We start from the raw sequence: 120,004 nt of genomic DNA on the forward strand, positions 1-120,004 counted from the left end.
TCTCACTGCCAACAGGTGGAAGAAGGAGGAGGGAGGTTCTTCTCCTCTACACTGCCCTAGTGAGGCCCCATCCGGAGTATTGTATCCAGTGCTGGGCTCCCCAGTTCAAGAAAGATGAGGAGCTACTGGAGAGAGTCCAGAGGAGGGCTATGAGGATGAGGAGGGGACTGGAGCATCTCTCCTACGAGGAGAGGCTGAGGGAGCTGGGCTTGCTCAGCCTGGAGAAGAGAAGGCTGAGAGGGCACCTTGGAAATGCTTACAAATATCTGCAGGGTGGGGGTCAGGAGGATGGGGCCAGACTCTTTCCAGTGGTGCCCAGCAACAGGACAAGGGGCAATGGGCACAAACTGAAGCAGAGGAAGCTCCAGCTGAACCCGAGGAAGAACTTCTTCCCTCTGAGGGTGACGGAGCCCTGGCCCAGGCTGCCCAGGGAGGTTGTGGAGTCTCCTTCTCTGGAGATATTCCAGACCCACCTGGACGCGGTGCTGTGCAGCCTGTTCTGGGTGACCCTGCTTGGGCAGGGGTTGGGCTGGGTGACCCACAGAGGTCCCTGCCAACCCCGACCATCCTGTGATTCTGTGAAGAAAGGCTTCCGCCAGAGCCACGATTCCGGCAGAGAGGTGATGGAAGCCATTAGCGGGAATCCTTTTGTCAAATTTGAGTTCAAACTCTGGCATCTTCTCAGGTTTTAATACCCAGCTTCCCAGTTGTGACAGAGAACACGTTTCCATTAAAAAAAAAAAAAAAAAGAGAGGCATTTTCCTCCCCCGAGGCTTTTCAGCTACCTTTAGTAACGGCGGTTACTCACTAAAAAAAGTGGTGAGAGACATCATTAGGAAATAAAACAACAGCACATTAAAGAGCGCAGCAACATCTCGCAGGAGCTACAGCAGCCGGCACAGCTTTCACAGGACAACCCCAAGGGCACTAAGTGTTCATATTGGTGTAATAAACAGCAAAAAAAACCTACAAGGCACAGTTCAACAGTTACTACTGAGAGTAACCTTTCTTCTGAAGGGGTTGTATCTGCTCTTACCTGAAATGTTGTACTTGTGAAGAGCCTTTTAGAGCCCCTCCTGCGCTGGTTTTATCGCGCTTCAGCACATGATCACCCGAAGAGCCGTGTCCCGGCATTTCCATCCCCCAGCCATGACCGCAGGGTAGAGCTGGGCAGAGGTCGCTCCCAGCCCTGTTCACGGGCCCTTCGGTCGGTAATTAAATGATAACAACCCCCCCAGTTAGAACAAGCATCGACTGTTCTGAAATTCAACTGATTATCAGCGCTGACGTGCTTTCACCCATCCTCACCCCAGCTCCGCTTTCTGTCAGCCTCTTGTCTTCTCAGAAGTTACTCGGCGGTGCAGCACGCACACATTCCCCAAAAGCAACCTTCATGAAAGTCACCAAGTAACGGTCATTTGTCGGGAGCATGGCTTCTCCCCAATTTCACATTCTTTTCTCGAGGAGAGAGTTTGATCGCTCCCCAGGCTGTGACCAGGCTGAAGACCAGGACCATTCTCTTCTACTCTGACCAATTACAAACTGGAGGAAGCTGCTTGGGAAAAAAGACAGTTGGTCTCGATTCCCAGCCCAAGAAACCCTGCAGGGAGATCGCCCGTCTCCCCGCTCTCCCTCCGGTGAGCACAGCGGGCAGACTCCGGGAGCGGTGGAAAACTTCTCCCACCATGGGCTGCAGAGCGGTCCGACACATCGCTACTCATGGAGACGCAGACCTTACTCTAACCTCGGAACTACTCCGACCCACCAAGCAATTTCAAGTCTCTCCAGGGATGTTCAGCAAACCTGCTCAGTGTTTTTGATTATTGCTGAGCTTCCTGAGGAACCGTGCAAGACCCAGCGCGCTTCGCAGCCGGCTCCGCAGCCGCAGGCCACCCCCATGTCCTCCCCGCTTCGTCCTTCACCCTGCTTCGGCAGGGGGGTTGGACTGGGTGACCCACAGAGGTCCCTTCCAACCCTGACCATGCTGTGATTCTGTCTCGGCAGACAGAAAGCAGCCAGAGCTCCGGCACCCACCGCGCTCTGCGCTGAAGACGCTTTCTCTACCGTCTCGCGCTCACCTCAAAGCAGAACTCTGTCAAGCCACGCTCGCTGCTTATTTTCAGGAGTCTTCTTTCCCAGAGGCGATACACAATCATGCTTCAGCTCGGCTGAGAAACCCACAGCTGCTCCTGAGTTCAGGCTCGCCGATAGACCCCCTTCCCAGTCTACCCAGTATCTGGCCACGGGAACGCCGGAACACGAGCAGGGACGTTCTTTGCTCGCTCCATCCACAACACAACAAGTTTTCAGCTGCTTGGAATATAATCATTTATTTCTCTTTACAGTGATGACGGAAGAATGTACAGGTGCTTTCACCCATAGGTATAAAAATCTGTTTATATACAGAGTCACAATAATCTTTAATTGGGAAATCATTCTGTTCTCCTGATCCATCCTTACCAAAACCACAGGAAAAACAACTATTTAGTACAGGCAATATAATTCCAGTAGGTTTGCAACCTGGCATCAAAAGCTCAGCTTTAGATTAAGGGTAACGTTCGATACTTAAAAAAGGACTTTAAGTCATAGGACACAAAATAAAGTTGCTTTTCAAATAAGATATATACATCAAAAATAGGAGTCTAAAAAAGGCATTGGTTTTAATGCTATTAGAAAGCTATATAAATGTGCATGGGTCCGTTTCTTCTTATAACGAAAGACCGAAGGAGAAAGTGCCTCTGTCTTTTAGGAAGCTCCTCCTGGGACAAGTCAGTCAAAAGTACCTGTAAAAGAGACAGAAATAACCCCTTTTGGGTGAGTAAAGGCTGGTGGCTGCATCAACTAGCACGACTTGGTTGGAGCAGTCACAGCTGGGTTTCGGTTCCATATCAAGAGCGCACCATAAATAGCTCGTAAGCGGGTAACAAAAAATTAATACGATTTAAGTAGCCACTTAAGAGTCCCACAGATGTCTAGTCACTTCTTCATGAAGCACAACCCGCATCCATACGATGCTTTTAACATCCAGCCACTGGCCCAGGCTGCCCAGAGGGGCTGTGGAGTCTCCTTCTCTGGAGATATTCAAGCCCCGCCTGGACAAGGTCCTCTACAACCTACTGTAGGTGACCCTGCTTCAGCAGGGCGTTGGACTGGGTGACCCACAGAGGTCCCTTCCGACCCCGACCATTCTGTGATTCTGTGATCACCCAGGCTTCTGCGGCGCTTCATTACGGCCTTCAATCTCTTTCTGAATTCTTTTTTTACATACAGCATAACGCGCACATCAAAAGTTTCTTCACGTAAAAAGACCCTACCGGAACTTCAGTCCGTACAAAGGAAAAAAACCTTGCACCTTTCAAGCTGTTTTAAATTAACTGGTCTGCTGAATCTACCAGCTGAACCCAGGACAACCTCACAGATCTATCTGCTGAAGTGTAACTGCTCTGTTACATCTAATAGTTCAGTTACACCGAAAATAAAACAGTATTTTTATCCTGAAGTTCCTCAAGCCTAGTACAAAAAGTAAGAAAACGCCAGCATGTCCCAGTTTGGTCTGGACATCCAGCCTGAAACATTACAAATGCTGCTTTACCTGGACCATCTGGAACACAGCAAAAAGAAGACTAAACTGGACTTTGGAATGTTGAAAATTAGTTGGAGGAATAATGATTGACAAGACAAAGCCTGGATAAGCTTTGTTAAATTCTGGATAAGTTCTTAAAATGGGCTGGTACGTAGTCTGTACAAAGGAAAACAACCTTGCACCCTTCAAGCTGTTTTAAATTAACTGATCCACTTGCCCAAAAATCTTGTTCAAGTCCTCAAGCAAAGCCACTGGGGCAAAAAGCAGTTTGACAGAGCACAGCCAACACATTTACATGCACGTTGGCGACCTACACGCAAACGGGTAACGAGTTCACAAGCTGATGAAGCTCAAGGTCTACCGATCCAACTGCTGTCTGCCAAGAACCACCGTGCCAGAGCAAAAAGAAGCACTTCTCCCAACGGATTTACGACTCCATCACAAAATCATTCTTTTGTGCTAATTTAAAAAATTCAGAATGACAATTTGATTTTCAAATGGCAACAGTTGGAAATTTCACATCTTAAAATAATGTTCTTCCCTGACTTCCTTTGGCTGCCAAGAAAGCCAATGGGATCCTGGGGTGCATCAAGAAGAGTGTGGCCAGCAGGACGAGGGAGGTTCTCCTTCCCCTCTACACTGCCCTGGTGAGGCCTCATCTGGAGTACTGTGTCCAGTGCTGGGCTCCCCAGTTCAAGAAAGATGAGGAACTACTGGAGAGAGTCCAGTGGAGGGCTACGAGGATGATGAGGGGACTGGAACATCTCCCCTACGAGGAGAGGTTGAGGGAGCTGGGCTTGTTCAGCCTGAAGAAGAGAAGGCTGCGAGGGGACCTTATAAATGCCTACAAATATCTGCAGGGTGGGTGTCAGGAGGATGGGGCCAAGCTCTTTTCAGTGGTGCCCAGCGACAGGACAAGGGGCAACGGGCACAAACTGAAGCAGAGGAAGCTCCAGCTGAAGATGAGGAAGAACTTCTTCCCTCTGAGGGTGACGGAGCCCTGGCCCAGGCTGCCCAGGGAGGTTGTGGAGTCTCCTTCTCTGGAGATATTCAAGACCCGCCTGGACAAGATCCTGTGCAGCCTGCTGTAGGTGACACTGCTTCGGCAGGGGGGTTGGACTAGATGACCCACAGAGGTCCCTTCCAACCCCTACTATTCTGTGATTCCTTTAAAGTTATCCATCATTAGACTTTTATAGGAGAAGTACTCAGGGACTAAGAGTCTAATAGTAAATAGCTATAACTTAAAGTAATTAAAAGCTTCCAGTAACCTGGAAAACATCGAGATTACTGGCCTGTCAAGTGGCCAGTAGACAGCACTGGCAAATAGCTCGTCTGCAACTTTAAAATCAAATTTCTCTTTATGTTGGTTGCACTGACACTACAAGTAATAAAAGTGACCGTGCATTAGAAACATGAGTATTCAGCGGTCGGTGGGTACATTATAAATACATCTTTTTTCTAATAATTTACTGAAGCAACTTGCCCTTGTATCTGAAGCAGTAACCCAGTGCACAGTGCAGATACCGAGTGCACAAATAACACCTGGCTGTGGGCTGCACCAGGTGAGGCCTCATCTGGATTACTCTGTCCAGTTCTGGGCTCCCCAGTTCAAGAAAGATGAGGAGCTGCTGGAGAGAGTCCAGCAGAGGGCTACGAGGATGAGGAGGGGACTGGAGCATCTCTCCTACGAGGAGAGGCTGAGGGAGCTGGGCTTGTTCAGCCTGGAGAAGAGAAGGCTGAGAGGGGACCTTAGAAATGCCTCTAAATATCTGCAGGGTGGGGGTCAGGAGGATGGGGCCAGACTCTTTCCAGTGGTGCCCAGCAACAGGACAAGGGGCAACGGGCACAAACTGAAGCAGAGGAAGTTCCAGCTGAACACGAGGAAGAACTTCTTCCCTCTGAGGGTGACGGAGCCCTGGCCCAGGCTGCCCAGGGAGGCTGTGGAGTCTCCTTCTCTGGAGATATTCAAGCCCCGCCTGGACGCGGTGCTGTGCAGCCTGCTGTGGGTGACCCTGCTTGGGCAGGGGGTTGGGCTGGGTGACCCACAGAGGTCCCTTCCAACCCCTGCCATGCTGGGATTCTGTGATATAGGGGAAGAGCCAAAATGCCATGGAATTACGGCTCTGTGCTACAGGCTGAATACCAGGCTGAAGGGCTAGCAGTCACGCTAAAGCAGGTCACAGCCTGGAAACTTCCATCCTATGTCTACAAGTTACCCAAACTCTTTGTAGCTGTATAAAAGTTAACTCCTTTGTATCTGTCAAATCGGAAATTCCTTCCCCTTGTGGGCCGCAACTTCAGAACACAAAAATGAAATCAGTTCCCTTAAAACTACACAACCATCTCCAGATAGAATTCTTTGTTAGAACTTCAGTTAACTCCTCATGAAAAGGTCACATCTCAAAGCTGCGCGCTTCCATAAATGAGCACAACGAGCTCAATGGAAACAAGAGTAGAAATTACCATTCTTCTGCAGATGATTAAAAAAAAGATTTTTTAAGAAAGTGTTTGGCAAATCCACAGAGCAGTGCTGTAAACAGGTGTAAGATACAAGATACCTTGGAAAAATAATTCGTAGGCTTATTATCCATTTAAAAATAAACAGAAAAGTTTCTGGAAATTGTTATGTGATTTTACTAAATTAAATTCTGCAGAACAGAAAAAGGCCAGTTACTTTGATTGCTTTATCCCAGTTTCACGTCAAGTCCGCCGAACGACTGCCAGCAGCTGAGACAGGTAAATCCCAGCGCGTGCCTCCCGGAGACCCGACTCACCTGATTTCTTTTTATGCTTCATCTCCGTTATCCATTTCTACATCTATGTCTTTTGTTGTATCAGCCGCTCGTGACAAAATGTCTGCCATTAGTGCTTCCTCCAGTTTTTTACGCACTTGTTGCACCCGCTCTTCTTGTTTTCTGCAGGGAGAGAAGGGCAGAAGGGGCAGAAACGTCAGTCCTTCAGGCATGCTTGTAGGCTGGGAGCATCAAACTTGCATAAGCAATGACTCAGGACTGGTTTCTCAACTCTTCTTTTAACCTGGAACAGAATACGATAACATGCTTCCAGTTGGAAGGGACCTACTCCGATCATCCAGCCCAACTGCCTGCTTTACTCCCCTTCATATGGAGCCAGAAGGAACGAACGCGACCCACCATCTTCCACTCCCAGACGAGCTACTTGAAAGGACCAAACAGAAAGCTAACGGAGCAGTATCCCACCGGACTATCTTTGTCACTCCAGTCTTCAAAAAGGGCAGGAAGGAGGACCCAGGGAACCACAGGCCGGTCAGCCTCACCTCCATCCCGGGAAAGGTGATGGAGCAGCTTATCCTGGAGGTCATCAACAAGCAAGTGGAGGAAAAGAAGGTTATCAGGAGTAGTCAGCATGGATTCTCCAAGGGGAAATCATGCCTGACCAATCTGATGGCTTTCTACAATGGCACAACTGGCTGGGTAGATGAGGGGAGAGCTGTGGGTGTTGTCTACCTAGACTTCAGCAAGGCTTTCGACACGGTTTCCCATCACATCCTCCTAGGGAAGCTCAGGAAGTGTGGGCTGGATGAGTGGTCGGTGAGGTGGATTGAGAACTGGCTGAATGGCAGAGCTCAGAGGGTTGTCATCAGCGATGCTGAGTCTGGTTGGAGGCCGGTAACTAGTGGTGTCCCTCAGGGGTCAGTACTGGGCCCAGTCTTGTTTAACTTCTTCATCAATGACCTGGATGAAGAGTTAGAATGTACCCTCAGCAAGTTTGCTGATGACACCAAACTGGGAGGAGTGGTGGACACACCGGCAGGCTGTGCTGCCATTCAGCGTGACCTGGACAGGCTGGGGAGTTGGGCAGAGAGGAACCTGATGAGGTTCAACAAGGGCAAGGGCAGGGTCCTGCACCTGGGGAGGAACAACCCCAGGCACCAGTACAGGCTGGGGCTGACCTGCTGGGGAGCAGCTCTGCGGAGAGGGACCTGGGTGTCCTGGGGGAGGACAAGCTGACCATGAGCCAGCAGTGTGCCCTGGCTGCCAAGAAGACCAATGGGATCCTGGGGTGCATTAGGAAGAGTGTGGGCAGCAGGGCGAGGGAGGTTCTCCTTCCCCTCTACTCTGCCCTAGTGAGGCCCCATCCAGAATACACTTCCCCACCCTTACAAAGGATGGATCATGGATGAAATGTAAATGTTCCTTGAATGTGGTTCTGGTCACTGAGCATTTCAAGTGTATCTCCTGGAAAAGCCCTGGAAGCATCACATATTTAGTGAAGATAAGGGAAATCATCAATCCTCTTTTTGTCAAAAGTCACAGGGCATTTAGATGACCTTGCCCACTCAGTAACCTGAATTCAGCCACCAAGAGCTGAGCCGGGAGAGCAAGGAGGCCTGTTCCAGGCTGTGAATATTTCATAACGTCAGCGTGTATCAGAGAACGCACACAAGAAGTTCATCTGGAACATCTTTTCTGTCTTGGTGCTACAAGGTCTTTCCCTGCTTTGCTCTTCAGTGAGCCTGGGGTCCAGAAGTACAATGTAACATAAAGGCCAGCGAGTATCTTCTACAGCAACTTTGAGGAGCTGGGCACAAAACAATCATAAGCTTTACCACCTTGCTCAGCTCCTTTCTTTGAGATCTTCTTTTAAATGTGTTTAACTGTGCTGATGAAGTTTTGAAAAAAAGTACATTGAAGCATAAGCTCAATCTGTCCCAGATTTCAGAGCCGTTATCCTGATTTCTAACGAGCCCCTTCCTACCACCTCGGACATACGACTGCAGTATTGAAATCTCACAACACACAGAAATGACAGCCAGTTTTCTGTTATCTCGGACTAGCTGCCGTTATTTCGGGCCCTACGTACAGTGTACGTGGCCTTCTCCAGAGGTTACTCCTACGTCTCGCCTCCCAAACTCACGTGAAGACACAGCTTTCCCCAGTCACCTCGTCTCCAGATTTTCAGCCAGCTAGTTGCTCTCCCAGGCAGTACCAGCACAAAAATAATTCACAGCACTCCCAGGCCTGAAGAGTCTGGTCTTTCAGCAAATGCAGTTTTTAAATACTAAAAACTTGGCTCTTTTTACACAAGTAATAGGACTTTTAAAGCACATGAACTGCCAAGACTAAACGTTTAAGAACCAACAGGAAGAAAACTCTACTAATAAGTGCTCACCTTTATTACTAACTCAACTCTAGGATTTAAGAGTATCTCCATTCCATTTGATTAATCTGATTTCTCATGCTAGTTTATCACAGCAGCGTTCAGGGAAATACTTCAGCCCCTGAGGTCAGCAGGGGTAGCAGCACGCTGCCCACAAGTGCTCACTCTTCACCCTCAGCCCTTCAGCTCCCCGGCACCATCCCAGCGATGGAGCTTCCCCCCACCAGCAGCCTGTGCTGATCCTTCTCACCTCCATCGCTGGCTGCTAAGCAGCTCCCTGGCCGCAGGCTCTTTGCAGCCTTCCTCCCAGCAAGACGCAATCCTCATCCTTTAGTTTAAGTGCTATGGCCTTCAAAAGCAAGCTGAGATTAAAGACACCTTACTCCTAACACAGAAATCCACAAGGCCCTAATTCCAATTCTAACCTTTTTTTCGGTGGGAAGCTGCTTTATCCAAGATCGTGTGCAGCTCTGCATTCGGATGATTCCCTTAGTGCTGAGAACAATTTTATTCGTCCTCACTACTCGCACTCTTCTCAGCCCATGCAACCAAGTGATGTGTGCGTGCTTTAAAGACATGCGTGAGGCCACGCTACTGTACACAACCCAGCCATGAAATTGTGCCAGCCTCCCCTATTTTCCTATATTGTTAAAATTATTTGATTTAGTTCCTCACGTTCTGGCGCTGCAAGATCTACTCTGTCATCCAAATAAAAAATTGCGTATAGCTCTGGTAACAGCATTTAGCTGCAGCAGAAACACAAAGGTATCTTTACATATAGGACTGGTGTTGGATTAGATGGTAAAAAGCCACTGAACCGGCTTGTCCTTGTCTGCACACCAGTTCCACCTCCCTATATGTCAGGAGGGAGGTAATATCCCTTTTCTGCTGCTCTGCCAGCACATTCAAATACTGTATTTTCTGGAGACACTCTAATCGAGAGCCGTCACCGTCAGTGCTTACAGTAATATTTGTTCTGTTTCTGTGAAAAAACATACTCTAGAGCTTCTCAGCAGCAGGGATTCCAGGTGTCTTCCACTAACCAGATCTGAGATGCACTGCTGAAAGGAGAATTCATTACCAGTACGTTGCCTGTATTTGCTGTATTGTGTTAAACTCGGGTTTAGAGGCACCTGCTAATTCCCCCTCCCCACATCCACCTCTCCAACACACCACTTCCAGTAGCTCTCTCCCATCCCTTCCTCCCCTCTAAGCAGAAATTTGACACTGCTGAGACAGCATGCTCTAAATGGGGATTATGGAAATTCTCAGCTGCCTAGTTACTGCGCTTTCCTGACGTACTCTGTATTAAACTGGTCTTTAGGTCTGGGGTCAGAGAGTTTCTCTTGTAGCCATGACTGATAAGCATTACTTAGGGATTTGCCTCCCTGCAGCACGTCACTTTACCTTAGAAATCACAGAATCATAGAAAGTTTTGGGTCAGAAGGGCACCCTAGAGCTCATCTAGTCCAACCCCCCCGCAGCGAGCAGGGACACTGCTAACTGGATCAGGTTGCTCAGAGCCCTGTCCAACCTGGTCTTGAATGTTTCCAGGGATGGGGCCTCCACTACCTCTCTGGGCAACCCGTTCCAATGTTTCACCACCCTCATTGTAAAGAATTTCTTCCTTATATCCAGCCTAAACCTACCCTGTTTTAGTTTAAAACCATTACCCCTCATCCTGTCACTGCTGTCTCTGCTAAAAAGATTGTCCCCATCTTTCCTGTAGGCTCCCTTTAAGCACTGAAAGGCTGCAGTCAGGTCTCCCCGCAGCCTTCTCTTCTCCAGGCTGAACAAGCCCAACTCTCTCAGCCTGTCCTCACAGGAGAGGTGCTCCAGCCCTCGGATCATTTTTGTAGCCCTCCTTTGGACCCGCTCCAACAGCTCCATGTCCTTCTTGTGCTGAGGGCTCCAGAGCTGAACGCAGGACTCCACTTACAGGTTTCTTATTCCTGAGGAGAGCTCAGACTGCAGAAACATTCTCCATCTCTCATATTCTTCCTTTGGCACATTATAGTACTTGTGGCTTTGGTCTGTCATACTGAAAGTGAGATTTCTATAGGCTATTGAGGAATATTGTGAGGGACTAAGCTACAGCTGACCAGCTTGGATCAAGGCTCATATAGTATAAGATTAAGACCTTCTTAAACCCATGCCAAACTTAGAAAGCTTTAAACTTGAATTATTCTCCATTCCTGTCTCACAGCAAGTACAGCTCAGTTTTTGGACAGATTAACAGGTTTCGTAGCCACCACTGTGCAGAGCACGACACAGCCAGACATACTACATGAATTGTTATGCTTTGGTAAATTTAGCAGGTGATGGCTACCAAGAAGGAAAAGCAGAAGTCCCATTGCCATGGTATTTGAAAAGGGCAATTGCCAAAATACCCCAGAAAGCTCAGGAACAAAACCTACTGGGTGATGGTAAGTGCTCAGCAAAGAAACTCGACTGAGCAAGAGAAAGGGCTGTTGAAAACCGAAAGTTGGGATTTTCAGAAACTACTTACATGCTGTAGGAAAAGAAATTCCCTGAAGACTCTAAGCTTTAGAAAATCTCACTAAAGACAGAGACAATTGAAAAGAATGATAGACTGGACTATGAAGCAGAACGGAGCTGTGAGTCAAAAATGAATTTTAGATTATATTGCAAAACCTCATCCACCTAAGCACTACTAGAAAAAACAATCCACTTCCTCGTTCTTTTCAGAAGATGCCATTCCCCAGTTCATCCCAAAAGAGAGAAACTGGTTAAAGCATTTATCCAGCAGAGACTCAAAGGATGTCACCCTTAGCCTTTGATGGAAATGGAGGCAACTCAACAGTGCAGAGAACACAGGAGGCTAAGATTTGGATGTGAACGCCACCGGGAACCACACCAGCCTCCTTTTACGTTCTTACCTTTCACAGGACCAGCATTGAGAAGCCCAGAACTAGGCAGAAGGTGCAGCCCACAAACAGGAAAAAAAAAACAGTGCTTGTCCCTAGTGATGAGGGACAAGCACTAGTGATAGTCCCTAGTGATAGTGATTTGGGTTCCCCAGTTCAAGAAAGATGAGGAGCTACTGGAGAGAGTCCAGCGGAGGGCTACGAGGATGAGGAGGGGACTGGAGCATCTCTCCTACGAGGAGAGGCTGAGGGAGCTGGGCTTGTTCAGCCTGGAGAAGAGAAGGATGCAAGGGGACCTTATAAATGCTTACAAATATCTGCAGGGTGGGGGTCAGGAGGACGGGGCCAGACTCTTTGCAGTGGTGCCCAGTGACAGGACAAGGGGCAATGGGCACAAACTGAAGCAGAGGAAGCTCCAGCTGAAGATGAGGAAGAACTTCTTCCCTCTGGGGGTGACAGAGCCCTGGCCCAGGCTGCCCAGGGAGGCTGTGGAGTCTCCTTCTCTGGAGATATTCCAGCCCCGCCTGGACGCGGTGCTGTGCAGCCTGCTCTGGGTGACCCTGCTTGGGCAGGGGGTTGGGCTGGGTGACCCACAGAGGTCCCTTCCAACCCCGACCATTCTGGGATTCTGTGATAAGGAAGCACGGCTGTTTCTTAGCCATGCATTTACAGGAGGTTATTTTATGTTTTCCCACTAAACGTGCTGAACCAAAAGAGGAATTTTTGCATTTTACTCCGATTATGAAAGAGATTTACCACCGTTACATGACCAGGAACACTTCAAGTTAAACATGAGTCAAGCTGCCAGCTCTTTTATTAGATGTAAACAACTGCTATGGTCTCCCTGAAGAATTTACAGTACAAAAGAACATACGCTGGCACCGGACCAGCTATCCCAACGGTCAACCTTTCCTCACCATTCTGCAAGTTCAGAAAGCAACTGCACTGCTTCCCTTCGTGATAACAGCTGCCTTATTCCGACGCTGCTTCATGCAATGGGTTTTCTGGATGGTCTCAGAATGAAAGCCAGCTTCACATTGACAGTAGGAAAAGGTAACTTCTAAGAATATTCAACCCTTTTGTAGGGAGCTGCCTACATGGACCTGCAAAGACACTGAAAAGGGAGCAGATTCGCGGAGGCAGAGCTGCCCCAGTTCAGAACCTGTATCCTTCCTGACAGCCAGTACTGTCTGACATCAAATTCAGAATCTGCTTTGTAAAAACAACTGAATGACTGATAAGACTCCAAAGGAATTTTGTTTCCAATAAATAATAAATATTGTCAAATATGCTAAGAAAGTTTCTCATCCTGCCCTGCCACTTCCAGTGACAAAGCCAGAAGAGTTTACGTTTTAAAAGCATTTCAAGCTGATGTTTAAGAAAATAAAGCAAAGTAAATCCCTAAGCAAAGGGCTGGGAATCAGTTAATTCTATGCCTTAATAATTCTATACCTTAATATTAGCTCTGCAGAAGCTTCATCTGGCCATCTAGGGTTTAGAAAAGAATGTGACAGTACTGGACTTTGGTGTAGGGTGAATTCCACTAAGTGGCAAGATTCAAGTTTGGTCCTCAGATTCCCGGTGCAACCCAGAATTTAACCAAAAATGTGATACTGCAGGCAATGTTAATCCCACATGTTGATTCATGCTAAGTAATACTTAAAAAAAAAAAGAATAAAAGACTGGATTATGTCCCATGCCTTGCTACACTCTGGAAATTCGTCAATGCAACAAGAAATCTCTATCTTCACTCAGTCCTAGCCTTGAAACTCAGTGCTGAAGCCCCTGCTTTTAGTGCCCAAAAAAAGATGAGCCTTTCTTCGAAAACAAAATTAACAGTGCAGCTATTAAAAAGCAAAATCTTTACCCATATGTGAGTATATCTATCTATGCTCTCCATATTCTATCCCAGTCTCCCACTTCAAGACAGTGTATGTGCTATAGGGCAATATTGTTATTCTCCTTTGTACTGTGTCCAGTTCTGGGCTCCCCAGTTCAAGAAAGATGAGGAGCTACTGGAGTCCAGAGGAGGGCTACGAGGATGAGGAGGGGACCGCAGCATCTCTCCTACGAGGAGAGGCTGAGGGAGCTGGGCTTGTTCAGCCTGGAGAAGAGAAGGCTGAGAGGGGACCTTAGAAATGCCTACAAATATCTGCAGGGTGGGCGTCAGGAGGACAGGGCCAGACTCTTTCCAGTGGTGCCCAGTGACAGGACAAGGGGCAACGGGCACAAACTGAAGCAGAGGAAGCTCCAGCTGAAGATGAGGAAGAACTTCTTCCCTCTGAGGGTGACGGAGCCCTGGCCCAGGCCGCCCAGGGAGGCTGTGGAGTCTCCTTCTCTGGAGATATTCAAGCCCTGCCTGGACGTGGTGCTGTGCAGCCTGCTCTGGGTGACCCTGCTTGGGCAGGGGGTTGGGCTGGGTGACCCACAGAGGTCCCTGCCAACCCTGACCATTCTGTGATTCACTTCTTAACTAAGATCAACAAATTAACTTAACCAAACCAGAAATGGGAAGGAAGAAAGCCAGTACTGATCATGACTATAGCTTAATGTTTAGGACACTCTCTTGGGAAAGAAAATGGGGATTGTGACTCTTACCTTAGTGAATATTTTATATCACCATATTGACCACAAAGAGAGAACTCAGGTTTTCATTTTTTTCACATCACTGAACTAATCAATAGGTGCAAGAAACATGTTCACACTTCTCTTTCGTTATCTTCCCTCATCTCCAGGACTGCACTGAGCCAGGAAGGAATCTACTTTACTTGAACTTGCTTTTCATTTATCGAAGACTTTACACAACTCACCTAATGTCATCATCCGTGACGATGAAAGCTTTGCAGAGGGGTTGAGATGTATTCAGCCAGACGGCTGGGTTCTTCTCGACAGCTGCGGAGAGCTGCCCCGTGATGGGCGCGGAACTGGTGTGCAAAGCACTAGCAACAGCCGATAACAGGGTATCATCATTGTTACCTGGGCCAACTCCTACAACAAAGACAACTGAGCAGTTACCACTCCCATTGCACATGCAACTTCCAGTGGCAGAGTTTGTAATATAATGTAATATAATATACATCATTGTATAATCTAAATAGCTAAATGCAAGCTCTTAAAAATGGCTTTGAAATAGCACAGTTCTCATTTAAGCGTAAGTTCGCGTTCCAAAAGGCGTCTCGTCTCTAAAATTGGCTAGGTTTTTTTTTGCTTACACTAGCAATTCCAATATCACCAATTTTTTAATAAAGATGATCCCATCATAAATTTATCAGTCACATATCGAAAGAGTTTCTTTGCAGCTTCATGGTCTTAATCCACACCAGCACAGCCTTTGCTTTAATGCGACAAGGTATTAAATTAATTCTGGAAAATAAACACTGGAGATTTTCACAACAGTCATATTCCCAAGAAAATCTCCCAAGCAGTGGAAAAAAGTTTGTAATTCTGAACTACGACTTGAACATATTTTAGACCAACTTTCACCAATAAGAGTGCAGTTCTGAAGTGTGGTTTATATAAACTACATAACCAAACTAAAAATAAACACTGTTCTAGAGACTGAGGTATTTTGTCAGCAAGAACGTTTACAATTTGAAGTTCACTTCATCTGACCGCAAACCCAAAACTTCTTAAGAGCATCGAAAACCCTGTCCTTTTTAAGCACAAACAACTCTGTGGACCTGAAGCAACTGCAGCAAGTGAACAGAATACCTTGAAGACCTTTAGGTAGCTCCATGGATTTTATGATTTGTTCACTGACATCCGACGCGCTGAGGCCTTGTAGCCTCTTCTCCCAGAAAAGCTGAAAAAGAGAAAACAAGATTGCTCGTTAGAAAGAATAAAGAAAAGAACCCTAAATCAGCTCACGGAATAAACAGCATTCAGAATTCAAAAAAGCATCAGAACAATAAATGACAGACAGTGCCTAGCACCTTACAAAACACTCCACTAGCAGTCGTGTAAGCTACTCAAAAGGTAATATCCTATCTGCTGATGGAGTCTTCAGCATCAGGAACGTGCTCGTACGGAATGATGCCGCATTCCTTGAGACCCCGGAGACGGCTCCGCGGGTCGGAGCGGTGCAGCTGCAGCCCCGCTCATGCTAACCAGCAGCTGGACCACTTCAGACCCGGCCCTTTCCGATGCTGTAGAGATCTCTTGACTTCTCCAGCATTAAAATCAAATCTTTTCACTTTTAGGAAGACACACAAACTAAATTCACATTCATTTCACTTTCTGTTGCTATGTTTACTAGCTGGGAACGTGTTTCCAGTTCTCACAGAAACCAGTTTCTTGGCCTAAAACATTTCTGTTTAACGATACAGATTTCCCTGCTCACTCCTGTCTTACTGCTCTGAAGATTCATCCTGAAGCTCCATCCCGAAGTTCTGGGCTGCAGACTGGCCATGCCTATTCTTTAAAATAGGCCTTTTATACTTAACAAGAAAGTGGTGAAAGCTACTTAAAAAGCTGGTTTGCATTCCACGGGAAGCTACATTTAACAAATAATCTTAAGAAGGAGGGAAGCAAGAATGCAGCTATGCGATTTCCTGTGGAAAGGGCATTCTGAAGTAGTTTGATTTTTCCGCAGGACATGAGGGAGGAGAAAAAAACAAAAAAAAAAATCTATTTCTTTTCACACCTCCAAAGCCTGAGACAAACAAACGAGATGGTAATTAGTGCTGTCCCCCACGGGTCAGTACTGGGCCCAGTCTTCTTCCACTTCTTCATCAATGACCTGGATGAAGAGTTAGAATGTACTCTCAGCAAGTTTGCTGATGACACCTAACTGGGAGGAGTGGTGGATACACCAGAAGGCTGTGCTGCCATTCAGCGTGACCTGGGCAGGCTGGAGAGTTGGGCAGAGAGGAACCTGATGAGGTTCAACAAGGGCAAGGGCAGGGTCCTGCACCTGGGGAGGAACAACCCCAGGCACCAGTACAGGCTGGGGCGGACCTGCTGGAGAGCAGCTCTGCGGAGAGGGACCTGGGTGTCCTGGTGGACGACAGGGTGACCATGAGCCAGCAGTGTGCCCTGGCTGCCAAGAAGGCCAATGGGATCCTGGGGTGCATGAGGAGGAGTGTGGCCAGCAGGACAAGGGAGGTTCTCCTCCCCCTCTACTCTGCCCTAGTGAGGCCCCATGTGGAGTCCTGTGTCCAGTTCTGGGCTCACCACTTCAAGAAAGGTGAGGAGCTACTGGAGAGAGTCCGGCGGAGGGCTACGAGGATGAGGAGGGGACTGGAGCATCTCTCCTCCGAGGAGAGGCTGAGGGAGCTGGGCTTGTTCAGCCTGGAGAAGAGAAGGCTCAGAGGGGACCTTAGAAATGCCTCTAAATATCTGCAGGGTAGGTGTCAGGAGGACGGGGCCAGACTCTTTCCAGTGGTGCCCAGCGACAGGACAAGGGGCAATGGGCACAAACTGAAGCAGAGGAAGCTCCAGCTGAACCTGAGGAAGAACTTCTTCCCTCTGAGGGTGACGGAGCCCTGGCCCAGGCTGCCCAGGGAGGCTGTGGAGTCTCCTTCTCTGGAGATATTCCAGCCCCGCCTGGACGCGGTGCTGTGCAGCCTGCTGTGGGTGACCCTGCTTGGGCAGGGGGTTGGGCTGGGTGACCCACAGAGGTCCCTTCCAACCCCTGCCATTCTGTGATTCTGCGAGACAAGCAGTTGTCCTCATTCCTATGAAATCCTTCATTGCAGCTGGGTACCCAAAAGCCTCCATTTAAGACAGGGCTTTTGAATGTCCCACTGTGTTCTAAAACTGGAAGCGAAACAACTGGAGCATCCTCTTTCATCTTCTGTGGAAGCTATCTTGCTAGAGTCAAACTGCATCGTTACTGCAGCACCATACATCAGTGACTCTTAGTCCAAAAAAACCCAACATTTTTTCAGTTACAGAGGTAGTAAAGCCAAAGAAAAAAGCAACAAAAAACATCTACTTCAGCAGTAAGAGTATCCTACCAACTGAAAATAAAACGTGGTTATGATAAGAAAAATGCAATACTCTCCACAACACCTCTCCATAGCTTTATGATTTATTTAGGCTGAATGATACTTGTGTTGCCTGAGAGATTACCATGTCATTTTATAGAGATCTACATACTTAAGCACTCTTCTCTGGACAAGAGCACACATTGGTAACTCGGTTTGGATCTAAGTGCCTTAGAAAACCCACACAGGATCACTTAAGCTCTTCAACTTTTTTGCAGACTCCGACCACATTTCACACGTTCTTGACAACTCTGTGATTTGACAGCTTTTTGAAAATATCTGTTGCTACTTGTGTCTCATTTTACTAGAGCCACTTCAACGTCAAGTGCTTCCTGTAAACTGACTCCTCGCTCTTAACTAGTATTAATTGTCACCATTCCAACCCAGGTTTGAGCTACGCTCTTGGTTGAGTATCAAGGCACCTCTTATCTTGTTAAATGTTAAATATTCAGTACCTCCAGTCATTCACTCCTGCTGTTCACCGCCATTGCCAAGCCCCCACCCCAAGCAGGCACTCTAGGTGTCTTGTAGCAGTCCTTGCAGCTCCACGGGTGAAGTGGCAGTGCCTTAAAGCTGTCTGGAATGCTAGAGAAATCCTTCGGTACAAAGGCAAAACCAGCAACCCACTAGCCAAACTCTAAAAGGAATATTAGGATCCAGAAAAAAATGAAGTCAAGGTAAAATCCTGTCAATTCAGTATTTCAGTAGTGGGTTAGCTTCCTATATTGGTAAAGTCTCTACAAAGCTTATTCATGTTTTTCACCGTTTAAACAATTCACCATTCATTCCCCCTTTCCCCCTCCATTTCATCGGCGTTTATAGATAAAGGAAACCAAATCCAACACCAACCCCAAATCCAAGCTATATTTTTTATACCCTACAGTTAAACATAAGAACAGCCTCTGTTTATTCAAGATAAAATTAATTGGTCTACAGAGCAAATACATCACCAAATCCAATGAAACATTACTGGGTTTTGATTCTGCAGTTCCCTACTGGAACCAACCCAGGAGGAATCAGGAGAACGGGGTGGCTGAAGAGGGTGTATAGCAATGCAAATGCCTGTGCAGGAGAAAGAGGTGCTTGAAAAAGGACATTTAACACATCTGAAAGCTAAGAAGACTTCGAAAGCGTAGCGCAATATTGACTGTGTGGAGCTTCCAACCCCAGTATTCGCTCAGCTCTTTAAGCACTAATCTCAAACGCAGGAAAGAAGTCTACACAACTGTCAGCTCCTCGCCTGATTTTGGGGTCAATGTCAGGTAGAAAAGGCACTTGGCACTTCGACACGCCTTTGAAAACAAGACTGAAGCAAAGCATATTCCTAGCACAAAGCTTCCAGCACCATTACACATAATTATTTGCCAACTACAATGACTGTGCTCCAAATTTTCGTCTCCCCAGATCTCCACCGAGACTGCACAAGTCACCCTTACTATTTTTTTGCTGAGAAACGAATCACATTCCTAGAGTTTTACTACAAAGTTTGCTTTCCAACTCTTAACGGGTTCTTATGAGTCTCCTCTGAATCTCTGTATCTTTTCCTGGATCTTACCAAAGAGTCTGAGCTGGACCAGACCTGGACAAATATTTGCCTATCAGCTGCACCAGGATTAGCTATTAAGGGACAGAGAGAGAGGGAAGAAGCTGCTAATATAAATTCAGAAAAAGCTTTTCTGTTACTCCACTTACATGATGAAAAACCATTCCACAGCAACGGAAGTCTGCATTCAAGTAACGGAAAAAAATCATTCAAGTCTCGATGTGCACAATAGCTGCCTCTGAGGTTACAGTCCTGAAAACAGCTTACGCTGTTTAACCTGCAACTCTCTCAGCATCAGTGAGACGGGGAATAGAAAACGAGAAAATCAAGCTCAGGTTCACAGGCTTCGTGCCCCGCTAGGCAGAGAAGTAGGCACCTAAATTAGGAGCAATTCATAAAAACTCCATCTCAGGCATCAGCATTCACAGAGCAGGGCCTAGGCAGGCTGACCCCTGGGCACTCGTCTCCTGCCCAAAGCCACCTGGACTTCATAAAGCAAGCAAGAGCTCCATGCACAGGGCAGAGGTCTGCAGATACAGCCACTCAACTGCAACAAATGACTGCCAGCAACAGAGCCCACCTTCTGCATCACAACCTTACAGCAGTTCACAATTTGTGGAGAGGGACCTGGGTGTCCTGGTGGATGACAGGGTGACCATGAGCCAGCAGTGTGCCCTGGCTGCCAAGAAGACCAATGGGATCCTGGGTTGCATTCAGAGGAGTGTGGGCAGCAGGTCGAGGGAGGTTCTCCTGCCCCTCTACTCTGCCCTAGTGAGGCCCCATCTGCAGTGCTGTGTCCAGTGCTGGGCTCCCCAGTTCAAGAAAGATGAGGAGCTACTGGAGAGAGTCCAGCGCAGGGCTACGAGGATGGGGGGGGGACTGGAGCATCTCTCCTACGAGGAGAGGCTGAGGGAGCTGGGCTTGTTCAGCCTGGAGAAGAGAAGGCTGAGAGGGGACCTTAGAAATGCTTACAAATATCTGCAGGGTGGGTGTCAGGAGGATGGGGCCAGACTCTTTCCAGTGGTGCCCAGCGACAGGACAAGGGGCAACGGGCACAAACTGAAGCAGAGGAAGCTCCAGCTGAACCCGAGGAAGAACTTCTTCCCTCTGAGGGTGACGGAGCCCTGGCCCAGGCTGCCCAGGGAGGCTGTGGAGTCTCCTTCTCTGGAGATATTCCAGCCCCGCCTGGACGCGGTGCTGTGCAGCCTGCTCTGGGTGACCCTGCTTGGGCAGGGGGTTGGGCTGGGTGACCCACAGAGGTCCCTTCCAACCCTGACCATGCTGTGATTCTGTGATTCATGCCTCCGGGAAAGAAGCAATAGCAAACATGAGACCTTGTTATTCAGTAATGAGAACTCTGATCGGACCAGGATAGGAAGGAATGAGAGAAGAACCGGCTTTCAAGATTCATCATTGTTATGATGTGCTATTTCATTACTAACGCAAAATGAATAACCATCCTGAGGATTCCTCAGTCCGTCATGGGTACTCTTCCTGTTGGAGGGTGAAAAATGGCTCAATTTCAGCTGTGCCTGAAGTAGTGGTTTGGAAACACACACTGAAGAGAGCCTAAAACCCAGGGCCTTCATTTACCGATGTCCAAGTGTCCCAGGTTCAGAAAGATCCAGCAGCCAAGTACTCAATTTGCTAGGAAATTAATCAATATGCATTATGCCAAAAGTGACCTCTTACACAATACCCTCCTGCTGAGCAAGAACCGTATCCCTTATCGTTCAAGCTCACTATCCTAAGGGCAACCCTGTTTTTTTCCAGTGACAGAAGAGGCAGCAGGGGAATGCAATGCCAAGGTCCCTGGGGTGGAGCAGAATTTTCACTTCCTTGTTGTTCCGAAACTCCGTAATGGCAGAGCTGTAGTACAGCCGTGCTTCTGCAGCTCTTTGTTTGGAGCGTTATAAAATATTGCTTCCTCCATAATTGTTTCTTGTCCAAGAAAAGCTATTTGTGACTAATGGCGAACTATAATCTAGCCCATAATCTCTGCAAAAACACAATCTCCTAAGCAACTGTTATTTCTCATTCAGACAACAAAGAAATGATAGATTAGCCTCGCTATTTCAAAAACCACCAAATACAAATATATTACGAGCCGCTCCTTTTCCTTAGATAAATAACAGTTTGTTTGCAGTTGGTCAAGCAATGGAAGCCTACAGGAAATTTCTGCTGGAAAGGAATCCATTCCAATTCTATTACTTTTAAAAGAAAAGCACGTATGTTCTTAACATGCAAACGTTCTTGGAGGGTGACTGATTTATACATAAATCAATCAAAAACCTCTAATCTCATCTGCCATTTCCTACGTACAGAGCATTGAAAACACTGTAGGTATCAACAGAACAACGTACTTGACTGGACACAGAAGAAAGAACAACGGATCTGGTGTTGGTGAGTCCAGAGATTTGTTTACTGAGGCGGTTTCTTCTATTCACACAGCTACAGATACCTGCTCTTAACTTGCAGCAGTAGTGGGAAAAAGCACACATCTAATTCAGAAGTCTGATGGACGCAGCCAGTTTAACAGCCCAGTCACAACTCCAGGTAGCTGCCTCGGCATCTTCGCAGCTCTCTGGAAGCACTTTTATTTCCACGCTGCTTGCGGATGCATTACAACCCGGTGTGAGAGTTGCTCAGCTCTGCTGCCTCCGTAATTGCCAGTCAAAATTAGAGTGTTCCTTTAGTTGCTTGGGAGAGGGAGACGAAACTTCATCTCATTGGGTTCCTTCCATCCCACTTTCTGATCATTCTAATGGATATTAACCAAGAAGTTTCAGTTTTCCAACCCTAGCTAATTTTAGATTCCAATCCTTTACCTTGATCCACAGGAAATAAAAATCACATCTATTTGACAAAATACGAAGTGCTAAGAGCTAAAAACGTCTTTCTTGTTAAGAAATGTTCACAAGAAGACATATATAAAAAGAAGACAAATAAGAATCACATCTATTTGACAAAATACGAAGTGCTAAGAGCTAAATATGTCTTTCTCGTTAAGAAATGTTCACAAGAAGACATATATAAAATGACATCCTGCAATTTTTCTCACAAATTAGGCCTTTCAGACTGCAAATGTCTCTTGCCAAAAGCGACTATGGTCAGATTTAATTTGTCATATATAACCCTATTCAATAATCCATTACAATACAATCCGCTGCAAATATATATGACATTAAATATAAAAGAGACTTTCAAATCAATTTTAAAGAGTACTTTTGGCCTACAGATAGATGATGTTGTAAGTAAATACAGCAGATATATAAAAAAAAGGTGTTTTTTAAAAAGTAAATACCGTCAGATTTATCCTAGGGTTGTTTAAGGTGGCTGTCTGCCACAGAACTAGAGGAGTTGGATCACGTAATACTGACTGACTACTTTATTTTCTCAAAACGAGCTTTGAAGAGCAGGATGGCCTTCTTTTAAACATCTGAGGTATGTTCATGGAATGTTTTCAGGCAAATGTATCAGGAAGATACTGAGGTCAATGCTTTGCAAATTCAGCCTTATGATTAACGTCAGTTTTAAGAGTATGGTTTCAAACACCCTTACCACCACAATCAACAGTACACAGCAGAATTAACTAGTCATCAGTGGGTCCTCAAAGCTCTCTCAAAGCAATACCTCAGGTACCACACATTTGGGGCACAGGGGTAAACAGGTGAGTTTCGTATTAACCCTGAAAAAGGTCAATAAGCGTGGAACAGTGTGAACCAAGCAGCTCTAACACATGAAGAAGGGGTTAAGTGCTCTACACAGGACACAGACCTGGACCTTTTGGAGGCACCACATGAGCATAGGTACAAAAGGCAGCGATCCATAAGAAAGAAGTTTGATTTGCAGCACCATTCCATTTGATTCAGTTGGGTAGAGAACACTTGACAGGCAAGTAACTCAATTTGAAGTGATTACATGAAAGATTTACTGCCTATAATAGTTTCAGATAGTTACAGGACTTCCTCCGTTTCACACTGACTCTTCTCAATGAGGAATACTCAAATCGAGATGCACAAGCGGAGCATTAATGTGCCCTGAAGCACTGCTACGTCTCATGGTCTTTCTGCTAAACAGGAAGGAGGGAGAAAACAATGTGATTTTAAGACACTACTCAACACCACCTGAGAGGAAGAAGACAGATATAGTTGCCTGACTTTTTGATTGATTATTCATTCCAGTTTCAGCAATGCTAATTTGACTTTTTAAAATCCAAACCATTACCCTTAAATTCATCAAGAATGGATCATACCTTATCAAAACATACTAACAGTGGAGAGGAGGCTAAAACAAGGGGGTTTGCTGGTTTTTTTCTTTCCTTGCAGGGCCCACTAGCAATCTTTCAGGATTCTTTTTCTTACGCTGGTTTATAAGTGGACCCTGCAAGGGAAAGAAACCCCAAACCCACAGAAATAGCAAGAAAACCTATCTTAAGTAAGATTATGGAGAGTCAAAATATTTTGAGCAGGCTGATGCTTCAAAAAGAGACACTAAAGCACTGTGAAGAAAACTGCAATGGAGGCTACTAGATTTGCTATTTAGGAACCTACAGACACTCCTATCATTTAATGAGATATGAAGAAGACTGATAGTTAAGAGAAGTCTGGTGAGTACCAGAAGACCCTTCAGAGCATGCATGCATACACACACAGCTCAAGTTCTGACACCACCTACTTCCAGGATTCTACAGAACATTTTCGTTCTTCTTTGATAAAGTTCTGCACTCTGATAATCAGCAATCTATTCAACCTTTAAGAAAGGCTCTGAAAGCTTTAAGATGCTGTCTTGCAGAGCTGTTGCTTGAAAAAGGCTTAGACAGCCTCGTGACCCTTCCTGCGTGCAACCAGCTAGCACGCTGAATATACGGAACCAGCAGTGGCCACAAAGATCTGTTGGTCTAATTCACAGATTTACCTATAGGAAGACCACAGGCAAGCTGTTATTAATTTATCTTTCCAAGAATTACCACAGAGTTTACTGCTTAAAGAAGAGCTGCTGCCAAATACGTTCCCTGCCAACGCCAATAAGCATGTCTTCTCACTCACAGGTCATGAAGAAAACTACTGACTGCCAAGGAATTACACTAGTTATTTATTTTGATCTCTACATAAGGAGGCAGGCCAAAGAGAATTTTCAGGGAATTCTGGTTAGACTGTCTTTTGAAAAGGGAGATACAACAGATATAAGCAGAGAAAGCTTTCAGAGACGGATATCTAGAACTACAGAAGCAAGAATCCCTTCAGGGATTTGGGCCAAGGATTGAAGAATCGGAGAGGAATGACACTGGAAGTGGTAACTGAATAAGCTTTATATAAAAATAGGCAATATAGTCAGTGTTTCAGCATTCACTTGAATATCCAACACTGATATATTTACAGTCTATCTATGTACAGGAAAGTTTGCTCACCTGAGTAGGGGAGAAGACTGTGATACATGTAGGGATGATTTATGTAAGGAAAACATAGGATTTATATGCAGAGGAAGAGAATCTGAATACATTTGCAAGGCTGCATTTGTCCAACAATTGTATCTCAAGTCACAGGTGCTCCACATGGTGCATGCTCTACTAAGAATAAAGTTTTCTAAGCTAATAAAGCTTAGAAATAATTAATAATAATTCTAATAAAGCTTCTCTACCTTATCTCAACAGATGGCGTCAAGAAAAGAATCGGTGCCCTTTGAAAACCAAGCAAAGATGGTATCTATTAATATTTATACCCAGCTAGTGAGAAAAACCTCAGAATGAACTGCATGCTATGTTCAAACAAGATGAACATGTGCATTTATGTACGTGTGTACGAAGGGTGCACACACAATCAATGACTGGAGTTCCTCCATACTTTTGCTTACTAATACCAAAGAAATATTGATAATTGTATGATGGAAATCTGCGTGTAAAGCAAACAGATCACTGGAAATTGTTTATGAAAGCTGTCAATTTGCTTAAGATTCTCCAATCAATGACAGCATACTACCTACATTATTTTGTTTCAGATTTTTTAAAGGAAAATTTTACTGAAAACTCACTCAAATTTTACATAAAAACAGCTGTAACAATCTATTCTCTCCCTTCCCCAAGTCTCCCACCTATGCTAATCATCACTACTCAAAACAAAGAAGACAGCTCAAGGCAACACTCTAGCTTGGAGAAAAGCAAGAGTAAGACACACCAAGATTTCCTTTGCAGTTATATATCTAAGATTAACTATTTTACATTCAATGCACAGAGCTAGCATATCTTCCAAATGAAGTCTGTCAATACAGAGTAAGAGTTGTGTTTAAAGTGCCCTCTTCCAAAGATGCACTGCTGCAAGCAAGGAGAAAGGAATTTGATCGTAAAAGAATGCTGACACAACGATCAGCAGATGATGATCACTTGAAGATCTTGCTATAGCTTAATCCGTTACAACCTATCTTAAGGAGGCAAAGATTTAAGTTGGGTAGGTTTGAAAATAGCCTGTTTTGCAAATCTTTACTGGATAGTCATCCGCAAGCGACAAGAGATGCATTCCCAAAGATTTCAGTCGCTAGGTATTTGAAGAAAAGATTCTGGAAGAAAAAAAACAGGGAGGAAACAGGCAAGCACGAAAGAGTTTAGAACCCATCACGATGCGAACCACCAGACCTCCATTTCTCCTGCCACAAAGGTGCCATAACTTTCCTGTGCTTTGGTGATTACTACTCGTTTGGCAGACATGACCAAAAGGAAATTCCTGGCACACAAAGTGCAGTAGTTAAAAGGAAAACCCGAGGAACGTGAAGAGAATCAACAGACAAATGCAATTATGCATCTTTTAGATCTGAACGTCATACACTTACATGGCCCCTGTTGAACTTCACGGGACCAACAGTGAGCTGAGGCCTTCAAATCTTGCTAAAAGACATCTCAACAAGATGCTCCAATACGGCTCGATATTTCTTCTTTTTCTTTCTCACCTGAATTTAGAGGATGCAGAGTCTAAATTCCATGTTATTTCTTACAAGAACAGCATTCAAGATGTTTGAAAGTGCAATATCAGAGACAGCTTGCGTTTCAAAGGAAACGTTGTTAAAAGCTGGTGACATACGAGCGTACAAAAATTTGAACGTGCCTCTGCATTTTCTCCTCATCCCTGCACTCCTAAGATAGAATAATTTGATGGTAGTAGCGCTATGACTCCAAAAATACAAGTCAGACTTCAAAACAAACACCTCAATCCAATATACACTACATTATCCAGCCAATCATTCATTCATTAACCAGATCTCCGTTTCTTCTCAGCGCCCTCCTCCACATAAAAAACAGAACCAACAAACCACAGTGTGAACAAGCAGTCTGTCACTGATCTAAAGAAAAGCAGCTAAAGGAGAACCTGTGTAAGATGAGCTTATGTTACTGTGTTTTCTATTTACAGTAGTATCGTAGTGAAAAAGAGGGATTTAAAATACAATTTTTTATTGATTTTTCCACAAAGTTGTTCCATATAAAAGAGATATTAGATGATAATCGTGTATTTTATGGAAACTTCTACTAAGAAGCTGCACATGACTTTTTTTTCCCCCCACATTTCATGTCCAGTTGTGACAGTACAGCGCATATCTGCATTTCAAGAGCCATACGTTCACCAAATATGAATGGAATTTTGGAGTAAGAAAAATTAATCTCCATATGAACTCTAATTTGTGTATTTTTTTTTTTAACTTGTATTATATGCATTTCTAGAAGTAACTTTCAAGATAGGACCTCCCACCCGTCACAGAATGGTCAGGGTTGGCAGGGACCTCTGTGGGTCACCCAGCCCAACCCCCTGCCCAAGCAGGGTCACCCAGAGCAGGCTGCACAGCACCGCGTCCAGGTGGGTCTTGAATATCTCCAGAGAAGGAGACTCCACAGCCTCCCTGGGCAGCCTGGGCCAGGGCTCCATCACCCTCAGAGGGAAGAAGTTCTTCCTCGGGTTCAGCTGGAGCTTCCTCTGCTTCAGTTTGTGCCCGTTGCCCCTTGTCCTGTCGCTGGGCACCACTGGAAAGAGTCTGGCCCCATCCTCCTGACATCCACCCTGCAGATATTTAGAGGCATTTCTAAGGTCCCCTCTCAGCCTTCTCTTCTCCAGGCTGAACAAGCCCAGCTCCCTCAGCCTTTCCTCCTAGGACAGACGCTCCAGTCCCCTCCTCATCCTCGTAGCCCTCCGCTGGACTCTCTCCAGTAGCTCCTCATCTTTCTTGAACTGGGGAGCCCACAACTGGACACAGTACTGCAGACGGGGCCTCACTAAGGCAGAGTAGAGGGGGAGGAGAACCTCCCTCGACCTGCTGCCCACACTCCTCCTAATGCATCCCAGGATCCCATTGGCTTTCTTGGCAGCCAGGGCACACTGCTGGCTCATGGTCACCCTGTTGTCCACCAGGACACCCAATGTGCTGTCATTGAAGCACGGCTGAAAACAAGCACATTCTCAGCTCGTTTCAGCTTTCTGAACAGCAGCAATGGAACCAGACTCGTTCTTACCTGTCGTGGCTGCTCCGTCACCCGCTGTGGATCAGATCTGACTTTGTTACTCGGATGATTGGTAACTTTGGTGACCGGTTGTTTGAAAATGGATGCAGTTTGTCTGATGGGTAAAGTTGTGTTTAAGTCTGGTTTTCCCTGTTAAAAAAAGAAAAAGGCGAATTAACAAAAATTAGACAGAAAAATTACACAAATTTAAGTTGGATTCACACTCTTCTACAGATGTGAAAAAGAAGAAGGCTTTTTTCGGAGTAAAGACTTCCCTTAAATGCTGCACTGAACTAACCTTTGCAGACATCCTTTTTAAAGAAAAATATAGAAGTTAACTGGTTCCACACATTTTCACTTTCTTGGGAAGACTCAAACTGCTTGAAAGTCCATCTTTTCTTTTGTTAAAACATGTATGTTCATTGTGCACGCGACTTACATTCTGAAAAGAGACAGCTTCACCATCAGATGTCAAAATGAAACTCCAAAGCTTCATCAGAGTCTGCAGCCAACAGTTTAGAGAGTTCCAAGTCTTAAAGAACAGCAACTTCCTACGTAACTTTGGTCGCAAACTTCCTAAGCAATTCCTGCATCAAACAATTCTTCATTAAATGCAGTCATTTATTCTGGAAATATTCTTGGAGATACCAGTGCCTGCACCCCTCACCGCAGCAACCACTCCTGAAGTATTTGGGGTGGGGGAATGGAATTCTCCTCTCACCCCCAAGACTGCTGAAGAAAGAAAAAGACGTGTCATCACCTGTACACCATTCTGGCTTTTCTAAATCTGGCTCTCTATCCAAAAGCAGACTGCCAGCTTGAAGTGCCGTGCCAACAGAGCAGCATCTTTTTGTTCATAATCCCATTTCTCCCAAATCCTGCAGACATACTTTCAGTCTCTCCTGCTCTTGCATTTTGTCTGGTATTTTTCTTAACAACTGAAATCATTCTCTTTATTTTTTTACCCCCAAGGATACAAAGATGTGACTGAGAAGACACGTGATTCTATCCAGAGAAGACAGACACTGAAAATAAATATCCCATGATACATATTTTCCCAATGAACATGCATCAAAAAGCACGTTCGCTATTTTGCAGGACAGTGCTAAGCACTTTATCAACAGCCATATCTAGTTTCCGACAAAGAAAAATGGTTAAAGTTTACTTCTACTCATTCAAAAGGCAGAAAAAAAAGTAGTATTTCAGATCTCAAAGGTTTTATAATTGGCTGTGAGATCATAGCTCTAAAGATACACAACGCACATTGATATTAGACTCCATCCAAGGATCACGTTAAAGGAGTCTAAGTAAATCCTAATGAAAAACTCGTGATTTTGCAACAAAAAGCACGTCTTGGGCTTAGAAATGGGAATTCAATCTCAATCTTCAAATCCTCCATATTTACATTATGCAATTTGGACCACACACCTTCATAAAAGAGACGATGTTAAGAACCAGAGAACACACGCTTGTTTGAAAACCGCTGCAAGCTGAACGCTCTGGAATTCCAGCTGACCACAGTTAGAATACTGACTACAGACATTCTGTAATGATCTGCATAAAAATCAATTTTAAAAAATGGTGAGAGGCTTCGGCTTATTGAGCAATAAGACTTCTGCTCAATGCACCTGTCTCAGATTAAATTTTATTTTAATAGTATGTGTCCCTCTATCAGAGTTTTGCTGGAGTGTTCCTGTATTTGAGCACACCTCTGTCATCGCAAGGCCGATGGCTGATGAGAAAAGGAGCGTGAAGTCATTCTTCCTATATGCACACAGTGCATCATCCATGAATTAGCAATAAAAAGAATATAATCTCCGCACTCCACAGAAAGTAATTTTCATTATGAAGACCATTCTACAGCCAAGCTGCTCAATCCCAAAACAGACCCTTACACACTACGATGGTTATGAGACTGGCTGCTCTCCTGTCCAACTATCTGCTTCATCTGCTGGGTAGGTAGGAGCCTCTTTCCACAGCCTCTCCAGGATGACACGGCACTGCTAGATCCATCCTGGTAGAAAAAAAAATGAGGAATTCCTCCACGTGATTCTAAGGAATGGAATCGAGAGGAGGGACCAACAGAATAACACTTCATATTTATCTAGGCAACTCAACACAACCTAAATGAAGGGATAATTTTAAATTTCAGGCCTTGATTTTTCATGCACGTGGCAAAGGTGATTTATCAAGGATGCCAGGCATATTCCTAGCTATTCAACAGTACGACTCAATTCATACACTCATTTATAAGCTGGCACTGTAGCATTTTGGGAATCCTTGCTTAATACAGATTTACTCACCCTCTCAAAAGAGCCAGAACAGTTTTCCAGACCAACAGAAGAAACATGCCAGAACATACAGGTGAATTTGGAAAGAGCTCTAGAAATCTGTTCTTTTCAATAGAAGCGATTCCGATCACAGGTCTCTCTTCCTACCTTTAAATATACCTTGCTACTTTATAGGTCCCTTTTCTTCATCATTTCCAGGTAGCAGTTAACTCATTAAAATGTAATAAGGCTAAACCTACAAATTCCAGTGGAAGTTTTCCTCAGAAATTCAGGCACTTATCATTTATGGTTTATAAACTCACAGCCAGAAACTAACCAGTCTCTATGTCTTGCAATATTTACTGCTTTCAAACGGGAAAGGCAGCACATCTTCAGCTCCATCCCTAAGGCACTGTTGATTTCTTGGCTAACTAACGTCATCTATCTGGATTTTTGTAAAGCCTTTGACATGGTCCCCCACAACATCCTTCTCTCCAAATTGGAGAGCCATGGATTTGATGGGTGGACCTTTCAGTGGATAAGGAATTGGTTGGAAGCTCGCAGCCAAAGGGTAGTGGTCAACGGCTAAATGTCCGGATGGAGACCAGTGACGAGTGGAGTCCCTCTGGGGTCCGTACTGGGACCGGTGCTGTTCAATATATTCATCAATGACATGGACAGCGACATCGAGTGTACCCTCACCAACTTTGCAGATGACACCAAGCTGAGTGGTACAGTTGATACACCAGAAGGACGCGATGCCATCCAGAGGGACCTGGACAAGCTGGAGAGGTGGGCCTGTGTGAACCTCGTGAGGTTCAACAAGGCCAAGTGCAAGGTCCTACACCTGGGTCGGGGTAATCCCCGGTATCAATACAGGCTGGGGGAGGAAAGGATCGGGAGCAGCCCTGCCGAGAGGGACTTGGGGACACTGATAGACAAAAGGTTGGACATGAGCCGGCAATGTGCGCTGGCAGCCCAGAGGGCCAACCGTGTCCTGGGCTGCATCAGGAGAAGCGTGGCCAGCAGGTCGAGAGAGGTGATTCTGCCCCTCTACTCTGCTCTGGTGAGACCTCACCTGGAGTCCTGTGTTCAGCTCTGGAGCCCTCAGCACAAGAAGGACATGGAACTGTTGGAGCGGGTCCAAAGGAGGGCTACAAAAATGATCCGAGGGCTGGAGCACCTCTGCTATGAGGACAGGCTGAGAGAGTTGGGCTTGTTCAGCCTGGAGAAGAGAAGGCTGCGGGGAGACCTGATTGCAGCCTTTCAGTACTTAAAGGGAGCCTATAGGAAAGATGGGGACAATCTTTTTAGTAGAGACAGCAGTGACAGGACGAGGGGTAATGGTTTTAAACTAAAACAGGGTAGGTTTAGGCTGGATATAAGGAAGAAATTCTTTACAATGAGGGTGGTGAAACACTGGAACGGGTTGCCCAGAGAGGTGGTGGAGGCCCCATCCCTGGAAACATTCAAGACCAGCCTGGACAGGGCTCTGAGCAACCTGATCTCGTTAGCAGTGTCCCTGCTCACTGCGGGGGGGTTGGACTAGATGACCTCGAGGGGTCCCTTCCGACCCAAAACTTTCTATGATTCCATGATTCTATAACTGGGATCAGGGTTTCCATAGCCAGAGCAAACAGCAACAGAGCACGAGTACTTCTAGCTTCATCGTTCTACCCAACCAGAGAAACTACCACTCAATTAGCACGGAAGTCGCAAGACCTTTTTATACGAAGCAGAAGTGAGAATCTAAGCTTATAAATAAATCTAGAGATAACACTTCTAATGTTTCACCCAGGTAGTCCCAAGTCCACTAGAAAAATGTTGTCAGACACTTTGGTCATTGCTTTTAACACGTGTGATACTGGTTCTGGGCTGTATTTTTCTTTCCCCCCACTGATAATGACAATAGTAAGTCTAATACATATATAATGTATTAGACTTACTGTAAGTAATAGTGAGTCTAATACATTATACGTAATACATATTTTCATATACAATTAAAGCATCTCTGATGAGTACAGAACCACCAACCAGAGCTAGACAGCAATAGCATGTACTTAAATTTGCACAAAGTATTTTGACAATCAACTTTTCTCACACCATGTAACTCAAATCACACCAGAACCTTGACAGACCTTGGCTATCCCACAAGCTTCGCATTCCCAGATCTTGTGACATCAAGTTCAAAGTAGTATTTGAAGCTTTGAAGTCCGTGCCCCCGGAGCATTCTGCGCAGTAGCATCAGCATTAGTGGTAAAATAGCTATTAAAACTGACAAAAACAATAATAGCCCCCCCCCCCCCAATCTGCCATATGGGGGATAAATCTGGTTTAGCAAACATTTCTGGAACAAAGGTCTCCAAAGGCTGGAGCACATCTCCTACGAGGACAGGCTGAGGGAGTTGGGGCTGTTCAGCCTGGAGAAGAGAAGGCTCCAGGGTGACCTTAGAGCAGCTGCCAGTGCCTGGAGGGGCTACAGGAAGGATGGAGAGGGGCTTTTCACAAGGGGGTGTAGGGATAGGACCAGGGGGAACGGCTCTAAACTAAAAGAGGGCAGATTGAGATTAGATATTAGGAAGAAATTCTTCACCTTGAGGGTGGTGAGGCCCTGGCCCAGGTTGCCCAGAGAAGCTGTGGCTGCCCCCTCCCTGGCAGGGTTCAAGGCCAGGTTGGATGGAGCTCTGAGCACCCTGGGCTGGTGGAAGATGTCCCTGCTGATGGCAGGGGGGTTGGAACCAGGTGATCTTTAAGGTCCCTGCCAACCCAAACCATTCCATGATTCTATGATTTCAAGTTCAAGAAAAATATGTGCAGGTTCCATTTGGCCTGTAACGTGACTTAAAGAGAAGTTCAAAAATAAATCCATTAAACTTAGAAAAATAAAGTGGAAGATTCCTTCAGGCAGCATGAGAACTTCAGAAAAGTCAGCTACATTAATGATACAGCCCCCAGAATTAAAGCAGAACCCTGGCAAGTTATAAACTCTGCAGGAAATACAGGTTCCAGGGATAAGTGTCCCATAGACTTTTTATCAAGGCTACATACTAGAAAATGGTCATTAGGATAAACTGTTTAAACTAAGCACAGATCCATTTCTAAGTACTGTAATCATAATCTTACTACTTTCCTGCTTTATTTCCTTTCTCATCGTAGTTAGGTCTGGGCATTCTGATCTCATCCTGAATAAACAGTCTCTTCTTCGTGGCACTGAGTTTTGAACAACAGAAATAAACTCGTTAGTACAGAAACTTGTAAGCTCACCCATCGCCAGCACCTGCAAGTCTTCAGACATGGAGGGGAAAAAAAATCATCCCACGATAACAGGAAGCGACTGATGCTCAGAGAAACTCTTTTTCACAACAGATCATAAGCCAGCCACACGTTAAGATTTATTCACGGCAAAGCAAGAGCTTCCAGTACTTCCTAATAGAAATAAGTAACGAAGATGCCTACAACCAACTCCTCTCCTGAAGGACTGAAACCTCTTTTGAGCTTTCCAGATAGAAGACCCTATCCACGTCTTTCCAATGGTCAGGCACAGATTACTTCACCTCAGACGGTGGTTAAGCCCACAATACTCCGTTGTAGGCACACCTACAAACTCCAGCCTTCAGAGCCACCGACATACTGTGGGCTTTACTTCACTTGCCTACCACCACCAAACACAATCTCTTCCTGCTCTGGGAACTACAGCAACGGATCAGCTGGCAGAAACAGCAGCGTTCCCTGCTCGTCTTTACTCCATAGGAGGACTTTATGCTCCAACAGCAGTTTCCAGAAGAATTTCAGTCCACTATCTTTCCGAAGACGTGTATTTCCAGAAGCATCAACCAGGCAGCATGTTTAACCTGCAGTGGGATGCATCAAGAGGAGTGTGGCCAGCAGGTCGAGGGAGGTTCTCCTTCCCCTCTGCTCTGCCCTGCTGAGGCCCCATCTGGAGCCCTGTGTCCAGTTCTGGGCTCCCCACTTCAAGAAAGATGAGGAGCTGCTGGAGAGAGTCCAGTGGAGGGCTATGAGGATGAGGAGGGGACTGGAGCATCTCCCCTACGAGGAGAGGCTGAGGGAGCTGGGCTTGTTCAGCCTGGAGAAGAGAAGGCTGAGAGGGGACCTTAGAAATGCCTCTAAATATCTGCAGGGTGGCTGTCAGGAGGACGGGGCCAGACTCTTTCCAGTGGTGCCCAGCGACAGGACAAGGGGCAACGGGCACAAAGTGAAGCAGAGGAAGCTCCAGCTGAACAGGAGGAAGAACTTCTTCCCTCTGAGGGTGACGGAGCCCTGGCCCAGGCTGCCCAGGGAGGCTCTGGAGTCTCCTTCTCTGGAGATATTCAAGCCCCCCCTGGACAAGGTCCTGTGCAGCCTGCTGTGGGTGACGCGGGTTGGACTGGGTGACCCACAGAGGTCCCTTCCAACCCTGACCATTCGGTGATTCTGATTTTCTTTTCAACAGAAAGAATTGATAAGCGTATTTTTATAAGCACAACCGTATGCTGTACCTACTGGATTTATATTCAGTTGTATTCCTTACTTCATTGGCTCTTCAAAAGCACTTCAAATAAAGTAACTCAATTTGCAAGTGAAATGTAAAAACGCTTACACAGAAAAGAATGGCAAGATTAGTACAGGCTGAAGCAAAACTCCTCCTGCGGCTCTACCGTAAATAAACCTGTCAAATACAGGCCTTTATTGCCAATACTGAAAGGTCAGGAAGAATGCACCATGCTAAGACTGGAGGTGAGTATCTTGTGAGAGGAATATTTCCACGTCATTTACACTGTTGTACATTAACATCACAAAACGAAGAGCATTCATTAGCATATATTACCCTCAGTCCCATTCCAGGTGGCATTAATATGTCAGTCTTGACATGGAGTCCTAGTCTGCTACTGATGAGAATCTCAAGTTAGAAGCGTGGCAAGACAGCATTTCCAGCCACCACCTGCACAAATCTAACTGCCTAGACACGTCCGAGAAAGAAGGCTCAAGTATATTTTGGTATTCCTTCTTGAAACATAAGGGGAGCCAAAGAATTTAGAGACATTTGTGGTAAATTGTTTGTAGAAAACTGAACAACCCACAAAACGGCAGCAAGTTTATACACAAACTTGCCCGTGCGAGTCTGTCTTTCACGGCCCCCCCCAGCAAGGTGGACTGGAAGACGACCACAACCAACCTCTTCCAGCATCTGTGGAAAACATCAGCTACAGGAACAAGCTGAGATCTCATTTGGAACTATCACAGGAATACTGCAGAAATTCCTGAAAGCTCACGAGGTACAGATTCAGTCACTTAGCAATAATAAATCTCATCTACCTGAAAAAAGCATTTTTTTCTAATCATGTATTTAGGGCAGCATTCAAGTAATCTACGATCACAGGAATACAAAGTGAGCACAGACTCCTCCAGGTTTTATATACCAATTTTTGTAATTTCTGCTCATGCAAAAAGCCTAAAACCTTTCCTTAGACTACCCCCAAGTTTTATATTATTTGAAAGTCTCATCTCTGTGGAAAGAAAATATTTAATAATCTGAACACATGCTTTAAATAAAAAGAAATCAGCATGAAATGTGTGGTTCACGCATTACAAACAGCAGATGACAAAAAAAAAAAATCAGTGCACAGACACAGCTATAACTTGTTAGGTATTTTCATACACTACTGTAACTTATGAAATCCTAAAGAATAAAACCCTTTCAAAAGAAAACATTTCAGGTTGTTACAGAAATCCTATCAAACTGTTGTATGAGGTTTCTAAAGCTGGTCCAGGAATATATTATATGAGAGTCAGCTAAATTTACTCGTCACGTCCCTATGTGCTCTGCCAGTTATTTCACTTCTGTACGCTTCAGCCTTTTCTTTTTCATCTACTATACGCATTTTCTTCAGTATTCAAAAGGACACACTGTCGTTCAAAAAGAAATAGTGAGAGAGCAATCGGATCAACTGAGAAAGGCCCAGTCTCAGACAGAACAACACCCGGCCTTGCCAAGCTACGTAGCTGCACGCGGACATCCAGCTTTGTACAGATAAGTGCATTTGCCTCCGAAAACAAGCTTCCTGGCACATAACACGAACTATTTCATCTCAGAACAGGAAGATGAACGTAGCAATCTGAAGCCTTTCACAGGAGAATCTCTTGGCGTCAACAGTCCTAACTCCTCCCACTTAGAAGATTCTCGTTCAGGAAGATGACTAGCACTGAGGTTCTCCAAGCCAACTCCTGAATTACTCCAACTTTTGAGTCACACTTAACCTCACCTCGGTATTTTCTTGGTAGTAGCAGAGCATTCCTTCTAGTTATAAATTTACATCTCTACCACTACTCAAAATTAAGCATACACGCACATCTTAGAAGCGGACTGCTTTAAGCAGAAAAGAAATTGCTAAATGAACTACAGGAAAGGAAATTCTTAGGATATCCTTAAACACAGTATTTACTAACAAACCTTATTTTGATTGAGAGAATCATTCCTTAGTCTCTGTTTGTTCTTCTGCAATTTACTGGGCATCATCTTTCCCGTTCTGAAGTCAAAACTGCTGAGATCAACAGTGTTTCCCAGGTATCTTGCCAACTGAGGCTTGCTTCTGAACTTCTTACCACTTGGACTAAAAAGAAGAAAACACTTTAGTATGTTTTGTTGTACAAGAGGATACAACCTTGACTTCTTATAACAGCCTTTATACCTTGTTAAATAACTAAAAAGTTTCCGTTATCTTTACTCCATGTGGCACGTTCATCGAGGTGTCGGTCAGTGCTGGTACACCTGCCCAACCTCTGCACCTCCGCTCCCGTCCTTTGCCCAGGATTTAATTTACGTGTCAAGCTGTCGGATGCTAGGATGCACTACACCTTGGGAAGCTGGGTTAGCAGCACAGCTAAACCAGACTCCAGTATAAGCAGTATAAAACGGAATGTCAGGCTGTGGCCTAGTGCCGGAACCTCTCTGCGCAAACGCAAAGACCATCTGCAAGGTTTAAACTGATGGCTAAGGCCAGCCTAGACTCATCAGCAACCCTTCTCCGCTACCAAACAGCAAGGCATTAAACAGACACACAGCACTAGGGTTTGACGGGACACGACACCGCTTAGCTAGTCAGTCACTAAGACCGGTGAGCAAAGCCAGGTAAGTAACTGAGCAGCAAGCAAGCAAGCAGCAAGCAAGGTGATGCAGAATATGAAATAGGTACCTGCTGGAGAGCAGCTCTGTGGAGAGGGACCTGGGTGTCCTGGTGGACAACAGGGTGACCATGAGCCAGCAGTGTGCCCTGGCTGTCAAGAAGGCCAATGGGATCCTGGGGTGCATTAGGAGGAGTGTGGTCAGCAGGTCAAGGGAGGTTCTCCTTCCCCTCTACACTGCCCTGCTGAGGCCCCATCTGGAGCCCTGTGTCCAGTGCTGGGCTCCCCACTTCAAGAAAGATGAGGAGCTACTGGAGAGAGTCCAGAGGAGGGCTACGAGGATGAGGAGGGGACTGGAGCATCTCTCCTACGAGGAGAGGCTGAGGGAGCTGGGCTTGTTCAGCCTGGACAAGAGAAGGCTGAGAAGGGACCTTATAAATGCTTACAAATATCTGCAGGGTGGGTGTCAGGAGGATGGGGCCAGACTCTTTCCAGTGGTGCCCAGCGACAGGACAAGGGGCAACGGGCACAAACTGAAGCAGAGGAAGCTCCAGCTGAACCCGAGGAAGAACTTCTTCCCTCTGAGGGTGACGGAGCCCTGGCCCAGGCTGCCCAGGGAGGCTGTGGAGTCTCCTTCTCTATTCAAGACCGACCTGGACGCGGTGCTGTGCAGCCTGCTGTGGGTGACCCTGCTTGGGCAGGGGGTTGGACTGGGTGACCCACAGAGGTCCCTTCCAACCCCGACCAGTCTGTGATTCTGTGAAGCTGCAGCTGTATACATAGATCCCACCGTAACAAACGAAATCAGTTGTAGGGAAGTTATTGAAATCATCTTCATTTGGAATTCTGGAGTTATTATTACCCCAAATGTCCAGCTGATGTTTTTGAGTAACATCAGCAAATATCCAGCTCCCAGTTCTCCTGCGGAAGTGGAATTCCTACCCATCTTTACCTCACAGAACTCGCTATCCCCTCACCTCCACTTTGTTCTCAAGCATCCCAAACACAGTCACGCACCTTGTGCACGCACCGTCTGCACTAAACATACATTTAATCTGTGCATATATTCACTGACATCACCGGGGCTTGCTGTAGACTTACCAACCAAGGCTGGTAAGTCTACAGCAAGTCGTTGCTCATATGCAGCTTATTGACCGTAAGGGACAACGCTGCTGCCCCGGACGTGGCAGCAAATCAAGGATCAAGAACCACTATGTAAAATTCAGATTAAAACACCAGTTTGTGATAGTGTCTCAGTATAGCTAGATAGCCATGAAAATGGCTACGTGGCCGTCACGTGAAGTCAACAGCCCCTGGGTCTACCGCAAGCTTCTGCCCAATGAAACAAGCCAAGCGTCAACCCTCCCCACTGCCGAAATCCAAAAGGTGAACTGAGCTCAGAGAGTTTTTCACACATTTCCTTTCAAAAACTACTGAAAATTTTTGTCTTCTTCACTTTTCCAAAGTGTTGGGGTTTGGGTGTTTTCTTTTTTAACTTCAAAACACCTTGAGGCAAGAACTTCCCCACTGAAGAATACGTATTGAATTCTGGGAAAAATAGCTAATTAAGCCAAACATTTTTCAAAGTCATTTAAATGAATGCAGAAATATGGAAAGACTTAATTAACAAGAGGTAAAGGGTGGGAGAAAAAGACTTAAAACAGATCACAATCTGAAGCTAACCTCCTCAAGGATGGGTGTGGGAGGGGAAAAAAACCAAAAAAACCCCGCCACACATACGTATACACACACCCCACCACAAAACTCTTTTCTGCTTCTCAGAAACCAAGAACTGGAGCTATGCTATAAGCCAAACTAAACCCAACACCAGTTTTATTTTAGACAGTGGAGATTAACACCCCGGCTTGTTAGCAGTCAGAAAAATTCTGCACTGAAGGTCAGAGGCAGAACAAGTCTTATGTGGGGCGAGCACGTTTACTATTAAAATAATCTGACCCGTTGTCTTTCATTCCTACTCAGGCACCTAGAAGAAAAGTGCAGGATAAAACCTTGTCGAGCATCGCTGGCTGCCTGGCTAACCGTCCCCGTTTCCTAACGGAGCAGAAGGGCTGAATTTACTCAATACAGCCTCCTGGTAGGAACTGCTTTCCCCCAGCTTTGCTAACGAGCGTAAAACACTGAATGAAAAGGAGAAAACAGTGACTATAAGCAAACCCTGAAGTTGGTGTTACTATCCTCTTTTTTTTCTTTTTAATTAAAACCTGCATACACTGAGTCATTTTAGCTCACAGCTAACTACTAAAAGGATATAGAAATTTTGACATCGTACATCTTTTTCTATGATATCCTAATTTTGGTACCCAAGATGAAACACACGACCTTTAATCTTCCTCAACACCACCACCTTCTGTTGTCCTCTAAGAAGCTAACAGACTGTGTTAGCAACACAGCACTCTTTTTAGTGGCTTTCCTCCTCAGGTTCCTTGCAGAGAAATGCTTCACCTAACACCTCGAAGGAATCCCAAATTCCAGCAGTGAGCAGTTCTCAGCCTAACATCACTAAAAATTCTTCCTGTAGAACTCTGGAAACAGATTCGACGAATAAAAGCAAACTTTATAAATATATCCAACAGTCTTAAACTCCGTTATTTACACATCTAACATTTTGGGGGTCTTGTTTGGTTGGTTGGTTCAGTAATCCAAAAGCAAATCAAAGCATATGGTCCAATATTCCATATTACCATCCGCACGGATCGTCGGCAGGGCTGGTATTAAAGGCTATTTCAAAGCACAAAATCTACCATTTAAGTTACCAGTGAAACACTTAGCTGGGACAGACTGTAATATATTAGCAAAATATCTAGTTTCGCCTTCATTTCAGTGTTAACAAGCACTGCATTTTTGTGCCTTGATCCAAAAATAGAAATTAAAAAATAGATTAAAAAATAACCTGAGACAAAAAAGAAGCCACCAAAAACCAGGCACTTCTTTTACTACTAAGTGTTTGACATTCTGCCCCATAGCTTTTGCTCTCGTGTTTTCCCACACCGGTGGGAAGGATGAGACTCGTTCTATCTGTCCTTGACCTGACATGACAACAGCAAACAAAAAAGGTAGGCAGAGAGGAATCTGTCTGCCATAGCTTTGGTTGCCACTTCAGTCAAGTCCTTCTTCTGGACTTTTTTTCACATTTCCCTTACTCCACCATCCATTCTCATCATCCTACTCCTGTTCCAGATGTCGGCGTCTCCCGTCAGCACTCCCTGTCTCCGCAGAAGTACGTCACTCCTCTGCATCCCACTGCCTTCGTATTGCTGTCACCGCATCTGTTCCTTCCACGTGCGGAACCAGCCAGCTGCCCTCTCTGACAAAGAGCAGAAATTGGGTTTTTTAGTCCTTAAGTGCAGTCTTCTATTCCTTATTATTTTCCTCCTGAATCATCCCGTCATCCCTGAAGCCATTGAATTTCTCCTGATTATTTTCTCACCCTCACTTGTTCTGGTGATGCCTCAGGTACGCTCATGAGGAATACGTAGCACACATCACTCGTGCTTCCAAGTCAACAGATACCAATAACAGACTGGTTCCAAGAACATCGTCCATGCAGCTCCGCTAGCACCTTACGACAACCAAGCAGCCCTCGTTTTATCATAACCTACTCTTGTCTCCTCTTCACCCCATGCCTTACTCATTTTACAAAACCGGTAGTATTTTCCATTCTCCAGCTTCAACAAAGTCTACTGACACACAACTGAAAGTGAAGCTCCCTGAGGTCCAACAGATGAGGTAGAATTCCTCCTGCTTACTTCAGAACATTATTTTGGCACAAACTTTAAAATCTGGTGAATTCTGCTATGAAACTACATTTCATTTGATTCCATTTTCCACAAAAGCTCCTATCCTCAATTGTTCTTCACTGCAGAGTTTCAACAAGTCCGTATCACATCACAACACTGGAGGAAGCACGCGCTCCGTAAGCCTTCCGGCTCAGCCTCTGGAGCTGGCAAACAAAATCCCCATCGGTCTTACGTTCAGTTGCAAGGCTGCACTATTTTCTAACACCATCCAGGCTCGTCATTTCCTACGCCAGACCTTCCCCCTCTTCGAAGAGGGAGACAAAAAACGTGAACTGGAAGGATCTGAATAAACTCAAAACTTTCCACCCCACCTCTATTAGCTTTCGCATACATTCATTTTTTCACTGCCAGCCCTGTAGCTGTAGCGTAGGCTGTCAAACCACTCAAGTGACGCCTTCTTTTCTGAATCAGTCCCAGATATCTTCAGTCTCTAATCTGCTCCTGCTGTAAAGCTTTCTCTTCCTTGCCGAGAAAGGTCCACGAGGCAAAAGTCAAATAAAAGGCCTATTTGCAGAGGCTTTATTTGAACATCTACTCAATAATTAGCATGCACTAATGGAAAAGAGTGAGGTTATAGAGCCTATTTAAACCAGTACGTCTACACAAAAGCCTACTACTGGCACATCCTGGCTGAAACTAAGAAACAGCATGGTTGGGTTTTTCTCCCTGAAGGTGTTAAAACCAAGTTTCAGTTCAAACTTCGTTTCAAGTAGAAAAACAAGGCGGAAGGAGAGGTATGAAGGTTTCTTCTCTCTGAGAAGGCATTCTGGATGATATTCTGGAGAGATCTTCAAACTCAAACTGAAAGGGACGCTGAAGAACGCTCAGAATTTGAAATCTCACTTGGTGCAGAAGATTTTCAAAATTCATTGCTCTGAGTTCACATACTCTAAAATTTCAACTGCTACAAAAGTCAGAGGCATGGACTACTACGTTATTTGAAGGAAACATTACACAGCTATGGGAGAAACCAGTAAAATTTGCCCCCATCCGCATGTTCTGGACATTCATTAATTTTACACTGACTTCTTTCATGCAACAAGAAGCAAGTGAAAGCGTTCTTTCAGGGTGCTGTGACACAGCGGAGCCTCTGGTCTGACGAAATTGCAGCACGACCCAGCATCGAGACAATTAAGAATAGCAAGATACATGTGGGATTACACAGGAATATCTCCAAATATAATTTCAGCACTACATTGTTGTAAGGCTGTTATTTTTATAAGCATTAACTCAAAGAGGGTTGGACTAGATGACCCACAGAGGTCCCTTCCAACCCCTACCATTCTGTGATTCTGTGAAATATTTAGTCTTACCTAAAGACAATGAACTTTCTACAGCTTTTTAGAAAATTTGCTAACTTCAATTAGAAGTTTCTGGGGTTTTTTCCAAATAGAAAAATTATATTTAGTGCACCCGAGAGACTTGGTTCTACCAGAGCTGACATGCATATCAGCACTTAAACCTCATCCTGCCGAATTAAATGCCATACAATGTTTTTTGTCATAACCAATTAACAAAACTCAGCACACCTCCAAAGAGGTGACAAGCAACACCATCTAAAAACCACTATTCCAATGACATTATCAAGGCTCAAATCACTTTCTACAAGGTTAACTGCAGAACACATCCCTTCACCTCCAGCTACACGCTTGTGCAAATTCACATGCCATACAAATTGAAGTTCTTCACGGGCTGAAGGCGATTACGGTATATAATGAGCTTGCAAGGAACTTTATTAAAAACTTTATTAAAAAAGACACTTTTCAGCTGTTTCCTGTGCAGGAGCAGAGCAAGCTAATTAATGTACAAGGAAGTTACCTTGAATTTTACCATACAGCAAAACCTACTTGATACCAGCCTGTCTGGCCCTCTCCCCAGCTCAAAATGCACGGCAGGTTTACAGGCAAGACAGTAGCGTGGCTTATTAAAGCAATAACCTTGCTGGCAGAGAGGTCTGGGTTTGGTTGCTTTCAAAAACATGTTGGCAAACCTCCTTCTTTTTTTATTGGGAGCTTTTGCTTGCTGGCCCTCCCCATCAAACAGATTTTGGAGGAAAGTTTCAACCACAGCAAGGTAGACGCTCCAACAGCGGATGAAAATGGGGAAAACACGCTGTCTTCTCCAAGTTTAAAACGTCTTGCCTTCCACAGCGGACAGTTTTGCAGCGGTGGCTAAAATAGTAAGAAACTGCAGAAAGAGAAGGTGTGATTTCATGGCTAGTAAAACTACAATTCATTCCCTTAATTTGGTATTTACAGCGTCTGCTGCAGCACCGCTGGGTCAGCCTGGACAAAGCCGTCGTGCCACCTAGCCCGAGGTGGCCAAGAGTTGCACAGTGCCTGTTTGCTCAGGATCCCGCCTGGCTACAGCCACACAGCACCCCAGAGGAAGACAAACGCCAAACGCTTCAGAAAAGGCAATTCAGATTGAGGACATCTTAATTTGGCTACCTAAGAGGCATGGCAAGACAAAGTATTTCTATGCTGGAGAGAGTCCAGCGCAGGCTGCGAGGATGAGGAGGGGACTGGAGCATCTCTCCTACGAGGAGAGGCTGAGGGAGCTGGGCTTGTTCAGCCTGGAGAAGAGAAGGCTGAGGGGACCTTAGAAATGCCTCTAAAAATCTGCAGGGTGGGGGTCAGGAGGATGGGGCCAAGCTCTTTCCAGTGGTGCCCAGCAACAGGACAAGGGGCAACGGGCACAAACTGAAGCAGAGGAAGCTCCAGCTGAACAGGAGGAAGAACTTCTTCCCTCTGAGGGTGACGGAGCCCTGGCCCAGGCTGCCCAGGGAGGCTGTGGAGTCTCCTTCTCTGGAGATATTCCAGCCCCACCTGGACGCGGTGCTGTGCAGCCTGCTCTGGGTGACCCTGCTTGGGCAGGAGGTTGGACTGGGTGACCCACAGAGGTCCCTGCCAACCGCAACCATTCTGGGATTCTGTAATTCTATCCATCGCTCGCCTCCACAGGTTGGGAAAGAAGGCCAGGAAAGTAAGGAGATTGAAAATATATCCAAGCGTGTCACAGTGTAACGGTAAATAAGACCACAGAAATCCCACAATAAAATTGCTTATTTGATCTTACGTTCAAGAGGAGCCAGTATTGGGACAGCCATGGCCTACAGCTACGTAGCTGACTTCTTAGGGAACACGACAGCTTCGTCCACCATGATCTAAAAACTGCTCTGCAATTGTTAGAGATACCTTTCCGCAAAGATCTGTTTGCAAATACTCAAGCACACACTCCAGACGTTCAAGGATTTGGTAAAGAAGTCGCTACATGAATGGCATAACATGATACATTTTTATGCTTTCAAAGGAACTCTGGTATCTAACTTCACTTGCAAAAAAAATACACTTTTTACACAACAGCACACACAGTTTCTACCCCCACACTAAATCACCAACAGCGATTGACACCAATAAACTGTAAAAGGTGATTGTCCAGACTGTTATTTAATCTTCTATTTATGGAAGTATTTTGGATCCATTTCTTATTACATTGCTATGATTCCTAAATGACCTGATCAGCTCCTTCGCTGGGACCGAGGACTGATTCATTGTGCCCTCACAAAACGAAGTCAGAGTTACCACTATGACTTTGTAATAATCATTATTATCATTCAGTACGGGGGTGACTTCGCCCTATACAGAAAATAAATTTATTTTACATACAAAGACTGCGCTAGCCAGCATGGTTCAATGAGCATCCCTCATGCTGCCCCAAACCCAAGCAGGGGAGACCGATCTCTGAAAACGCCTGGTAACGCTGCGAGTAACTGAGCCATGGAAATACAAAATAACACCCGTCCCACTTGAACTTTGTCATCAACAAGCAAGTGGAGGAAAAGAAGGTTATCAGGAGTAGTCAGCATGGATTCTCCAAGGGGAAATCATGCTTGGCCAATCTGATAGCTTTCTACAATGGCGTGACTGGCTGGGTAGATGAGGGGAGAGCCGTGGATGTTGTCTACCTCGACTTCAGCAAGGCTTTCGACACAGTCTCCCATCACATCCTCCTAGGGAAGCTCAGGCAGTGTGGGCTGGATGAGTGGTCGCTGAGGCGGATTGAGAACTGGCTGAATGGCAGAACTCAGAGGGCTGTCATCAGCGATGCTGAGTCTGGTTGGAGACTGGTAACTAGTGGTGTCCCCCAGGGGTCAGTACTGGGCCCTGTCCTGTTCAACTTCCTCATCAATGACCTGGATGAAGAGTTAGAATGTATCCTCAGCAAGTTTGCTGATGACACCAAACTGGGAGGTGTGGTGGATGCACCGGCAGGCTGTGCTGCCATTCAGCGAGACCTGGACAGGCTGGAGAGTTGGGCAGAGAGGAACCTGATGAGGTTCAACAAGGGCAAGTGCAGGATCGTGCACCTGGGGAGGAACAACCCCAGGCACCAGTACAGGCTGGGGCGGACCTGCTGGAGAGCAGCTCTGCGGAGAGGGACCTGGGAGTGCTGGGGGACGACAGGGTGACCATGAGCCAGCAGTGTGCCCTAGGTGCCAAGAAGGCCAGTGGGATCCTGGGGTGCATTAGGAGGAGCGTGGCCAGCAGGTCGAGGGAGGTTCTCCTGCCCCTCTGCTCTGCCCTAGTGAACCGCCTGGACGCGGTGCTGTGCAGCCTGCTCTGGGTGACCCTGCTTGGGCAGTGGGTTGGGCTGGGTGACCCACAGAGGTCCCTTCCAATCCCTGCCATTCTGTGATTCTGTAACTTCTCTATTACATTCTCCTTCCAACAGGCAAAACAAAAGGCAGCCAAAACATCCAAAGAAAAGCCTAAAGCTGATCCTACTGCCCACAGTAGAACTCCGCAGGCTGAGCTAACCTGTTTGTTATTCTCATCGTCCTCGTGTTTGTTTTCATCGAAGTTTGGAAAAGCGGTACAGTTCTGAGCAGGGAAGGAGGAAAGGTGCAGACTTTCAGAATGGACGAGAAGATGATCTGAAAACTCTCCCCAACCTGAAGTGGGTGCGCTGCAGAAAAAAAGCTATAATAGGAGCAGCATTAACGAGCAGCTAACGGCAGCGATGTTTCTTCTGGCAGAGAAGGTGAAGTACATTCTCCAAATTTTGACCTCACTATTAGGACTTGTTCTATGCTCTAATCACCTTTGGAAACAAGAAAAACCCCAGTAAGCCTATGGGTAACATAAGCACAACTGAGCATCACTCAGGGAGTCGTGACTTGCTCGCTCTTAAAGATAAAGGTCTCCCTAAAAAAAAAAAACCACCAAAAAAAGCGCAGAGAATTAAACTAATCCTACTGTCACTGGAAACTCTCCGGCATTTACCTGTCAAACCACAAAACAAACTTCAAAGGGATGTCTGTTTGCCCCATGGGTACAGCTCTAGTGGAAAAGCTTTTGTAGTTCAGCTTAACAGCCTGCTGGAACCCACCGAACGCGCTGTCAACTACTCGGCTTTTTTCATCTGGACTAGAAAAAAAAGTAGAGTAGCTCTCGCTTGCTTTTTTCCCACGAAGAACAAATGCACCAAACCAGAATATTCACTCATTGCTGCTGTGAAAGACGTCATCTCACGCCAGAGTTTAAGGAATTATTTTCAACAGGTAAGCGCTCTAGGGGGTTATATACACCAAAGGGATTTTACTGATAAAAAGAAGGGGTAAAGAAAACAGGAGCTGAGATACCCACGTTCAAAACTCCCGCTGTGCTCGGACTCCTGCAGGACTCTGGCAGCACGACTGAGTCTTTTTGACAGGACAGCAGCACCCCCTACCTCAGAGCACACCAAATAAATACGTAAAAAAAAAATCATTATTCCAATTTGCTACAGTATTAGGCCTTATATAAATAGGGTACTGCTAGGAGAGTCACTAAAAATGCTCTTTGTGTAGGCAGTTTCTCAGATAGCTTTGCTTACAGTTATTACATATATATATACATATATATATTACAACAATTATGACAAATTTGAAATAGGTTCATACAAGCACAGCAGCTTGATTTAAAAGAAAAATCTGATTCATAGCCCTAAATGTAACATCCTGTCAGCAGACACGGTGAAGAAATACTCTCAGATCATCACTCTGCGGTTACGGGGAGGACGCTATAAAGGACTTTGTAGCAAAGACAGACGAGCCATTCAGAAAGAGGGTTTCTTATTCTTGAGGATCAACCAAAATTACCTTTCAGCTCGCCTTTGCTCTACGTCGAGCGTTCACTTTACGGTATGGACAAGACGGTCATCAACAGAATTCCTACCTTCTTCCAACTAGAAAAGATCACGTGCATTCCTGGAAGTCGCTACGTACCTCAGACCAATTCAGAACATCTCTGTTTTGTCTCAGCACCATCATAATCTTCTTCTTTATTTTAATCCGTACCATTCTGGGGTGCATTAAGAGGAGCGTGGCCAGCAGGTCGAGGGAGGTTCTCCTTCCCCTCTACATTGCCCTAGTGAGGCCCCATCTCGAGTACTGTGTCCAGTGCTGGGCTCCCCAGGTCATGAAATATGAGGAGCTACTGGAGAGAGTCCAGCGGAGGGCTACGAGGATGAGGAGGGGACTGGAACATCTCTCCTACGAGGAGAGGCTGAGGGAGCTGGGCTTGTTCAGCCTGGAGAAGAGAAGGCTGAGAGGGGACCTTAGAAATGCCTCTAAATATCTGCAGGGTGGGTGTCAGGAGGATGGGGCCAGACTCTTTCCAGTGGTGCCCAGTGACAGGACAAGGGGCAGCAGGCACAAACTGAAGCAGAGGAAGCTCCAGCTGAAGATGAGGAAGAACTTCTTCCCTCTGAGGGTGACGGAGCCCTGGCCCAGGCTGCCCAGGGAGGCTGTGGAGTCTCCTTCTCTGGAGATATTCAAGCCCCGCCTGGCCGCGGTGCTGTGCCCCCTGCTCTGGGTGACCCTGCTTGGGCAGGGGGTTGGGCTGGGTGACCCACAGAGGGCCCTTCCAACCCCTACTCTACCACAATCATACTGTCACTGCGAATATTCCTTGCTCTTGAGGCAGAACATCTGCATTCCCTACACCACGCGCTCGAGCTTCAGGCACCTATTGCACGTCCAACCTTCCAGGACGCTGCCCGAGGTGCAGATGAAAGCTTAAAGCAAGTATTTATCCTGAGAACGCTCTGCTGGTTTTACATTTGTCCTACATTCAGTATGATGGTTTTTAATGCATCAGTCCCTAGATCAAATAAGTTCATATTACTAAATATAGTAATCGTCTCCTCCCTCCAACGCGGCTCCAGAAGAACTAGATTTTTCTCCGTCACCATTAACAAGGATTCTGCAAGCCAAGCCGGGCCTCTGCTGTCACCTGCACAAGCCTACTGCCCTACCCTCAAATCAAGACACGCCTGGAAATCTATTTCTTCCAACTGTTTGTATAAAAGTAAGCAACTGGAAGTTTACCTGCACGATTCTGAAGATGTACAAACTTAGAATGCAATGTACACTGTCGTCATCGTCCTACGGTTGCCAAAAAAGCGTGGCATTGCTCTTTAAGTGGTCGTGCCAAATCCTGACGATAAAGGCTTTGAGGGAATATTATTCATCTGTACGAGGCACACAAACCAAAACCCACTTTGTACCCAACTACATATTTGAACAACTTTGCGTTTATTAACATTTTTCTCCCCAACAGAGCTAGACTGACATAACTCTTTTGAATGTATTTGGCCTGCTCTACTTACTGGATCAAAACAGATTTTCATTTGTTTTAAATATAGCACTGCTGAAATCTGCCTCACAGCTACAACAGAATGAAAAGAGGGGAAAACAAAAAAAAGATAAATTCCCTACGCCAGTCCTGCCTCCAGGCACAAAAACATTTTTTTTTTAATATATGTTTCCCTTTGGTTCAGTAACAGGACTACTTATGCACAACCAAAGTTAGTTATTTCTCTAGACATAAATGACTACTTCTTTTTCCAAACCTGTAATCTGCAGTGAAATCAACAAACTCGAAGCTATGAGCTGCCTGCTAAGTATTTTTTTGTTTCAATTTTGCGGTTGTTTGGCAGAAGCTCTGCATCACTGCTAACCACGCTGGAAGGCGTCCTCAAACTCGAAACATTTATTCCTACCACTTTCCCACATGAAAAAGAATTCCAGAGTCGGCGATGAGCAGATTGCAGTCTCGCATCTTCAACAAAAATTCTGTTAAGGGGTTTCTTAACAGGGTTTTAGGCAACAGCAGCGGCAAAACCTGAAGGATGAAGGCTCAGATCGTTACGCAGAAGGGGATAACCTCCAAAGCTGGGTTTTGATCTAGTATAATATACGTGAAGTATTTCCCTTCTTTCCATAGCTTTTTTCATGCTAATCACAAAGGCCAGAAGACCCACGGATATATGCGGACAGGGGCAAAAAACATCCTGCCAGAAACTACTGGAAGTGTTTTACTTTACCTGAGCAACCGGTTCGCATCTTCCTAAAGCAGGACACGTTAAAATAGCTTCAAGCAGTCCTGAAACTAGCAAGTTTCAAAATGCAAATAAGGTGGATTGCAACATGTGTTAATATTGCAAGAGTTGTTCCTAATTACTACTATTTTTTATGCCATCATGGTAAATGAAGCTTCGTCCAATCCCTTTTTGTTGTTGTTTTTTTCTAGCCTTAAGAAATCATAAAAACATAAACCTCAGGTTTTTAGTCAGCTAACTAAGGTGCCTTAATGAACTTAATGAGGTTACATACCATTCTTTGCAGAGCAAAAGGTAAAACCTGGAAACACTAGAACTGACTGCATTTTCCCCGTGTTTTCATGGTTTCATTAAGGATCTGCAATACCTAAAACACCGACACCCCTATACGCTGACGGGACAGACACATGGCTAAACCCAAACGTTTTTAAAACAGGTCATTCTGAGCAAACAGCTGAAGTTACTTGGGCTTTCGACCTTAAATCTATTCCAACACAGTCAGCAGTGACTGGCTTGAGAAAAAAGTCTGGCATTTCACTCTGGAAAGAGCAATCCTACGCAGAGAGTTCAGTTCAGCAGCCTACAGGAAACCAGGACCCATCCAGCAAGCAAGGCTTCAGCCTGCAGACTCAAGAGCAACCCCTCAGGCAGGCTTCCCGAGGCAGCACCGCGGAAAGGCGAGGCAGGCGCAGAGAGACAGACAGCGATGGCAGATGCTCCCCGCTCGCCCGCCGCAATATTAGCATACGGGTGGGAGCGCGAGGCAAAGGCGGCAAGGCAAACCCAGAACTTGTCTCAGAAAAAGTTTTCGATCAGATTCATTCAAAAAGCTGACGGAGAACCAACGCTCCCCCTCCTCCGCATCTAGTGATCCTGTCCTCAGAGGTTTCGTTTGCTTTAGTGGCAACATGTGATGGGTCAGACGATGCCATGCTCGACACCGACAGAGCCCGACTTTCCCATGGGCTGGTATCTGAGAGGGAGTGAGCATGGCTTCCTCTCTGCTCTGCCCTAGTGAGGCCCCATCTGGAGTCCTGTGTCCAGTGCTGGGCTCCCCAGGTCATGAAATATGAGGAGCTACTGGAGAGAGTCCAGCGGAGGGCTACGAGGATGAGGAGGGGACTGGAGCATCTCTCCTACGAGGAGAGGCTGAGGGAGCTGGGCTTGTTCAGCCTGGAGAAGAGAAGGCTGAGAGGGGACCTTAGAAATGCCTCTAAATATCTGCAGGGTGGGGGTCAGGAGGACGGGGCCAGACTCTTTCCAGTGGTGCCCAGTGACAGGACAAGGGGCAATGGGCACAAACTGAAGCAGAGGAAGCTCCAGCTGAAGATGAGGAAGAACTTCTTCCCTCTGAGGGTGACAGAGCCCTGGCCCAGGCTGCCCAGGGAGGCTGTGGAGTCTCCTTCTCTGGAGATATTCCAGCCCCGCCTGGACGCGGTGCTGTGCAGCCTGCTGTGGGTGACCCTGCTTGGGCAGGGGGTTGGGCTGGGTGACCCACAGAGGTCCCTTCCAACCCCAACCAGTCTGTGATTCTGTGATTCTCGCCCCTCCAGCTGGCAGCGGAAACACCGAGCCCATCCACTGCGACAGCAGCAGACGGCCAGGCCTGCTCGGCAGCAGGGAGAGGTTTCAGGTGTGGCTCATCAGATGCGCACGGAGCTATAAATAGAGGTGCTGTGGGTAAGAGGTTGGCCGCTGCCGGAGACGGCTTCCTCCGCCGCGCGGCAGGCTGGACGTACAGCAGCGTGACCTAAGAGCAGGACTGCAGAATTGATTCGATTCCTGCCTTAAGAGCTACCTTTTCGGTTTCTGCAAGCAAGCGGGGAGGGCGAAACAAAATTAGGTTGGTGTCGCTTCTCTGGGTTTTAATAAAACCTGAGCAGTAATAACGAGAGCACTCAGCAGCGGCAAGACTTCTCTGATTTTCACGTGCTTTTAAATTTGCTAAAATTTCAACTGTCATTACTAATGATAAGCTTCCTAATTAAGTCGGGGGGGGGTCCCGCCAGTGACCCAAGTGTTTTGGTAGGGTGTCTTGGGTACAGATTAGGGCAACTCTGACTTGGTTGAAATGCGGGGAGGGGTCTCCTTAGGCTGATTCTGCTCTTGGGGAGGGGGACGGGACTGGATTGTCGGGGGTCAGCGCTCACCTCCCGCAGGCAAACCGGGCTGAGGGCCCCCCACCAGCCCAGCCCGGGTGCCAGGGACCCCCGGACTTCCCCCCCCGACCTCCCCAGGGCCTCCAGCCCCCCGGCTGCCAGGCACGGGTGCCAGGGACCCCCGGGCCCCCCCCTCCCCGGGGCCTCCAGCCCCCCGGCTGCCCGGCCCGCCGGTGCCAGGGACCCCCGGGCCCCCCGCCCCGACCTCCCCGGGCCCGCCGCCGGCCCGCGCCCACCCCTCCCTGCCCCGGGGCGCGGGGAGACGCCCGCCCGCTCCCTCCTCCTCCTCCCGGTACCGGCGCGGAGCGGGGGGGGGGCCGCTCCCCTCAGCGGGCCCTGATGGGAGGGAGGGCACCGGCCTCACCCCGGAGCCATGACGGGAGGGGACCGGCCCCTGACAGGCGGGCGGCGGGAGGGGAGCGGGGGTCCCCGCCGGGGGAGCGGGCTGGCAGCGGGCCCCGCCGAGCTCGTACCTGAAGTAGTAGACATCGCTCTTGCCGGCGCTGAGGCCCGATTTGCGGATCACCTCTTCCTTCTTCCAGCCCGGGGGTAGCGCGGGGCAGTCCATCCTGCCCTGCTTCTCCATGCACCGGCGGCGGCGGAGGGACGAGCGGGGCCGGGGCTGGCCGGGCGCCGGGCCCCCGGCTCTCCCGACGGGAGCTTTGTCGTTCCCGGACGCGGCCGGGGCCCGGGACCCCCCCCTGGCGATGGCGGCCGCGGCGCGGGGCTGGGCGCCAGGAGCGCGGGGCTGCGCGCGCAGCCGCCCGAGCCCTCAGCCGGCGCCCGCTTCCGCGGCCGAGCCCCGGAACCGGCGGCGGCGGCGGCCTAGAGGGGCCGGAGCGGCCAACCCCCCGCCGACCATAGAGAGCAGCGCCGGAGGCGGGGCAGAGCGGCCGCGGCGGGGCCGCCGGGGCGGGCGGGGGCTGCCATGGCCGGCATCCCGCGGGAGGGAGGGAGAGAGGGAAGAGCCCACCCCTCCCCGCTCGCTGCCGAGCTTCCCCGAGATCAGCTCTCCCCGCCGGCCACCCCGCAGCGCAGCCCACGTCTCCCCCCGGGGGGGTTCCCCGCTCCTCGGAGCCGGCCGCCCTCCCGCGGGCTCCCCCGGGGCGCCGGGCTCGGCGGGCTCGCAGGCCGGCGCTAGGACCTGCGCGGCGGGCGGGCGCCTCCTCCTCCGCGGGGCGGGCGGGGCCGCGGCCGGTGGCGCCGGCGGCTGGGAGGGAGCGGCCGGGCGGCGCGGCTGAGTCAGCCCCGCGGCGGCATGGAGCCCGGCCCGCCGGCCCCGGGCGGGGACGAGGGGAAGGAGGAGGAGGAGGAGGAGGAAGACTGGCTTCGCCCGCAGCCGGCCGGCGGGGCCGCTCCGCCCGCCCCGTGTGAGCGCGGGCCCCGGGCGGGGAGCGATGGCGGCTGAGAGGAGCCCGCGGCGGGGGCCTGGGAGAAAAGCTCCCGTGGAAGGGGTGGGCGGGGGGCTTCCCCTCGGCAGCCACGACCCCGCCTTGTTCCTCCTTAATTAATTATTAATTAACGCCGTGCTCCCACTTGGCTTCTCCCCTCGAGACCTCGCCATCAAACCCACCGCCCCCGGAACAGCGCAGAGGGAGCGGGGTGGCATGGGGACGATGGCGACTAATCGGGTTTTGTTTGGTTGTTTTTCCCAGCTTAAATAAAAGCCCTTTTTTAATTATTATTTTCTTTTAACTGGGCGGGTTGGTTTGGTGGCGGGGGGTGCTGTTGGCTGCGGCCGGTGTCCGGCAGAGCTGTCGCAGCAGAGTTAAAACCAGAATATTTTACAGAAACAGATTAAAAATAAGTCTCAGCGTTCCGCTGCGGAAGGGTTTGTATCGGCAGAGTGACGTCCTGAAGGGGTTCAGTGAAAAACAGGTAGAGCTGACCCCAAAAACGGGCGTGTTTTGGTAGCAGGAATTTTTTTGTGTGTTTTTGTAGTGGCCACGGGTAGCTTCCGCTCCTAAGTAATCCTAGAATGAATGCAGCGTTGAATTAGTAAAAAACTTGTAAATTTTATAGTCTTCTTGTAATATCTGTTTATTAGTATGGATTAATTTTTTTAAAACATTGCTAAATCACACGGCGGGCGGGTAGTAGCTTTTAATCTGCTCATTTACTCTCCTTGCAGGCCACAGCAAGCCGGTACCGGCCAGGAGCGCAGCGCGCAGAGTGATCGTGCACATCGACTTGGACTGCTTTTACGCCCAAGTAGAAACGATCCGTAATCCCGAATTACGAGACAAGCCTTTAGGTATGAGTTACCTTCCTGTTAATCCGGGGATGATGTGTGTTCAGGCAAGAGAAACTCGGGACGTGCCTGCGCGGTGAGCTGGAGGCCGCCGCGCCGGAGCCGCGACCGCATCGAGAGCGAGCAAGGGGCAGCCCAGGCTGCGTGCGACGGCAAGATTAGAAACTCCTCTTGGCACAGAGGCACTCGCCGACGTGTCTGAGCAGTTTCTATCCTGCGTGGGCATAGGGAGGGCTGAGCTCCCCAGGTGAGCCGGGGCCTTCTGGCAGAGTCACGCTCAAAGCGTGCCTCGCTCCGTCCAGAAGCAAGGAATGAACGCGCGGCGGTCGGTCATGGCTGTGATCCGTGGGGAAGGCACAGCGTAAAATGGTACGTAAAGAGCGCTTTCACGGGTAAGATTGCCTAAAAAGGCCCAAAAGTACGGGTGATATTACAGTGGGAAAAAATACCTATAAGGTTTTAAAGTCTTCTTATCATCCAGTAACCAAAATCAAGAGATCTGTCCTCATAGTCTTGCACAAGACTGCTGGGTTGGTTCAGCGATGCTGCGTTCCGAGGAAAGCTTGTGCTCCACAGTCTTTGCAGTGGCACGAAAGTAGCGTGGTTTTCCGTCAAGTACCAAGAAACCTAAACTTTAAAACGCATTTGACCTTTATTTTCAGGTGTGCAGCAGAAATACCTCGTAGTTACCTGTAACTATGAAGCCAGGAAACTGGGAGTGAAGAAACTGATGTCTGTGAAGGATGCTAAGGAGAGGTGCCCTCAGCTGACACTGGTTAATGGAGAAGATCTCACTCCATACAGGGAAATGTCGTACCAGGTTACAGGTACAGAATTGGCAGTATCTCATAATTAAATGTTACTCTCGTTGATTGTCACTGATTACTGCTTTTATCATCAGCACTGTTAGCAGGTGAAATAGTAATAACTCAAAAGCGAAAGCCCACCTAGCTGGGAAACAGATTTCCTTAGGAGGAAGTACTGCAGAGGTTAAGAACTGTAACTTCAAAAAGAAATGAGGAAAGAAAGAAGAGATTTGGGGAGAAGAAAAGCAAAAGATGACAGAGGTAGTGGTGAGATGAAGAAATATTCCTCCTCTTCACCTTTGCTAAAGAAGTGCCTTGTCCATAGGAACTCAGCTGTGGATTGATGCAAACGTGAAAATCTCAGAGTATTAGTTGCGTGCATATTATCCTTGGGTATCTTTTTCCTCCTAGAGTTGTTGGGGGAATTCAGTCCACTGGTGGAAAGGCTTGGGTTTGATGAAAATTTCGTGGATATCACAGAGATGGTCGAGAAAAGACTAAACCAGCTCCAGCAAAGTGGGTGCTGCAGAGTCTGTGTGTCTGGCCATGTGTACAACCACCAAGGTGAGTGAAACATTCTCCACGTTGAAAACTACGGTAAACGTTTGTGAAGGTCCGTGCAAAGTATCTGTCTTCTTCTGAGTATTGTCCAGAGCTGAACAGCTGGCAGCCTGGGTTGCTCCATGCTTGGCTGCTGTGTTAGAAGAGTACGCGTATCGCAAACGTGAATCAGCGTTCTAATTAAACAGTACTGAAAATAAATCTCAGTGGTAGATAAGCATGTACAGTGATTTGGGAGAACAGATTTTCATTGTCCTTTATTTTTTTTTCTTTAGAGTACTTTTACTGTACTAAGACACAGAATTTTCTTTGAGCTTGAATGTCTGGCAAAATTGAATGAGTTTTTCAACGAATGAAAACAAAAACAACGTTGCTGTAGCCATTAGGTCAGGAATAGACTTACTGAGACCGAAGCAGCTGACTGAGCTGCTTCATCCATCATCAAACGTGAACACAGTAGCTATGCCGTGCTGCCCATGTTGTGCACTGGGAAGGAGAGCAGTTGGGTTTTCTTCTGGACTTTGAGCTATTGCGATGGCTTTGAATATGGCTCGGAGAGGAGGGAAATGCCTGCACAGCCCTTTTCCTCACTTGGCATTTGCGTGTGAGTAATAAAGGCTTAGCTGCAAGGCAGCCCTCCAGTAAAGATTTGTGAATCTCTACTTTCGTTACATCAGTACAAGAGTCTGTCATATTTAACACTTTTCTCTGATACTGTATTTTATATTTAAAACACTCCCTAAACATTATGCTTCCTGGACAGTATGCCCCTGGTTTTGGACAGCAGCAGTCTCCCTTTTACCAGGGTTTTTGGGAGGTAGCAGCGAGGTTAAACTTGGATACAGAAGCTGTGGCAATACCACTTGACCCATGAGACCGTACCTTCTTGTACTGCTCTAAAGCAATGTAAGAAACACCTAAATCTAAAGAATTAGCTAACTAGGCGACCGTTTACATACTGAACACTGCTTTCTTTTTCCTTTGCAGCTATCAATTTGCATGACACAGCGCATGTAAGACTAGTTATCGGATCTCAGATTGCAGAAGAGTTCAGGGAAGCCGTATACACGAGACTGGGCCTCACAGGCTGTGCGGGAGTGGCCTCTAACAAACTGCTCTCTAAACTGGTATCTGGGACCTTTAAGCCAAATCAGCAAACGGTTCTTCTGCCTGAAAGCAGTCAAGATCTCATCCGCAGCCTTGAGCACATCCAAAAAGTGCCTGGTAAGCAGGGTTCTATGAGCATAGACAAGGAGAGCACACTGACACTCTTAAGATAAGAAAAATTACTGAAAAAATTCTAGCTGACAATTTTAAAATCTTGATCTCGCAGGCAGGCAGTGGGGTGTGCAGGTATGTGTTGAGGGTGTGCTTTTTTATCATAAATTGAGTTTTGTTTAGCAGAAGGAATTAAAGGACTTTGGTTTTCTTAATTTTCGGTTGACAGAAATGTGTTGCAACAGTCTACAAGATACCTTCAAAAATACTAAACTCTCAGTTTAATCTTATAGAAGTCCAAACATTGTGGTTGATACTAGGTTTTAAATATAAACTTTTCTAAACTTGCTGATTGCAAACCTACTGACAGTTATTAAAACAGCCTACTGGAACCCGACAGAATACTCTGAGGAAATACTTCTCCTAATTATTCTACACTGACACTGTGCTGTTGGCCAGGAAGCGCTGTTGTAGGCTTACAGGCAGATCTTTGCAGTGTCCCAGGATGGCTTTTCTAATGGCAGAGTCTAAAACTCCAAGAGAAACTGACCAAAAGTGTTACCAAAACATCTGCACTGCAGTAGTGAAAGTGTTAGTACTATGTGGGTGGGCACTTTTTATATATATATATACATATATATGTGTATATATATTCAGTTTTCTGTGTATTTTTACTACACATTTTGTTTAGGCATTGGCTACAAAACAACCAAACATCTTGAAAGGCTGGGTGTTAGGAACGTGTGTGAGCTCCAGGCATTTCCGTCTGCTGTGTTAGAGAAGGAACTAGGGGTTTCTGTTGCTCAGCGTATCCAAAAACTCAGCTACGGAGAAGATGACTCCCCTGTGACTCCGTCAGGCCCTCCTCAGGTACAAGTATTGTACCGAAATACTTTTTATAAAGAGCAAGAAAAATGGCTTTTAGTTTTATGCAGCTTTGCTGGACTAACCAAAACAGTGCACTCTTGTATGTATTCTCTAGTACAACTCTAAAGTATAATTCTCCTGAAATTCAGCTGAGCTCTGAGTGTCAAAGATATCTTGGTGTTAATTCTACACACTTAATTGTGATACTTCCTCTTCAGAATTTTGAAGTAACTATAAAACTGAAAGGACTAATGGGTTTTTTTAGTCCTTTAGTGATGAAGATTCCTTCAAAAAATGTTCATCAGAAGCGGAAGTTAAAGAGAAAATTGAAGAACTGCTTCCTAACCTCTTAGACAGGTGACTGTCCTCAGTAGCTCTTTTTGATGCCTGAAATTGTGACCTGAAGGGACTTGAAGCATATGTTAGGTTTGTCTCGTACTCTATACTTGTTCTCTCAACAAAATGCATTTATAGCAACAGCACCTGCATGTCCAACTTCCCCTTTGGTCTTTGTCTCCATTCATGGACTGTCCTGCTGTATTGCCCCTTTCCTCTTGCCCTGTCTCTTGGCTTGCCCCTAGCCCTTCCACTCCTATGCAGCTTCTCTGATAAAGATCTTTGCATGTTCCATTTGCTGATCCCTGTTGCTTTGGTTGCACATCACAGTATTTAGTGCATCTTCACGCATCTCTGTGAAGGATCCTAGGTTTTCCTTCTCTTTCCGTAAGTGACTTTCTATTTTCAGACCCTTGGAGATCACCATTTATGCATGTCTGCTGTTCCACAGCTTATTTTTCTGTCAGTCTGAAAGAACATTTTCATTTCTTCCTCCTTCCCCTGCCTTGTGAATCCAGGCAGTATCCAAGCCCAAGATACTTGAGAAAAACACCAGCACAGCAGGAGGATGCATTTACTCATGTCTTGACTACTGTGACTTTCCTATCCTCCCTTTCTCTCCTATGATTTTCTTTACTTAATAAAAAGTAATGAAAAGGAGTAATATTCTAGCAGCAGTGAACTGTGTTTCCTATTCTGCCATGCTTCAGCTTCTGATTTTTGAAAGCCTCTTTGCATCAGCCCTGAATAGCCTTTGTGTCCTCTGTTAGTTCTTGATTATTTTTTTCCTCTAAGTATTTTCATATTCTCTGCATGCCTCTCCAAGCCCTAACATAACCTAGAAGTCTTAAGGTTTTCTGTCCCCACGTCTATGTAAGTCTCACGATAGATATATCCATATTAGTTATATTAACATTGTGGGCAAGCAGTATTTCGTCTGCATCTCAGACATTGCTCGGTTATCACAAAAGTGAGACTGCGTGTCCTATCTTGTTTACAACTTGTAGAACTGAGAAATTTTTTTTTTGTAGGGAAAACACCTTCCCCAGTGGCTTTGGAGAGGGAAACAAACAATTGCATACTTTGTTTCTTACCACTCTTCCAAAAGCCAGTTAACCTTTTGCTGCGAAAGTGGGGGTGTTTCCTTGAAGGGCAAAAAGAGCAGCTAAAAGCTTAGGATTATACAGGATGTAACTACAAAGACTATACTACTTTTAATATATTAAACATTGAAACGTGGCAGTATTGCAGACCGACCCACTTAATTTTCCCCTTCAGTTCAGCGGAAGACTCTTGGAATTGTATTGAACTTCTAACTTACGGGTAATTAAGGGAACCAGCTAGGACCCAAAATTCCCTGTATCATCAGCAGAGTAAAGCCTGAATTCGGGAGAGATCTGTAACGCTCAGTTTGACTGTCTAACCTCGGTGCTGTGACAGTTTGCACAGACCCTCTGAGAAATGCTTGTAGTAATGCTTATTGCTGCATGCACATTCACGCTCCGTAGGATACACAAAGATGGAAGACGACCACACACAGTAAGACTGACCATTCGCCAGTTCTCCCCAACCGATAAATGGTTTAACCGGGAAAGTCGCCAGTGTCCTGTTCCACCTCAGCTCATCCAGAAATTTGGAAAAGGTAAACTAAGAATTTTTGAAAGTATCAGCTCTGTGCTGCTGCCACCTAACTTCTCTGTAAAATTCTGTTACTTAATGTCATGATAATATTCCCTACACTTAATATTTGGAAACTTTTCCATTACTTTTAATGGATATAGCTTGATGAGATATACTAAAAATGTCTAGAACTTCACTGTAGGAATAATTTCTATGTTACTACCATGTTTTAACCCAGTCTGGCCGCATTCCTGGCAATAAATTTCTTGGTGGTGTGAGAAAGGGTGACTGGGGGTTGCTTCCCAGATTAATAATCTGCTTTTCTCTATTAGGGATTTGAATTATGTTCTCAGTTTTATTACGTAATAAAATGGATGTACCTCTGAAAATTAGTAACATAATGGCTCTCATCCTTCTGAGACCAACCCGCAACTGCAATTCATTTGACACTTGATTCAGATTGGGGTGAGGAAGTAAATCTGGATCACTGCTGTGTCAGCACACAGAATCACTGTTCCCTGACTTCAGGGAATTACTTCTCACAGTCCTAGAGAAGCTATCAAAAGTCTGAGTAGCTTCTCACTTCTCAGTTGCTACTGGACTTCCACGTCAGAGGAGACTAACAATTACTGTCAGCTCATACAGTCACGCAAACTCCAATAAACCGTGTTATTACCAATGGTGGGGTAATGTTACATACCTACGTGGCCCTATAAAGGCCCTTTCTGCTAGAATTAGATCATTTTTTACATCTATTCCGCTTGGCTTCTATTCTGTAATTCTTTTCTAATGTCACAGGTGTGACATTTTTACTGAAGGGTGAAAAAAAGTCTGTTAGTTCAGGACATACCTGACAGGGCAGAATGAACATCTTAATGACTATAAGGATAGATTATTTTGGAAGCCTTTCGCAGTGCTTGCCTTTGTACTTTGCTATTTAAATCAATCTTATTCAGCCAGTTATTCTTTATTATATATCGGGTTTTTTCAACCTTTTTTCTTTCAGAAGGCAGCAACATTATACCCCCATTGGTCGATATACTAATGAAACTGTTTCGAAAGATGATAGATGTAGATCTACCATTTCACCTTACCCTTTTGAATGTCTGCTTCTCCAACCTCAAAGATCTTCCTAGCAGCAAGAAAGGATCAATTGGTTTCTATCTAAAGCAGATGTCACCACCATCAGGCTCTGGTAAACGTGTCCGGGTAAGCTGGAAGATACAGAAAACTATTTGCTGATAAGAAAGTTCTGAGATATTTCTGTCTTTATTATACAGATTTAAACGTTAACTGCTTTGGAATTTTTAGGATCATAAAAGTCTTATTCACCTGGTAAAAATGAGTATTTAAGTGGGGTCTTCTGAGCAGGTTTTACTTGTTTTCTTTCATTAGACAGACTGCTTCAAAGAGATCTAACACTGTCTTGAATGGGACAGCCGGCTAGGTTGTCAAGCCCCTTAACTGAAGGCAGCAGAATTCACTAAGGGAGAAATCCAAACTTGTGTCTTCTGAAAAATAATTTCCAAATTTGACTGTTCATTTCAGCAAGGTCTGCCCGTTATTAAGCATTTGTGAAACAACAGGCCCCTTACTCGGATATTGTCATACTGAAGCATCTTTTACCTTAGACTAAAATCTCCTTAAAGTTGCTTGTAATTTACCTTGTTGCTTTTATTCAGATACTTTCACAGTGATTATTTCCCTTCCTATGCATTCTCAAGTCTCCCTGTTCAGACCAGGAATGAATCAAAGATTTAATGCTGTATTGGCCACTAGCACTAGCTTCTGATCTAGTGGGCTTCTAATTCCTGCTTGGAACTGAAGCCACCTGCTGCCTCCCAACTGCATGTGCTACACAGCGCAGGAGCTGTCTGTGGAAACACTGACAAGGATCTCCACAAGATGCTTTCAGCACATAATACAAAAAATTACTAACTTCAAAATTATGTTGTGTAATGAATTTACTAGTTTTGTCTTGACATAGCAATTTTGCATGTTAATACACTTGGCTGATTCTCAGCTGCTCAGGAATATGATGGGTAACATCATACCATGTACTCTAAAGCAGTTTTAAAGCAATAAAACATAACTTCAAGGTATTTGCTACTTTAAAATAAGAAAACTATTCCTACGTGTGTGTACTTTAAGGTCTATGTTTGAAAATTAGATTTTAAAAAACACTACCAATCATAAGGAAAAAAAATTACTGTCTGTTAATGAACAAATCTGTTGGTAAAGTAGTGCTTAGTAATTGGTAGGATACACAGAACATACTTATGCTGTTATGTACGTTTTTTGCCACAGGAAGTAGATGATGTCTCCCAAGGTGAGGGAAGCGCTTCTTGGAACCAGAACTGCAACAGAACTGGAAGTACAAAAACTAGGAAGCTTTCAGAGGAAAAGAGCAGCAATATAAAAAAAGCAGGAATTCCCGACTTCCCACTTCATTTGTCTCTTGGTGATATTGACCAGGAAGTCTTCAGGGAACTTCCAGAAGATATTCAACAAGAAATTATTTCTCAAAAACCAGAAGCAATCCCTACTGAGAATGTTTCGGGGCAGCCACCGGTGTGTTTTGCAGAAGAGGTGTACAGCCCTTGCCCAGATTCTAAGGGACTAGGCAGCGATACGCGCTCTGCAGGGTGCGGTACACATCTCGCATCGGCTCCTCAATCAGCAGCTGCTCTGGCACACAGCTCCAGGGCCAGCTGCTCTGCCGAGTACCCTGGAAGCACACTGACAAGCAGCAGTACAGAAGAACAACCTAGAGACTCTCTGAACTTCAGAGGGAGAGATCTCTCATCTCTGGAAGCTGGTGGAACTGTTCTGCGTGTCCCTGTCTTGGATAAAGATGAGCAGCCCTTTGAAACAACTTCTGAGGATAAAGCCTTCAGCAGGCAAGCAGAAATTGTGTTTCCTCCTAATGTTGACACAAAGACTTTTTATGAACTACCTGCAGATGTGCAAGATGAACTGCTAGCTGAATGGAAGAATCTGCAACCTGTGTCCAAAACATCGACAGATAAAGCCCCTGAAAAGCCTAAAACAAATAAAGGAAGGAGGAATACAGCACCATGTTCATCACAGTCTAACAGTTTGCTAAGATATTTTAAGCCACAATGAAACACTTTCCATAATCGCGACGCTGTAAGAATCAGCACTTGAAGGCACTTCAGTTCTGAAAAGTTTATTGTAAATTGTAAAGACATGAATATTAAAAACTTATTTTGACAACTTTTGACATAAAACCTGCTGGTGACTCTGTTTAAGTAGTAATTAGTTTATCTTATTTTTCTTTCTTATAAATTGACATTTATCTGATGAATCTTTAGTTCTCCTAAACATATTACCATGTGCAAACATATTTTAGTATTCAATATTAATACCTTAACATGCTGACTGGGGGGAAGGAATTTTTACTTGCATTTGCATTAAGTTACACTATGTATGCAGTTAATTGTTTCTAACAGCTTGGGAAGGGATTGAGCAGAGAAGATGAAAGCAATTTTCACACTGTTCTTTAATTTGCACCACTGTTTCTATGATTGCTAATGGAAACTACTATTCACCTGGCTGTCACGATTTCCTCCAGTTAACTCGTAACTAGAGGTACCAGAAACACTAAGGGGCAATGGAAAAGATTACTTCCAAATGAATCATATCTCATCTTGTTCCTGGAAATTAGTCAGCATATAAAAATTGTTAGGTTTGGTGCCCAGGATTCAGAAAATGACAAACAACTCAGTGTAGAAAGAGCAGCTTTTAATGAGATGCAGTATACAAATTCATCCAGCTTTTCAAATATTTAATTCCAAAACAGTGAAATAGTTGCTAATTACACTTGCACACTTATAATTAATAAACATGGTTAAAGTTTCTAGTACACAAGACGTTTGCTTGTTGCAGTCGAGTACATAATTGAGGTAAGAATTTATCAAAGTGTGTTTAAAGCTACAACAAAATATTTTACTACTGTATTTTAACATTGCTATAATTCCTATCACCAGATTCTCATGTGCATGTATATATTATATTCCCTGCATATAAAGTGCAAAAATATTACAAAACATCACCTGATTACATTGAAAGCGACATCCTGTGCTTCGATGGCACTTTAGTGTAAATTCTTGCATGATTCCCAAGAACAGAGAAAGCCAACATTCACCATTTGAACTGTTAAGCTTTACACGTTTCCACATAAACCACCATTAAAGTAAACTTCATCATCTACTTTAAAAATGAATCCAAGTAAAAGACGCATGTGATTTAAGTGGTTATTATTTTCCACTTACATTTAATTACGGTCCTTCAAGCCCTGCAGTCCAGCTCTCGTGTCAGTGATTAAGTTGATGAGAGTAGCAGGTAATGCTGTCTCCACTACAGAAGAGGGAAGCATTCCTCCTAGTTGTGGCTGAATAAATACAACCAGCTTAGAATGCTCTGGATTCCTGGGATGAAAGGAGCAAAATCCTTCAGTTAGCACTTGCTACTCTTGCTGTGAAACTTACTGAGATGTACAAGAGTTTACAATTTATAGTTCATCTCTGTTGAAGTTACTACTGTGGAAAAGTGGAGGATGTCCAAGTTTAGTTTGTTTCAAAAGACAGTCTGAGTTACAAAACTGATCTGCACAAAACTCTAAAGATTCCCCAGAATAAAACTGTCCAAATAAAATTTAAAAACCCCAACTGTGTGGTCCAGTAAATTTTAAGCTTTTTATAGAGAACTGAGTAACCAAAGATGCTGTAAGGGGGCTTTAAATACTTACTCAGGCAAAGGAGAACACACATATCCACAGGGATAGTTATAGCCTCGGACACAAGAGGGAGCTGGAGGGCAGCTGGAGTATTCCACGCTGACAGCTGTTAGTCACCACACAAAGAGCAAAATCAAATTAATTATGATTATGTATGTCAATCGTACAACTCAAAAATACCTTTTAAAAACAAACTACTCCAACTGCTATAGGACAGTAAAAGATCTCACAGTGTGGTCACTCGTGTGTTTAGCAATTGTATGCAAAACACCTAAAGGACATTAAATATTTGTGTGAGTAATTCAACACATGTAAAAGTTTCTATAGATGTTTGGGCAGGCATACCCCAACGTATTATCCTTGAGCCGTAAACACACATACCTAAGTGCTGAGGTGTGGCTTAGTTCTGGACAAAGAAGTCAAGTCAGTTCGTCAGCAGATGTCATTAATTAATAAACTCAAGTGCAGAGATGATGAGGAAACAGCTGCACACATGCACAGTAGTAGTTGGGAGGGGTTGTTATCTATTATATTTGCATAATGAAAGTCTTACAAGGCCATGGCATCAAAAAAACAATAAGGCAAAAAAGGTTCAAGATGAAGAAAGTTTTCTTCCATGTACTAAGATCCCCACAAAGGAAAAAGATGAGCACAGAAATTAAGTAGCCCTGAGATATTTTCCTGTCTGGCCACAGAGTTGTAATATTAAATCATTTGACATTTTGTGTAAGTTCACAGAGCCAAACTCAAAGGGAATCAAAGATGGGGCAAATTAGCAATTCCCTCTGAGAATTCCATACTAGGCAAGTAGCTTTTGGCCAGGAAACAGTCTAAATATACAAAATTGTTACTAAATAAGCACTGAATTTATAGAGTGAAATAATAAATTCTAGCTTCCTCTTACTACTACTACATTTTTTCAATTTTTCAAAGACATAATAAGAGAATAAACAAAGAACACAGTATTTTCTCTGAAGATCAATGTTGATAGTTTCAGTATTAAAAAAATAACTCTGTTTTGGTGATAAACAGGAGGGGACTGTTCACATCAGTAAAGCCACACACAGAGCAAGGTACTCTGTGCTGGGATTAGGCTGCAGAACTTACTCTGCAGCCATTCACTTTAGGATTTTCAGAAGGCAGCCAAAAAACGAAAGCGGTAGTTACATGCAACTTACAGTTAGTTGTAAAGATACCCCCAGGGTATTGTTTAACATGCAGCAGGTCAACAAAATCCCTTGATGAAATCAGTCCCATACCATAACTGTGTGTTACACTGTGGTATATACCAGTGTCCTACAAGTAAGTAAAAGTCATCTTTTTAATTAATACGTAAGAAGCTAAGTTTTATTTAATTAGCAAAGCAGCATTCCATGCTGAATAATGAGAATAACGGATTCCTATTTGTTAGCATAAGACAACGTTCGCATATCCAGTTAGTGCTGAACTAATGAAAGCCATGAAAGGGATCTTCAGTGACACAGCACAGGGATTCACTGCCATTCCTTCTGGCCTAGATTTAGGCAGGAGTACAGTTTCTGTGCGGAAAAACTCAAAATGTGCACCTTTAGTATCCACATTTAGTGGAGCTAGAATGCCCGTTTGCATTAAAATACAGATTGCATTCTAGGACAAAGGCATAGAATCTGTCAAACTAACTCAGCTCCAAAAACAGCAAAGAAGATACGGATGGGTGTACCACTACATACTAACATCTGACCAATTCGAGTGGATCCAGGCAGAGGAAAGAGAGAGAGGTTCAGGGAAGACAAAAAGGGGAGCATTTTTTTTTGTGGTTTAGGGAGTACTTTATACACTTGAGTCATTCATACGTGTGTAATACGTTCCAAGACCTCTCTCTCTACACAGGGCCATCTCTCTCCAGTGGTCAGCTCACAGAATCACAGAACAGTAGGGGTTGGAAGGGACCTCTGTGGGTCATCTAGCCCAACCCTCCTGCCGAAGCAGGGTCACCTACAGCAGGCTGCACAGGACCTTGTCCAGCTCAAAGCCAGCTAACACAGAACTGATACTCTTCCCAGGAATTCCGAGTTCTGGGTTTCCAGAGTGCCCAAGACAAAGCCCAGAGCAACTGGAATTCTGAACACACGACACTCCACAGCACCAGCACAGCATTAATTCAGCTTCCATGCTGCCCTTGACTTTGGTGATTTTTTTGCATCCGTATAAACCACGCTCACTGTGAGAGGGGAGCTTTCCCTGCCTGTTGTTGGCATTGTGTCTCACCCTACTCTTGGTGGAGACTTCTGTTGTTTTCCACAGACTGAGTTCTTGGCATGCTTGAGGACATTTATTTCACAATAAATATTTAACTCCTAACAGGAGGGACGCATTTTGTACCCATTTCACTCAAGTGGCAGATTTAGAAGTTATTAGCAACATACAATGTATTTCATATTTAGAGCTTTCTTTGTCCCAACAGAGGTCTTTTTAGTCACCATAACTCATGCAGGAAGATTTAAAAAATCTTTGTATTAAATTATTGTATTACCTGGTCAATCTTTTCCAACAGTTTGTAAGATTGCAATGCTTTGTCCCATTTGTTTCGATGTTCAGGGAGATACATAAAAGGAATAATCTTATGAGGGACTTCCTTAATTATCCCTTCTCCACGGTATCTAGATTGTGTAAGAAACAGATATTGAATTCACATTTATGAGCTGGAAAAATAAGTTATACGATAATAAGCATCTAGCAGTTGGAGATGTCAGGCTATAATGAGGTAAAGCACATGAATGTAACTGCATTTGATGGATTGATTAAAATTCAACTAGTAATAAAAACTGTTATTCTGTAACATTTTTTTGAGACCATTACATTCTTGACACCGCACATTTTAAGTGAATTATTTGTGAGCGATTAGCTAGGAACCTGCTAATTTAAATAATCTGTTATTTTTTCTATATAGATGCTTTCAATCCATTTTGGCACTGATTGCAAATCTTCTCACTATTTAAGAACTAGCACCTCCTGGCATTCCTCCAACCTTTGTTCATAACCTTCTGAGGAGTTCAAGGGAAAGTTCACAGAGGGGAAGAGGGGCCTCTCACAAGGAAATAGGAAACTCCTCTAACGATGGGAACCACTCACTAATACTGGTAATTCTCACACCTAGTTCCTGGAGAAACTGTGAATCACTACGGTAGTGATTGACAGCAATCAAATCAAAGGTGAAGGATGCCGCGTGACAGCAGATAAGCTCCAAGGAGACTACGCTTGCAAGCAGTTTAAGAAACATGAAATCAGATTTACAGACCCTGATGATGCATGAGCATAAGTCAGAAAGAGGAAAGATAGCAGAGTGCAAACACAGAAGCCCTGCAAAATCACGGACCTGTTTCTTCCCGCTGCAGCAGCAGCTCTTGTCACCACTTACTGCCCTGGTGGAGTGAGCACAGTGTGGGCGTCTACGACTACTCCAGAAACTTGCTTCTCCACTAACTGGGTCCAATGGCGATGGCAAACATCTTAATGGCAACTCAAAAACAGCTAATGGAGGCTGTGGCAGGACCAGTTAAACCCAGCATATTAGTATCTGGATACACCCTTTATTTCCATAACTCCCATGAACTTCTGTTTATCAATCTCCTAAGCAGCTCTCGCCTGCATCCCGTAATGTCTTCTCTCCTAAACTCAGTGCAAGTTGTTAATCAGGAGGACTTTTTCCAGGCAAGGCTTCTGAAAGACACAGTTGCTAGAATACAAGAAAAGGCACACTTGTGCCAAATCTCAATTTCCAGTTTTTACAGGGGGTTATTGGGAACACTGGGAAAAGAGGAAGTAAGCCTGGTAAAGATCGCTTGGATCACCAAATCTAGTCTCACTATCTTAGACAAACTGAAACACATAGCCTCATTTCTTGAGCTTAGGTGACACAATTCCAAAAGAAATCCTATTCAGCCTTGAACAACCACCTTAATGCCTCCCTGAACTCTGCTGAAAATACTTCACCTGACCAAAGCAATGACCTCTACTGCTTTTAACTACCAGACCCCACACTGATTTCTTTTAGCGAGTAAAGCAAAACGTTAATACTCCTGCCAAGTAAAAAAGAAACTGGCATTTGTGATACACTTCATAAATATTCAATGTCAAACTGTAAATGGGAACACCTATACTTTTGCTCCTACAAACAGCTAGTATTCCTTCACAAAAGATGCTACCGACCAGTGCTGCTTGTTAATGGGACAAAGATTTGTACAAAAATAAATGAATGAAAGATTCTGGCTCCCTGTACCAAACAGCACAAAGCACGATAGATAATGCTTTTCCTGACTGCAAAGAATTTGCTATATAAAGATCTGAGTATAACTGAAAATGGCTTCATGCCTGACAGACTACAGCGTATCTTTTCTCCTCCACAGAAACATCAGGCACGTTCTCATGAATTCTAAGCAACCAGACTCTCACTCCCTCACACGCACCTGTACTGAAATAAGATCAGAAATATAATAATAATACTACATACAAAGTATGCAAATTCTTATTGAGAATAGTACTTTTGTCATATTCTAATGAACTATTATAGCTATTTTCCATGACAATAGAGTAATTCTTCTGTAACACTAGTGATACAGCATTGTCTTCTGAAATTAATACCTTCTTTGCTCAAACCTTCAGAAATAATTAGACAACCATGCAAGACTTCTGGATTTAGAATACCACTAATCACAAACATCTCATCATAGTCGAAGCAAATTTTCTCTACTGCCTATCTGTCTAGACTGGCATTTAATGTAATTTCATGCCCATTAGGCATTTAAAAAAAAAAAAAAAGAGAGAGAAGCTAAGGACATGTTGCAAGTGTCGTCTTTTCCTCCAATTTTGCACGCTTCTCTTAAGTGATTTTTTCCCCCCCCTGCTTTAATGATCTGAATCAGCTTGTAAACAACCAGCTGAGTACCACAGCCACCACAAACAAGGGTGAGGATTGCAGAGCCAGGAGAGGAGGAATGCAAAGAGCAGAGCCAACTCTCTCAGTGACAGTAAGCTGTGACATCAGGTTAGTCTGCCTCGCCTAACTCCACCCTTTGGGCCAAGTCTAGTTGCTTAACAACAGCGCTGAACTCATCACTCGAGAGCAGGAAGGACAGGTGAAGGTGCTGCTGTGGAGATGATATAACCTTCTTATTCTCAGTACAGTTAACTCAGTTTTGGGTGCCAGAAAGAAAAAGGTACAAAGGACTGATAAGGCAGAGCAAGAGTGAAAGCACACCTGCATGTGTGAGTATCAGTCAGATGAAGGGGTGAAAAGCAAAGCCCAGCTGCTAAGATGTAATGGCTTGAATATTTCACCAGGAAGAGTTTCTGACTTCAGGCCAAAACTGTGATGCCATATCTACTTATGCCATATTAGTGTTATATAGTATTATATAATATTTAATTTTCATAGCACATTTGAAAATTGCTTTGGAAATCCATCTCTTGTATTCCAGCCCTATTGCTGACCCAGTGTAACTGTAACACAAAAATCTTCGCTACAGCTACCAAAGCTAAAACTTCACACTTTCACAAAGCACAGAACATGATCAACTTTTCCATTTCAATCTTGGGTGTAGCTTCTCAAAGACGAGGTTGTTATTCATTACAGTGACAAACAAAATGTAAATACTTACATATTTCCTTCATACTCTTTTGAAGGCTTTGAAGAAACGGTAACATTTTTCTCAAAGCAGAAAAAAGAAAATAAAAACTTAGCAGTTGATAAAGAGTTGTCAACTATTTCTTAAAGGAAAACAGTTTTAAACACTTTTTGCAACAAAATGTAGTTAATAAAAATAACTTCATACACAATATTAACTAGTATTTTCTTACTGAAACTTTAATCACTCTCCATCCTGAAGTATCTTGACTGTACAATAAAATTTTTTCCGCAACTTCATCGGCAGCTTTCTTATAGTCCATTTACCTGTAAAGATTTAAAAACAGCTTGCTGGTATCTGATAAAAGCACTCGTTAAAGAGCAAAAAAACACAGGGCTCACTCCTGTGTCCTTTCCACAGGGTTTAGTGTACGTTAACTGGGTATTTCTATGAAATTAACTCCTTCATTATATTGAATTTCAGAAAAATATAGCCATTATTTAAAGAAAGTTCTTTAACAGACTTCCAGTCTGGGCTACCAAGAAGTAGCTGCTGATGTGGATCTTGAGAGTGAACTGCAGCATCCGTGGAGACACACCAGTCGCCCCAGATGAAAGCCACCATCGCTCCCCAGTAAAACCTCCCCTCCTCACGCAGTTTATCCCCAGCCTCTCGCACCAAACTCGCTTCGCACCTCAGCCTCTGCGGGGCCGGCCTCTGCCACAGCCGCCCCCGGGACCGGGCCCTCCACCCCCTGCAACCCACTCGAAGGCCTGGCCGGAGGAACCCCCAGCCCCGCGGAGTCAGCCCTGAGGCGAGGGGCGGCGAACAGCCTGCCTGGCAGCCCCCCACCCCATCCTACCCCACTCTCTACCGGGGCTCAGGACGCGAGAAAGAAGAGACAACGGCAGCTCGCACTCACCTCACCGGCGCGGCACCGACTGAAGGCACCGGTCCCGGCCCCGCCCCGCCGCCCCGCCTTCCCGCCGCGGGGCATGCCGGGAGATGTAGTCCCCGAGCCCGGCTTCGCCTACAGCTCCCGCAGGGCCGCGCGGCCGCCCCTGCGCCTGCGCGCCGCCATTTTGCCAAGGGCCGCGGTCCCTTCAAAACCGCTGCGCGGGAAGAACCTGGAGGAGCGGCCGTTGTGGGGTGGGGATGGCCGGGGCTCCCGGGCAGGGTGGCGGAGCTGGAGCCACGCAGCCTCATGGCAGCGCGGAGGGGCTGTGCTGCTTTGGGCGCTTCTTTTCGCCGCGCTGGCTGGTTCTGGTGAGGGAAAGGGGGCCGGGGGTACCCGTGAGGGTCGGCCCTGCCTCTCCCGGGGGGGGTGTGTGTGGGGATGGGGCCCCCGGAGGTTTCTGTGCCGGTCACGCTGCCCTGGAGCCGCTGCCTTGCCTGGTTCCTCGGCTTCCTGGGGAAAACCCCTTCAGCCTTGGAAAAGCTGGTCCCCACCGCGCCTTTCCTCATAAATCGTTGTGCTGCTTTTGCGTGATGACCCTTATCTGCACGTGATAATTGGTTATAACGGAGTTATTGGTCTTTGTTCCTTGTTAACAACGCCTGTTTCCTTAACAAGGGATTTCTCGAATGGTATTTTTACCTACAGAGCTGAAATGAGCTGTTGGGTTTTTTTTCTGGTGACTTTGATCATCCCAGTTATAGAGTTTGGAGCAAGCCGGCGCTTCTATCTCTTCAGTTTACGGTTTGTGGGCTTGCAAAGGTGGCTTGGATGAGGCTGGCTAAATTGATGAGATAAGGCAATGCTAAGTGCTCCCACGTGGCTTGTAAAATTCTTTTATTGTGTGTACCCGTTCTGGTGACCTTAAAATACCTGCAAGGGTAATGGCCTCCTACTCTTTTTACACTGAATTACTCAGTTTTTCATGCTAAGCTACGTTTCCTGCTGTTTTTTTGTCCATGAACAGTATTCTTCTGGGCTGGTTCTGAAGTCAAAAGTTATGATACCTCTGTGTGTCTTTGATGAATCGCCTGTTTGGTGACAAATGTCCGCAATTCTTATGTGAAATCCTGTTGTTGCCAAAGCAGGGTACTGAGGTTCCTCTGGAGCTAGTGAGGAGCCAGATTTTTGTGCTTTCTGGTTATATTTTTTTCTCCTACTGAAGTTTCCATATACAAGAAGTTTTCCCTGTTGTTATATTTTTCTCCCAAAGCCCTAATTTTCTGCCTTTTACTTTTCTAGTGGTGGCGAATATATATGACAAACTTATTTGAAAAGCAGCAAGCTGAATAGGTAAACAGTAATTTTTAGGAAAATAATAACATGGCATAAGTAAAAAATCCTAGATACATTACAGTTTTTGTGAGAAGTCATTTCAGTGTAGATGATCACTTGCGGTGTTCTTTCTTTATCTGTTTAGATTGATTAAAAAGATGAGTGAAGATTCTGATAGAAATCTGGATAAAAACCATGACAAGCTCAATAAAAGAAAGCAGTATCACCTCTCCTGACTCGACAATATCTTCTCTTCTAACAAGTTATAGCGTTGACAGCAATAATCCATACTCAGACAGTTTGATTCACTACAAGGACAAGCTTTACAGCTCTGCATCTGAAGCTCTGGAGGCTTATATTGAAGATTTTGATCTAAGTCTGACATCTTCAGAAACAAGCACTGGAAAAATCTGCATATTTCAAAGCACTCCCAAACAAGTGAGGTTTTCAAAGCGCCTTGCCAGAGAAAAACATGGTATGTCTTCTGCAAATATGCCTTTTGGTAAGTTCTGGTGTTTGCTGTTTTTCGTGGTGGTTTTTTTTTTTTCATTGCCAATAGTATTGCATCTCCTTGTCTCGCACCAGTTGTGTTTGGTTGAAGGAATGTTCCTTGCACAACTGCTTTCAAGTCTTTATGGTATAGTAAATGATGCTTGGCTATGTCTAGCAGTATTTGTCATTATTTAATGCTTTTTTGTAGAAGCTTGGTGGATTGGTGAGAACTCGTGACCACGCTCATAAATGCAATAATAAATTCCAGAGTATGGAATAAACTTGTATTTTCTATATGTGAATATATGCTAGAGATAGTGTAAATCCTTGCTTAAACCCAAGTCTTGAAAAAAAATCTGTTTCCTTTCCAGAGTAAGTATCAGAAGCTAATTAATTGAAGGAGTTCCTTTAAACACTGCTTTGTCTTAGAACAAAATTTGCCTCTCATACATTTGATTTTTATGGAATGTACTTTTGGGTCTGAAGTCTAACCCAACTGATTAATGTATATGGGCTTGAATTGGTTTTTGTCACTATTAGTGAGCTTGAATACGTAAGCATTTAAGTGATAACTATGCTTGAGCTAATTTATATTGCAAATGGTTTGGCCATTACATTGAAAATAATTAAGTCCCAAGTACAGGCAAACTTTGTATCAGAAAAAGGATGCTTGCCTAGGTTGTGTTGGCATGGACAGTTATGGTAGTGTATCATATTATGAAGGGCTTTTTTTTTTCTTCACACCTTTCTTTTCTCTTATTGAGACGGGCATTTTTTAGCTGGGCTATATCGGGTTATGTTTTTCTAATACAAACAATCTTCTACTGATGTTTAACTGATTTCCAAAACAAAAATAAGAATTCTGATTATCACTAAAAGAAAATGTGTCATCTCATATTTTACTTTGAAATTTCTCCATTGCTGTTCTTTGCAGAAGGCTCATTAGCTCCGTTCACGTGTTAGCTATTCTGCATGTACGTTTTGTATGTTATAATAGTCTGCAGTATACAGATTTCGCTTACTGATATTACAGTGAAGGTGAGAAAAAATAACTTCCAGGTGCTAGCTGAAGAAAACCTGTTTTTGTGAATCAAATTGCTTCATAGATGCAGTAAAAAAAAGGGATTTAATGCTGTAATTCTTCCTGGAAAAACTGCCCAGTCAAATCTTATACAGCATAAGTTTCTGCAGAATCACAAAATGGGTCTAGAGGCCCATTATCTGGTTATCTGCCTTTCAGGCTATTGTTTTTAGACTTTTTTTTTTCCTAGTAAATGTGCTTGATGTCAATATGAGGGAGTCATCCCTAACATTACTGTGTGGAGGGAGTGTCGCTACTAGGACTGAAATGCTTGAAGACATACTTGCAAAATATAGAATTCTGAATGTGCAGCTAAGAATGGAATGTAGATTTCTTTCTTCAAGAAAAAAATAAAGAAAATACACAAAGCTGTAAATGCTTTGTGCTATGAAAGGAGGGGTAGCTTTTGACCTGTAAGGTTTTTAGCAAGCTTCTGATTAGAAATGGAACCACTCTTGTAAGAACTGTAATTTGGTACCCACTGGTAAATAACATATTTCAGCTTTAAATTACTACTTCATGCTGGATCTTCCGAATGTATCCTTTTGGTATGCTTGAAGTTTAGCAGCTCATGTAAAATATCTTTGTTTTTCAGCACTGGATGATTTTGATCAGCACGTAGGATCGGGTTCTCTTGCTTCACCCTCCAGAAGGCAGACGGAGTGTGACCTAGACTTGATGAGTCTTGCGACGGATGATCTGTTAGCATTTCCAGCAGATGGATCGCTGCCCGTTGTCCAGCATAGTCCTTTTAAATCAAGGTATCGAAGTACTGAGTGGAGCAGACAGCCACTTAAAACATCTTTCTGCCCTTACCAAACCTCATCGCTCACAACTGAAAACGGTTTCAGTCTCCAGGAGAATGGGAAAGCTGTTACTCACCAGCATCCAGACAAAGACTTCCGCAGAAAGAAACACACTGTGTCTACGCCTGATAAGTACGATTCTGTCTCCTCTAAAGGAAGTTTGAGACCCTTGTCTTTTGAAGAGAACTCTAACGCTTTCAAGAATTATCCAAGGTGGATTACCAGTCAGAAGTCTGACTTAAGTGTATCGGGGATAAGGAGTATTCCCAATTTTCACTACCCAGTCTGGCTCAAGAGTTACAACCTTTTTTCTGATCCAACTAAAGAAAGTGATGGTCAAAATTTTAATACACAAGGCAAAGCTTCCTCCTCACAGAATTCTGAGATCCTGGAAAAAAGACACTCTGTAGATAAAGACAGTTGTAATTTTTTTGAACAAAGTGGTTCCTTGGATCCGAGAGGTGAGAACAAAGTAAAAGGAACTTGCAGCTATGGCAGTCCAAATACATGCTTCCCATTTGCTAACTTGTTTTCCAGACATGCTAAAAAGCGGTTCAGAGGTAACTAGAATTGATACAACTTGATTTTTTTCATTTTGAGGGTATGTGTCTAAAGACATGTACATTTTTAAACCAACACTCTGTAGCTATGCTAGTCTGACTGCACTGTCCAGTAGGCTTATTCATTTCCATCTTTGACAAATGACTCAAAGCACTTACTAGTAGTTGACCAAGTTAACCAGCTTTAATACTGTAAGTTTTCATATATAAATCAATATTTAAACATCCCTTTTACAACAAAGTCTTTATTAAGTTGGCATATTTAGTACTTTACTGCAAGATAATGACAGTAATTCCATAAATATTTTAATAGAATTTCAAGCATTAAATCACACAGTGTAACCTTTGGGGAGAGAGTTTCCTAAACATAGTGTAAACAAAACTGTCAAATTGGTAAAAAATACTATTTATTGTGCAGTCGTTTTCTCAACTTTAAACAGTCAGCAGCAGATATTTATAACTAAATATATAAATAATAATATTTATATACTTAGGTTATGCAGTGCCTTTAGTTTATGTAAAGAGTTTCTGTGGCATCTGTCATGTAGCTACTCTTTGCAGCAGGCCATCACCCTGCAGAAGCAGAGAGGTCCTCCTGTGGTGAAGCACCATCTTTGTTTTATTAAATATCAGCAAGATTTACTTTGATATGAGATTAACATTTCAAAGGGTTAATTACCTTCACTTCTGTCTAAGTTTGTTTATTCAAAAAGAAAAATATTTTTTCTTTGTCATGCAAAGCATAAATAATGATCTGTCCCTTTTTCCAAGAGGTTATATGTAAAAACTAAGTGAAAATGTTGTTTATGTTGTGAATTCAAAGCAACAAAATGCTGGGTATACAAACATCTGTGAATAGCTTTCTGATGTATACGCATGATGAACTTTAAATATAGGGTTATAGCTTTTTCTTCCCCCTAACAGAAAAGTTTACCAATAATGAACAGGCTAGGTATGAAAAAAGATATGTGAGACTGTGCCTGTCATTTTGAGTGTTTGTCTCAACCTGTTTTTAAATGTGAGTCCTGTATGTGATTGTATGTGTGATTTGTGTGTACATGTTGCATGATTTCTCTCCAGGTGTCTGTAAAAGCAGCTATTAGAAGAACCTGTACAAAATAATAGGAACACTAACTGAAGAACTTGCAGTATTAATAAGTAATATTTAACATTGTATTGTGAATTAATATTGTGTTTTTCTATAGCATGAAAGCACACTAAAAATGTTAAATAATCTTGAATGCTGCATATGATACTTGTTTTACCTAAGTTAGGAAAAGAAATGCTTGGCTAATTTAAATACTCTCCTGGCTAGAACCTTGCAGATCCCGTTTGATACTGATGAGCCACATGCCATACTGCCATACCAAGCTAACCAAAGGAGTTGTATTGAGGCTATGCTCTCTGTAAAATATTTCCAGAGCTAATTCATCTGTAGTGATTATTACATAAAATTGAAAGTAATGTGGAAATAATGCCCTTGAAGACGGTTTCGCACATTGTGCCCTTGTGTTTCAGAAGCCCAGCTTGAGCTACTTATGTGGAAGGCTGACAGAGGTCTGGAGAGTTCACCTGAAGGTTTGTCAAATAATCTGGAAAATGATGGCAGTCCTTCCACAACAGATATACTCGGAGCAGAAAGATCGTGGGAGAATGCTCCAGGTGCTTTGTAAGTAAACATGTATGTGTTTTCACAAACAAATTAGTCCAAAATAATGTATTTAGTTGCTTTTGTGTATAGGTTCTAGGTAATGGTGGTGTGGCATGTACATAAAGAAGGGATTTACTGTTAGTTTTCTTGCTAGTGCTAAATGTTTGATATTTCTAGGTCAGGGTATTGGTGCACTGCTTTCCGTTTTTCATTGACTTGCAGAGAGTGCTATCACTATTACTTATTACTGCCTTTTAATAATATATCTTATATATCATTGATATACAAATATATTTCAAGAGAAAAATTATGTAATGGAACTTAAGTGGACAGATTTAATAGTTTATGAAAAACAATAGTAGGAAGTCCATTTAAAAAAAAAAAAGTGGTGTGGCCTTGGGAAGTTTTGGAGCAGCCTTGGGAGTGAATTTTCAATTGTTCAGGAACTGAAAGTTTATTTCACAGCATCAAAGAATGCTAAAAATCAATACTAGAATTTCCTAGTTTCCTATATTTCTTAAGAAGCTAGATGTATGTGGGTCTGGATGTTGTCTGTCAGTTGCCCTTTACCCCAGAAGATTTGGAACTATTGGCTAATTCTAGCAATATTTAACAGATGAGTAAGTCTCAAACTGCAGCATTCTGGCATGTGATAATAGGACTGGTACTATTCATGCTCCTCTAGACAGAGGCTAATAACCTGACCTCCTGCTAGCCACCAGAATACCCACGTAGGAGAACATCACTGGACATCAGGCTTCATTACTGTATGTTTCTAGGAGACTACTACCTTTGAATTAAAATACCTTAGAGACTTTAGAAGAATTAGAGGTCAGTAAGCAGAAGGTAGCTGTTTAATGCTGAATATTAATGGAGGAGTGCCAGGTATAAGAAAAATACCCATGTATAATAAATTATAGCTAAGAAGTCCTTGTCTTGTGGAGGTTTTTTAGTTGATTTTTATGGCTGCCCAGGTTTTGATTATATTGACAAAACCTGAAAAAATAGTTACGTGTTTCTCTGGCATGCACCAAAGTGCTGACAGGACTCCTCAGTGCCCCCTTGGTGATGCAGTGATGCAAGATACCTGGTTTCATACAATGACTATATCCTGAAACAATTCTTTTAGTTTATAAACCTGTTGTTATTCTTCATTGCATGTTTAATGTTGGTTTAGCAAACCACCAGTGCCTGTGTGCTGTGAGGACATGGAGAATGCTCTACCGTTCCCCAAGGCAGATATCATACATAAATTCTTGGAAGACTGTTTAAGTGACAAAAATAAGGTCAGTAAAACTGAGTATTTATTTCTGAGAGTGCCCGAAATATGTAAGGCTGGTAAATATTAGAAGGGGGAATACCTGCAAATTGCTTTATCTTGTATAATATATAAAGTAGGAAGTCTAACTGCAGTAGTTTAGTCATGTTTGAGCACGATGAACTGATACAGTTATTAAATCACATAATCTAACCCTTGGTCACAATTATAATGAAGAAAGCATCTAACTATAAAATGCTTGGCTTAGTAATAGTTTGACTTTTACACTCCATGTTTTGTTTAAAAAATAATTTTCCTGTTTTGAGTAAAGGAAGAAATTTTTTTAGTACTGATGTATTAAATATGACTAATTTCCTAGTCTGGCTGATGTACTGTTGGGTATGAGTCAAGTTCAAGAGCTAAGCAAAGTAACATATTTCTTATTATTTAAACTGTTGCACTGGAATTGGATCATGGATTGAGTTTAGTGTTTTGATTATTCATTATTTTATACCCATTCTTCCATATCAATTGCCTTCTTGGCAGTCTTAATATTGTTCAGTCTTTCATTTTGATTATCTGATTATCTTATTTTTCAGCAAGGGAGATGAGCACTGAGCCCAATATTCTAGTTGAAAGGCATACTATTAATTTATGTACTGGTATGCTTCCTTTACTTTCTGCCTTGTTGTCCTTGAATCTTAACTGCTCTCAGATTCTGTTTTCCCATCTTGTAGTAAACAGACCATTACTCTTGAAGTTTTTCCACTGTGGCGCATACTTGTGTTTCCCTAAGGAGTTAATTGACACAGAACCTAACGAGGGGCATGACTAATTCAAATTATTCTGTCTGAATGGTGCTTCACTGAATTTCATCCTGCGTGCTTCCCATTCTCTTGGTTCTGCTAGATCATCAGACATTTCTAGACGGAAGTATTTCTAGATTATCCACAATTTTTTGTCACCTTGACTTCATCTGCTTTGTTGATTACAGAATGAGCAGATATCATATAGATGCTAATTGAGTCAATCTAGGTTTATCATTAAGGAAGCTTACTTGCTCTGTCAGTTCTGAAACGTTGACACATGTTCCAGCACTGCTGTCATAGCATTCCAAGGACTGACAGTCTGAATATTCTTGAATTATTTTACACAAACCAGAGCTGAGGCCCTTCTGTGTTGCTTCACGTCTTCCTCAATGTTTGTATTTACAGTGACTTCACTGACCATGCAGTGGCGTAAATGAAGATGAACCAGTGTAGCATCATACATGTACAACTCAGAAACAGACCTTTAAAGAACAGATAGAGGCAAACACTCGTAGAAATTAGCCTTTAAATTGTCTCTGGGAAATGTCAGAGGTTGTTTATGTTATTTTGTTTTGTTGTATGTGCACTGCAGTACACTGCAAGATCGACACATTCTTTGGCTTTTCCTTTAGGAAAATATGTTTTCTGGAGGTCATCATCACAGGCCCCTGGAGGCTTTGAAGCAAACGTTGTTTAAACTTCAAGCAATTCAGGGAAGTTTAAGCCAGAATGAAACTGCTGAGCACCAGCAAGAGCTTGAAAAAGTGAGTAGTCAGTTTCCTTGTGTTGCATCTTGTCAAAATCGATGTGCTGTGTACGTTTCTGAGAAAAATGGTTAGTCTTTTTATAGACTTGGTTTCCAGTCATCTCAGAAAGAGCACTGCCAGCAGATGCAGTCCAGTTTGCACTGGGAGCACACGCTGAGGCTGCGGTGCCCGAAATGCCGGGTGTCTTGTTGCTGCTGCAAGCGGGGGTCCTGTGCTGCCTGAGCTGCAGGCCCCCTGTTCGCAGGGACGCCGGGGTGGGCAGTAACTGGGTGACAGTGGCCTCGGGTGCTGCAGCGAGCAGGGCTGGCGAGCCAGGAGGTGGCGGCATTTCGGGCTCTTCTGCTCCCCTCTGCTGCTCTAGCTACAGCTGTGTTCTGGAAAATGTTGGCTGCTGGTAATATCCCCGGTAATTCTAGGCTTTCGGGGGCATGTACTGAATTTTTAAGAAGCGGGGCATTCTCATATGCTCTACCCATGCCTCCTTTGCCATCACTGAGTTGGCATTTTGTGGCACTTTTGTTTCACAGTATTTTCATAGACTTTATTATCTCTTTTTACCTTTTTCATCATGTTGCTTACATACAGTTCTTATACCCAATACTCAGTAGAGAATGAAATGCTCCATATATATCTGGATCGGGCAGACTGGGGGAATGGGCCGACAGGAACCTCACGAAATTCAACAGGGGCAAATGCAAGGCCTTGCACCTGGGGAGGAAGGAACCCTTGCAGCAATACTGGGGGCTGCCTGGCTGGGGAGCCCAGGGGGTCTTCGTAGGTCCAAGCTGAGCATGAGCCCTGGCAGCAAAGGAGGAACAGCAAGACCTGGGCTGTGTGGCCAGGAGCACAGTGAGTGGATCAAGAGAAATGATTGTCCCTCTGTATCCCCCAGCACTTCTTAGACCACATCTATAATATTGCATGCAGATTTAGGCCCCTCGCTTCAGCAGAGACATCAATAAGCTGGTGGAGGGGCACCTAGGTGGTTGGGGGCTATGGCACTTGCTTATGGGAGGGAGCTGAGAGAACTGAGCTTGTCTGGGCTGCAGAAGAGGAAGTTTTGGAAGACCTAACAGAAGCCTTGCTATGAGGAGGGTGTCGAGAAGATGGAGCCAGGGTCTTCAGTGATGCATGTGGAAGGATGAGAAACAGGCATAAAATGAAACAGGAGGTTCACGTTGGACATTGGGGGAGACTTTTCAATCCTGAAGACAGCCAAGCAGTGGAGCAAGTTGTTCAAGAGAGGTTGTGCAGCCTTCATTCTCAAACAAAATTTGTCTGGATAAAGCCCTGAGCAACCTGCTGTAACCTCGTAGCTGCCTCTACTTTGAGCAGGAGCCCACCTCCTGAGGTCCCTCCCAACCTGAATTACTTTATGATGCTATGAAGTTGTTAGTAATACTTTCCAATGCAATGTGCTATAAAAATTCCATATTTTATGTCATATTCAGATGCTTTTCCTTCTCTCAGTTAACATTTTTTTGCTTGTTTTTTTAAAGCTTTCTGAAAAAGCAGAGGCTGAACTAAAACTGAGTGACAGTGAGATAATCCCTCTTACTAATTCTATTCAGAAGTAAGTGACCATTGATCTTCTGACTTTTCACTGTTTTTGGAAAGTGCAGAACAGGAATGATAAATTAGCTGAGAGAGTGGTCATGTGATCTGAAAACTTTAAGTTGTTAGTGAATAAAATTAAAAACACAGCTGTTCATGGAGCAGAGAAATATCTGGTGATATTTCAGAGATGTACTCTGTAAATAAACATTTGTATTTCATCTAAATTCATAGTTTAATTATTGCTGCTCACAGATGGACTTTAATCAGACTTATAGAAATTTGTAATATGGGACAAAACATTTTCTACTTTTATTCACTGCAGTGGAGAAAATGCTAGAAAATATTTCATTAATGAAATCAGCAGAGTCCTACTGAACAGTTATAAGTGACTAAAGAAATAATAAGTTTGAGAAAAAGCAGAATCAAAAATGGTTTCATTATGTAGAACACTTGTTTCAACAAAACTCGGTGTTACAATATGGTTTTACACTGTAATATAAAATGAAAAGATTTTATTTGAAACAAATACAGCAGCTTTCAGTACTGATATGCTATTTTATGACACAGTGTTTTGCAATGTTTAATATCCAGTGTTAAATACCCATTCTGTAATATTTTAATAGGAGCTGCCTGTTTGTGTGAGCACCTGTATTTGAGAATACATATTTAAAATTTCAGTTCCAAAAAGTACTTTCTCTTTTTTAAAAATAACTTAGTCTAATTTATAATCTCTAAAACAGACTAAGTGGAACAGTTAGATGTAGAGCTGTAAGCTGTACATAAACCATTCAAACTGTTAAGCTGTTTGTAAGAAGTCAACATCATTTTGTGTTAAATGCAAATAGTAATGTGTACACTGTTGTTAAAGTCTTCATTTTTCCTGATCTAGAGCCTTACACCATTTGTCACGTCTGAAAAGTCTTGTTGAAGATAACAGTAACGAACAAGAGCAGACCGATAATCACGAAGAAGACAGACAAGAAAAAAAGTGTCATCTGTGAAGCTGATATCCAAGAATGTTTTAATATTGTGTAATTCAAATAATTTGTCAACCTGACCACTGGTCAAAGTTTTTCTGAAAGCTGAACCAGTGCATGTTCTCAAAAATGTTGTATTCAGTATTTTTGTACATATTTGTTCTCTTCATTAATTACTTGAAAGCTTAATTGAGTATTAGTGCTTCCAGTAGGATCTAACAATATATGACCAGAGATACTACTTTTTAAAGAATATTTAATTAAAATAATGTGAACATTTTCATGGAATAATTTCTGTGTGTTTATAAAAACTTACAAAAAATTAAATTATTTGGCCAGTTCTAGTCATCACATTTGTTATTGTTGGAAACGGGGAGCTCAGTATCACATGTAAAGTTAAGCAGTAAGGTTTAGCAATAATATAATTACGTAATATTTTCAGTGCTGTTCTTTCTAACAGGATTTGAGTTGATGTAATTGTACATCCCTTGTTCCCTGACCGCAAACTTGCCAAATATATTATCTCAAAAAGTGTCTGAAGTCCTTTCCAAGTGTCCCCCTGTCACAGCCTAGTAAAGCCTGGCTCTTTGGGGAGAGAAGGCGCTCGTTTAGAGGTGTCATAGGATGTGTTACAGCTGAACTGATCCGATAGCTGGTTGTCACTGGGAAGACCTAATCTCCCTCCTGTTTTCCTAATGTTCTTAGCTTTAGAGCATATAAAATCCTTCAGTGGGCCTAAATAGGTAGAGAAGTAATAGAATATTTTTTTTTTCTTCCAGCATAGTTAAACAGAATAAGCTTGTGAAAGCCACTGATAAGCACTGGCACTTATGCAGGGGAGAGAGGAGCAGGACTTACCCCATTTGGCAACAGCAAGTTGAGAGACAAAGAGAAAAGCTGTAAGTAGTCATTTGAGTTCTGAATTGAAATATATTGACCAAACATTTTGAAAGTAGCCTTTTGTACCTCTTCTGAGGCTTATGTAGTGTAGCCTAGTGTTTTATGCTGTCAGTAAACAAAATACGTATGGCAACATGCCTTTCTAGTGATCTGTTTCCTGTTAATCTGGATATTTATAGGTACAGATGAGAAAGCAGGTACCTGAGCATGTTCTGATTCTGAGAAGTGAAACACAAACCAGAAGAAAAAAGTACAAGGAAGATTAGCTACATATTTCTCCCATCTTCCTGTTAAGAATTAGTAAGTAGAGACATAATAATAATAATAATAATAATAAATGACTTCATTTTATGACTGCCATGGCATTGTGAGAACATACATAGGTCATCAGTGATACGGAATTATGTATTTCAGACAGATTTTATTGGTCTTTCTCAAATGCTGAGAGCTAGATCTGATATCAGAGTACAGAAAATGAAACCACTCCTCTAGAAAACTTTCTGGTAGAAGCTTTTATAAAGCATTGCACTGCTGAGACGTAAATGTTCAAACCCACTGACACTGTGGGTAGAACTGCTGTCTGCATTAAGACAGTATCTGTTTCCCAGAGGTCATTTTATCAAAGGAATTCAGAAGTGCAAGGAAAGATGAGGTTTCTTCCCTGACGTCGTACATGTCTGATTGTGGATCACAAAGAATTTGCTCCACTTCTGCACTGCTCTGGATGCTGTGTGTAGATAGTTACACATAGTGTGGGTATGCTGCATCGTTTGAGTTAGTACACCTCAGACTCTCAGCACAACTATTGTGGCACTGCCAAAGCTGTCGTAACTCTCCTGTTTCTGAAGGGGCTTGTGCATACAGAGCTCATGGTAGAAACGTAGATTTATTCATCCACGTGTATAGATACTCCTTGGGGTGCTGGCAGCACGAGCAAGGTGGACTCAAAGCAAGACTTGATGCCCTGAGAGTACTTGGAGGTTGTACCACGTTCCCCTTGTATCCTGCTTGCAGGGGTGCATAGGACAAATGTAAAGCACCCCCTAGTTCCTTAGAACTTCTCTTGATGGTAGGGCAGAATTTGTTTGCTATTTGGAAAGTCTTTCATCAATTCCTACTTGGAGAATCCTCATATCTATCCGTATTTGTGAGTTTCCTCGTTCTTTGGAGGTTTTTTTATTAAAAAAAATAGAGATATTTCTGCTTTATCACTTTAATGTACTTTGGAGAATTTCAGCACAACTGTTTTTTGGTTTTTATGGCACACTGACCTAGGTGACAACTAAAAGTATTGTTGGTGTTGAATATTCATAGATACTAACTTTGTATTGACCAGGTATGAAAGGCTTTGATCATGGATAAGGCCCACCGTGTGAGGTATTGTACCACACAAGATAAAACTACCTTAAGCATATGAAACTAAGCAAGAAATGAGCGATGCTTTCTAGTTGTAAACAATTGACATTCAAATAAGAATAGAGTAGAATAAAATAAAATAAAAAATACTGATAAAGCACTACACAGTAAGTGGAGACAACTGGTTTGACGTAAAAATATTTTTTTTTAAATGCTGTCAAGATTTTTATGGCCATTAAAGAGTATTTTAAAGAGTGATTTGATCCCTTATGTATCAATAGCAGAAAAGTAACTTTTGGTTGCATAGACTGGTCAGTTATAGCTGGAATTTAGTTTGCTTATAAGTTAGAACAAAGAGGTTGCCACTCAGGAAAAACAGCAGAATATGTAAATCAATTACTAAACAAAAGTAATTGCCATATCCAAGATGTCAGTGATGTTCTTGTCCTAGAGGCTAGATCAGGGAAAAGGAATTTTATTGAACTACAGTCTTCTGTAGTGACAGTGCAGGAAAAACAAAAAGGCAGGCACAGAGTCCAGGACTTGGAGGAAATACTGAAATAAAATAGCAGGACTAGATAGAAGGAAAGTCACCACTTCTCAGCACGTTACAAGAACTGTTTGCTGAGGATGTACACTAGTATTTGTGATCCTATGTATTTGCATATACAGGAAATCTTTTATGAGGAGGGCACTTCCTGAATTACACTGTATATATATCAGTAAAACAGAGCTGAGGGAAGTCAAGGCTTTGATGAAGACAAGTATTGTGCTCTGAGATCTTGTGAAGATCCTGTCTGTGGTAAGATAGTGCCTTGGCTTGGTGGGAGGAAAACTGAGGGGATTTTTGCCCCTCAAGGGCTTAATGAGAGGGTCCATTGTGATCCCAGTCTTGAACTGGAATGACTGTATGCTGCAGTTATCTTTTCTCCTGTAACAGTCCATTTGTGTTGCCCATCTCTCGGCATCATTATGTTCGTGGGGACACAAAAGGGTGCTGGTATAGGAAAACTTAATTTCAGACTCTGGGTGTCATAAAGATGAGCAGTGCTGCCAGCAGAGGGTTTGAAGTTGACTAAATGAGTTTATACCCATTTTAGCCTGAAAAGGAGGATCTGAAAAACTGCAAACCCCATAGTCAGTCATTATCAACCTATTAATGCTTTTGCTATGTAACTGTGACGCTGCCAGAGCAGATGGATCTGTTTTCGAAGAGATGCTTTTGGATTCTGACGTGTATCTGGAATTGTGAAACCCTTGAAAATTATTATGTCTATTTTCTTTCTTGTTGGTCGTGGATTTTCTGATTTACCATGAGTTTTAATTTTTGTGTCTTTACTCAAAATATTTGGTCAACTTTAGAGTTGGTAGGTCTCTCACTGTGCAGAGAGAATTGCTGTTCAAAGGGAAATGAGAAAAAACTTTTCATTAATTCTGATTGACCTGATCCTACTGTTGCCAGTTGGGATGGCTGAGCTTCCACAGCTCTTGCAGAAGAGAAATAAGGACTGCTGAGGAGAGATGGGCTCTATTTGATGAGCTTGGAGGTCTTTTCCAGCCTTAATGATTCAATGATTGTATCTCATAAGGAAAAATAGGTGCGTTTTTAATTTTAGGCTTACCAGCTTAAGAAGGAAGGTTTTAAACTAGAATTAATGGCGACTGATGACAAAAGAATCTAAGTGTTATTAGTGGAAAGGTGACTAGAGGCATAGTAACCATGGATGTACATTTTTTATAAAAAAGATTGAAGCAATATGGAAAACAGCATAGTGAATCTGTCTGCTTGACATCAAGATATCTGTTCTAGTGCAGGCTGTATGGAAACTAAATGGAAGAATGTACACGGTTCTATACAAAGTTGTGATTTAGGCAACAGAACTGTTTACTTGGGATATTTCATCTGTTTAATGAATTAAACAGAAAAAAAGCAGAGGTGGCTCCTGAAGAAAAGGAGAGGGAAGACATGTTTCTCCATGGATGTTTACCTTTGTATTGAAGTCTAGAATATAGAGAGAGAGAATCTGTTAAAAGTTTCTGTATGATAATAAAAGGAGAAAAAGCCTGAGCACTGTTACATTGAGGACCTACCATGAAGACCACCAAACAAAGAACATGGAAAGAACATTTTTGTAAACAACTAACAGAATAATTTGCCATGAGGAGGTATTAGTCAACCAACTATTTGTTGGGAAAAAACAAATTGAATGCAGTTTATACAGGATATTTTTAAACTATTTTTAAACTAGGATCATGTCAGTGTTTGGTACAGAAGGTGAAGGTTAGTACAAGAATTTACTTACAAAGTTTCAAGATTTTTAGAATGGGAAAGAGGAAGAACAGAAAAAAAGCAACTACATGAAATTCAAAGATCGCTTTGCAAAATTCTACAAATATAGTCTAGGAAAGAAGTGCTCAGGAGTTTAGCAGTTCATGAAAATACATATATTTAAGATATAGTTGCAGGATATCCTAATATGGAACAGTGAAAATGAATGTAATTTGTCTTGTAGTCCTCAACGGTCTTCAAGAAGGAAGCTTAACGGAAATAGCTAGAATTGTCCCTAAAGATGAGTATTCTTGGACTTCTGTGCTTTTTGGGAAGTCCAAAGCACAAAAATGAGAAACAAGGAGGAAGAGCTGTCAAAGATAATAAAATAACTCGAAAGTTCCTTATTGCTTATGCTAGTAAATGTTAAGGCCGTTACTGATACAAGGGAGGACCAAGGAAAATTTTGGTCTGTGACTTCCCCGTAGAGAGTAGTAAATGGTATCAGTGAAGATATAATGTTTACTTAAAAGATCAAAGGCAACGGGGGGTGGATAAACCTTGGATTACAACAGGGAAAACGTGATTGATAGCTGTTACGCAAGCTACCTGTGTTCAGTGGACTACGCCTGCCAGCATTAACACGAAGCTCTGGGAGAAATGGCTGAAGCTCTCTTTGAGTTAGCAGTAATGTTTAGAGCTCAGCACAGTCCCGTAATGATCTAGAAATGGGACTAGCAGAGTAACTTCTAACAAAGTCAGCTAAATGATACCAAAGTATTATATGGAATGAAGCTTAACCTCGGTTTCCTAGAAGTTCAGAAGTACATAATGAAACTTGGACTATATCAAGGAAATTGAGGATGGGAAAAAAGAGAGAGAGGTCATAAACACTGTGTACTGCACAAACCTCGTTTCCTTTTTATGACTGGCTAGCAACATTTAACATTTGTCTGCCTCAAAACAAGGAATCATAGTCTATATTAAATTAGTTTTAAGGAAGTGTAAAGGTGGATGGAAAACAGTACTTCGAGAGCAGTTAACAATGAAGTCTATTGCTGTTCTTTATTTTTATTAATGTGAGAGTGTTCGAGAAGATCCAGAGGAGAGTGACTGAAGGCTGGACTAGATGACCCACGGAGGTCCCTTCCAACCCCTACCATTCTGTGATTCTGTGAAATGATGGTGGAGATTCAAGAGCTGCCTAACAGGGAGAGACTAAAAAGGCTGGCACCTTCAGCTTGGAGAGGGGAACGTGGGTTTGGTGTTGCTCAAATCCTGCAAAACAGAAACACAGGAGGCCTTAAAGGAGCTAGCAGGAGATCTGCTTAGACCTGAGAGGTGCTCTTTGTTTTAACTTGCAAGCGGTAAATTTAGGAGGTCAGGGAGTATCAGCAGGTTCAGAAAGGACTTAGACAAAGTCGTGGAGCTCTTCATAGAGTGAACTCTAAAGGGAAGAGGCTATTCCCTCTAGCATCTCTCTTCCAACAGTTCTGTGTGCTTGTAAAGTATGAAAGGTGTAACCTGGAAAGAGTCGCCAGGCTATGCTCTTCCTTAGCGTTTCTGAAAGTCCTGTCGGAGAGGAGAATGCTGGGCTGGATGTGCTGTTGGCCTTGCCTAATAGGGCAATTCCTGCCTAGTTAGTTCTGTTGCAGGAGGGTAAAATGTAATGCTTCTGTTGCAGCAAGAGTGGTTCAGGCTTGTGGAAACCTTTTTATCGATAATAACATGTAAGCAGGGAAATGAGTTGCCAAAGCAATTCTGGAACCTCAACCGTTTTTGTGGTTATAAACGTAGATTACACAACCAGCCAAAACTACATTAGATCCTTAGCATAGGTAAAGGAACGAGATGACCTCTGCTTTTTCTTTTTTCCCCAGGTATTTGATGGTTCAGACTCTGTCTCATTGTCATGTTGTGTCTTAGGGTTCATGTGATGCGTGAATAATGTGAAGCCTGGATGTGGAAACTGGCAGACCTTTCTGTTGTAGTTTAGTGAAGAAGAGGAGGAGTTTTTTGTGTTGCACCACACTTCTGCACAGCGATACTGCACTAAAGGCCGTTAGTGTTGCTGTGCAGAAGATGAGTCACTTCCCTAGACTCTGTAACATAACTGAGCACATATTGGAATTAACATTCTTTTGTTTCAATGTTTTCCATGTCTTCTGTGGGCTAATCTATTTCAGCTTTACGAAATGGATAACCAGGCATTTGAAATGCATGGAGAGAGCATACAAAGTTCTTCAAAAGGAAAAGAGTGGCCGAAGAAAGAGGTACCAGTCATTTTTTTTTACAGTGCAATCAAAACATTATTAACAGAGTCAGTCTGTAGATTAAACCCCTTATTTTGTAAGTATGGCCTAATGCTATACTATTAAGAAGGCCCTGAATAAAATAAAAGCTCTGAAGGGCTACAGTTGCTAAGGTCCTTGTGCACTAGCTAGATCCGAACTGAGACATCATTCCCTGGCCTCACTTAATAGCTAAATTCTTTATCCTCTAACTACTGGACAAAATAATTATCTTGGGAGGATTCCCCGTTGATTTTAACAGAAAGAGCTACTTAAAAGCTCATCTTGTGGTAATCTTTAGTATCTACTGAGTTACACAGTAGAGTACTGTTTCATCTTTTCTTTTTTTTTTTCCCCTTGAGAAAAGTAATTCTCTATAATTTTCCCATTAAAGTTTTTGCTGCTTGGGATTTGAATTAACTTCATGCAATAGGAGTTGGCGTGTTGCTCATCGGCCGTTGCATTTGTTTGCAGTCAACACAGCGCTGCTTCCTGGCAATGAATATACCAAAGCCTAGTGATTTCCTCACAGCGTAACTCACTCCACGCCGTTGTGCTGGGGTTGAATGTTCTACATTAGTTATTATTATTATGCAACACATACAGCGTTCTTTCGACTTCAAAAATAATTGCTGAATTGGTGCCACTGCTGTGAAAATGCTGTAAATTAAAGGTCCTTCAAATCTGGAAAATGGGGATTTTGAATGCGTTTAACTTTAAAGCCTTGTTCTCTGATGAGACTCTGTGGTCTGAGCACTACTGTTGTGATATTTAATTGAATACAAGCTTTAAAAAATGAGCCATTGAAAAGCTGAAGAAAAGGTTGTTACCGAGTAGAATAGGATGATATTTTGAGCGCTCTTCTGCTGGCAAGAGAAATGTATTTGTAAAGAGCTTTTGTCAAATAGACTTATGAAAACAGTCATTTTGTTAAAATCAGCAAGTAATCCTCGATTTTTTTTTTTTTTCATTTCGGATTGTCCAGCTTAAGAAATCAACGTTCATAGCTCCTTTGCAGGCACTCACCATCTGAAAAATCAGGCTTTTAAAGGTCGATCAAGCTGTGCACCCAGAATCACTGAAGAGTTTTAAAATTTGGGCCAGAGAATGCAGTCTCTATTCATCTGAAGCTGCAACTTCGGCAGCAAAAAAGGTCAAGGGACAGGAAACGCTGAAAAACCTCACCAAGGTGATGCTTCATGGTGCCAGAAGCGCCTTGGCTTTCTGCAAAGAACTTGTGTGCTTCTGTGTGCCCAGCTGCTTCTCCCCTGCAGCCTCCTCCAGAGGCCTGAATGTCCAGGAAGGAAATTTTCTGTAAAGAAATGATGCCCAGAGCAGTTAGTACAGATGAAGTTTTCCCCATTCTGGCCTGTCTTCTCCTCTGCCAGGGAGGTGGGCCATGCGAGATGTGATGTAAAGCAGAGGCAGCATTTGTGCCCCAGAAACGAAGGTTTGCCATGAGTTGATGCTACAGGTCTTCAGTGTTTTGTGATATAGATTCAAAACAGCAATGGAAAAAATCTTTAAGCGTTTGTAAGACTCCAGGATGATGAAGACGTGCTTCTACTTGATGAAATCATGAAAGGACAGCAACAATCCGATAGCATACTCTACTGGGCCTAGTACAGGGAAACCTTATAATTTGGCTATACCTGTGTTTCTGAAAGGCATACTGTTTTGTTGACAAAAGAAGTTAAATCTAATCAAGCTTTCTTTTTTGTTTTGGGGTTTTTTTTATTAGTTTCAGGAAAGAAAAGGCAACTGGTCCCTAATGAAAGTCTTTCTAGTTTGCCTGTTGGCCTGTGTTATCACCACCGCAGTAGGAGTGCTGGTCCTGTCCTTGGTCTATGTACAGAACACGGCCTTTATGAGAGCGGCGGGTGTTGAAGACAACGGTGCATCTTCCCCGAAACCAGATGAAAAAAGTGTGGATGTCAAATTCCAGTTCCTGAATCATCTGGGAAACTCAAAGGTAAATTGTTCAACTTGTGCAATAATATTCTAGCATCATATATAAAAGTTTAATGAACAAATTTCCCCTAGATCTTTTCCAAGCATTAGGTGATCAGTCTAAACTTCTTATCCAGGCTTCTTTTATAATCCGTGGGGAGAAACACAATCTTCCTGACAGTGTTTCACTCCAGTTCATAACAGATGTTGGAGATGGTAGGGATCTCTCGAGTGCCTCTTGGAGAGGTAAATAATTGCTCCAACAAATTTGGCTTGCAAGACAAGGCAACCATTTTATGCATGATTCTGAAATTAGAGTATGACATTCCGAGAAACAAAAGTAGAAAGTTCAAATCTTAATGTAAGCGGAGTAGCACACTAACCTTTTCATTCTTAGGACTGGATTCAAGCAAATTCTTATACTGCAAGAAAAAATGAACTCCATGATCTTGTTTCAGTGAGCTAAAATGAATTAATTGACAATGTAATAAAGCACTAGGAATGATATAGGTTTCGTTTAGGTGTATTTTGATACTTACAGAAACGTATCCTTTGAGCAAACTCTAGAGACATTCTCCATCTTCTAAATATATCTTTATACAAAAAGTAATTCCTGATAAATTTTTGCTTTTCAGCAAAAGAGGGAAAAGGATAGATTAGATAGTAGGGCACTTGAAACTGGCAACAGCCATTCTGGCACTCTTTCATGTGAGACTTAACTACGGAATTCATTTTCAAATGAAAAATGTTTTTAAGAATTCAAACAAAAGTGTTTAAGAGGAGAGCAACCCTTTTTACATGTCCTTCCTCAGTGCAAGATGCTGCTGCCAAGTACAAAACATGTTCTGGAGGCAGTTCAAATACTGGGGAAAGGACAGATTCAGGTGCAAATATTTTGCAACTGTAGAAATTCAGGAAAATGCCCTACTTATGGTATGTTCTAAATGTTTTTAATCTAAAAGTTTAAGCGTATATGTGACTGATTTCTCAAATCAAATTCCAGAATTTTGTTCTTGATATCACTGTTTCTCTCATTTGTAGAAAAAATATTATAACATCACGACATGAGGAAGTATATAAATGATTGTGACAAGTGACTAAAATACATACAGAGAGAATCCTCAATGAGCAAACGGATAGGTCCCTTCAGTATTGCCCAGACCAAGAATTTTCTAAAATATTTTTGGAATCTTTATGCACTGCTGTCCACAATTAATACAATTCTCCCCTCTCACTAACTTTACAGGTATATAACTACCCAGGTGGTGAAATTCAGTGGGCAAGATTCAGGAATGATGTAAACGAATATCAAACTGATGAAGAAATGGTATTTGGAAAAAGTATCAATAACCATCGCTCCAAAATGACTTTTGGAACCTTACGGATCAAGAGCAAAGGGCTTCGGGCTCCCCACTGGCATTTTAATGCCAATGAACATGGCTACCTGCTACAGGTATTGTCTGATTATTTCAGCTTTCCCAGTTGCTCTTGCAGTTTAAAGCATCATGTATATATAGAAGATGTATGTATGTGAAAAAAATTTCATAATCATTATATAAAAGTGTTAACAGGTAATGAAAGCAGAATTACCATTGATTGATGTTTGTCATTAGTTTTCTTGCTTGAAATAACATTTTCAAATGGAGATGCTTGAAATATGCTGTTTAATGTTATTACTTGCAAGAGGACCACACACCTGCAGCTTCCAGTGAAGCGTAAAAACTGAGGTCAGAGGAGACTTTGGATACCTGAAAGTTACAGAATTTTATGTACTTATCCAAGTGCTTACAATGATTAAAGTAATTATATTATGGAGCCACCGTAGAATCACAGTGATTAAGGACTGTTAAGGTTCTGAAGAAAGCCTCTGGCTCCATCCACTGTGGTGATGCAGGGTAAGAATACCTAAAGCACATCTGAGAGTTGTGTTCAGTTTTTTAAAATCTTCAACAAGGGAGCTATTACAAAATCAAAAAATAGTTGTCTCCCACGTTTCATCACACGAACCATTAGAAAGTTTGTGCTGGTACACAAACCACACTTTATTTTATTGCAAGAAAAAAAAATCATCCTAATTTCTCCTTGTTTATCCCCATTGGCTGTGGAGACCCTTGGATCATCTTTCTTTCACACAACTTTTTGTACATGGAAGACTGTTTTGTTCTCATAAAGTCTTCTCTTTCCTAGACCAAATACCCCTGCAATCAGTTTTCTTTGAAAAGGTTTGCCCTATCTCACCTGAGCATCAAATTTGTAAAAACAAAGAAAATACAAGAGATAAACAGAAACTTACCGTAAGGATTCCAGTTAGTATATTAATTTGAAAACAAAATTATCTTTATTTGGAAGCATAGGTACTTAGATACATCTCGAGCATTAGTTTATTTCTAAGAATAATTATTCATATTTTGATCAGCACAGAACTGAACAGCCCCAGCTGGATGGGGGATCATCCTTGGAGTAAGGCATTCCACAAACACCTGGTCTTCTCTCCAGCAGCTTCTGGTCAAAGATGACTCCTTTCTAGCTGTTCACAGCCTCTTTACTAAGAAATGGTTTAAGTACGAGCAGTGCAGATTTGTCATGTGTTCCTTAAACCTTCTAAAATTTTGTCACTTAAAATGCTATCCTGGATTTAAGTTCACAAAGGCTTGTTAGAGAGTGCATGAGGAACTGTTTTCTCCTTAACAGCCTTCATCTTATTTGAATTACTGATTTGCTGCGTATAGATTAAATGAGAAACCTTTGATGATGATAAGTTCTGATTATGTTGCAGGGTACTGCCTGGATTGGAGTAATTGGTGCAGATGACAGTGTGGTCACCACATACAACGTCACAGCTGGTCAAGTGATCTTCTTCCCTAGAAACACCGTGCATTGGATAAAGAACGTCGGATCAGAAGACTGTGTGTTCTTGCTGTTTTTTACGACACATGAAGAACTTCAGACCTTGGATGTAGATGACGCCTTTTTCTCTACCCCGGAGGATATAGCAGCCAGAGCATTAAAGGTCTGTATGGTAGGACAGACAGCCTCTGTCCAGTCTTCTACACACTAACGTGGCCGTGCAGGTGCTCTCTGTATTTCTTGGAGAGGATCCTCCCTACCTCAGCTGTCCTCTTTACTCCCATCACCGCGAAGGATGTACGCATGTCCTTTGTGTCACACTGTGCCATCCTGTGTGTTCCTTTATACACAAGGAGAAAGAAATGATGGTGTACTCACCAAGAAACTTTTTCTCCTCCACGTTTCGCTTTCATCCTCAATTCATGGAGGATCCCTCCATATTTCCAAGGGTGGAAGGGAAAACACCATAGTGAAGCCCAAAGCTAATTTCCCAATAGCCCCATGATGAATTCTGCGGTATGAGCAGAGCTCATAGGAAACTATAGATAAGTCCATCTCCTTGTTGAAATGGAGCTTATTTGAACTGACCAGTTGACAGTGTCCCGTGAGCAAGAATATGGCCACAGAGTTTCTGCTGAGCCTCAGGAATTTGCATGTTCAAACCACAGATTTGTGATAGACCTTCCCACCCTGCAACAGTTTGATGGGAGATGGATCATGTTTCCCTTCTGCTCCAAATCTCTCTGGTAACTGAGAAGGAAGAGCAGAGCAAAGGAGTAGAGTATTGGCAGGGCGAGGCAATCAAAGAGATGAGGTATGTCCACGAGGCAGAATTTGTCTACCACCAGGTACTGAGGTGGGATATTCAACGAAGCAAAATTGAATTCCTCAGTTTGCTGTGCGTCTCTGTCAACTTCGTGTGCATCGTGTGTCCCGCAGCCACAAGGTGGAGTCAACTTCATCAGGACATTCAAGAAACAAGAGGAAGATCAAGCAGTTAACCTCCCGCCCAACTTAGATGAGCTTGTACAAAATGCCACCTACGTGCAGTCTCCGGACAGCCTTGTATGGCAGTACTTCTACAATCTCAAAGGTAGACATCTAGGAATTTTGTGTCTAAGAGCTCGCTGTGTTTCCAGAGGGGGAGAAGAGACCTGTAATCAATTCACTGAAATGGGAGTTAAAAATTATATAGGGAAATAATAAGAATTTAAGGAGATAAAATGAAAAATATATTGGTAGTACATCGAATTACTGCCCTTTGAAGATGTCTAAGCTGATTCTTTATCTCAAAGTAGTTTACCCTTTTGATCTGAATCACAGAATCACAGAATAGTAGGGGTTGGAAGGGACCTCTGTGGGTCATCCAGTCCAACCCTCCTGCTGAAGCAGGGTCACCTACAGCAGGCTGCACAGGACCTTGTCCAGGCAGGTCTTGAATATCTCCAGAGAAGGAGACTCCACAGCCTCCCTGGGCAGCCTGGGCCAGTGCTCCATCACCCTCAGAGGGAAGAAGTTCTTCCTCATGTTCAGACGGAACTTCCTGTGCCTCAGTTTGTGCCCATTGCCCCTTGTCCTGTCACTGGGCACCACTGAAAAGAGCTTGGCCCCGTCCTCCTGACACCCACCCTGCAGATATTTGTAAGCATTTCTAAGGTCCCCTCTCAGCCTTCTCTTCTCCAGGCTGAACAAGCCCAGTTCCCTCAACCTCTCCTCGTAGGGGAGATATTCCAGTCCCCTCATCATCCTCGTAGCCCTAAATGTTTCTATCTGCCACAGTAGATAAGAGAGCAGGATGCCAGTAAGCAGCAGGGCATGAACTGAATACCTTCCAGCTCAAGGTTCTCTGCTGATGTGCTGAACTAGGACTGGTGTGTTCCCTGCTACAGCAAAGTTAAGCAATAATCTAAACCCAAACTTTTCATTCAGAAATTAAAATCTTATAGGCCAGGAAGCCCTGCAGCAGATTAGCTGGAGAGTGACTGGTGCTGAGCTGCTTAGAATATCTCGTGTTTGCTTATGAAATGCCAATGAATAAGCACCTTAACATATACCTAATTATGTGCTGCCTTTTCTTCTACAAATACAACTTCATAAACCGCCTGGAACCATATTCACTGTTTGGTTTATCAATGATTGTATTAACCCTTTGTACAGCCTGGATCTAGTGCTTGTCAGTGAGCAGCTAATAAACATAGATGGCAAAACTTAATTCCAAGTAGTACAGTCCGTTCAAAAAGCTATAAAAAGCAAATATGGGCCCTGACCTCCACACGCAGCTGATGGAGGTCATGAGAAACAGATGTGTGACCGAAATCTTTGCTCTTGGACCAAAATGTTCTTCTGCATTGGCAGCACTTTACAAAATATTGTCAGTGCTGTAAAGGTTAATGTGGATTGAGAGACTGAAAGCATGTTCTTTAAGTGTATTGTTATTGATAGCAATTTGGGATGGAAAAAATTAGCCAGAGTTTTTCATTAGGATTATCTGACTACAGAAAAATACAATAAAGGAGGTTGCACAGTGTTTAATGTATAGGACAGATAAGCTAAATGGGCTTTCTTTTTGATTCCGGAGGCTGGTAAGATTGGAGGCCTCACGTTTAGTACGTAGTAGTGACTTGGGGGTGGCCAGGACACAAACAGGCAGTGTTAACCCAGGCTTGGTGGCAATGCTCATTAGCTGTCTCTGCTTCAGGGTCGGCCGAATATCCTTTTCCCGGAGGAATCTTCCAGTGGGCTCGCTACCGCATAAATGGCACTGGACTAAATGAAACAGAAAAAATTTTTAGTGAGTCACTGAACAAGGTATGTGCTTTGCTGGGTGCTCTAGCTGTTTGAACATAAGGTGCAGCACGCAATTCGTGTGGGTTCATCACTGCTTTGTCATGTGTAACAGGCATAAATCAAACTTGCATGGTTTTCAGAACATTTTTGTTCTGCTTTTCAGCATGAAAATACGCTTACTTTAGCAACCCTCCGGATATTCAGCAATGGACTGGGGCAGCCGCATTTCCACTTCAACGCTAACGAGATGGGTTATGTCATTAGTGGCTGTGGACAGGTAATTTGGTACATGGGGGAGGGCTAAATCAGTGGAGTTCTGGCTCTGAAACTGTTACAGAATCACTGAATCACAGCATGGTTGGGGTTGGAAGGGACCTCTGTGGGTCACCCAGCCCAACCCCCTGCCCAAGCAGGGTCACCCAGAGCAGGCTGCACAGCACCGCGTCCAGGCGGGGCTGGAATATCTCCAGAGAAGGAGACTCCACAGCCTCCCTGGGCAGCCTGGGCCAGGGCTCCGTCACCCTCAGAGGGAAGAAGTTCTTCCTCGGGTTCAGCTGGAGCTTCCTCTGCTTCAGTTTGTGCCCATTGCCCCTTGTCCTGTCGCTGGGCACCACTGGAAAGAGTCTGGCCCCGTCCTCCTGACCCCCACCCTGCAGATATTTAGAGGCATTTCTAAGGTCCCCTCTCAGCCTTCTCTTCTCCAGGCTGAACGAGCCCAGCTCCCTCAGCCTCTCCTCATAGGAGAGATGCTCCAGTCCCCTCCTCATCCTCGTAGCCCTCCGCTGGACTCTCTCCAGTAGCTCCTCATCTTTCTTGAACTGGGGAGCCCAGAACTGGACACAGGACTCCAGATGGGGCTTCACTAGGGCAGAGTAGAGGGGAAGGACCTACCTAATAACTGATTCCCAGCCCTGATTAATATTACTACGATCAGTAGCATTACGGAACGTTCCGTGTCCACACTTCCCTTCTCCGTAGGAAATGTTGATCTCGGTTATGTTTGTGGAAGCTTCTCTAGTCAAGGTGGAGTTACGCAAAGAGCAGAACTTGTCTATCTTAAGTCATTCAGCAAAACCACACGTGCTTATTACAGCAACCCCTACTCTCCTGAAAGCTGGGGGTACCAAATAAAGTAATAATAAAGTAATACTTTTGATTTAGTGCCTCTGAGGAACAGATAAATGAGAAAATTTAATGAGTATTAAGATTTAGAGTACAGAAATTGTGTGTTGCACTCCGTGCAAATTTGAAGCACAGGAAGTTCCGTCTGAACCCGAGGAAGAACTTCTTCCCTCTGAGGGTGACGGAGCCCTGGCCCAGGCTGCCCAGGGAGGCTGTGGAGTCTCCTTCTCTGGAGATATTCAAGACCCGCCTGGACAAGGTCCTGTGCAGCCTGCTGTAGGTGACCCTGCTTGGGCAGGGGGGTTGGACTAGATGACCCACAGAGGTCCCTTCCAACCCCTACTATTCTGTGATATTCTGTGATATTCTGAAGTGGGGAGATAATTGAGACGGAATGATGAGGCTCTGTAGTAAGGCCTTACCACGTTCTTACTCCGGAATTTGCCTCGGAGCCCTCTGCCTTTCTGGAGCCTCAGAGAACCCACCGACGCTACGCTAGCTGAGAGAGCGCGGTGCCGGGACGGGCACTCTGTATTTATCCAGTAACAGCGCGCCGGAAACTGTCGTGGCTGCATATTGCTGCTTTGCTTGCAATAGGTCGGGGTCATTCTCTCTGGAGTCACTGCCAACTTCAACATCGGCATTGGAGACGTCATATTTTTCCCTGTCGGAACCCAACATTACATCAAGAGCGTGTGTGACGAGGATTTGTTGTTGATTCTGGCCTACAGTACAGGAGACCAGGTGAGAATTCATACGGGCAAAGGGAGTAAAACAATGTTCAACTGCACGTAATCTCATTCTTGTCTTATCACAGACTGGTCAGGGTTGGCAGGGACCTCTGTGGGTCACCCAGCCCAACCCCCTGCCCAAGCAGGGTCACCCAGAGCAGGCTGCACAGCACCGCGGCCAGGCGGGGCTGGAATATCTCCAGAGAAGGAGACTCCACAGCCTCCCTGGGCAGCCTGGGCCAGGGCTCCGTCACCCTCAGAGGGAAGAAGTTCTTCCTCGGGTTCAGCTGGAGCTTCCTCTGCTCCAGTTTGTGCCCGTTGCCCCTTGTCCTGTCACTGGGCACCACTGAAAAGCGCTTGGCCCCATCCTCCTGACCCCCACCCTGCAGATATTTGTAGGCATTTCTAAGGTCCCCTCTCAGCCTTCTCTTCTTTCTGCGCATAAGCTTTACGCTTTGGTGCACACCTCAAAAGAAATTCTGAGAATTTATCAGTACACTGGCAGAGCAGATTCCCTTCTGGTGTGGACGGTTGGCGTACAGCACCTATCCGAACTCCGTACACGGAAAAAGGAGGTGGGGAAGCCAAAGAAAAGGTCTGTGGTAGGGTGTGACATGGCCCCGCGTGTGTAAGAGAAGGAATTCAGGTCGTGTTTGTGCATGAGGGACTTGTCCTTGAGCAGACAGGAGAGGCTGAGGGTCTGCAGGGAGCAAGCCCCGTAAGCCTTGGACAAATCTGTAGCCTGGGAGCCAGAGCAAGGGGTGTTTATCTGAGGTCACGCGCTTGCTAGCCCAGCAAAAGACTTCTCATTCATTACAGACTTCCATAGGAATTCATTCTCATCTTGGATTTGAGGTGCACTTTAATATTCCATATTAATGGCGTAAATACGATCGGATAGCTATGACTGTTCTTTTTAAAATATTGTCTTTTTTTTTCCTCACAGCTGGAAACTCTGCGTATGAACGACTACTTCCACGCGACGGCAGATCACATCCTTGCTCAGCTGTTTCTCAAGGAGCAGGCCGAGTTTAAGAAGTTCCCAAAGCCTGCCAAAAAATGAGGCAAGCGACCTCTCACAGCAGTCGATGGCTCCCAGAATTTTTCGCGATCGCCACGTCTCTAGCAGTACATTTTGGCACCTTTCTCGCTATTTATCCAGATGTGTTCAGAGAAAAGAAGGATTTGAGGTTATTAATTGTAAAAAGTTATTTCTTTTTTGTATATTGTCGTGTTTTATTTATAGTGCATCGTAATTTGATTGTGTATTAAAGTCATTTTTACCATTGCTCTGTATAACCCCCGTTGTCCCGCCGTATCGTATATAAGGCTCGGTCCTTAGCAGCACGTGGGCTCGGCAGCAGCGAAGCTCTGCGTTGGGCAAAAGGGGGGGAGAGAGAAGCCAGAAAAATCGGGCTGAAAAGAAGCAAAGAAGATTTCCCAGACCAGCATCGGTGCCGTTTTCTTGTGATCCTTCTTCTGTAAATATTGAATTACAGCCTCCAGGATGGCTGCAACGGGGAGGCAGGGAGATCTTTCTCCGTTTCCCAGGTGTTAGGGTGTATTTAGGTTTTCTTGTCTCACAAAATTCTTAGTTCATGGGGTTTAAATCGAATTGGGATCAGAGTGGTTTACTGATTTATTATCAAAACATCATAAACAAGGATCCCGTGAAATACATCGCTGGGATTCAGTTCCACTTCTTGTCAAGGTTCTCGGTAGTGCCCTGGCCACGCTTTGACCCAGCTGAAGGTCACCTTCCTCTCCAGATCTTGGAGTTTGGGGTAAATACTGCATCCCCCTGGGGTACCCCACTTGGTGCTGCCACGCTCCCCCGCGGGCCGGGGCTGTCTCGGCTGCTGGCAGGGCCCAGGGAGCGGCTGTGTGGGTCCCAGCTGTGAAGGTTTTGGGGGATTTTGCAGGGATTTTGGGAGGCTGTTGGCAGCCGTGCTCAGGCTGGGCCTGGGAACATCCAGACCACACACCCAGCAGGGCTGAGGCTTTGACTTGTTCGTTGTCTTCGAGAAAAGACATCCAGGGGGAGAAATGTTGCTGTCACATGATGAACCCACGGCCCAGCGTTGCTTTTAAAGGCCAGAAACCACGCCTGAAATGGGAATTGGGCATAAAAGGCTTGATAGGACCTTGCTGAGGACACCACGATCCCAGAGGGACCTGCCCCCTCCCCTGTCCCACCACAGCTCGCTGTCCCAGAGGGACCTGCCCTGTCCCACCAGAGCTCACTGTCCCGGAGGGACCTGTCCCACCACAGCTCACTGTCCTGGAGGGACCTGCCCCCTCCCCTGTCCCACCACAGCTCGCTGTCCCAGAGGGACCTGCCCTGTCCCACCAGAGCTCACTGTCGCAGAGGGATCTGTCCCACCACAGCTCACCATCCCAGAGGGACCTGCCCCCTCCACTGTCCCACCACAGCTCACCATCCCAGAGGGTCCTGCCCTGTTTCCTGTCCCACCAGAGCTCCCAGGAGCAGTATTTTTTCTGGTCCATGTCCTCACTGGTCACCACCCAGCCTGGCCTTGACCCCAACCTCCCAGACAGTACCAGGGGCTGGGCCTGCACCCCAAGGGATGGAGACCTGGCTCATGATTAGGTCACTAAGCGCTGTCAGGTGTTAGGAGAGAGACCAGCTGGTTTCTCAGGTGCTGGAAGTCAATGAGCCCAAGGCTCCGGTTTAAAATAATTCAGCTGGGAAAAGGATGGTTTAAATGCTGAGTTCTCAGTGGAGATGCTCCTTAGGAGGTCCAGAGGCACCCACCAGGTAAGGGAGATGCCCGTCTGGGAGAGGGGAAAAGGCAGCGTGCTGAGGACGGGGGATGTGGGGTTTGTTCTGCTGTTGGCATGTTCCTGTGCTGGGATGACAGCCTGGAAGCTGTGGTCTCTTACCTCGATGGCAGCGATGTCCCCTGAGCCCTGCAGTCCCAAGGTGTGGGGCTCAGAAGTTGCTTGTAGGCACCCACCAAATATTTTGGTGCCTGGTTTCAGCCGGTGTTCTCAGCTGGGAGCTCCTAGGGCTGGCTCTGACCTGCGACCTGCTGCTGGAGTGGCTTGGGTTGCCTCTTGTGCCTCTTTTTTTTGGCATCTTGCTTTTATTCCATGTTGTGTTTGACTGTGAGCTACTCCTTAAAACCCACCTTGATAGACCTAGGTCCTTGACCCAGCTGGGTGCTGTTATTAAGGGTGTAGAGCAGGACAGTGACTGTTAGTACAAGGGGGTGATCGTGTTGATTATAAAAGAAATATTTAAAAGTATGAAAAGTCTGGAATTTCTTATGTGTGTTTTGCCAGCTGATCTGTGAGTCCCCAGACTCTGAGAGGCTGCAGATCTATGAGTCCCCAGGCTGATGCCATGAGCTGATCTATGGAGTCCCCAGACCCTGAGAGGCCACGGAAGGCTGGGATTAGCATCTGCTACATAAGCAAACCTGGGGAAATGTTCATATTCTACATTTCTTCAATCTATTTAGTGCTACCAGCTACTCCATTAAGACCCCCAAGCAGTGGGGTTCAGGTGCTGGCGCTTCTGTAGGTGTGTTGTAGGCTGTCCAACAACCTGTTCCTCTTTGGGCAGAAACATCTCGGTCCTCCTGCTTTGCTCCACGCCGGTCTGCTCGAAACCCCATCCCCTGTGAGCAGGGTGAGGGCTCTCTGGAGAGCTTCTTACCTGAGGTGCCTCGGTGTGCTCCCACCCAACATGGGGGAGGTTGGGGGCTCAGGTTCGCCTCCCCGTGCCCTGCTCCCTCGTGCTGCGGCGGGAGCCGATGGAGAGAGACGTGCTGGGTGTCTCAAGGTCTCAAGCCGTAGCACAGCATTAAAAAACCCCCAAATTAAAGGACATCCACGGGCTAGGGGAGAGAGAGGGTGCTTTGACTCATTGATACAGCAACGTTAGGTGGAAAAAGATGACTTTTGCTCCTTAAATAATAGTAACTCTTATTTATTTTGCTATTCTTCGCAGACTAAAAGGTAAAATATATGTTGAAGGGTTGAAAAATTGTTGTGAAGCCACTCAGATTGTGCACGACCCACAGCATTAATGGACAAAACCCACGGCTGGGCGCTTGCCCCTGCTGCCCCGTCCGCCGGGAATGGAAATATTCCTGCTGCCATCTCCTGGGAACCCTTTGGCAAGGACCAGCCATAGGGGCCAGTGACCCCGGCACAGGCTTTGCCATCAGCCCTGCTCTGTGGGATGGGGGTTAATTAGTGATGGAGGATGGGGGTTAATTAGCGATGGAGGATGGGAGCAGTATCTTAGATATCTAAGACTGCCAGCCAGCCTGACCGGTCGCCGGCGTGCAGGGTCCGGCTGCCTCTGCCCGAGCCTCGGCAAACCAAGGGTGCTCGGATTCCTCTCCCCTTCGAAAATCAGCTTGTTGGGAGAAAAATATTAAATTTCTGTAGCTGGGAAACTATTTTTTGTTCCCCCAATATATGACTAAAGCACTTTTTGGTAGGAAAGCAAAAGGAAATGAGCATTGAGGAGTTTTCACGTGAAATTAATTCACAGGGGTTTCATTTTTTCCCTGTTGGCGCGTGAAGCCGGTAGCCTGCCGCAGCGTAATCGAGCCTTTCTCGGCACAGCCGGACTATTAGGAAAGCAAAGCTGGAGCTGGTGTGCACCCTGTACCTCCAGGGTGATGATCAAGGGGTGTGTGTTGTGATTTCGGGGTGTCTGAAGGCTTTCTGCTATCGCAGCCGTGCTGCCGGGGCCCCTCGGTGCTGCCATCCCCACCAGCAGCACCCTGGGCTATCGCCTGCTTCCGTTCCCTCATCCCTGATCCCTGCCTCCTCGGCGATGGTTTGGGGGAATCGCCTTATCTGGCTTTGTCTTGTCCAAGTTGGCACATCTGTGGTTAGATTCATCCTCCTGCCTTGAGGAGGAGGCTCTTTCAAACACAAATTTGTTTTCCTCTGGTGCTGTGAATTTATTCCCACCTTGCGCTCTGCCATGCGGATCAGTCCCGGTGCTCCCGCTGTGCTGCCAGTGAGTGTTGACCCCTCAAAGCCAGCGAGACGCTGTCTCCCATCACATCCTCCTAGGGAAGCTCAGGAAGTGTGGGCTGGATGAGTGGTCGCCGAGGTGGATTGAGAACTGGCTGAATGGCAGAGCTCAGAGGGTTGTCATCAGCGGCACTGAGTCTGGTTGGAGGCTGGTAACTAGTGGTGTCCCTCAGGGGTCAGTACTGGGCCCAGTCCTGTTCAACTTCTTCATCAATGACCTGGATGAAGAGTTAGAGTGTACCCTCAGCAAGTTTGCTGATGACACCAAACTGGGAGGAGTGGTGGATGCACCGGCAGGCTGTGCTGCCATTCAGCGTGACCTGGACAGGCTGGAGAGCTGGGCAGAGAGGAACCTGATGAGGTTCAACAAGGGCAAGGGCAGGGTCCTGCACCTGGGGAGGAACAACCCCAGGCACCAGTACAGGCTGGGGCGGACCTGCTGGAGAGCAGCTCTGTGGAGAGGGACCTGGGTGTCCTGGTGGACAACAGGTTGACCATGAGCCAGCAGTGTGCCCTGGCTGCCAAGAAGGCCAATGGCATCCTGGGGTGCATTAGGAGGAGTGTGGGCAGCAGGACGAGGGAGGTTCTCCTTCCCCTCTACTCTGCCCTAGTGAGGCCCCATCTCGAGTACTGTGTCCAGTGCTGGGCTCCCCAGTTCAAGAAAGATGAGGAGCTGCTGGAGAGAGTCCAGCGGAGGGCTACGAGGATGATGAGGGGACTGGAGCATCTCTCCTACGAGGAGAGGCTGAGGGAGCTGGGCTTGTTCAGCCTGGAGAAGAGAAGGCTGAGAGGGGACCTTACAAACGCTTATAAATATCAGCAGCGTCTTGGTTTGGGTGCTGCTGTTGCACAGCCAAAGGCAGTCCCCATGTCCACGAGTAGAAGATGTCACGAAGGGTGACACGCAGTACCGTGACCATTATCCCCTTGATTTAATCTAGTGTAAAACAAATTATTGTCCGTGTGCTTCAGTTCCGCCCGTGCTGCTCTCCCACCTCGCTCCTTCTCGGTCTCTCTTATAGATGAGCACTTGCTTTAAATGGACTTTTTATCTTAGCTGTTTATTAAAAACATATAAAAAGTTTATATAAAAAGTGACCACTTCTGTTCTGGGCACGGGGGCTGCCGTGAAGTCTAGCTGCTGCCCAGCTCCAGCTTCACCAGCAACATCTGTCATCTTCTTCCATTCATCCATCTGCCATTAATTATTACAATTAATAGAATACATTAATTATACAGTGACCAAGCGCTGTTCCACTCTATTTTCCCCGTCAACGTCAGCAGAAACAAGGTGTGGGTGGTTCAGCTTGGTGCCTGCCGGGGCGACACACGAGTCCCCAGCCCTGGGAGGGCCATGGGGACCAAGCACCGACGAAGCCACGGGTGAGGCTCTGCCCGTCTGGCTGCGGGGAACCGGAGCTGATGGAAAACACACCGTGTGTAGCCATGGGCAGAGTTAATTAGTTAATTGTGCCTGGAAATCTTTCGGATGAATTTCTGGCTCAAAAGGCTGGAGGGCATGGTCGTGGTCAGGAGAGGACAGACACAAGAGCTGCTCCTGGCCGCAGCGCGGGGTCACGGGGACCGGGACGGGCTAAGAACCGGAGGGTGACACGCGTCGCAGGAAGAAGCTGGTTTATGGGGACCTTTTTTTCATTGGGGTGAGCTGATCCAGCTGAAAACCCCAGCGTGGCGCTGGGATGGGGATCTGCTGGCCTGGCGAGGGGAGCAAAATCCGTTGGATGCGCGGGGCGAGCAAGCAGGTTAATAAATCTAGTAATTTTTATTTTTTTTTCTGCCTTGTAGATCTGTAAGTCTGTAAATTATTTGCTTTGAGCAGCAGGGGTCAGACACAAACCTTGGCTCCTTTTTCCTTTACCCTTATGCTTCATGCAGGGTCAGAAAGGAGAGGATCGGGAGCCTGGGCTCGTCGCTCCTCGAGCGGTCGGTCTCCGCAGCTCTCCAGAAGGACGGGGTTAAAGCCCTGGAGTGGGTTCTGCGGGTTTTTCTATGAAAATACAAAAAATGTAGGGAGTTAATTGCTTGTCTAAATGTAGGAAAGCTGAATATTTCCGTGGTGCAGTTATGGCAGTGTGATCATACTCAGACACTGCAGTGTCTTCTCTCGAGGAACAGCTCTTATTTGGGAGGAGGTTTTTCACCTTTTATATAAAGGACAGGCAGTTTTGCCTGAATTTTCATTTACAAACATGTGTCCCCCCATCAAAAAAAAAAAAACAACCCAGACAAAAAGCAAAAAAATCCTAAGATTTCTCAGAGTAACTGCTCTCTCTTTGAGCTAGTGAGCACTGCAGCATCATCCCTAATTTGTTTTTTCTCCCTATGTGTCCCTCTAATGCCGAGAAAACCACCAAGGTAGGCTGGAGCCTGTTGTGGGCTACATTACGCTGTCTAATTAATCCTCATAATTCTGCGTATTAAGAGGAAATAATTACACTCCTTTAATTTCTCGTGCAGAAGGGAAGCTCAGGAAATGGTAGAGGCATGCCACGACTCTGAGAAAGGGGGGGGAAAGATGTAAAGCCCAAATTTAACAAGTTCTTGTGGATCTATGCACAGCTGCTTCCCCACCCTGTCTTTACAACGCGCTTAAATGCTAAAAATCCGCTTGTTGGCTACACGGCCCTCTCGTATAGCACAAATCCAGCCTGCTCAGCCCTCATGCTGGGGTAGTTGGCATTCAATGGGGGAAGTCGTGCCCCTTAATTAATGCCTATATTTAATGAGCTTGTACGGGCCAGGCCAAGAAGAAGCCAAGAGTCTCTCTGCTGCGTGCCCTGACCGGCCAGCCTGAGAAAATTGGGATTATCGGGTCGCTCGCCGCTCACGCGAGGCATCGCGTCCCCTTGCCAGCCTGGGCAGTGGGCTTGGAGTGGCTTCCTCAGAGAAGAGGCAGTTTGGGGGTAATAAAGGCATAATAAGTGCAATAAAAATCCAAGATGGGTTTGATTAGCTGGCTGTCCTCTGTCCCGGTCTGGGCGGAGCAGGAGAGGTCAATGAGAGCGGCTGCAAACCCGGCGCAAATTGCCAGGTTGGGAGCGTAGTGGGAGAAGAGGGGAAATCGATAGGGAAATGAGTGCTGAGCAGCCTGCCAGGGAGGATGGAATCAATTATTAACGGGCATCTGAGGAAAGGGTTAAACGAGCCTCAGGTCTGCTGTGAAGCGGCTTCTGAGCGGCTCCGTGAAACTCGTCCTCGGCGTTTGCCAAGCGAAGCAGCGCTGGGAAGGAGAGGGAGGATGAAACGGGTGGAATTCATTTCCAGAGACCCGAGCGCTCTGTTGGGTGTTTGGGTGACGGATGGGGAGCAGGGGGGGGCCTGGGGCAGCTTCCCCCTGGGCAGGGGGGAACATCCCCCTGCCCTCGGTGAACCCCTGCTGTAAAAGTGCTCTGCAGACTTCTGATAGAATCATCGAATAGAATAGAATCATCGAAAGTTTTGGGTCGGAAGGGACCCGTAGAGCTCATCCAGTCCAACCCCCCTGCAGCGAGCAGGGACACCGCTAATTAGATCAGGTTGCTCAGAGCCCTGTCCAACCTGGTCTGGAATGTTTCCAGGGATGGGGCCTCCACTACCTCTCTGGGCAACCCGTTCCAGTGTTTCACCACCCTCATTGTAAAGAATTTCTTCCTTATATCCAGCCTAAACCTACCGACTTGCCCAGTGCTGGCGATGAAATGTTGGGCTTGCTCATCACCAAGTGAAATCTGGGATGGAGCAGGGATTTTTTTCTAGTGTGGTTCCTTGCTTGACTCCTGATGTGAAGGCTGGGAGATGTAAAACGTCCACAGGTCACATCACGGATCTCCTTCCTCAGTGTGGGATTGTTATCCACCATCATATTTTGCTAATTAAAACTTAATTTTAATTTCTGTAGCAATGAAAAAGGATAGATCTTCAGTAAATATCCTCTGTGCGTTAGCTTATAGAAACACAGAATCACAGAATGGTCGGGGTTGGAAGGGACCCAGTCCAACCCCCTGCCCAAGCAGGGTCACCCACAGCAGGGGGCACAGCACCGCGTCCAGGCGGGGCTGGAATATCTCCAGAGAAGGAGACTCCACAACCTCCCTGGGCAGCCTGGGCCAGGGCTCTGTCACCCTTAGAGGGAAGAAGTTCTTCCTCGGGTTCAGCTGGAGCTTCCTCTGCTTCAGTTTGTGCCCGTTGCCCCTTGTCCTGTCGCTGGGCACCACTGGAAAGAGTCTGGCCCCGTACCCCTGACACCCACCCTGCAGATATTTAGAGGCATTTCTAAGGTCCCCTCTCAGCCATCTCTTCTCCAGGCTGAACAAGCCCAGCTATATAGGCCAGACCTGCAGCAGCAGGAAGCAAAATAAGGATTCTCCCAGGAAACCGTTTCTGTCAGGCTGTTTCCAGAGGAGCAGGAGGTGCTTCTGCAGGCGCGTGCTGTGCAGCGGGGGCCAACCGCTGCGACCACCGCAGGCGGGAGGCAGCGGGCGTCCCCGGGCGATCTTCAGCGCTGCCTCGGGGCAGGCACCCCAGGGGCTCTGACGTACGTGAGGATGCTTTGCAACCTCCGAGCTCCCCCAGCCTTCTGAAGGAACCCATGCAAGAGAGTCCCCATGCTGGAATTATTTTTTTTTAAAAAAAAAAAAGCAACACATCTTTCCCTCTCTTCAATTAAGCCAGCAGACTTGCGTGCTTGATGCTCAGTCTTGCGTCAGAAAGTGGAGGCTGTGCTGGTGTTCACAGGCTTTCCCCAGATATTTCCTTTCTTTCACACAGAAATAGATCACAGAATCCCAGCATGGTCAGAGTTGGAAGGGACCTCTGTGGGTCACCCAGCCCAACCCCCTGCCCAAGCAGGGTCACCCAGAGCAGGCTGCACAGCACCGCGTCCAGGCGGGGCTGGAATATCTCCAGAGAAGGAGACTCCACAACCTCCCTGGGCAGCCTGGGCCAGGGCTCCGTCACCCTCAGAGGGAAGAAGTTCTTCCTCCTGTTCAGCTGGAGCTTCCTCTGCTTCAGTTTGTGCCTGTTGCCCCTTGTCCTGTCGCTGGGCACCACTGGAAAGAGCTTGGCCCCGTCCTCCTGACACCCCCCCTGCAGATATTTATGGGCATTTCTAAGGTCCCCTCTCAGCCTTCTCTTCTCCAGGCTGAACAAGCCCAGCTCCCTCAGCCTCTCCTCGTAGGAGAGATGCTCCAGTCCCCTCCTCATCCTCGTAGCCCTGCGCTGGACTCTCTCCAGCAGCTCCTCATCTTTCTTGAAGTGGGGAGCCCAGAACTGGACACAGAACTCCAGATGGGGCCTCACCAGGGCAGAGTAGAGGGGGAGGAGGACCTTCCTTGACCTACTGGCCACACTCCTCTTAATGCACCCCAGATACAGCATTGCAATAAAGTAACCAGCGATAGGACGAGAGGCAATGGCCTCAAGTTGCATCGGGGAGGTTCAGACTAGATATTAGGAAAAATATCTTTACTGAGACAGTGGTTGGGCGTTGGACCAGGCTGCCCAGGGCAGTGGTGGAGTCCCCATCCCTGGAGGGGTTCAAAACTGTGTAGATGTGGCACTTGGGGACATGGTTTAGCAGGCATGATGGTGTTGGGGTGATGGTTGGACTTGAAGATCTGAGAGGTCTTTTCCAACCTTGATGATTCTGTGATGCTCTGGAACAGATGCGTTATACAAACCGCTCAGCAAGATCTGCACAGCACTCTTGGGCAGCTCTTTACTCCTGGTTTTGAAGGTTCTCTTGCCGGTGTAAACACAGCTCAGATGAGCAGGTAGCAAGGCGTGGCTCTGTCCCTCCACCAAGACCTGGTGGTTCTGCGACTTGCTCCTCTGCTCTCCAGCTCCATCTGCCTGCTCCCTCCAGAGAAGAAGATCGTTACTCCCAAAGCGGGGACGCTGGCTGTCGGGAGGACTCCTGCAGCCCAGGGTGCCCATCCAGGCTGGCTTATTTGAAGGACATCTGCCTGGTGGTATGTACTGACCCCCATCCTCGATGGAGGCAGGACATCTGAATGGATGTTCTCCCACTGTCCTTAACGTGTTTCTCCTACGCAGTGAGGTAACCGGGTATATTCCAGTTTGCTTCAGAAAGCTTTCCTGTGATCGTCCTCGGTGACTCGATGTGCAGCAGCGGTTTGAAACGCCCTTGCCGACATTTCTGCGTGTCTTAATTGACTCGGGAGATGTAGGACACGGAGTAAATGGCAGGTTTTAAATAATTCAGGTGGTGCTAATCCTCAAGAAATGTCAGAAAGTCCCAAAGAGATGCCACGTGAGATCCTCTTTCTTGTGAATTGGCTAATTAAAGGGATCCTCCTCAGTGAAAATAAACACCCGGGTGAGGCTGTCGGCTACAGCACCCTCACCGTGGGGAAAGGCGGGCGGTTGGGAGATGAACACCTCTCCCTGAAACACCATCTTTGGATTTGAGAGGTGAAAATACCTGGATATCAACCCCATTTTTGCAGTAACGCCAACGATGAGCGGCGGAGCCTGCGTTTGAAAGCTCGGGATGGACACGAGAAGGTCTCGGAAGCTGCTGGCGAGCTGCGGGTGAGCGCGGACCGAGGCAGGGGTTTGGGAGACCCGCGGTGAAATAAGGAGCGGTGCGTAAGATAAGTTCGTTAGCGCTGCTGAGATGCCTGCAGGCTGTCAGGGTGAGCCCCCAGCTTTGCATAGCACAGGTAGAGCTCAGCGGGGTGTAAATCGCCTCTGCCTGTGCCTCACCCACCACCCTGCCCGCTTCCTTCTGCGTTCTTCAGGAGCTGCCTCTGTTTATTGATAACGCCAAAAAACGCTGTTGGGGTTTGAATATTCTGTTCTGGCAATGATGGCTGTAAAGTGAGTGGAGGGAGCGGGCTGGGAGCTAACAAGTGGAAAATTTTAAACATGCAGAATAAGGCTAAACAAAAAAACAAGCAATTGGAGAAAAATACATTCCCTTTGAGGTTAATTTTTCATTGACAGAAACAAAAGGCTTTTCTAACAGAAATCTGATGCCTGTTCTGCCTTGGAGTTTACAGAAGCGAATAGATGCCAGGGAGAAGCAGATTGCATCTTTCCCTCAAGGAATCCTGGGGGGGGAATCTAGGTTGTGCCAGACGAGCCGGTCAGGCAAACGCTCTTCTCTGAGGACTGGAATATGGTAAAGATCAGAAAGAAAGAGGAATATGGATGGTAAAGAGTATCTGGAGCCTTGCGCGTCCGCAGCGAGTCCCTAACGCTGGGCTCTTCCCTCCCCTGGTGCCTCCCAGGCTGGTGGCTTGGGGTTCTCAGGAGCTCCCACCAGAAGCCGGTCTCCAGCTCCATGGGTCCAGCTCCCTGGTCAGACCGGGATACTGCTGAATCCACTCCTCTGACAAGCGGGTGGTTGTTTTAGGGTGCGCTGGCGTCAGCGACATCCCTTTCCTAAAGCAAAGAATGGAAATGTTAATTCTGTACCGGTTCCCCCTCTTTTGGTGGAGGAAGCTCTCACGTCACGGTGCTATAACTGGAACCCGGATCCGCTCCATCTGCTCAATCCGCTGGCGTTTTATTTGCAGTCAAAGCTGTCTTTAAATTCTCCCGGTCCCCCTGCGTGCCACTGCAGGGTGGTGGATCTACTGTGGTCAAGCCTGGGCAAAAAGGTGTCCTGGAGGTGAGAGACCAAATGCCCAGGTCAGGAGAAGAGCAGAAGACAAGGGACACCGCCATGCCCCGTGTGCTTCTGTGTCTCCTGTTTTAAGAGAAAGAAATGGCAGATTTGGGGCTCATCCAGTGTTTGCAAAGCACAAGATGCCCTGGCTGCAGAAAGGGCGAGGGAGCTGGTGCGGCCGCTCCTCCCGGGGCGAAGGCGAGCTTGGCTTTGGCCCCTGACCCAAAATCTGCGTTATTCAACCCGCTCCCCAGTGTGACTCCCAGAGGGAGAGGCTTGGGGAGGGCGCAGCACCCAGCTCCCCGCGCTCTGCATCCTTCCCGCTGCCCCGCTCCTGCCTGAGAGCAGCGAAGAGATGAACCTGGGGAGAAAGGAGAGGGGAGTTGTTTGTTTTTTTCTTCCCCCCCCCCCCCCTGCTTCTCTCACACAGGGTTTAAAATCCTTCTGGTGGAAATTCACAGCAGGGTTTGATATCTTTCCATAACGGGAGGTATGAAAACGCTACAGCCTGTTTAACTCTTCTCTCCCCGACGCAAAATTTATCCCTCAGCCACCCGAAACAACAAACTGGCAGCAACATCCGACGCGGCGTTCAAAGGGATCTCCCGACAAGCTGTAGCCTGCCCTTGCAGGGAAAGCATCGCCTTCTGCCGTGGGGTGGATTCCTCTGCCAGGAAGGGAACAGCCTGTGCAGGAGCCCCGGCGTGGGGGGCTGGACCACAGCAGCCCCCCGAGCTCTGCCGGCGGCCCCGGCTCCGTGTGCGTGGTGCTGGGAGGCATCTCCCTCGCCCTGCGCCAGCCCAGATGCCACAAATCGGGGCTTTGAGCCTTCGTGGTGCTGAGGGGGAGCAGCACTAATGGGACACGATTTAATGAGAGCCTGCAGAAATTAATAACCAGGCAGGAATTGGGAAATGGTACATTCAAGACCTTAAAAAATAGGGCGGTGCTGCAGGCGCTGGCTTTAATATTTCATATAGCAGTGGTAAATTATTGCTTAGAAGCTGGGAACCAGCAGAAGGCAGCAGAAGGATTAAACTTGAGCTAGATCTCCAGTAAGTCAATTCATTCTGTTTCTTTATGGTATGCTTTAATATTTTGTTTATTAGTTTGGATTAATAAGAAGTTTCTTGTCTGAGGAAGATAAACAGGGGAACGTTCTATTAAAATTGAGTTGGTGGTTTATGATTTTAACCTTGGTTTCTATTCTGCAGTGTAAGTAGTTTGAAATGTATCTTTCTCACATCAAAAATGTTATTCTAGGGAAAAAGTGAACGCTTGTGGGGCGAAGGGATGTGCTGGGGGGGCTGCGCGGGGTGTTTATCGGGCTGTAGGAGCTCTGCTGTCACTTGCTTACCCAAGCCAGCACCTATTATTCCACAATCGCTCCCAAAAGCCCCGTGCCAGGGAGGTGAACCGCTGTGTGTGCACACGTGCTGCTGGTTCGGGCCGGGGAGTCAGCGGGGGACCCCGTGCAGGGACCCCCGGGGCTGCGACGCGGGCAGGGGGGAGCTCGGCAGGGAGATGCGGCTCTGAATATCGCGCTGTGCAGCAGTTAAAGGCTTTCAATCTTCACCTAGGAAAAAAAAAAAAAAGGTGTATATTAATTTTTTTTAAACTTTAGGTGATGTTCAGAAGTCCCTTCCAACTTCAGTTCTCCTGTAACTCTGCTCTATGCAAGAGAGAAGCGGTGAGGCAAATCACATTATCAGACTCCTCCAGCAGCACCAGGATAAAAATGAGCATATCTGACGTATGCAACTGTTTTAAAATAGTGTCTTTCTCCTAAACTGGTGAATGTGATTCTGAATCACGATTTTTTCATGAATTTCAGGACTTATTTTCTCTGTCACCCCCCCCCCCTCTGCAAAGCACAGCGGAGAAGCACTGGCGCAAGGGGGCCAGCATCCCCCGTGGCATCTTAGCCCCCTCCCTCCTCTGCTTGGGGGGCTCTTACCGAACCTGCAGGAGCAGGATTTATTGAAGCCTGTCTTTTTCTGTCAAATATAACTGAGTTGGAAGTAGAATTGGGGAACTAGGGTCATTTTTTTATTCATTTAATCTCAAAAAATAGGACTGGAGTGTCCAGGTGGGTGATGGTCCCTCGGGCTTGTCGGTCCCCGCTGCGGCAAGGCAGCATGCAGACCTCGCCGCTTTTAACCCAGACCTGGAAGGTTTGTGTTTCCCCTCAAAAGAATGAAGTTTTTCTATAAAAAAGCAGAAAGCAAACCTCGGCTTCACGCCTACGAGCAGAGGTAGTGAGTTGGTTGCCTACAATTACACACACGACTGCATTTCCAGCCCCAGGGGGGCCCAGGGAATTTTACTTAGGAAACCATTCATTGAGAGGCAAAGCTTCTCTATTAATGATAAAAAGGGATAAGGCTTATTAACTTGGAGTAATTAAAGTCATTTGAGGAGCGCAGCTGGGTTTATGTGGAATTCAGGCCAACAAATTCCGTGTAAACGATCACAAAACCGCCAGCGCTGGCTCGGTGCTGGAGCACGCTTCCACTATATATTTTTTTTTTTCTCAATAGCAAAAATGGAAGAATCACAGAATCACAGAATGGTCGGGGTTGGAAGGGACCTCTGTGGGTCACCCAGCCCAACCCCCTGCCCAAGCAGGGTCACCCAGAGCAGGCTGCACAGCACCGTGTCCAGGCGGGGCTGGAATATCTGCAGAGAAGGAGACTCCACAGCCTCCCTGGGCAGCCTGGGCCAGGGCTCCGTCACCCTCAGAGGGAAGAAGTTCTTCCTCATCTTCAGCTGGAGCTTCCTCTGCTCCAGTTTGTGCCCGTTGCCCCTTGTCCTGTCGCTGGGCACCACTGGAAAGAGTCTGGCCCCGTCCTCCTGACACCCACCCTGCAGATATTTAGAGGCATTTCGAAGGTCCCCTCTCAGCCTTCTCTTCTCCAGGCTGAACAAGCCCAGCTCCCTCAGCCTCTCCTCGTAGGAGAGATGCTCCAGTCCCCTCCTCATCCTCGTAGCCCTCCGCTGGACTCTCTCCAGCAGCTCCTCATCTTTCTTGAAGTGGGGAGCCCAGCACTGGACACAGGACTCCAGATGGGGCCTCACCAGGGCAGAGTAGAGGGGGAGGAGAACCTCCCTCGACCTGCTGGCCACACTCCTCCTAATGCACCCCGGGATCCCACTGGCTTTCTTGGCACCCAGGGCAGATTTCACGCCCAAGCCCTGTGTTCCCGGTGTTTCCCCTCTCCCATATGGCTCTGCTGGTGGATTCTGGGCGAGGCGGTGTCTCGGCTGGCCGGGGCTGGGTGCTGCACCAGCAGAGTTTGTCGTGCCTGTGGTGGTCTCCCTTTCCATAGATTTATTCGGTGGGCAGGCACCGAGCCGCCCGCTGCTCCTGCCTCTCTCTGCTGGTGTGACCCCATGTATGGGTGCTGGTTTGTTCCCCAGCAGCAGGGTCTGACCCTGCTCTGCCTCTCACCTCTACCTCTGGGCTGCATGGCATCGGGGTACCCATGCTGTGCCCAGTGTGGGGGGGGCCAGGTGAGACCCCCGCAGCCCAGAATTAAACTGGATCTCTGCTGAGGGCTCTGGAGCACTCCTGAGTCCCAGGGCGTCCCCCAAAACGAGGAGAAGCACCTGGCTTCCCCAGGAGCTTTAAATACATATATATATACCCTCTTTTTCGTGAACGGAACCGAATGTCCCCATGGGGTGTGGGAAGGGACACCCGAACCGGTGGCAGGTCCCCAGCCCTTCAGCATCTCCCACCAGGTGCTGGCCTGGAGCTGAAAGCGCTGTGGGGCAGCAGGAAGCCATCTCCTGCCCAGCTTCAGCTCTGCTGGAATAATTAATAGCACTTCGTTGCCTTTTTTCTGCCCCCCAGGGGTGATGCCACCCAGGGAGGGCTCCATGGGCACCCAGCAGCTTCCCGAGAGCCTTGATAATATTTTGCAGCTGAGCACGGAATGAGCTGGCCAGGATGCCCACATCTCTCCATGGATAATGCCACAGCGTCCCTCGGAGCGCGGGCAGTTTGGGGTCACCTGGGGTGTGATTGTGTCCCTTCCCCTCGTCCCCGTGCTGCAGCCCTCGGTGAGGATGAGGAGGGGCGAAGCTGGCCTGCCCCTGCCTATTTGCCGTGGTGAATTGTACAGCTTGGTGCTTTCTGCGGCCGTTTGCCTGCTCGTTGAAAGGAACAGCGGTATCTTGGGTAGAGAAACAGCCAGCTCCAGGTTTGGGGGTTTAAAATCATCTCAAAGATGTAAAGAAAACCAAAGGGCTATCGAGATATTAACTTTGCAAATTATTACAGGGTTTTTTTTCAATAGTGTGTTAATTAAAATTAAGAAATGGGGAGAGCCGTTCTGAAACTTTTCTCAGACTATCATTACTAAATCTACTATTACTGTATCTGTTGCTATATCACAGAACCATCAGGATTCATCATTTTTAATGCACTTGATTTATTGCCCTAAAAGAGCAAAGCCAACCATCGCAGCACCCTCTCCTCCTCCCTGCTTCCATCATCCGCCCTCCTGCCAGGGCCAGTCTGAGGGCTGTGATTCCTCCACTGATCTATTTTATTTTTTTTTTTTTTTTGGCATATAAAATATTTGAGTGATTTGATTCAGAGAACCCAAGTGTCTACAAGCCACGCAGATTTCGGTGAAACCCTAGCATTTGTGTCAGTAATTTATGAACTGGGTTTTTAAAAGCCTGCTGGACCTGTTAGCAAGTCTTTTTACCACTTTTTGCCCCTTTTTTTTTTATGTACTTTCTCTGTTTAGACTGACAGTTGTTCCATCAAATATTGGGACATGAATTTTACTCCTCTATGCTGTCAGGTATAATTTTCTTTGTGAAAAGCTTTGAGGGTAGGAATTACCTTCATTCTCAGTCTTATTGGTTGTTATCACTCTCTTTGGATCCATCCTCCGTGGTGGCTCAGGTGAGGGCAGAAATAACCCCTTTCTCAACACTGTTCCTCGTTTGCAGTGGGAGTTTTTTGGCTGGTATGGCATTTCGGGGAGTGAATCATTTCGAGGAATATCCATATAGGATGTTGATAACAGGACATCAAAACTTTGGGAGCGTAGAACGGGGCTGGGAGGTGCAAAGGGGTTTCCAGCAGCTCATTTCATGCTGTAGTTTAACTCAACCACGATGCAAATGCGAATCAGATTAGCAAGGATCCAATCTGTAAGGGTTCAGATTAAAAATAACGCACCATCGCAACAAAACAGACAAAAAGAGATCGAAGCAAGTTCTGGGAAATGCAGCACTGGTTCCTCACGTATTTGGAGGAAACCAAGGTGTGGGTTAGAATCGTAGAATCACAGAATGGTTTGGGTTGGAAGGGACCTTAAAGGTCATCTGGTTCCAACCCCCCTGCCATCAGCAGGGACATCTTCCACCAGACCAGGGTGCTCAGAGCTCCATCCAACCTGGCCTTGAACCCTGCCAGGGAGGGGGCAGCCACAGCTTCTCTGGGCAACCTGGGCCAGGGCCTCACCGCCCTCATGGTGAAGAATTTCTTCCAAATATCTCATCTGAATCTGCCCTCTTAGTTTGGAGCCATTCCCCCTTGTCCTGTCACTACACACTCTTGTGAAAAGCCCCTCTCCATCCTTCCTGTCGGCCCCTCCAGGCACTGGCAGCTGCTCTAAGGTCACCCCGCAGCCTTCTCTTCTCCAGGCTGAACAGCTCCAGCTCCCTCAGCCTGTCTTCATAGGAGAGGTGCTCCAGCCCTCGGATCATCTCTGTGGCCTCCTCTGGCCCCGCTCCAACACATCCATGTCCTCCTTATGCTGGGGGCTCCAGAGCTGGACCCAGGACTCCAGGTGGGGTCTCACGAGAGCGGAGTCAAGGGGCAGAATCCCCTCCCTTGCTCTGCTGGCCACGCTGCTCCTGATGCAGCCCAGGACACGGTTGGCTTTCTGGGCTGCAAGCGCACATTGCCAGCTCATGTTGAGCTTCTCCTCCACCAGTTCCCCCAAGTCCTTCTGCTCCTGCGTCTGAGCAGCCACTGCCCCATGCATTGCACCGGCACCATGGCCACCGGCCACCACCTGGGGAGCAGCCGTCCCCTCGGGCTGCCGGGAGCCCGTTGTCTCCACTCCGTGCGTTGCTCCAGTTGAAAATCTATGGGTATCTGTCATCTTAGAGCAACTCATATTGGGTCTTTGCAGCAGCAGCGAAGCCAACCTGCGCGTGAACGCAGCCACCTCCTCTGCAAAAGCAGGCTGGCAGGCAGTTGCTAAGGCAACATTTTTCCCAAAGCCAGGATCTTCCGCGCAGCTTTTCAGCCCAGCTCCATCAGCACCGGTAATTCACAAACCGGGCTTGACCCGTGAAGAGCTCGGCTCTGCTTGCTGAGATCCCGCAGCCCCTCGCCCTGAGGTCCAGTGGAGGTGGGGCTGTGTGTCACCAGGGCAGATGTCCCTAAGGGGGACCCCTTAGTCCTGAGGGCTTGAGGGGAGACCCCAGACCCCCTCTCGGTGCTGTCTCCCATGGGTCGGGTGGCTAGGGAAGATGTGAGCGGCCGTTCGCGAGCCCGTTAGCGACGGCTGCTGGAATCGAAGTCACTAAATAGCGTTTTCTCATCTTGGTAAATTTATGGGTAATGGTCACATCTGTAAAATTACTGTCTGAAATTACACAGGCAGACATCCATTGCATGTCTGAAAGATAAGTGGTAGATAAATACTCATTTATCTAACGCGATCGCTCCTACTGGGCTTTCTTTCCCAATGTCCTCTGCTTAATAAGTTCCTCCTCGGCGCTTTCCAGACAGAAACTCGGGGAAAGTAATAAAGGGATCTGGTCGGGGCCATCTATCCTGCTCTGCAGGCACCCAGTTTGTGCTGATGTAGGAGGGAGAAATTACTTACACTGTAAACAGATATTTATCATGCTAGAAAACAAATGCTCATTTAGTTTGTAGCTAAATCCTAAATTTTTCTGTTTGTCAGGCTATCGGGTACAGCTCTTTGTTTCCGTGATGTTTCCTTCCTTCTCCCTGCTCTAGTTAAATGCTCTTCCATGGGAAACTGGGCAGTGAGTTGCTGATTTTTGTGACTTGTCTTCTCACGGTGGTCACTGGGGGCTTGCCACGCCAGCTCTTGTCATCTCAGTTCCAGAATTACTTCATAGGCACCAGTTTTGGGGATGAAGACGTTCTATAGGAGTAACAGTTGGAAGTTAAAACTGTCACGATCTGCGTGGACGGTGCCCATGTCTTGGGTGCTATTCTGTCATGGCTTTTAACACAATTTTCAGCTATTTGTTATTTTTAGTTATTTGTTTTGGCGTCGACACTCCAGGGTCTAACGCGATCCGGATGGCTTTCCTAAGAACTGCATTGCTGGTGGAAACTTCACGTTGGGTTGTCCAGCGTGTATTCTTCAAAATATCCTATTCTGGCTAAAACTACTTCTGAATTTCATACATATTGAAGAAAAAATTCCAGCCAAAGACTCAAACACTCCAGCTTAGGGCCGCTGACCCTGCTCTGCACCGTCCCCGGCTCCAGCAACCCGTGAGTGAAAAATGGACACCATCGAGGGCTCGTTTAGCAGAAAATAAAGATGCCAAGTTAAAAATTCACTGGACTCCAAAGACCTCAAAAAAAGAAAAAAGCCATTAAGTGCCTGACACACAAGCGGCGGGAGCACGGGCAATAAATAACAGGCTCTGATATTGCTCTGAGCGCGTTCCTGAGCATAAATTTGCTCTGGTTATTACTTAAACCCAACGGGAGCGTTCCTGCGGCTGGGAAGTGGAAATCGGTGGGTTCGAGTTGTTTGGAGAGGAGCGAGCGGGGGGAAGGAAAGGCAAGAGGGAGCTTTCTCGGCAGCTTGAGCAGCTCTCGTTCATCTCGGGAGGGAAACCACCCACCCGACAAGAAGATGGGTGCTTCACCCAGCACCCAGTACAGCCCTCGCACGGGCGACCAGAGCAGCCGCCGAGGATGACAAACCCCACATGCCTGATGCTCTCACCAGAGATTCGGTGTCCCCAGAGATAAGGAACATTTGCAAACCCTTGCACAGGCTGTTCGTGTCCTTGGGTCCGGGTTGGTGGGAGAACTTCTGCACTTGGGAGTCTGAGAAACGAGAAGCAGGAGCGAAGAGCATCGCGTGGGGTTAACTCGGGAAAGGCAGCTGATCTAAATGAGCAGCGTCAGACTTAATTGCAGAGCTTCTTTCAATTATTGAGGCTGTTTTGTAATCTCCCAGCGCTGCCTCGCGTGCTCCCCCTGAGGAACTGCCTGAGGAAATAGGTATAATTCATGGAATCAATATTTCCCACCTGATGCTCCCGTGGGGACCCGTTATTCCACAGGGCAGGTGCAAGCTCTGCCAGCAGCCAGGAACCGAGATGTGCTGGCCAGGGTGGACCCCAGGGGACCGGGGAGCAGGTAACTGGGAGCCTGGAGTTAGCAGGGAGGATTGGGAGAGCCCAGTGCTGCCCGGGAGCTGGGGGAGCAGGCGGGGGGCACGGCACGGGGTGCACCCCCCGGGCACCCCGCTTTGCTGGGGCATGCTCAGGCCTCCCACGCAGATGGATGCTCCTGCTGTGAAGAAGACTTGGGCAACATCTTCTTCAGCCTTAACAGAATTTTTTCAGCTGTGTTTTGAATCAAATAACGATGTTATAGACAGTGTTTGTTACAGTAAAGATTGATTATTGCTGCCAGGGAAAGTCCCACGATATCTGAAAAAAGCAATTTACTGTGAAAGGGTGGAGCGGCTGTTGGGAAGCTCCCTGGAAAGCAGCCATGCTAGCGCCCAAAATCGATGGCCCATGCACGCATGGCAGCACAGATTCCTCCCCTGCGGGTCTCTGTCTACTCCCGCTCCCCCCCCAAGCCTCCCTGCCCCGAGGAGCTGCGTTAATCCCCAGCCCGGGGGCTCCTGTACCATCACGGTGGTCCCCAGTCCCCAGCCAGCACCCTCCAATTCTGCAATTAAGAGGAGCCCTCGAGTCGTGTCAAGCTGATAATAACACTTCATCTGACAGACGCTAGTGACAGCCTTTTGACAAATTGTGATTGTCTCTGCTCTGCTCCAAGGGCAGCCCTGCCATCGCCGGCGTGCCGGGAGGATGCTTGCTGCAGCTCAGCCTTCTAGTGCTGCTCAGCGCTTCGGCTCTGCAAGGCTTTGTTGTTTCTTTGACAGGTCTAAAATGGATGGATTACACTGGAAATATCCAATAATTCTGCAGAAACTGCAGAGCGTAGCTTGTGGGGTTGTACTGCTTATGCAATACCTGAAACACACAGAATCACAGAATAGTAGGGGTTGGAAGGGACCTCTGTGGGTCACCCAGCCCAACCCCCTGCCCAAGCAGGGTCACCCAGAGCAGGCTGCACAGGACCACGTCCAGGTGGGTCTTGAATATCTCCAGAGAAGGAGACTCCACAGCCTCCCTGGGCAGCCTGGGCCAGGGCTCCGTCACCCTCAGAGGGAAGAAGTTCTTCCTCACGTTCAGCTGGAGCTTCCTCTGCTTCTGTTTGTGCCCATTGCCCCTTGTCCTGTCACTG

At 45.6% G+C, this 120,004-nt stretch overlaps 5 protein-coding genes across 7 annotated transcripts; 3 read left to right on the forward strand and 2 right to left on the reverse strand.

The window, feature by feature from the left end:
• Window positions 1–2,303: 2,303 nt before the first annotated feature.
• On the reverse strand, window positions 2,304–52,038 carry LOC104339060 (methyl-CpG-binding domain protein 2). The gene is made up of 7 exons (XM_075410703.1): window positions 51,844–52,038; window positions 36,338–36,497; window positions 27,632–27,769; window positions 15,325–15,415; window positions 14,424–14,601; window positions 6,361–6,501; window positions 2,304–2,783 (listed from the first exon to the last, which is right to left on the reverse strand). Exons 1-6 carry the CDS (start codon window positions 51,954–51,956, stop codon window positions 6,372–6,374), a joined length of 810 nt encoding a protein of 269 aa, XP_075266818.1. The 5' UTR covers window positions 51,957–52,038; the 3' UTR covers window positions 2,304–2,783; window positions 6,361–6,371.
• A 601-nt stretch (window positions 52,039–52,639) lies between these two features.
• On the forward strand, window positions 52,640–62,301 carry LOC104339064 (DNA polymerase iota). Its single transcript, XM_075410848.1, has 10 exons — window positions 52,640–52,740; window positions 53,502–53,624; window positions 54,284–54,448; window positions 54,839–54,991; window positions 55,976–56,212; window positions 56,898–57,076; window positions 57,339–57,430; window positions 58,918–59,051; window positions 60,036–60,238; window positions 61,337–62,301. The coding sequence occupies exons 3-10, from the start codon at window positions 54,352–54,354 to the stop codon at window positions 62,153–62,155; spliced, it is 1,914 nt and encodes a 637-aa protein (XP_075266963.1). The 5' UTR covers window positions 52,640–52,740; window positions 53,502–53,624; window positions 54,284–54,351; the 3' UTR covers window positions 62,156–62,301.
• Window positions 62,204–70,384, reverse strand: LOC104339061 (stAR-related lipid transfer protein 6). The gene is made up of 7 exons (XM_075410849.1): window positions 70,314–70,384; window positions 69,624–69,717; window positions 69,425–69,474; window positions 66,301–66,427; window positions 64,967–65,084; window positions 63,801–63,894; window positions 62,204–63,480 (listed from the first exon to the last, which is right to left on the reverse strand). The coding sequence occupies exons 2-7, from the start codon at window positions 69,711–69,713 to the stop codon at window positions 63,327–63,329; spliced, it is 633 nt and encodes a 210-aa protein (XP_075266964.1). The 5' UTR covers window positions 69,714–69,717; window positions 70,314–70,384; the 3' UTR covers window positions 62,204–63,326.
• A 92-nt stretch (window positions 70,385–70,476) lies between these two features.
• On the forward strand, window positions 70,477–82,086 carry LOC104339065 (lung adenoma susceptibility protein 2). Of its 3 annotated transcripts, XM_075410900.1 has the most exons (9): window positions 70,486–70,657; window positions 71,589–71,639; window positions 71,767–72,123; window positions 73,790–74,461; window positions 76,079–76,229; window positions 77,389–77,497; window positions 78,911–79,042; window positions 80,545–80,618; window positions 81,492–82,086. In XM_075410900.1, the coding sequence occupies exons 3-9, from the start codon at window positions 71,817–71,819 to the stop codon at window positions 81,601–81,603; spliced, it is 1,557 nt and encodes a 518-aa protein (XP_075267015.1). In that variant the 5' UTR covers window positions 70,486–70,657; window positions 71,589–71,639; window positions 71,767–71,816; the 3' UTR covers window positions 81,604–82,086. The 3 variants fall into 3 exon arrangements, with proteins under 3 accessions (XP_075267016.1, XP_075267015.1, XP_075267014.1); XM_075410901.1 differs by lacking the exon at window positions 71,589–71,639 and having other exon boundaries at window positions 70,477–70,540; XM_075410899.1 differs by lacking the exon at window positions 71,589–71,639.
• Window positions 82,087–82,420: 334 nt separating this feature from the next.
• Window positions 82,421–98,979, forward strand: LOC104339066 (uncharacterized). The gene is made up of 11 exons (XM_075411346.1): window positions 82,421–82,478; window positions 82,659–82,779; window positions 88,291–88,377; window positions 90,143–90,367; window positions 91,592–91,798; window positions 93,122–93,355; window positions 94,132–94,285; window positions 95,891–96,000; window positions 96,143–96,256; window positions 97,699–97,845; window positions 98,779–98,979. The coding sequence occupies exons 3-11, from the start codon at window positions 88,300–88,302 to the stop codon at window positions 98,893–98,895; spliced, it is 1,386 nt and encodes a 461-aa protein (XP_075267461.1). The 5' UTR covers window positions 82,421–82,478; window positions 82,659–82,779; window positions 88,291–88,299; the 3' UTR covers window positions 98,896–98,979.
• The last annotated feature ends 21,025 nt before the right edge of the window (window positions 98,980–120,004 follow it).

This window comes from Opisthocomus hoazin, chromosome Z, assembly GCF_030867145.1.
Source record: "Opisthocomus hoazin isolate bOpiHoa1 chromosome Z, bOpiHoa1.hap1, whole genome shotgun sequence".
NCBI classification, from domain to species: Eukaryota; Metazoa; Chordata; class Aves; order Opisthocomiformes; family Opisthocomidae; genus Opisthocomus; species Opisthocomus hoazin.

Coding starts and splice junctions, on each gene's coding strand:
- LOC104339065 (XM_075410901.1), top strand. CDS start 71,817: ATGACAAGCTCAATAAAAGAAAGCAGTATCACCTCTCCTGACTCGACA. Junction 76,230..77,388: donor GAGAATGCTCCAGGTGCTTT/GTAAGTAAACAT, acceptor ATGTTGGTTTAG/CAAACCACCAGTGCCTGTGT. Junction 79,043..80,544: donor ACCAGCAAGAGCTTGAAAAA/GTGAGTAGTCAG, acceptor GTTTTTTTAAAG/CTTTCTGAAAAAGCAGAGGC.
- LOC104339061 (XM_075410849.1), bottom strand. CDS start 69,713: ATGGACTATAAGAAAGCTGCCGATGAAGTTGCGGAAAAAATTTTATTG. Junction 66,428..69,424: donor AAAGAGTATGAAGGAAATAT/GTAAGTATTTAC, acceptor TACACAATCTAG/ATACCGTGGAGAAGGGATAA. Junction 63,481..63,800: donor GTGTGTTCTCCTTTGCCTGA/GTAAGTATTTAA, acceptor CTTTCATCCCAG/GAATCCAGAGCATTCTAAGC.
- LOC104339066 (XM_075411346.1), top strand. CDS start 88,300: ATGGATAACCAGGCATTTGAAATGCATGGAGAGAGCATACAAAGTTCT. Junction 90,368..91,591: donor ATCATCTGGGAAACTCAAAG/GTAAATTGTTCA, acceptor CTAACTTTACAG/GTATATAACTACCCAGGTGG. Junction 96,257..97,698: donor TCATTAGTGGCTGTGGACAG/GTAATTTGGTAC, acceptor TGCTTGCAATAG/GTCGGGGTCATTCTCTCTGG.
- LOC104339060 (XM_075410703.1), bottom strand. CDS start 51,956: ATGGAGAAGCAGGGCAGGATGGACTGCCCCGCGCTACCCCCGGGCTGG. Junction 14,602..15,324: donor GCTACCTAAAGGTCTTCAAG/GTATTCTGTTCA, acceptor TCTTTGTTGTAG/GAGTTGGCCCAGGTAACAAT. Junction 6,502..14,423: donor GTCACGGATGATGACATTAG/GTGAGTTGTGTA, acceptor CTCTCCCTGCAG/AAAACAAGAAGAGCGGGTGC.
- LOC104339064 (XM_075410848.1), top strand. CDS start 54,352: ATGTCTGTGAAGGATGCTAAGGAGAGGTGCCCTCAGCTGACACTGGTT. Junction 56,213..56,897: donor GCACATCCAAAAAGTGCCTG/GTAAGCAGGGTT, acceptor CATTTTGTTTAG/GCATTGGCTACAAAACAACC. Junction 57,431..58,917: donor CTTCCTAACCTCTTAGACAG/GTGACTGTCCTC, acceptor CACGCTCCGTAG/GATACACAAAGATGGAAGAC.